At 38.8% G+C, this 144,179-nt stretch overlaps 2 protein-coding genes across 5 annotated transcripts; both read right to left on the bottom strand.

The window, feature by feature from the left end:
• Positions 1-5,317: 5,317 nt before the first annotated feature.
• Positions 5,318-51,800, bottom strand: ncmap.L (non-compact myelin associated protein L homeolog). 3 transcript variants are annotated; one of them, XM_041582178.1, is made up of 4 exons: positions 51,645-51,800; positions 8,951-9,040; positions 8,389-8,473; positions 5,318-6,067 (listed from the first exon to the last, which is right to left on the bottom strand). In XM_041582178.1, the coding sequence occupies exons 2-4, from the start codon at positions 9,033-9,035 to the stop codon at positions 5,923-5,925; spliced, it is 315 nt and encodes a 104-aa protein (XP_041438112.1). In that variant the 5' UTR covers positions 9,036-9,040; positions 51,645-51,800; the 3' UTR covers positions 5,318-5,922. The 3 variants fall into 3 exon arrangements, with proteins under 3 accessions (XP_041438112.1, XP_018102271.1, XP_041438111.1); XM_018246782.2 differs by lacking the exon at positions 51,645-51,800 and adding an exon at positions 46,044-46,372; XM_041582177.1 differs by lacking the exon at positions 51,645-51,800 and adding an exon at positions 45,872-46,007.
• An 18,550-nt stretch (positions 51,801-70,350) lies between these two features.
• clic4.L (chloride intracellular channel 4 L homeolog) lies at positions 70,351-119,277 on the bottom strand. Of its 2 annotated transcripts, XM_041581087.1 has the most exons (7): positions 118,889-119,277; positions 112,108-112,204; positions 90,369-90,478; positions 84,056-84,181; positions 83,558-83,664; positions 72,986-73,167; positions 70,351-71,948 (listed from the first exon to the last, which is right to left on the bottom strand). In XM_041581087.1, the coding sequence occupies exons 2-7, from the start codon at positions 112,135-112,137 to the stop codon at positions 71,784-71,786; spliced, it is 720 nt and encodes a 239-aa protein (XP_041437021.1). In that variant the 5' UTR covers positions 112,138-112,204; positions 118,889-119,277; the 3' UTR covers positions 70,351-71,783.
• Positions 119,278-144,179: the final 24,902 nt, after the last annotated feature.

Here is a 144,179-nt window from a genome sequence, read left to right as displayed (position 1 = left end):
ATGTTTCGGGGGCGGGGTTGTGACGTTTCGGGATGGAGTCACGAAGTTTCAGTGCCAGTTTGGCCAGGAAGGGACTGCAGCGACTGGATTAAGTGAGTAGGGGAGCTGAGAGGGGCGGATCTGAGGCAGACCAGGGGCAGATCTGAGGCGGGTCAGGGGCGGAACAATAGGGATTGCACATTTACCAGCTAATACATTGATGGTAAAATTGTAATACTGACCCCGGCCTTGGCTGGTATTTTACCAGCTAGCCGGGTAATATACCGGCCAGGTGGCAACCCTAATAACAATAGGCAATAATTGAAATTTGTCACTTGAATTTTGAAACTTTAATAACTCTTTTTAGATCTGATACCAAGCCTAACTGAAGTGGCCTTTATCTGTGAAATGATTGATCAGAGATGTATTACAGTTCAGTGCTGCCCTAGGCACCCTGCCTCCATCTGTCACAATGTTCACTGACTGGTGCCTGCACAGTTCAGTTTGCCTATGTGCATGTCTTCCTCTTGTCCATTCCCTTATCTTAAATCTTTTTTATATAAATTACTTGTTAATGTAATTAAAAAAAATCCCAATAGGTAGTTTTTTGGGAGCGTCTATATCCAAGTGCAGAATGTGTATTATTATTATTATTATTAACATTTATTTATTTATAAAGCACCAGCATATTTCGCAGCGCTGTTAAGTAAATGTGTTCATACAAATAAATCACATGAATTATATACATAGATCATATGGAGTTACATACATCACAACCAATACCAATACAAAAGGTGAGGAAGGCCCTGTGTGTATATGTTTGCCCACATTATTAAGTGCAAGGGGCAGTTCATTTCCCTTGAACAACAGAAAAATGAATATATCAAATAGTAAATCAGCCCTTTGGAGCATGACAAGACAGTCTGCATTCCATAAATGATCGCAATATGATCTCTTTCTCAGCTTTTGTAATGATCTACTTTATTTCATATAGTGCTTATGTGTTGTGCAGTGCTGGGACAAGAGGCAACCTCCCTACCAGCAGCAGCAACCTTCTGACCAGATACTGAGACCCCCCCAGCAAACACCCCCCTCCCTCCAGTCATGGACCACTCCTCCTCACCCTTTCCAGAACTTAGAGCAACCAAGGGTGGGAATGAAATGACTATATAGTAATTTTTTTTCTTTAATTGTGCCCAATTCAACTGGCTCTTCTGCTTATCCCTAGTTCTGAAATGCACCAAATCCTTCTTTACCAAAAACAAACCAAATACAGCTACATATATCACTATCACAGATATACTGATATCTACAGCTAGTATAGATATTGGTGTATATATGTATTATATATATGCGTGTGTATATATGTGCAGCGGGGTTCATTTGGTTTATCAGTGGCAATGACGTTGCTAGTGAGGCAGGATTTGCAGGATTTTGCCAAATCCCAGCATTTTTTGCAGGATTTGGAGACATTAAGGCCTAGATTTGGTCTGTTTGAAACCCTTAAAATCCCAGGTAAACCTCTGTACAACTAACACTACACTTATTTGTTTGCAGGTGATGTAATGTTATCATTTCTCAAATTTGAATAAACAAATTAGGGCTCCGATTTGCAGCCAGACTCAACGAAGTGAGAAAAAGGTTTATTATGTGACGAGATTAAATTTGAAATGCAATTCAACTCAGAAAAACGTATCTCATGGTTTATCACGTTAAAACTCTATTGTAGTCTATGGGGAAAACTGGAACTGAATTAGGAGAAAAGTTATTTTCTCCTTGAATTGAATTTCACGCGATAAACCAGGAGATAATTTTTCTCACTGAATTGAATCTGGCCCTTGGTTTGGTATTCTGCCAAATCTTTTGGAATGTAGCCTGAATCCAAAATTTGGTTCATCCCTTGATGTTGCTGTAAAAATTGTATGAAATGTTATGCTATATTTTTAGGGGCATCTAGAATAGCAGTACATGCCCCCATGTCTCAGCAAACAACACAGCTTGATAAATGGCCCTGCTAAGAGATTAGTAGATACTGCCGTTCTAGAAAGGAGGCATGACACACAATAAAACTGGTTCCATGGAGAGGTTTATGCAGAAACTGGCAGAAGAAAACACAGGTTTATAAAGAATGAACAATGCTTGGTAGAATACTGAATGACTTTCCATCCCGTGATGAAGTGCATTGCATACACGCTATTAGTGCCATCTTGTTGCAGGGCCTCCTGTTCTGCATAACTTACATCAATGATATTGTTACTGGACTCTATCGTTATCACCAGGTAATGGGAAATGTTTGGATTTGGTGTTTGGCTGAATCCAAAAATGTTGGATTTGGGACACTCTTTATTTAACAAATGTTCACTAATGCAAGAACAAGTGACAAGACGATTTAGTGAGTCATCACTATTTCTGCTAACACGACTAAGGTCATATACAAGGAGTGCAGAACGTTTATCTTATTTATAACTTATGAAGAGTGAAATTAAATTATACAATTTAGCTCAATAAACGTTACCATTAATGGGTTATGGACTTTCTCCTAAATATTCATTGTTATTATGATAACTACAGAGTTTCGGAGGGTTCCGGCTTTCTAAAGGTGCCTATGTATACATTCTATGTTAAGAGAATACGACCCATTTTATTCGGAAAACATGAAAAAGGCAATTGTCATTTGTAATGGAAAGTATTTAATCAACTTAAAATAAAACAAACAAAAAAAGGAAATGAAAGCAGCATTATTGTCTTATAACTTAACAGTTGAGAATCAATATCCAAGTGTTTTGGACTTTACAAAAAGTTCCTGAGATGAATATGCTTGGGAACCAACAGGCCTTCGATGCATTAACCCCCATGGGTTGATTGTCCATCCAGTTTTATAGAACATCACCAATCTTCATAAAAGCATACAACAAGTTTCTAAGGCACTAAATTAATATTTTTTCCCAAATTCATAATGCAAGTTATATATATATATTAATATAGCCTAATGAGAAAAAAATGCATATTATTGTTTTTTTTCAATGATTCTGCATCATATTGCAATCATGGGTAACGTGACATATGCAGAATTTCTGTGATACTGATTAAGGCCATTGTGGTATCACTGTGCATTTTGTTAAGGTTGTTTTTAAGGGCCTGGCTTTTACTTCTCTGGACATATTATGAAGAACATGAAATAGATGTACCTTAAAGCCCAGCTTGAAGGTCAGTTAGGGGGAGATTTGGGTAGAATGTGTATTTGCTGTTCTAGATATTTTAACTATGATTGAATAACTGATACACCAATGTTTCCCTATATGAATGTACTATAAATGTACTTATTTCATGAATTTAGGGAGGCTCTGACCAAAGGCTGAACCTATAATGGGTAAACTATAACAAACAAGGAAAAGTTATGCTCACAATTAATTTTTAAACCATTAAGCTGGGGGTGCAATGAGACTGTGACCACAAAATTAATGTAGGACTGCCCATACCAGGGATAACTTTGACGTTGCAATATATAGACCAACAATCCTTGTTTTATTTTAAGGGGAGGGCATTTTTGGTAGTTCAAGGCACACAACGTCTTAATGTTCTAAATACATTAATAATGACTTCTTGTATTGATCTATATGTATTTTGTGGTCACAGATTTATTGCACCCCGCTTAATGGTTTAAAAATTAGTGGTGAGCACAACTTCCCCTTGTTTGTTATAGTTATACAGGAGCAGTGACCAGCACCACGTTGAACCACCCTTTCCAGCTATAGTCAGGCGATCCGACTGGTGGCCAATAAAAACGCAACCATGTTTGAGAGTTTTAACCTTGAAAGCAGCAAGTACGTTTCAGGTAAAACTTAGTCCCTGTATAAAATGTATAATGAAGCAATAGAATTCTAAATGAATCAGATGAAAATTGAGCATAGGACTGACCAGTTATGGGATGACTTTGACGTAGTTGGCCAGCCAGGGGCGGAACTACCGGGGGAGCAGGGGGTGCGAGCGGGCCAGGGCCCGCACCCCCTCAGGGCCCCCCGGCAGTCCGCGCGCCGCTTTGCGGTGCATATTCCCGGCCAGTTCCGGGTGTACGGAGGGGGGCGGGGGGTCCGGCTGCGCGTCCTGCGCCAGGGCCCGCCCCCCTCTAGTGCCGTGTTTTTGGCCAGCTTAAATATATTGCAATATATGGACAAACAATCCCTGTTTTGTTTAAAGGGTAAGGCATTTTTTTGTAGCTTAAAGGACAAGGAATGGCAAAAAAATAAAGTCCCATTTTTACTTTCTTTAATGAAAAAGAAACCTATCTCCAATATACTTTAATTAAAAAATGTGTACCGTTTTTTATAATAAACCTGACTGTATGCAGTGAAATTCTCCCTTCATTTACTGCTGTGGATAGGAATTGTCAGATGGTCCCTAACTGCTGAGCAGGGAAACAATCATACTTATGAACAGCAGGGGGAGCCCCCACCTTACTTACCAGCCATGCAGAACTCAAGCAGCTTTGTTTGTGACAATCCCTAAGCAGCCCAGACCACACTGAGCATGTGCAGGGTCAGGGTCAGGCAAAGATGTTTAACAAAGTTACAAGATGACAGCCCCCTGTGGCCAACTTTGAAAGCATAAATCATTTGTTTGATTAGGCTTTGTGGTGCAGTAAGTTCATACTTATGTTTAGTATACAAAATACAGCATTTCTAGCCTTATTCTATTTTAGACTTTCCTTGTCCCTTAAGGCACTAAAGGGGGAATATAATAAAAGTCGCAAAAAGCAAAACAATTCGTACCAATAATAATAAAAATCTCGCAATGTAATATTGTTCCTTTCACTGTTATTACATTGAAGAGGTGCTTAAGAAGTGCTTGAAGGTGTGAAATTCCGCAGCTCTCAATTCATTTCTATGGGATTTTGAAAGGCTTATTTATCAATGGGTGAAAGTGAAAGTTCACCCTTTGATAAATACGCCTATAAAAATCCCATAGAAATGAATGGAGAGTGGCGGAATTCACTCTTTGATAAATATACCCCAATGTCTTTTTCAGTAAGTAGTTTTATTACATTTACTGCGCATTGGCGCAAACTAAGTGGTCACTAAACTGTTCACAAAAGTTATATTAAATTCACGCAAAGCAAAATTTGTTCACGCAAAGCCATAACTTTTCACATTGCGAATAGTTTTCCCGTTACCGACTTTTATTACATTTCCCCGAGAATGCTTAAATGTCTTTATTATATTGACAATGGATTGAGTGCAGGTGACCTCTTGTATTTGTCTATATGAACCTTTAAGGGGGTCCTTAAACAAAGGCTGGATCTTCAGACTGGATTTCAACTAAATGGCACAGGAAGCATGCATGTGAAAACATCTTTATAGACAGATGCAGGTACGGTTATCAAACTTAAATTTCTTGAACAATATAAATGTACAGCTTGAAACCAATGATATGAAGGTACAGTGAAATAACTATTGCAATCAAGCAATGCTAAAAGTCTTGGCTATATGACTCTTGGTATAATGGGCAGACTGTGTATGAAATCATCAGCTCGCTTACAGATTTGTCAGCTGTATATAATATCCTCATTTCTAACATAATCATGATGTTTATCTGTTTCCAAACTGGAATAAGAAGCCAATCCATGTAGAGACCGGAGCTTTATTTCTGTGCAATGAGAATTTCTCCAGGAAAAATGTGCAAGTTGTGCTGGGCAGTGAATTTCAGATATTGCTGGATTCCAACACCAAGGCTGCTTCCTCATCAACATAAAATGGCACACAGGTATCTGCCGAATACCTCGGACACAATTTTGAATGAATGATTGTACAGTCATTAAGTAATTGAAACGGACATTTTCTCACATCGTGAGCTTTAAACCGCTGGTATTCACAAGTCAGAGTCCTGAACTAACTTCAGTTGTGAACCATAAAACCATTTTGATTGATGGTGAAAACACATCTATTGTCACCGATTCTCCAACTGTATGTCAGTTGGAATTGATATCAATGATGTGGGCTGACTTGTGATGCTGTTGCTATGTCGTGTGCTTTGATTGGTTGTTGCAGTTTTGGTGCTTTTCACCTTGAGCTCCCTGTCTGTCCTTGTGCGTCTGTTATGGTGGACAAGAAACACAAAACTTAGGTTAGAAAGCCAAACAAAAGTCATTGTAGCAATATAAACTGGTACTGCTGCAATTATATGAATTCAAATTAGTTTATTAGGTTCAACAATGCACCTGTAAGTGTTGGAAGATGATACTGCTGGGTTTCCAATTCAATAGGGGGATCTCAGAACTTCTTCCATATTTGCCACATTTATTCTAAATTCTGCTAAAGGGGCTAAATTCACTTTTGAGTATGAGAATGACATTCTGACACAATTTGCAATAGTTTTAATTTTTTGTTTGTGGTTTCTGAGTTATTTAGCTTTTTATTCAGAAACTCTCCAGTGTGCAATTTCTGCAATGTGTTTGTTAGGGTCCATGTTACCCTTGTGACCATGCATTGATTTGAATAAGAGACTGGAATGTGAATAGGAGAAGGACTGAATAGAAGGATGAGTAATAAAAAGCAATAACAATAACAATGAATGTATAGCCTTACAGAGCATATGTTTTTTTAGATGGGTCAATGACCCCCATTTGAAGGATATTGTAAATTTGATTAGAATAAGCCATCCTATAACACTGAAAAGCTAACTTACAGGTGAACCACCCCTTTAATGGTCTGTCAAGTCATAAAAAAATTTGTGCAAAGCAAACCTTAGTTAAATCAAAAATCACTGGGGGTTATTAAAGTTAGAAAAGGTAAAGAGGCTGATCTCAACACGATCGCATACTGGAAGAATAGTTGATGTATTCAATACAAGTATGTACAGACAAGTAGCAGTTTTAAAAGAACAGTTCAGTGCGAAAATAAAAACTGGGTAAATAGATAGTCTGTGCAAAATAAAAAATGTTTCTAATATAGTTAGTTAGCCAAAAATGTAATGTATAAAGGCTAGAGTGACTGGATGTCTAACATAACATAACAGAACACTACTTCCTGCTTTTCAGCTCTCTTGGTTTCCACTGATTGGTTACCAGGCAGTAACCAATCAGTGACTTGAGGGGGGGGGGCACATAGGCCATAACTGTTGCTTTTGAATCTGAGCTGAATGTTGGGGATCAATTGCAAAGTCACTGAACAGTTAAACAGGAACAGGAAGTTGTGTTCTGTTCTATTAGACATCCAGTCACTCCAGCCTTTATACATTCAATTTTTGGCTAACTAAATATATTACACTGAACTGTTCTTTCATGGGTGGGTAAATGGCACTGGATGAGGAATATGATGCCACCGGTATTGCTGAAACACAGTTACATGTATGAGAAGTAAATATTGAAGGCTATACCATAGTTGGAACAAGATAAATTGAAAAGAAGGAGAGATGAATGTTAATCATTATTTCAAATCCAGTACAGTATAAAGGGAGAAGTGTGAACTAGTGATAAGATCACTTGTAGAATTTTCACCGACTTTATAGGGGTCATCCACCCAAAACCATTATTTGGGTGTTGAAAGAAAAGCAATTAAAGGAGAACTAACCCAACATTTTTTACATTTTAATAATATTTATAAAACTGCTAATAATGATGCAGATATTAGTTACAATGTATTGTATGTACTAAACTATGCAACTTTGGTTAAAAAGTAGTTCAAATAGACTGTTCTCCTTTTGGACATGGTAGTTATTAACCTGTTGCTTTGTTTGCCCTGTCCTACTTTGAAAAGAAAGGCTGCTCTATGTGTGACTAATTATCTGTTTCTGTTTAGATTTCTTATTTATTGGTACTATGGATCACCGAGGGCAACCTTTTTTGGCAGCTGCAGCAACCGGGTTTATATGACTGTACCAGCCCTGGTAGTTTTCCTTCAGCATTCTATTAAAGGTATGGGATCTGTTATCCAGAATCCGATTATTCATTTCCCAATTATGGAAAGGGCATCTCCCATAGACTCCATTTTATCCAAATTTCTAATAATGATTTCCTTTTCCTCTGTAATAATAAAACAATACCTAGTACTTGATCCCAACTAAGATATAATTCATCCTTATTGGAGGCAGCCTATTGGGTTTATGTAATGTTTACATGATTTTCTAGTAGACTTAAGATATGAAAATCAAAATTATGGAAAGATCCGTTAACCAGATAATCCCCATACCTCTACTATAATCTGGATATGACTTGGGCAAAATATCGAATTTGCTGGATGGGTTTCTTGTTTCAATCTCAATTCATTGTGGATAGATACAAAAATATTTTAAATAAAAAATTGCCTTATTCTAAAAATGATCTACTGTGAAAGCTTTTAAATGCCAGCCCATGTGGTACATTACGCTAAAAAAGAAATTATATTTCACCTCTTCCATTCTAGTGCATTAACTTACCTGTTATACATCTTTAGGGTAACCAGAACCAGTGAGAAGATAATAATTACACCAACAACAATGGCAGCAACTATTGCACCAGCACCTGTAAAAGAATTAAGGTAAGCTAGCTATTTGGCTCAAATTCATCATAGTTTCTTGTTGTTCGGCTTTTAAGGTAAAACATTTGTAGAAAGGTACATTGACTGTGATACTGTGAATTTTATAGTGACGCTGCCCTGGCCCCTACCCACAGGCCCATTAATTCTAAGACTCGCCAACAGATTGCCATTACCTCTGTTAGGCTAAAAGGCTCACACACAGGGAGAAACCAATCACAACAAGACACATGCATTCAGTAGGACTGACCCATTTATTGTATATGTGCCACCCATGTTTATGATTAAACTGCAGGAATGCCCTACTGGCTCATGGGTAAATTTATTAGATATTTTAAAGAGTGGCCTGTGTGTGTCCAGGATTTGTCTGTCCCTTTCCCCATGAATCTCAGTACTCACTATCAGTTAATTCTAGGACTGAATGATATCATGCCACTGAAATATGCTCTGAGCTCTCCACTTACTCTGATAAAGAATTTGTTCTTGTGACTTTGCCGTTGTATTTGTTGGAGATACGGTTGTGTTCATTAACTGAGGAGTCGTTGCCATGACAACTGCAACAACAAAAAAATATAAAGATAGCATTAATTTCCCAGATTCTTGTGTTTATTTATACACACAGGCACGCAGCTATCAATCCTATAATATGAGAGCAGTTTATTGAACCTGCAATTTGTGTGTTAAAACCTCTGTGTTTAATGCTGGTTATTCATTTAAATATCAGTTTCTTTTACCAGGTTGCCACACAAAATGATCTATGTAACCCATCAGGGGACTCAAGTCTAAGCTGTTCAGCATTTAGGCCATTATTTAGATCATGCAGAGACCCTGTGCAGAAATCGACTTTAACATACTGCATACATGGCCCAATGAAATCTTTAGAATTTTTTTTTTTTTTTTTTGTAATCTCTTTTATTTGTCAAAAATAGATACATTGACAGAGAATAACGTAAATATCTTTTCCAGTACAGAACATTGTAATTAGTTCACAACAGTACAACTCCAAGTAGTGTAACATACATTAATCTTTAGAATTTTTTATATCTCATATCTGTTTTGGTTTCAATCTGGTCTAAAGATGCAAAACTATGTCTTAAGTCCATAGTTCCATTAGTTGTATTGGCAATAACTGTCCATTTAAAGGGAAAGGTTTGAACACACAATGTAAGAAGATGATAACACTACAACACTTTAAAAGTAATACGGCAACGGCAACATATATGGATCACTTTTTGAATCCTAGTAGTTGCTATTATCATATATGTTAAATCCTGGTGCCGCACCACATACTTAACTGTGTCACAAATCATGTTTCCAAAACATAAATATTAAGGGATGCACACAAAGATATAATCAGACTCCTTTAGAGCATTTTGTTAAAGTGAGCCTACATAATTCTTATTAACTGATGGGAAGGTTTATCACTTTAAAGGGGTGGTTCACCTTAAAGTTAAGTATAGTATATTATAAAATGGCTAATTTTAAGCAACTTTTCAATCAGTCTTCGTTATTTTTTTTTTACATAGTTTTTGAATTATTTGCCTTCTTCTGATGACTCTTTCCAGCTTTCAAATGGGGGTCACTGACCCCATCAAAAAAAACAAGTGCTCTGTAAGGCTACAAATGTATTGTTTTGGCTACTTTTTATTACTCATCTTTCTATTCAGCCCCTCTCCTATTCATATTCCAGTCCCTTATTCAGATCAATGCATGGTTGTTAGGGTAATTGGGACCCTATCCACCAAATTGTGAAAATTGCAAACTGGAGAGTTGCTGAATAAAAAGCTAAATAACCACAAATAATAAAAAATAAAAACCTATTGCAAATTGCCTCTCATCACCATCTACATCATAGTAAAAGTATATTTAAAGGTGAACAACCCTTTAATGACTCACCTTTAGAAGGGCACATACAGAAAGAAGTCAACTAAGTCCTACATTGGCTGTAACAAATATTAAAAACCGGAGCCATGCCTTATTCAATGTTATCATCTAATGGCAAAGGCAAACCAAGCTAAGGACATAGCAGCGATTCTAGAAGTTCTTTCATAGCTTTGCTGGCAGGTGTCAAAACTCCCATAACCACTATTCCTATTTCTATTTATTGTGTGGGCATCACTAGAAAAATTATTGGTCAATAAGTGAAGCGATCCTGGACATTTTGTTGCCCAACAGCAGTGTCTTAACCAGATATTATTGGGCCCAACAGCAAATTATTTTTCAGGCCCCCCAAATGTCTAGAGCTTGACCTGTTTTACCAATATGCATTGAAATTGTATATAAATTAGGGCCTCATGGGACCCCTATACTTCCTGTGCCCCCCTGCAGCCGCAGGGTCTGCTTCCTCTGTAGTTACGCCTCTGCTCAACAGTTAAATTACTAAATGCTCAGGTGACAAAATGTCTAGAATTGCTGTGTGTGCGCCATTGATCAAATTTTTTTTGGATCTCTACATCTTGTTGTGCTAGATCAGAATACTAAATACAAAGTTAATCCTGTTCATGCACAAAATAACTATTATGCACACCTGGATTATAGCCAAAATCCCCAGAGAGGGTAATACATACTCAGCACCAGAGGTATAACCAACCACAGCCCACAGGGCACAACTATTTCTGAGCAGTGGACACAATGTATGCTCACACTACTGCAAGTAATGCAATATAAATAAATATATATGATCTGGCCCTTTATATATGTGTAAAGCTTTAAGGGAGCAGCGCTATGGGGTTAATAAAAACACATTGCCGAAGGCTTAGAGGGGTGTAAAGCAAAGAGAGAAGCAGAAGGAATGAAATGAGAAGTCTTGGTAGGAAATGAGAGCCATTACAAACAACAGCATGGTATAAGCCTTAGATTGTGAGGAACAGTATGTGGTGCATAGAAGGCGATGAATGGGAAGGTTTATGGACTGTGAGGAACTGAAGTGATAATATTGAAGGTCAGCAGGACTAGACGAGTATAAACAGGAAATGGGCACCGACCAACTTCTGGAAGGAGAGGGAGAGAGACATTTGGCTACGGAATATGGAATGACAACAGAGATTTTATTCACAGGTGCAATAATGTAGCATAATATTCTCACCACCCCCTTTGGTCAACAAATATATCACTTACTCCAAAAGTAGATATTTTTAATCATTAATATTGATAATCAAAATAATATTTAAAATATGACACTGCACATTGTTTCAGGTACAAATACCAATGTCATTTTTTTTACGATAGTGTCCCTTTAAATATGCTGCTGTTAGAGACACAGTTGAAGTACAGAAAGTCTGCCAAATTAGCAACTACTAAATAATAACTGATGTTAGGTTCAAGATTGTAAGCTCTATTAGGCAGGGCCCTCTTTACCTCTTTGTATTGGTTATTGGTTGTTTGGTATGTTTAATGTATAAAACCATTTATTGTACCACACTGCATAATATGTTGGTATTTTATAAATACATGTTAAAGTGGAACTATCGCGAAAAAGAAAATTTAATATAAGCTTCATCATACTGAAATAAGAAACTTTCTAAATACAATCAATTAAAAATGATTTACCTTTTCTGAAATAATCGCGGTAGTTCCCCTTTAACAATAATAATAAAAAAATAAATAGTGATTGCATATGACATCTTACAGTAGCCCTTCTGGCATGTGCCAACATTGACATATTACCATTGAGGTCTTTCAGCTACTATGTTACTATCTTATATACCTCAGTACAAACATACCTGTATATATCACTGTGTATAGTGGCCATAAAACGCTTACACAGGGCCACCCCTGGGACACTACTACTCTTCTACTAAGGTAAGAACCCATCAAGCAGGTAGGTTCCCATCTCTGTTTACTGTGTAGGAGGCACAGGGGACATTCACTTTGTAGTGATATCATTTTACCCCATTCCTATATAAATAATTAAGTCTGAAATGCTGATATCCAGTACAATTGTTTATATCTTTTCTATACCAGTCACGTGTACAACTGCTCTTCCATGGAGATTAACTGATAAAATAGGATGTAATTACATACTCTATGCTAGAGATTTTCTTACTATACTTAGAGAAATGAAATGGTAAGTTAAATAAACCCATCTATAAAATCTCATAATTTATTTTACAAAATGCCTGTTTCTGTGCTAAGTAGATGTTAATATACATACTGTAAAATGTACATGGTTCTGATAGATGTCTCAATATCTTTCTCCTATGCTTAAGGTGGCCATAGACAAAACAATTACGATCTTTCTTGGAAAAGATCTTTCCAAGAAAGATTGTTCGTTTTAATACACACAATATGTTGGCGCTATATAAATACATGTTAATAATAATAATAATAATAATAATAATACACACGTGTAGAGCTGAATCGGCAGATATACAGGGAGAAACAATAGCCGATGTTTGGGTGCCTTCAAAGGCACCCGATCAAAATTTCCCGTCCAGCCCGATTGGCAAGCCGACCAATATCCAAGTTGTTATGTTTTGGGTAGCCGAGGATGAGTAGTGTATAACAGTGCTTTATTAGCAGAGTCATGCAGGTATTACTCAACAGTAAGCTTTCACTTTCACTTTTAAGATGTATGAAGTATGCACAGTATAATTCTGGGCACAGTGACATCTACAGGCCATTTGTATAAACACCACACAAGTCTTCTGCCGATATCGGTCCGCTCTTTTCCCACCATACACGCACCGAATATTGTACGAAAATTTGTTTCATATGATATTATCTGTGCTACTATGGCCAGCTTTACACTTAAATGCATGACATCCGACATATACGTTAAAGGAACAGTTCAGTGTGAAAATAAAAATTGTGTAAATGGATAGCCTGTGCAAAATAAAAAAATTTCTAATATAGTTAGTTCGCCAAAAATGTAATGTATAAAGGCTGGAGTGACTGGATGTCTAATATAATAGCCAGAACACTACTTCCCGCTTTTCAGCTCTATAACTCTGAGTTAGTCAGCGACTTGAAGGGGGGCCACATGGTACATTTCTGTTCAGTGAGTTTGTAATTGACCCTCAGCATTCAGATCAGATTCAAAAGCAACAGATATGACCCATGTGCCCTCCCCTCAAGTCTCTCATTGGTTACTGCCTGGTAACCAGGGTAACCAGTCAGTGTAAACCAAGAGAGCTGAAAAGCAGGAAGTAGTGTTCTGGCTATTATGTTACGTATTCAGTCACTACAGCCTTTATACATTACATTTTTGATAACTATACTAACTAACTATATTAGAAAGATGTTTTATTTTGCACAGTCTATCTATTTACCTTTTTAGTTTTATACTGAACAATTCCTTTAAGCGGCCTTACAGGGGAAGGCAACCAAAAATATATTTTTTTACCTAATAAAATAAACTATAATTCTAAGCAACTTTGCAATATACATTAATTATAATTTTTCTATGTTTTTTTTTTTAAAGTTATTTGTATATGTATTTCTATTGAAAGCAGCGTTTGTCCCCTTCTATTCTCTCCCCTGATGACTCAGACTGTTGTACAATATAAGACAAGGCAGCTGATTAACTGACCTGACTATCTTTGGGGAACCAAGACTTGTGCAACATTGTTTAAAAAGTAACGACCAGGATTTAAGCAAATGCTGCTTTCAATAGCAATTGTTTTTACAAATAACTTTAAAAGCACTGAAAATGTTTAATTAATATATATTGGAAAGTTGCTTTGAATTAGTTTTGCTTTCATTAGGCAAATTTTTAATGTGGGGTTGACATGACCTTTAAACCCTCCATAACACTGTCCCGCTGCACCCTCTGTTTTCATGAAAGATAACCGTACTGTAGCTGCTTACCAGCACCATTATAAAGAAACAAAGGTGTGTGCAAGCATACAGCTCCCATAGCAGGAATCCTATGGCAATATAAATATTAATTAAAATGTAGAGATGCTTTAAAAATTAGGGGTGAGCACAACTTTCCCTTGTTTGTTAAAATGTAGAGACACATAAGTTCAATACTGTGATTGAACCCCCAACTTAGAAAGAAGCTATATATATGTTATATGCTGACCCTTAATAAAGCATGTATTAATCACATTATAACAAATTCCTTGCAGAATAACAGACGTGCTTTTGATTGTAAGGTGCCAATACAAAAACACCGTTCTTTTGTTTTTAAAAAAAATCTATTTAAACCTCAAAGTTGTACTTTCTAATACCAAACAAGCTTGGTTTTACTTTGTGAAAAAAGCCTCTTAGATTCTGGCTGTTCATCAGTATAAATATTTATATCCCTTAACCCGATGAAGAGAGCCATTGTGTGTATCCTGTTCACTGCCTACTGACAGTAACGCTATGTTAAGGAGTCAGTGTTTTTGCCCCAGTGGATACATAATCTTTCATCCACAAAGCAATAGATTCTAGATAACATGTAAAACTGCTGGATTCGCAGCAGAGCAGAGAACTTGGAAGTGGCAGACAGGTGGCTACTATATATTCACTAACATGTACGTACCAACACTTTATTTGCACCACTAGGAGTAATGTTAAAATCCTGTTTAAAAGTAATTAATCACATGGATTTTATTTCTTAGAATGATTTACTGACTCATTGCAACAGGAAAACCAAATAGAAAGAGAAGAACCAGATGAACAAGAGAAGTCAAGAATCGGTGAATTGTAAATACATTAATAATTAATCATTTATTCAGCACAGAATTTATATATATAACTGTTTACTTGTACCAAGGATGGACCTTACAAGGGGCTACAGGGATTAAATATACTTTGAAAGGGCACAGGGAGAGTTTTTGCATTCTGAGCCAATAATTATGCATACACATGTCTATGGGCCAATTCAATGGCAATCCATTACAAGTAGAGGGAATTTTGACCAAAGCCACTCCTCCCCCGTGCCACTGCCTTTAAATAGTTCTTTGCAATAAGAGTGCCATAAACCCTCTCATTTCTTTCCCTTCTCATCCCTTACTAATTTATCATCATCTCTCTACTCAACTCTTTTTATTTCTCTCCTTTCATCCCCTCACACTGGTTGTAGCCATTTAATTTCCTTCCCATCCAAATTCTCTTCTTACCTTTCTTCCTTCATCATATTCCCTTCTATTCGCTGCCTTTTTCAGTTCATGGGACATATTTTGAAGGGTGACAACTAGGGTTGAACCATATATGTGTTTATGGATCAAAATTCTCAAAGCAGGTGCTCAGGGCCGGATTTCAATTGTATGCACCCCTAGGCTGCCTGTGGTCCCATTCCAACAACCCTCCTCTGAGCATAAATGTGCAAGTGTGCGAGAACTGCTAGGGAATCGTGCTCACTCCCTTCTCCCCTCAACCCCCACATTGCTCTATAGTAGAAACAGGAGGAGAATACCAGGGACAGGAGGTTTGAAAGCAGGCTTAGTAGCTGGTAGAGCACCCTATCAATGCAGCAAGTAAGGGGGCCGCTCCTAAAATTTTGCCTTTGTGGCCTTCCCACAAATCCAGACCTGCAGGTGCTTAATTCCAGGCTTGGAGGCAAGTTTTGGTTGTATAAAAACATTTGTACTACCAAACAGAGTCTCCTATAGGCTGCCTGTCCACATAGGGGCTAGCAAATAGCCAATCACAACACTTATTTGGCCTCGCCATGGACTTTTTTCAAGCTCATGTTGCTCCCTCATCTCTTCTTACATTTGAATGTGGCTCATGGGTACAAAAGGTTGGGGACCCCTGTTCTAGGGTATGGCAAGAACACAATTCTGGCAATGCAGCAGTTATAGTGAGACTAAAGACACAATATATATGATTTTCCCTCCTGTGAATTACATCAAAGGGTTTTGCCTATAATACTATAGGGGTAGATTTATTAAGGGTCGAATTGAAAATTCGAATTCTCTAATTTTTTTTATGGTCAATACTGTCAAATTCGACTAGGGAATATCAAAGCTCGCCACCTAAAACCTGCCAAATTCCTGTATAAGTCAATGGGAGAGGTCCAGTGACCAGTTTGTAGCTGTCCTGACATTCAAGTTTTTTGGAGAAAAAACTCAAATCGAGTTAAGTTGAATTTGATCCGAATTTGAAAATTCGTCCAAGTTTTACATATTCAATTTTTTAGTAACTAATCAAATAATCAAATTTTGAGTAAAATCGAATTCATGTAAGTTAAAAACAACTCACATGAATTTAGAAATTCGACCCTTTATTAATGTGCCTCCCAATGTATAAATGTGATCCAAGGGAAAAACGGTTTGCTGTAAAAACAGCACATTGTTTTGTAAGTTAAAGATTTATTACCTATGTACACATACCTGGATGCTTGACTGCTGTATCATAACTAAGGCTGGAACAAATGCTGACATTTCATCAGACATTCTCTTTGAACTTTTTAAAGTAGATGGCTTTGTCTGGATTGATTTTTTTCTTGAGATTGTTCTATGTACATCTGTACACAAGCGGTTTACTTATTCCATTCTTATGAAGTATTACTAATTTAGAAATTCATGCAAAAAAAAAAAAACCTTGAATTTACATAAATTGTTAAAATATTCTAAATACACCATTTTTATTAAATATGCACCTTATAGTAAATTAGCCTCTAAACATTAAAGGGAGATGGAAGCGTGTGGAAATGTAAGCAGAATGATAGGTAGATTTGGGCAAGTACTGTATATATAAGTGATGTCTACTACCTGCCTCTGTTTAGGGAAACAAACAAACTGTCATCCTCCCTTTTCACTGGCTTTCAGGCTCCCCTACACTGCTCTGGACAACCTCATGGAGCTAATCAATCCAGTTTAGGTTCATTATTCAATAGAAGGCACTAAATTTGCCCAGGAGCAGTAACCCATAGCAACCAATCAGCAGGTAGCATTTACCTGTCATTTGTTTAAAAGCAAACATCTTATTGGTTACTGCTCCTGGGCAAACTTACTGCCTTTTATTACATATGGGGGTTAGAGTTTTGTTTTTTACATTTTTGGAATTTAGGACCAACACTTGTTGGGTATCCCCTTAGCAAATCAAAAGATGTTAAAAAAAAAGTGTCTCGTGTCTCAGTGATGACTCCCCATATATTCCATTAGTCCAGATTTTACAAGATCTTCTAATGAAGTTCTGCAATCACTGATTACCACACAAATAGCAAAAGTACCTGTAGAAATTGACGGGGAAATTTAGAGGAAACTATTTTAACCTTCAGTAGTAGGAGGGGGCGACTGATTAACATCCCTTTATGACACATGCTTTTCAAATTAATATAATAGTTGAGGAACAATTACGGACTTGGCAGGTTGCACTGCCAGGTACAGGTGAGAAGTACTGCTGTCTGTTCACATTTAGTAAATGGGAATTCTCTGACATTCTATTATTATCTGTCACTTAATTTATCCTCTTCTTTTCCTAAAGGGAGTAATTAAAGGCCAACCTAAAAAAATGCCAAACTGTAATTTAACTTGTGTATATACACATATTGCATTCATTGATATGGAGAATGAAAGTCTATTCCTGCACGAATAGCTGAGTCACTGACTTGACGGAATACGATTTAGGACAATCTTCCCAAAATGCTCTTTTAAAATGTAGTATCTGCTCAGACCTGGCAGAATTCTATCCCATTTATTTCAATTCACTGTCCTAAAGGAGTTAATCAGAGTTCTTTGTCACAATATTTTTGAAACATTGACATGCAGCTCTCAATTCTGGAATTTCCCCTGCCATCTGGTTGCTAGGGTCCCTTTCAACCAGTTAGCTTTTTGGTAGTCAGAATGGAAAGTAAATACGAGAGTTAAAATGCATTTTCTTAATTCTCTTGCTTCACCTGTGACTACTGTATCTCCTTATTTCATTTACAATATATTGCTTTAAACAGCAGTTGCCGGACCCCAGAATCCGAATCAAATCTCCCTTTGTCTGTGCCGGTCCCCATTTTCTAGTTTCCTCATCTCCTTTTACTGATCTCTTATGCTTCACTGTTTCCTATGTACTTTCTTAAATACTCTGTTCTGTATCATGTGTTGTATGGCATTCCCTGATGCTGTACATGCCACGTGTGTTGTCTGTATTTTTTATGTTTTTTTTTTGTATGAGGCCATTATTTCCATGAGGCTAAAGAAAGTTTTACATATATTTATAAATATATATATATTTAAATGTCACAATTTTATATTGTTTGTTTTACATGACCCTGTAACACTTATAGCTAGTCCAAAGAGGTGAGAAACCACCATGCATCAATAGAATGTGTTTAGTTATATAGTATTTATATATATATAGTTAGGCATAGTTATGCAAATTTGTTCTTTTTCTGACATGGTAAGTGACTGTGAATTTACAAAAGTCTGACTGAACATCCGGCTTTACGTTTGGCATTTCACGCTCACTGATTTCACCTGCATTTGGACACAATAGTGAAGTCACTATTAGCTCATTAGAACCAGCATTAGAACTATGGGAACAGATTCAGATGTTGCAGAACACGGAAAAAACAGCAATTATATTTTGAAACTACAACCTTTGGATGAATGTCTCAACCCCATAGCACTTCTTTACAGATTTCTCATAGTTGGGCTTTTAATATGTCCTGTAAGTGCAACAAAATAAAAGAATCCTACCAAGCTGGAAATGGTAAACTAGATATTCTGGAACATGCTACCTCTAAAATACAGCAATCTTTGGGTCAAGTTTTTTTTATATTACATGGGAAGAAATGTAAAAGTTATAGGAGGATCACGAGAAAGTGGCAACCCTGGATGCAATTATGGACAGTAGCTTGACAATGACAATACTAGTAGAAGCCAGACATAGTAACATAGTAAGTTAGGTTGAACCAAACACACATCCATTAAGTTCCATCTTTTAAGTCTATATATATAACCAGTCCAGAGGAAGGCGAAAACCCCCATTTGAAGCATCTATGGTACTAGTCTGTGATCCTGCTGGTCTGCTCAATCTGTGTTATACCCTCAAATAAAGATTACTTTTTTTTAATTTAGTGAAGTGCAATGAAGAACTTCTAAAAACCTGTCAGCAGCCAACCGAGAGTTTAGTCACTCAGGAAGCTTGTAGTCAATGACATTACTTCATCATGATGCAATTAAGTCATTAGTAGGGCATGGGTCCTTTTATCAACATTGTGTAATGACAATATTTGCTCTGCATTTTTCTGGCCCCACCCCCTCCAAGAATTGTCTTATGAAAGGCACATATACAGAAGGTTGGCTTCCTAAAGTTACAAGTGGGTTGTCACAGCAAAGATAATAATGTTGGACTATAAACTTCAACAGGACAAACTCTCAGGATACTCCTAAGGGAAAGTAGACCAAAGCTAATGTGAAGGGCAAGGATATTGGCCACCATGTACCTTCATTAACTTGTTAGCTTATATTTACTAGTACAGGAAGTTCACTATCATTTTTCACACACTCTCCTCTAAAATCTGTCAACAGGATTTACAAGAACATTCCTTAGAATTGGGGCGGTACTGACTGGAATTGTGTGATGCTTTGGTGAACTTTGTTATCCAATCCTCAATTTAGAAGTAAGCGAATCAGCTGACAAAAAATACTAACTGCTTTAAATAACAAAACTAGTAGAAACTTTTAAGTTCTATACAGTATGGGGCCCATTCACTAAGTTCGAGTGAAGGAATAGAATAAAAAATACTTTGAATTTCGAAGTATTTTTTTGGCTACTTCGACCATCGAATTGGCTACTTCGACTACGACTTCGACTTCGAATCGAACGATTCGAACTAAAAATCGTTCGCCTATTCAACCATTCGATAGTCGAAGTACTGTCTCTTTAAGAAAAAACTTCGACCCCCTAGTTCGCCACCTAAAAGCTACCGAAGTCAATGATAGCCTATGTGGAAGGTCCCCATAGGCTTTCCAAGTTTTTTCTGATCGTTTGATTCGAAGGATTTAATCGTTCGATCGTACGATTATTCCTATGATCGTTCGATCCAACGAATTGTGCAAAATCCTTCGACTTCGATATTCGAAGTCAAAGGATTTTAATTCACAAGTCGAATATCGAGGGTTAATTAACCCTCGGTATTCGACCCTTAATACATTTGCCCCTATGTGTATACTTTCAGGGATGTTCTTGAAAAAACTCTGAGCTTAATTTGACAATATATAATAACATATAGGGGGTTATTTATCAAAGGTCGAGCTTGTGAGGCTTTATATGCTTCAAATAAACTCGCAATGTTTTCTAATTTATGAAAAAACTCAAATGTAAAAAACTCAAATACTCAAATTAATCAAGTTTTCATTGAAATAAAAATTGAATCACTCTAAATGATTGTTTTCAAGAGAAAATCACCAAAACCCCTGAACATCATGAAGGCTACAAACACCTTCAAATGGTTCTAGGGACCTCTGCCATTGACTTCTACGTAACATAAACATGTTTTAACTAGAGTATTTTCCATTTCTAGCTATTTCCAGCTTTGGGCCATAATACATCTGGAAAAATGTGCGTTTTCTTTCAAAAAATTTAAGTTTTTTTTTACCCAAAAAATTCAAGTTTTTACTGAAAACTACCCTAGAAAAAATACTTATACTTATATAACCTTATAAGTAATAAATAACCCCCATAGTGTAGAAAGCAACAATCAAACACTGTGACAAACAACTTAAAGTGCCATATTCCTAGAGACCTATACAAGATATAATGTATTCTCAAAAGTAAATCCTCTACTTAAAATGATCAGCATATCTCTAAGAAATTCCTTTCTCATATACAGACATAAAGTGACAGACTGAGAACTACAGTTTATGGACACCCATAAAGGTTGCATAACAAAGCACACAAGCCAAACATTTATATATCTTTTGTGCAAAACCACAAATACACACACAGCAATATTTATCAAAGTTTGATTTTGACAAGATGGTCTTTGAAAGTACATCAAGGTTTGTTATTTAAAAGCAAAACATTAATTTCTTTAAAAACATGATTTTATTTATAGATTTTGGCATGATGCAGCGTTTGCCTTCTGCATAGTGGCTGTGGTCTGTTTGCTGTGATTGTTGATTCAAAAAGGAGAAAGAAAACAATATTTAAATATTCTGTATACTGTAAGTAAGGATTATTTTGCCTGACAAGCACAATAAAATATTGTTTTGAAATTTTTCGTAATAGGTTCCCTTTAACAGTTTCCATTATAAAGCTGGCCATACATATGTATGTTGCCAAAAAAAGCAAGCCTCTCCCCGATATACCCACCTTCAGCTGGGCATTATCAGGCTGATCCAATTGTGGGCCCTAGGGGACCTCATCAACGAACCAATGTGGTCGTTGATCCAAGGGGATTTTAAGTCCAGCCAATTGACAACTGGCTGACTTTCAGCCAGATATCAATCAGGGAAGCCCGTCGGAGGAACAATATACTGGGCCATAAGCTGTCAACTTAATCTGTTGACAGTTTATATCTGCCCATATATGGGGGCTTTCGAGCTGGTAAGGCCACTGTATAGAATTTAGGGGTTCACCTAATGTCAGGCACTGGGTCATTAAAGTAGGCTTAACAAGCAATATGATGGTTTCTCCTACCTAAGAAAGATGATTGCTTAAATGTCTATGTCTTTAAACAAACCTAAGATCTCATAGCAGCCCCTTCATTGTTTATGTCATCATTAATGAACAAATGGCTCACATTCGGGTGGATCAGTGCCTGTACTGGCCAACTTGGCTAAAAGTGTGTATAGTCATAATGTTCAATGATCTGTTGCTTTCGGTGTTTGAGTAGAAAGGGCTATGTGAAGGAAACCTTTGCCTGCAGAAATTGCAGAATACCACCTCTAGGCGCCCGGTCTACTAAATAGAATATACAGATTGTCAAAACATTTCAAATCTAGACAATGGTTACAGAACATAACTGTGTAATGGAATGTACCTTGCTGCTCCTGGGTTATCAGTGAACTTTTGTTACTAGTCTATGCATGATAACATGGCAGTTAGGGAAGTCTTTATATAACAGGAATTACTCTCCTCACCTAGGAGACTTCTTTATTAATGGCTGGTGAAAGTCTGAAGCTTGGCACAGAGTTCAAAGAAGTGATATGCTTAGTTTTTATCTGCACATACAGTAAAATCTTATTTAATGGGTAAGTTTCTCAAGAAAGTATGTCTAATGAGCGAAAACACAAAGTTCAATGGCTTTCAGCAGTTTAGGTAGCAGTTTTTGTCCAATGACAATTAATCTCATATAAATACATTAACTCCAGCTATCATATTAATAAATGGGTAGCTGGCACATTTGCTTTGTAGAAACATAAGGGTCATGTTGCTAACCTGAACTGTCAGCACCACAAGATGTCAATCAGAACATTTTACAGCCTTGTGAACTCATGAACACAAACAAACTATGTGAACTCATGAACACAACCTTTGTAATCAAGCTTCAATAAAATACTTTGGAAGTCATTTTGCCTGGTTCTAGTCATCAGTGTAATCTTTGTAAAAGGACAAGAAGGATCTACAAAGATGGCCGAGCAGAAAGGCCCTTTGGAAACAAATAGAATTGGATTACTTTCTATACCTATCTGTTTCTCTTGTGCCACATGCTTGTAGGAATCATGACACTTTTGTGTGCTACCTCACCTTCCAGTACATTTGCACATTCACATAGGGTTGCCAACTGGCCAGTATTTCAGCGGCCTAAGCGACAAAATACCAGCCAAGGCTAGGGTTGGTATTACAAATTTCCCATAAATGTATTTGCTGGTAAATTTGTAATTACCGGATGTTTCACTGCCTGCCCTGCCCACAATCGTTGTTTTCAGAGAAGCCCCATTGTAAAACTGGAAAGAGTCAGAATAAGGAGGCAATTAATTAAAAAACTATAAAAAAAGAAATAATGAAGACCAAAAATACAGCTCTGAGAATGAAACCACACACTCTATTTCCACAACCTCATCACTGTCATTGGTTTAAATTCCATGTCTGCAGGTGTCCCTATCTTTGGCAGTGTCACATCCAGTGTCACAGCTCCCTCTCTGTGGTAAAGGCCAAGGAGACTGATACCAGATGTCACACTAAAAATATAGTGGCCACCAACCCAGCTGTGCAGCTTATGGTCAATCTCTTTTGCATGGCTGCAAACATGTCTGTTATATTCTGAAAGCTTAGTTGTGCATTTTGTACACAGTGTATAACATATTCCCCAGCGTCAATGCACCCCTAACCTTGTATTAGAAAACTACAAAGTGCATGAAATATAATCCTTCACATAACAGGCAGTATTTTATCTGCTGCACACGCTATCAAATGATAAGGTGACTCAACCTTTGAAACCTGCACATCCCACTGGGATCCTTAGAGGTATACTGTCATGGGAAACATTTTTTTTTCAAAACGCATCAGTTATTAGTGCTGCTCCAACAGACTGAAATCTGTTTTTTAAAAGAGCAAACTGATTTTTTTTATATTTAATTTTGAAATCTGACATGGGGCTAGACATATTGTCAGTTTTCCAGCTGCCCCCAGTCATGTGACTTGTGCTCTGATAAACTTCAGTTACTCTTTGCTGCTGTACTGCAAATTGGAGTGATATCAACCCCCCTCTCCCCCCCCCAGCAGCCTAACAACAGAACAATGGGAAGGTAACCAGATAACAACTGCCTGGAAGATCTAAGAACAGCATTTAAAAGTAAAATCCAGGACCCACTACAACACAGTGTAATTTAGAAATAACAACTACATCATAAAAATTACGACAGAATCCCTTTAACTGTAAAATTGATATGCAATCAGGCATGGTTTGTAACTCCAGCTGTAGGGCAGTCCCAAAAGCTATATAGAATGTTCAAAAAATGGGATCAACAATACATAGCTTCCTACCAGGCGATAAAAAAATTAATAACCTATCCAGAATCACTACTGTTAATTTCATACTTATAAACATATATATTGTTTCCTTAAACCACTTTACTATCCCAGGTAAATATCAGATTTATAATCCCATAATATAAATATGTTATAGAAAAACACAATAATATTGTGATATAGCTTGAAAGATAGCACATTGTTAATTTGTGAAACAAATCTATCCTTACTCCAAAACACAATGTACTTGACATACAATCATGTGAGCTGTTAATATATACTCACCCTGACTCAGATTCAGTCCATTTTTCAAAGGCAGCATGTCTGTCTGCTGATGAAATACAGGTTGTATTTATACTTTTGATGCTGCAGAAGGCGCTTCCAGTTGGTTTTTACAGTCCTCTGCTGCTTGGTGGAACTCTCAGCTTAATGTGTTTTGCCTTGCAGAGCATAAGTTCTATCAAATAATAAGGTGATTCTCTCCAGGTCAGAGGGAGGAATGACAACCTTTAAAATATGCAAATCCTACTAGGGATGTGAAAGACACTGAATCTGTCCTTAACTGTAAATAAATATGCAACCCTTCCTACTGATAAGTCAGTGCAGGTTGGAATATTAGTTACTTTGGAATCATCTGTAAACTGTAACCACTGCCAGGTCTAGATTATGACCCTGGCATACCCTGTATGTGCTTGTGCCAGCCACATGAAAGAGCTTCTATTTATCCCAACTGATGCTGACCCTTCTGTGTCTTCTGTGTCCGAGGATATTCATTTCCATTTGATAAAGACACACTGAAACCAACCTGTTAAATCTCCCCATGGTGTTATTTTATGTTGGCTGCTCTTCAGGATTGCTGCACTGAGCAGTGACCTGTATAATGGCCAAGCAATAAATGTGCCTGACTCCTTGATGCAACAGACAGCTCATTTATTCTGAAAATCTCTGTTCCCTCAAGCAAAACTCTAGCCTTCCACTCTGAAATGTACACTTTTCTTCTCTCCACATCTACCTGAACCATAGAAATGTTTGCGACACTGAATAACAGTTACAAATTTGCAACTGTTTGTTGAAAATACCTCTAAAACGGTCGATGTTTGGGTGCTTTCAAAGGCGCCTGATCAAAATTTTCTGGCCAGCCCGATTGAAGAGCCGACCGATATCCCAGTCTTCTGCTGTACGATATTATCAGTGTGTCTATGGCCACCTTTACCCTAATTGGCATTGGAAAATTAAGGTTCAGATTCATCTTGGGATTTGGCTGAATCCGTCATGAAAGATTTCGGGATTCACCAAATGCAAAATTAGGAGATGCAGTGCATCCCTAATGTACTATAGGTACAGTTACATCGTTCCCATGATTCTTTCTACAGTTTGGGCCCCCAAACTTCTAAAAAAAACTCTGCCCTACAATATAATTTGAGGAAAGACATTCTCCTTTAAAAATGCCATATTTTTGTTGCATTTCAATTGTAAACTGTTGATATTTTGAAAAAATTAATGAGATATATTGAGAAATGAAGTCTAAAAAGTGGCCTTTTGTCCGTGAAATCTCTCTCCTGATATCCCAGCTAAGGAAGACCAGTATGCTTTGTTAATATGCATTTAAAGGGGAAACACTTGGTTCTGATCAGGTACACCCACAAAGAACTAGAAACACATGATACTGTATCTGGAAACCATGAGAAGTTTAGGGCTACCTGCCATGTATAGTTTGATGGAATGCAGATAGAGTAAAAGGGATTTGCCTCTGACGTCTTTCTGTTGCATTCTTCCTCCTTTGTCAGCAAACAGCTCAGCTTTAGAACAAAGAAGTACTGGGCTGACAGATGAAGACACAAACTCTCTCTTTCTCTATGAGAGGCACGATTGCACACCTGCCAAAAACCTCAGTACCTATGACCAAGAGGCAAAGGCAGGCATGGGATTCCTAAACTAACCTTTTTTTAATTTAGACTAGAAGATATCAACAGTCATCAGCTAATACTATCTCAAAGTAGTTATAGGCAATGCCAAGTTACAGACAAATGAGGCCAGACAAGGGATAGAACGCACAGGTCCAATGTAACCCCATTGGGCGCAGTTCCTAGAAACAGTGATTTAAGTTAAAGTTTAAGTTAAAGTATTTTACCTAGTGAATTGGGTGTGCCAATGTTTAGTTTTGTACCTATTATTTACATACTGTAGATTGCCTTTCCCTTTGCCAAGCCTAAAATACTGAAAAAAAAGTTCTTTTTTTAAATCATGAACAAATACCACCTGCTTGCTTCACATGAAAAAAATGTGTCTTTAAATACAATATGTCGTGAAAAAAATGGAGAAAAGGGTTTTGATGATGGCACCAGAATGTCTAATATTCATTGTGATTTAAAGGGTGTACTATATTATTATATTGGAAAATTGTAGTGTGTAAGTGTCATTTTATAAATTTATAAGTTTTGGTTGACAATAAAGCAATGCCATGCTGTTGATAAATACAAATTTCTCCCTTTTTTTCCTCCTTTTACTTTGGATGACCTCAAAAAAAACAAAGCGTCCCACCAGCAAAGCAACTAATGTCAATGGGTACCATCACTCTTGCCCTTGATAGAATATCTGGGTGAGATATGTAACCATTTACAACCCTCAGCCAATTCTTCTTTGTATTATAATCACCTTTTTATTTGCTATGCCTGAAACCACTGGATGGACATGGATAGAAAAAGGGGAAGCTTCATTGCACCTTGGTGAGAACATAGATTTTCTGGTGTCCTGCTAGCCCATTCCCTGCCCACTTGTACCAGCAACCCCCAACCCCTCTCACTTGCTTACTTATTTCTACACCTTTTGGATGTTCTGATGATCAGAAAGGTGATTGTTCTGAAGTATACAGTGGCAGGGAGTCTGTGTAAAATGAAACGCTTTGTGTGCCTGATTAATTACAATTAGATGATTCAATTACCCATTAAAAAAACAGGTATAATATATGACCTAATCTTTTTATCCTTTGTTCATCTTCCAAATTAACTCAACAGTTTGGTTAAAGCAACACACAAATTAGTAGCATTGTTAGGGAAGGAAATTACTGCTGTAAACCCTTTATGTCCCTTAGAAAAGCCCTGAACATTAGTGATGTACGTTGCCTAAGCACTTATTTGCAAGCAGCTATTATGCTTGACAGGAGACTATAGCAATTTGGTTGGGCTACAGGATGATTAAAGGTTTTACTGCAAGAGGGGCTATTAAAGACTTACACAAACTATATAATTAATTCCAGATCTTGCTACTGATTCCTGCACATCACAAAACCACAAGCACCCAGACATTCATCAAAAAATGGGTTTCAAGCTTCACTTTCTTCTTAAAGGATATGTTTATGAGATCCATCTAACTGCAGGCAAATCAATAAAAGCCTGAAGATCCAGAAGAATGTGGTTACAACAAATAATGAGAATCCTGCCTGCTCCTCCTGCTGCAAAGTGTCAAGCAGTATTTTTTCAGATCTTAACAAATAGATCTTATCTATCCATCAATCTATGTATAGGTTCTTGCCATATATTAACTTCAAGATACATAATCCGAACTCAATCGGAATTTCATTCATGCATATGCTCCGGTTAGATAGAGAATAATATACCCCCTATGGGAAAATATAAGGCTATGAGAAGTCAATGAAAAGTTTCATTGATTGTATAAAGGCACCAGCCTTACAGACAGAGTATTCTTATACAGGTGGACTGTAATATCCTTAGATTTTGAACAGAACAAGTCATGTGACATAGCACTGATTATAGCTGATGACATCACTGAGTACCATTTGTACATAAATTTAAAAAAAAAAAAAATATATATATATATATATATAGACAGATCCAAAAGGGTGCACTCCGTAGACAAGGGTAATACCTGGGTGCTCGTCTGAATGAAGTAATCATAGAAGCAAAGAATAGCGACACTCACAGGTTTTTCTTCATGGTGCAAAATAGATTTATTGTGCTCAATAAATCTATTTTGCACCATGAAGAAAAACCTGTGAGTGTCGCTATTCTTTGCTTCTATATATATATATATATATATATATATATTGCATAGAAAATCTATATGTGATTTAAAATTTATATGTGATTTAAAATTTGGATTATTTAGATAATAATCTAATTCAGAGATTTCTGGATAATGGGTTTCTGGATAACGGGTCCCATACCTGTGCATGTGTATATACTGTATATATTTATATATATATATATATATATATATATATATATATACGCATATATTATAAGTAATTAATTGCTATTAGGTATTATAATCCATGGGATGTGGGATTATGCATTCAATTTATGTAGAGATGCACCGAATCCACTATTTTGGATTTGGTCGAACCTCCGAATCCTTTGCGAAAGATTTAGGCCGAATACCGAACGGGGTGGGAAGGGGAAAACATTTTATTTACTTCCTTGTTTTGTGACAAAAAGTCAAGTGATTTTCCTCCCTGCCGGGCAGAAGGATTCGGCCGAATCCTGTTGAAAAAGGACAAATCCCAAACCGAATCCTGGTTTTTGGTGCATCCCTAAATTTTTGTAATCAAAAATCACAAAAAAAGTCAGTGGTCATATAAAGCGAGAAGACCTTATGTAGGTCAAATTACATGAATGGAGCAACTTATATAATGAAACCTTAAGCTGCTCCATATCTATGCAGTTTACAACATTCTGACAGCATACAACAGTGGAGTAAGGTGTTGCTAGAAGTATTAGCTAGAAATAACAAGATGGGTAAACTACAGTAACAGAGGTAGTATATTTCATCCTTTTTGGTCTGGTTGGCTGCACTTTATGTTGCTAATATCACTATGTATCAAATGGATCAAATCTAGAAATGCAGAATTTACGACACTGACACTATGGACCTTCTATATAAGGGCCAAAGATTCTAAGATCTGTGGCTCTAAATCAGTTATGTCACTTTAATAACAGCAAGAAAGTGAGATAAGAGCAATGTTTTTTTCTATAGCTTAAGTCAGGCTTTGCAATGTTTAAATAAGAGATGTACAAAATCGTTAAATTCTTCCAAATAAACAATCATTTTTTAGCAAACTTGACAGACAGAATATCTAAATTTGTTTGTACTGTAACAGCTGTACGTTATAGTTGTTGTAAGCAAAAACAAATCTCTTGTCTTCAGGTATGCAGCACAGTGAGACAAAAATAAGTATTTGCATTGGCTGATACTGAATCTTACAAAAGATCCAGGGATTCGGTCAATCCTGCATATACAGAATTCTGAGCAGGACATATGTTATTATCTGGTGACAAAACCCATTGGGCAGCAACCTACATACCACAATATGTATTCTCATTATTATAAATGCAATTAATCCTGCTAACGATCACATTTTAAAGTGACATACACACTTTCTAAATTACCCATCAGTTCTCACACTAGGGGGCAGATTTATAATGGGTTGAAAAGTAAATTCGAATTTTCACATTGTTTTTGGTCAAAACTCTCAAATTCGAATTGGGAATAATCCAAACTCGATTTGAATTCGAAAATCGAGATTTATCAAACCTTGGAACAATTTGAATTCGACTATTCGCCACCCAAAACCTGCCGAGTTCATGTAGAGATCAATGGGAAAGGTTCGGTGACCCATTTGAAGATGTTAAATGCCTTCCTGACATTCAAGTTTAGTCGAATTATATTCAAGTTTTCGAGTTGGTAATATTCGTTCAAGTTTTAGATGTTCAAATTTTTTCTTAAATAACCTCCCAATTGAATTTTTAATATAATCGAATTTATTAGAATTAAATAAAATTCACATGAATTCGAAATTCAACCTTTAATAAATGTGCCTCTAGGAGTGGAGGAAATCACACAGTTTCCAGAATTATTGTCAGGTGGGTCATGCATTTTGCCATGACCCCCTTAAAGGAGAATTCAACCCAAAAGTTAAAAAACCCTACCCTACATAGACCCCCCCTCCTCCCCCCCAGCCTAGCTGCTACCTCGGGCAAATGACCCTCAGTCTTTACTTACGCCTCCGTGCAGATTCCGTCCAGTGGAGTTCACGGGCGCCATCTTCAGCCACTTTGGTAATCTTCTGAATGAGACCGGCATGGCGGCAAGTGCGCAGTTGGAGCAATTTTCCGTTTTATGACAACTGCGCATGCACCAAAACTCACGAATATTGCCGAAGTGCCGGTCCCATTCTGAAGATTACCGAAGCGGCTGAAAATGTCTGCAGTGAACTTTTGAGTTTAATTCTTCTTTTAATAACTCTGAATAAATTAAATGCCACCCAATACAGTTATGGGACCTGTTATCAAGAATGCTCGGGGCCTGGGGTTTTCTGGAAAACAGATCTTTCTGTAATTTGGATCTTCATAACTTGAGACTACTAGGAAAATCATGTAAACATTAAATAAACCCAACAGGCTGGATTTGCTTCCAATAAGGTTTAATTATATTTTAGTTTTACCCAAGTACAAGCTACTGTTTTATTATTACAGAGAAAAAGGAAATCATTTTCAAAAAGCTGAATGATCTGGATAAAATGTAGTTTATGGGAGATGTCTTTCTGGATAAAGGGTTTCTGGATAACAGATCCCATACCTGTACTGTGAGATGGAGGGCTATCTTCTTCCCAGGGCCAGTGCATCTCTTTAAAAAACAATCAAGGGGTACTTTTCTTCCAATTTCATATCTTAGTTTGGATCAAGTACAAGGAAAACATTTTTAGAAATTTTGATTATTTGGATACAATGGAGTGTATAGGAGTCGGCCTTTTTGTAATTCAGAGCTTTCTGGATAACAGGTTTCCGGATAACAGGTTCCATACCAGATGACTTTACCCGCAGGACACCAGTTACAGTATACCCACTTTATGGAGTAGCCAATAAATAGGTAGAATTTAGAACATACACATCTGCTGCCTCATTTTTTACAAATCCCCTTTGTTAACCTGTAAGAGGAGTTCTGTAATTAATTAGGGACACAGTAGGGGATCACTAGCAAGAGACACTATTTGAACTATTAGACCAATTTGGTTATTTTCCAAGTTACAGTTATTTTCCTTGCAACATCATAAAGGGGCCGATATTTAGTCATCCTCAGAGTAGAGAAAATGTATGTGAATATGGTACTCTTGATTCAAGTAAAATTTAAATGTACTTTGTGGTAAGAGGCATTTCCTTCCAGACTTTAGATCTTTCATTCCTTCTTCATTTCAGATTTTGGTTGTTCTATTTCTGGCCCTTTCTATATACTTATGCATACACATATTCATGCAGCACTGTTCTTAGTGTAAAACAAGTGAAATAGGTGTGCAGACCCCAATATAAGTCATGATGATAACTGGTCTCTGTCACTGTGAACACTGTAAATGAAGAAATGTGCTTCTAAAATATATAATCGTTTTTAAAATGTGTTGCAAAAGTCACTTTTAATGGTATGTCGTCTCATCCAAACCTTGTTATAAAGAAAACCTATGCTGGTCTCATTGTACAAGCTGTTAGAAAACATTCTCACCTTCTTCACTAGTTACCTGAAAAGGTATTATAACACAATAGAAGGGCAATGGGAGGATATAAGCAACGTCAACAATGAAACAATGGTAGTTTAAGTTAAGACTTAAAATAAACAGGAAAGAGAAGACAGAGAAAAAAGCAAGATGTAAACAATAATGCACCTATTTGGCAAATGCAAAGGGTAATATTGAATAATAAAGGTTGTCCTTTGAATCCTACAGTTTCAAAATTGCACTGGTGCAATATCTAACAGCAATTTCCTTTGATAACGCTGCTGCATGTCATGAATAAAAGCAAAATCTGATTGGTTACTGCAGAGGAGCAATTTAGCACCTATGTTTGTAAATGAGAACTGGCATTTTAAAATGGCCCAAAATGATATATAAAAAATGTTCTTGCACAGTTATTATGTGTGGGACCTTTTGTACCTCACATAAAAAACAGTATCCAGGGTTGAATGTGTGTCACCTGAGATAATAGCGATTTACATAAGTTTCTGACTATGTAAATCTCAGGAGCTGGAATGAACAGTCATATCTTGCAACCCATAATTAAAGCCCCATACGTTTTGCCTAATGCACCACTTTATTTGTTATTGGCACTATTGTTTATTGCCCGGTAAGCTGTTAAAATACATTTATTGCACTACTCATATTTCTCATATTCTCTCGCTTTATACATTTCCTGAAAACTGTAACATTATGCAGTCTAGCCCTTGGGCACACCAGTCATTTTCACTTGCTTCAGCTTTATTGCTTCTGAATTGCGAAAAATAATCAAATATAAATAGTGACCATTAATTTAAATTGGTTTGCGTGCTACGGGAATGCCAGTCACAAAACAATGAGTACTGTTCTTCTTTTTGTCATGTAAAAAGGCCTCAGTAGTAAGTGGTTTTTGTGCAGAATGTATTTTTCATCAAGAATTGGGAGTTTTTGTTGTAATTGGTAGGGGAATATTTATCAAATTATCTTTTTTGGCCGAATAGGTCCGTTTCCGATCGACTAGGTCCGTAATTGGCTGAATTCAAATCATATGAATTGAATTAATTGCGCATTCCATCGAATTTGATTAGAAGTTTTCCCCCCCATAAAACTTTGATTTTTCAGAGTCCACCAATTGACTCCAAATGGGTTCTAGGAGGTCCCCCTTATGGCTAAAACAGCAATTCGGCAGGTTTTAATTGGAGAATGGTTGAAGTCGAGACAGTAGATTATAAATTTTGATATTCAATTTTTTTTTCAAATTCAAATCGGAATATTGGAATATTCCCTAGTCGAGGTACACAAAAATAGCTCGAAATTCACATTTTTTTTATTTGAAAATTCACCTCAACCTTTGATAAATCTGCCCCTTAGAGTACATCCCTGAAGCCACAGTTTGCTACAGTGAAATACCACTACTCTCCATTTATTTCTATGGTATTTTGAAAGGTGTATTTATCAAAGGGTGAATTTTGACTTTCATGGAATGGAGAGTGGCAGTATTTCACCCTAGGGGACTGTGGTGATATCAGACTTCACTCTTTGATAAATATACCCCTAGGAATGAAAATAGTTAAATGTAAAGGTCTTTTCAAAATTACTGTAACTTATAGACTGTCTCCAGCAAAGTAAAACCAGGAAATGGTAATTGAAAACATAAACACTAACTTTACAAGGGGACGCTACTGTGCTGGCAGCATGTGTTTCATGTTTTCTGCTGAATTATGCCTATGTTTGGCAATAGCACTAACCTGGCAATGTCAGCAACATATATTAAAGAATATTATATATCCTATCTATTGAGTTTCATTAATACATGTTCTATCTATCTGTCTGTCTGACTATCTGTGTGGAAGGAAGGGGAAGGTCAGAAGAAAAATGTAATTTTTTTCTATTTTGTCTCAAAACTTCTCTGATATAAAAGAAATAACAGTTTAAGAATGCAGTCAGTTCGTTGAAGAGTTAAGCCATTTAGAAGATCCGAAGCCAATAATTTCACGAAAGCTCTCAGTCTATAAAGAATTCAACCGACAATGCATCACTTTGCAATCAAGACCAAGGCTGGATTGCATGCACAATACGCATTCCTCAGATTTGGTGCATGCACAGATTATATGGCTCGTGAGCATGCTTTTTTTCTATGCGAACCATCTCTGCGTCTTGCATATTTGCGCATGTGCAGATCATCACAAAAGACACAAATGGTTACCTAAGTGGTTTAAAGATGGTGGATGCAATATGCTTTAGAAGGGGGAAACTACACAACGATTTTATTCCTTTTAAAAACTGTATTTTAAAATGTAATGATTTGGGAGAGAAAGAGGCAGCTGGTTTAATGAAGAATTAAGGGGGAAAAAAGGCTTTCCTTGTGCTTTAACTTTATTATAGACTAGTGACCCATTAGGGGTCATTTACAATAATGAATGCAGTGTGCAAAGTGCAATAATAAAAGCCACATCATTGCCCTGTTGTGCCTACTAATGCTGCTATCTGCACAGAGAGACAGATTTTTGATCTAAAACACAGACAGAAGTAATCTTTAGGGATTGGTAGGTGAGCACTATGGTGTACGCTCTTGCACCCCGTAGCATTCTACCACTTGTCCTCGGGGAATGAGAAATAACCCCTGCAATTTTCTGTATAATGGCAATTAATGTAGGTAAGTAGTGTTTTAAACTAAAGCAATTGAAGTGTATCATGTATCAATTTTGCAGATCAACGGGGCAGTAAATAAAAGACAGCATATCAACTTGGCACTTCACTACAGACCAAAGGACAAACTGTGTGGGCCACGTCATTCTTCTCTGCCTTCAAATTCAATATTTCTGTGTAATTTAACGAGCGCCTTAATATTTTTTAAAAAACTAAAATGAGTTTGAATTTCTTAATGGTATGTGAGAGCGCAGGATGTGAGAGACTTGTGCTTTGCTCCAGAAGCTGTGAGTTTGTGAGCAGGGCAGGAAAACATTTTTGTATTATGTTTGTATCGAATTTCTTGGACTTTTTTTTACAAGCGGGCAGTGAAAGACACTCTGCAATTGAATGCAGCTGCTGAGCTGGGCTCTACATAATGAATACGGGCTCTGATTTACAGGCTAATCCCCTCCCTGTGATGTTTGCAGAGAAAATACAGGCCCCTCTTTAGAAATACACTCAGATCAGCTTTAATTTTCAGTCCCTTCGGTAATCATATTGGAAATTATTTGTAGTCTCTCTCTTTATCTGGCAATGTGCCCCCTGCAGTATGACAAGCTTATATGAAGAAACATATGCTGAGACATTAATATGGACTCATATTGAATACAAGTTTCTTTTTGCAACAGAATATATATATATATATATATATATATATATATATATATATATATATATAAGCTGTGTATTAACTGTTGTTGATCATGTAGATCAATCAAATCCAGTTTATAAAGCAGCATTCACATGTAAATGCTATAATTAATTGCCTTTACTTTCTTCTGTCTTAATAAAGAACACTGTGTTATAACCCAGATTAGTGAGCTACATATGTTGATATAACAAATGTTACTTTAGTTCCTAATTCAGAACATGCCTGACAAGAGGATCTAAATGGCTAATTCAGATCAATCAATAAAGGTATTTGCTTGATGGTTATTTCCTGTCCCTGTTTTATTGTTTCCTGCCTAAACACAGCACGCCATCTGAACAAATGATCAAATAAACAGGACTGTAGGATATTTCAGCGGCAGCTAATTACGCTGATTGCATTATGTTTAAGGTCTTTAGATCTATAAGAGGATTGCTGTAACAACTAATGGAGCTCAATTCACAGTTAAAGTACTTTCTTGTTTATTGTATATCTAAGTACAGGGCTTGTGCTATGAAAGTGATGGATCTGTCAGGGGGGAATAGGGAACTACTTACAAAAGATGAGGATATGCTGTGACTTGATAAAATGTCACATGCAGTGATGGGTTCTCATTTTGTTCTTTCAAGTTTTCTCTGGGGAATAAGAACGTGTCAAAATGCTAGTTCCTGTCACATACTGTGTTTTTAACTGGCAATCTTGCAGACAAGCCATACTTACCATGATTACTATAACTTGAAACTATCTGCTCCAGTCTGATGCACTGTGTTAAAATCACAGCAACAAAACAAGAAGTGGTTCTAATAGGTACAATCTTCCCACCTGACTGGCCAGTTGTATTTAAAGGAGAAGGAAAGGTTAAAACTAAGTAAGCTATCAGAAAGGTCTTTATGAATACAATAGTTAACCCTCAAAGTAATGCTGCTCTGAGTCCTCTGTCAAAAGAAACATTTCTTTCCTTCTATTGTGTACACATGGGCTTCTTTATCAGACTTTTTTCTTTTAGCTTAAACCTCCAGGGCACGGGCTTGAGCATGCTCAGTTTGCTCCTCTCTCCCTTCCTCCTCACCTCACTGCTGTAATCTGAGCTCAGCTATGAGCGAACAGGAGAGACTAAGACAGGAAGTGATATCACACAGCGAGCTAATATGAAAGCTGCTATCCTAAACAAACAGAGACAGTTTCTAGAGCTCATTGCTCAGGTATGGAAAAACATTCTAAAGAATAAAAATGGCGTTCTAGCTTGCACTGTTGTGACTAATCTATTGGCAATAAACTGCCCTGGTAGCTTTCTTTCTCCTTTAAAGGACAAGAAGAAAATGGGAATACAGATATGGGACCTGTTATCCAGAATGCTTGGGACCTGGGGTTTTTCTGATAATGGATCTTTTCGTAGTTTGATCTTCACACCTTAAGTCTACTAGAAAATCATGTAAACAGTAAATAAACCCAATAGGCTGGTTTTGCCTCCAATAAGGATTAATTATATCTTAGTTAGGATCAAATACAAGGTACTGTTTTATTATTACAGAGAAAAGGGAAATAATTTTCAAAAAGCTGAATGATCTGGATAAAATGTAGTTTATGGGAGATTGTCTTTCTGGATAAGGGGTTTCTGGATAACAGATCCCATACCTGTACTGTGAGATGGAAGGCTATCTTTTTCCCAGGGCCTGTGCATCTCTGTAAAAAACAATCAAGGGGTACTTTTCTTCCAATTTCAACATTTTTACCCCACTTCTGGGTATCCCTTACACCGCCATAAATGGGTACATTCGTACTACAGAACTTTCTCTGGAGCTTACGTAAAGGGGAATTATTACAAAAATGAAAATTTAATATTTAATATTAGCCTCAGCATACTGAAAGAAACTTTCCAAATATAATCAATTAAAAATTCTGTACCGTTTCTGAAATAATCAAGTTCATCTTCACTATTCCTCTCTCAGCATCTGTTTCTCTTTATTCTCTCTTCATGCAGGAGTTGGGTGTCAGATATTCATTGACAGTTAGATCCAATATATCTTATAGGGGGGCTCCTTTTGCCTAGAAGATGTTTTAGAGCTCACTCTATTAAAATCACCAAACATCATGTCTCTCTACATGCTGAATTTGTGCAAAAGGCAGTTATTTTTTATTGATTTTGTTTGTACTGGAATCAGTTATTTGAGTGGGCTGTAATACATCTGCTAGGAAAGGAAGCCCCCCCTATAAGACATAATGGATCATTCTTCTGACACCCATCTGCTGTATGAAGGAGACAGAATGAAGAGAAACAGATCCTGAGAAATGAATAGTGAATATAAACTTGATTATTTCAGAAACAATGCAGATTTTTTCTTACTTTGCTATGATGAAGCTTATATTAAATTTTCATTTTCGCTTAGTTCCCTTAATAAGCCAGAGATTGTTGTTTGTAACCAGAATTCCTTTCAACAACGAAGAGGAGCTGCACTGGCAGATGAACTTTACAAATCTGCCCAATTTCTGAACTAAGTGATATTCATAGTACATGGATCAGCAGGACTCCATAAATGTATAAATAATCACACAATATTATTAGGAAACATCTATTCAGAGAGACCTTTATCTCTATTTAGCATTTGCAGATCCACCATCTACCTACGTACCTACCAACCCGTTGATCATATCAACTCAGTTTGTGCTTCACCCTCTTCTGGACAGGGAATTCAGCATCCTCTTGAACTTTTGGGAGAGCTATCTAAGAAACCCTATCTCATTGTATGTGCCCTTATGCCCCAGATCAGGGCTGTTCAACTGGAAGCCCATGGGCCAGATGTGGTCCTCTAAAGGATTGTTTAGGTCCCCAGTCTACTTAAGAGGCTTCATAGACTTCACTATATCACATCATCATTTTAACTGATTCCTACCCTCGAACATTCTATGTGTGAATTAATTGTTCCACTATATGTATTAAATTGGACTGCACTGCCCTAGATTATTGTAACAAGAAGCGCCTTCTAAATTCTTTTCTTGGTTTGTTTCGGATTGTTGATTTGTTTGTATTTGCCCCAATATATTGCAATGTGATGTGGTTTTGAGAAACAAGATTGATTTAAGTATAATGAACTATATAAACAAACAAGTAGTGATCTGCACTATATAAACTTATATTACTAATAGTCTTTTTTCTGCTTGTCTGTTTGGACTCTGAGCAATATCCACACATATCAAGAAGGTTAATGATTCATGGCAATGCTTTTATTACTGACAACATGCAATGATAACAACCCATCCCAAAAGGTATACCACAATATTATCACTATTCCGCATAGCTTCAAAACCAGGGTTGCAAAAGTATACACCAGCAAAGAAAGGAGACAATTGTGTAAGAGTAGCACTGCATTGCTCACAAAGGTGTGACCATTACGCTGTACAGATTTTCTTAGTGACACAGGCTTGTATGTATCTCCTCACCTAGGGCTTCTCATAGGGCTGAGAACTAACAAAGCTGGCATGTTAGTAGCATAGATGTTACTGAGACTTATAGCAAAATCATTTAAGGCCCACTAAAATTGTAGGAATAGGAAATCTCTTGGAATCAAATGTTGAAATATAATTTAGGGCACCACAGAGTTCCCAGCAATTGCAAAGTCTGCTTTTCGTTATTTACCACCCTGTAGGTAGAATTTGTAAGTGAGGGTAAAGCTTACTAGTGACGCCAAGATGATAATGTAAATACCAGACAATAATTTGAGTGTTTACTAGATTATACTTTATCCACCAATTTAGCTATTTTCTTTTAACACTAGAAAATTCATGGACTTGTGCAAACCGGATGGTTTACAAGGAACACAAAGCCTGCTGTAATTGTAATGTGTAAAGAAACAGTTTAAATATCATATTTCAACTGATCAGTAATTTAAGGGCTTGTATGTTACCAACACAGAGAATGGCATGTAATATCTATGAAAAATTATAGCTGCAAATGCCATCACTCAAGGATTTCCAGTTAGGCAAGCTGATCTAGAGCATATCATAATTCACATTAAAGGACAAGTCGACCCCAAAATAAAATTTTCCCTAATAAAATAAAACATAATACTACGCATCTTTCCAATATACATTTATAAAAAATGTTTAGTGCTTTTAAAGTTATTTGTAAAAATTGCTATTGAAAGCAGCATTTGCTTAACTCCTGGTTGTTACTTTTTAAATACTTTTGCGAAAGTTCCCCAGCAAAGTCAGGTCTGTTAATCAGCTGCCTTGTCTTACATTGTTTCAACAGTCTGAGCCATCAGGACAGAGAACAGAAGGGACATATATAATTTGTATTGAATGTATATTGCAAAATTTTCTTTTATTAGGCAAAAATATATTTTTTGGGTTGACATGACAAAATGTAATACCTCAGACTTGTGTTTACAACAGCACACATGCAAAGAGGAACTATGATTATTTTGGCAATGTGACTGAATCACAGGGCTTTTTACTAAACTGTAAATTCTAAAGTCAGAAAAATGCATGCAGGACCTTGGTAGTCGGGAGAAATAAGATTAAATGGGAACCTCGGGACAAGAAGAGCATACATATGAAGAATTAAGGGGATCTAAACTGAACAAAAAATAAACTGATGTAAGCTTACTGAGAGCACTTTCTGAGTACTTTTGCAATTTACGTTCATTGTCTATTTTTAAAGTTTTCTGAGATATTAGCAGTTTTAGACAGTTTTATACTGCTAGGCGGGCTTCAGCTCTACAACTCACTTTAAAGACCAAGAGTGACAACAACCCTAACTGTCTATGTATTTTCTATTCAATGAAAAGATTCACTTAATCCTAGTGTTGCTGATTGTCACCAAAAGTCTGGTATTAGCAGTCTGAAACTGCTAAAAGTAGAAAATGAATGTGCAGTAAATTGCAAAAGAGCTCAGAGCAATTTGCTTTTCGGGATTAGATCCCATTAATATTTAACAAATGTAAAAATATTGAATATATTTGAATAAATGCTAGCTGGAGATGATGATTTACACAAAAACGAATGCTGCTATTTCTAGCATTACCAGAATATATTCACATTAGCACATTTGCTCTTGGGTAGTCATTTGTGGCAACCAAGAAGATGACGGATCTTCTTATTTTAACTACACAAGAACAATAAGACATGAGTGCTGATGGGTTGCAGAGGGTTAGTGGGAGAGAGCAAGCAGTGATCCATGTTACTTAATAAGCCAATTGTTGGACACCATACCATTTGCCAATGGCAGTAGTGATTGCATATTACTAATACCATATGGATTTGTGAGTTGCTTGAGAAAGCAGTATATTATTGAGGAAAACATCTTGTATCTCACTTTTGTTTACCAAACAGGCAGAACTGCCCTTTGAAAATGACAGAACAAGGAAATCTGTAGCCAATTTGGCAACACAACTCTGTACACAACCAGTAGCCATGAACCACCCATATTTAAGCATCCAATCAAAGGCCTGCAAGTCTTCCTTCCCTTGGGGTTGGACAGTTTTATATATTAGAAATACAACTTTACTAGTCACTTTTGTTCCTACAGGAAGACAGAGAAATAAATAGACTGATTGATAGAGTGTCAATCATTGTTATAATAGGCAGATCATCCTCCTTTTTTTTTGAAGTGATCAAAACAGAAACTGAAAGGATTCAGCCCAGCACAATAACCGGACAAACATTGAAGAACCCTCTGTTTTAAAGCGTAAGAAATCAGTAGTGAGTCTGTGGAAGCATCAGTTACTCCTAGTTAATGACTCCCTGACTGATCCTTCTATGTGCAATTAAAAGACAGTCTCAATTCACTTAACAAGAGGGCATGGATTTCCATTTCTCTCTTAGAACTTTAATTGCTCATTGCCTGTACTAAATATTTACACACTGGGGCTCCTCTGTTTATTAGAACACAAGAAACATTAATAACGGGTCAAAAACATTCATGTTTTAAGGTGGGCTTTAACTTCTATTTCCTCTTCTAGAAGGTCTCGTGTTAACCTGGCAATTCCAGAACTGTTGTTATGCTACTGAGCAAGTTGATTGTACAATGGCTTAGTATTGGCTTCCTTTTGGAAAAGATATTGATCTGTACCCTTAAAAAAGGTTATCCCCCAAAATAGTGAAAGGAATCATATCATTTTAACATGTTTTTTTTTCTGAGCCCCCAAAGAATTAAATTACCAATCAAGTCAAATGTATGGGAGCATCATAGCTTAGAGAATAACATAAAAAGTAGATCCCCTTAAATATACATATGTATGTTGTTCTTTCCTGAGATTCCACTTGAACAAGGCAGAACTCTGACCACCAAGGTCCTGCATTAATTTTTCTGACTTTAGAATTTTAAGGACAAGGCTGCTTTTCATTTCCAGAGGATCCTTCTGAGATGAAGGTGCAAATGACCGAGGCTTTTTGTTCAGGTTTCAGGAAAATACTTTACCCCAAGCAATACCCAATGGTAGAAAATGATTATAAAAATGTGAGACTTCGGTGAGACAATAGACATGGCACCAACCTGCCTTGCTCCAGTTAAGGGGAAGACATATACAAATGAACATAATGAACATCTGTGTATGATACAGATTGTCACCAATGTCAGTGTGCAGTTGGGCTTTTGTAGCTTTTTTCATTATTTGCAACCAAATCCATTTTTTTTATCCATTTTACCTGTCAGCCTTTCTAGCACCTGCCTGGTGGTTTGCTCTCTTGTGAAAAGATGATGGCATAGCAAAGCCTAAAAAAGATGGCTAACCATTTTGTATTTTATATAAGTAAAGGGCCATTATATCCATTTGTACAACATGGTTTCCTTTAATAAGGGTTGTTCTGATCATACATTTTACCTATTGCTTAAATCATGAAAATTCTTTTTTTTTATTTTATTTCTTCAGCTAAACAGGGTAAACTGGGAATCGGAAGCTACTGTATGGTTGGTTGTTGAGATGTAGATACAGTAGAACCCCCATTTTATGTTTTTCAGGGGACCAGAAAAAAATGGTGTAAAATCCAGGAAAATGTAAAATCAGGGAAATGTATTATGCATAATATATAGGTGGGACCACAAAACAACAATGTAAAATGAGGGAAAACTTAAAATCAGGGGATGTAAAAGGAGGTTTCTACTGTAATTAGACCTCCCTTCAGCCCATTGTTATGACTGTTTTAGCTTACAGATACATTATGCAGAGCAATTATCTGTGCAATGGTAATCTAATTATCTGCACAAAAACGAATAGCTGGCTCGAATCTCTAAATGGACCAACTAATTAATGGCCTATAAGCTTGCTTTTAAATTGTTGGATATTTAAACACTTCAAATAAAACGGGCATGAAGCTCATGAACACAAAACCACCAACAAAAAAGCAGGCAACCACTAGGTAATTCTCACCGAGTGAAACGGGATGGCCTGGGTGTCCAAACCCCAGGCCCTTCACTTGAAGAGGAACAATTCTATTTCAAATATGGTAGAAATTCAGCAATGCTTGTCACTCACCAAGTTTGTCAAATGGCCCGGGTGCCGTGCCCCGAACCCGTAGCTTTAGGTTTACAATTGAGGTAAAAGTAGTAGCTTTATTCCATCATGTTAAAAGTAGCGTCCTAACGCGTTTCGTATCAAAAGATACGTAATCATAGGCACTTGTTTGCATGCAGCCGTTACAGGTATTTAAACAGTTTAAATACCTGTAACGGCTGCATGCAAACAAGTGCCTATGATTACGTATCTTTTGATACGAAACGCGTTAGAACGCTACTTTTAACATGATGGAATAAAGCTACTACTTTTACCTCAATTGTCACGGCTGCAGTAGTGCATGTATATTTATTAATCTAATTATCTACCTCGCAAGAACCAAACATGGCGTAGCTTCCGTTTCCCTGTTTGCTCAAGAAATAACAGAAAGCCATAGATCTTCTGTTATTTAAACAACAAAGGGAGGATATGCCTTTAATTTATGTTATCGAATGGCTAAGTCTAAGCAACTTTTCAATTGGCCTTCATTTTTTATAGTTTTTTAGTTATTTGCATTCTTCTTCGGACTGTTTCCAGCATTCAAATGGATGACCCCCAATCTAAATACAAATGCTCTGTAAGGTTACAAATGTATAGCTATTGCTACTTTTTATTGCTCATCTTTCTATTTAGGCCCTCTAGTATTCATATTCAATTCTCTTATTCCTAGCAATGCATGGTTGCTAGGGTAATTTGGACCCTAGGAACCAAATTACAAACTGGAGAGCTGCTATAAAAAGCTAAATAACTCAAAAACCACTCTATCATATGCCATCTCTCATATGCCAACAACACTGCACGTGCTCAGTGTGCTTTTTGCTGCTGAGAAATGAAGCTTATGGGTTGTTGAATATTATAAAATAGCAGAACTCTAGGTAAAATCTGCTATATATATAGTTGATGTTACAGGGCTGATTATATATTTTATCCTGATGCAGTAGGCATCAGTACTATGCTGTCAGATAATATAAATGAGAATGATTTATTAATTGGGCTTATATTGTGTTCATTGAATATAGACAGTATATTATGAGTCAGCTCCTAAGCTCAAGTAACTAACAGGAGACCACAGCATATGCTGTGACTCAGCAGAAAAAAGATGAGACGTTATTGGGGGCATATTTGGAGGCAACGATCTTCACTTCCAAAGGGCTGTGGTGGCCTTGGGCTGGCACAGAAACACATGTCAAGATTAACTCTTTATTTAATTATCCTTTATTTTCAAAATTAGAGAACTGCAGCAAATATGAAATTACTCAAACACACAAACATAGAATCGTTAAAATATTTAATTATTTTCTTAGAATACAACTGTCTACATCAGTGTTAACTGTGGTCTTAAAAGACCCATATTAAGTCAGGGAGTCAACATTGTGAACCCAAAAAAATACAACTCTTGTTTTAATTCATATAGTCAGGGGAATGTTTCTGCTTTAAGGCACATTGTAGTGATGCAGGGTAGGAATTCCTGGTCTACATCTGCTTATGCCTGCCAGCTAAATGTGACCATCCAAAAGGATTTTTATGCCCACTTAGTGTGCACCACAGACCTCCATGCGTGACACATTTTAATATAATCCAGGCTACTAACTTGAGGTATATCATATAGCCTAATCACAACATGGAAACAGCTTGACAGCACTGCTTTACATCATACTTAAACTTAATTTCAAGTTAAAATTGCCTATAAACTGATCACAAATATAGGTATGGGACCGGTTATAGAAAATGCTTGGGATCTGGGGTTTTCCCGATAAGGAGTCTTTCCATAACATGGATCTCCACATTTTAAGTCATTTAAATCATTTAAACATTAAATAAACCCAATAGGATTGTTTTGCCTCCAAAAAGGATAAATTAAATCTTAGTTGGGATCAAGTACACGTTAGTGATCTATTATTACAGAGTAAACATTGAATTGTTTGTTTAAAATGGAGTCTGTGGAAGATGGCTTTTCTGTTAACAGGTTTCTGGATAAGGAATCTTATAAAGGTATTTATGCATATATATTTAGAAGTTTTGCACAACACAGCAAGCAGATTTATTTTAATACGTTTCTTTAAGCGCCCCTCGAGGACCCAAATATTGCTCCTTTAATACCCATACTATAATATTTCTTTTAATTAAGTTCTGTGTTGTGCAAAACTTTGTTTTCTACTTGTGTTTTTTGAGCACCATTGCAATCACTTATTAACTTTGGACTATACAACAATATCTTTCTATTCACAAAAAAAAAAAAAAAAGATTTGTTTTGTGTATGGACAGCAGTGCTGATTTCAGAAATGAAATTTAATTTACTATTTCATGCAATACAATACAATATCCTTTCCAGAATTTATCACTGACTGTTGGAAGTGAGAAAACTATAAACCTGGTGGAATAACAGTGCCCTAAAGCATATTTCCCAGATACAGTTATTAGCAGTAGCAATAAATGAATGTCAGTAAACAGTGAAGTACACTGGATAAACTCTAATAAACCAGAGCTGTGTAACAAAAAGGATCACACAGTTTACGCTGCTAAATCCCACATATGCCCGCAAGTGCCACAGACATGAACATGAACGATCAAGGCTTCCCACTGTGTATAGAGTATATTCCCCAGCCAAGTTAGCAGACTGAGTATCACACAAGTTTGTCTGGATATAGCTATACCATCTGCAATGGGACAAGTAAATACCAATGATGATTGAACTGACACAATATGAATGCATCCGCCAATGTGCCAATCTGACCATAACCCTACAGAACAGCTGTGTAATACAGGAAATTGCATTAAAGCAACTATGTATCATTGTTGCCTACTTCATATCCTTCACTATTTAAAAATAAACTGATAAATATATGTCATCTTGGTATTCTGCCACTATCTGGGTATTACTGTACATAAAGCACAGCTGCAACAATAATACATGGAGTATAAAGCCAAAAATGCCATTATTAATCAGCAGGTATTCATTTATTCAAGTGCAAAACATGTTTCTGTACCATAAATACCCAATTTATCAACCCATTGAGTTTTAACAGTCCAACGGGAGCTGCCATAAAGTTTCGGCTGATATAAACATAACAGTCCCTTCTGCCGCTGTGCCCAACATTATCATCGGTTTTAACATTCTTAACTTGTGTACATCCTCATTCGACATTACGGCATAACTATTACTTCCTAAAAAGAGACGGTTAAGCTTCTCCTTAGAATGGAGATGATGTATAACAAAAATGGGGGATGAGAATATCAAATGTTAGGTTTCTTTTCAAAGTGAAACTTAACCTACAGATAACCATGAGAGACCCTCAGACATGGATGCCAGGTGGTTTCTTTCTTCAGAGCATTGCTTGTGGTCTGACAGGAATAGATGACCTGGTTGACAGTTATAAATGACAGATACCTCCCCCCCCAACTCAGAATGATGAAGTCCAGACTACACAAGGCAAGTTACAACTTACCTCCTCACACAGAGCAGACGTGCGGAGTCTCACACCTCTCAACACTCAGGGAGACACTTTCCTTCCACTCAGGGACAGGTCTTCCCTTCTCACCATGGTGCTTTCTTAAATGCCAAGTCCCAGGGAGCAGTCTCTCAGTGACAGCAGCAAATTATGTCCCTTTTTCCTGTACAGACGATCAGATCGCCATGTTGAAACTGCTTAATGGGATCTTGTTTTTCAGGCTCCACCACTCCTCGTTCAGGTGTTCTTTGACTTTTCTTTCTTGTATTAATCACACACTTTTCTATCTCCCTCCGCCTCTTTCCCTCCCGCCTCTTGTGTATTCTGTAAATCAGTAGCTGCACACAGAAGGCTGATTCTACTCCCACCTCCATCTGGATGGCAGCCACCAACCACAGACCCTGCCCTCAGCTCTCACTGAGTCGCTGTACAACTGCAGCAGCAGCAACGAGTGCATTTGTCTCAGTCTGTGGGAAGTGGGCATGTTTAGGTTGCAAACATGTTAAACGGCAATAAACACACTTCATAGCCTTCTTCCTGGGTGATATTTCGTTTTTATACCATTTAGACAAGGAAATGCCAAGACTGTGGTGTGGACCCAAGTACCTGAGCTTTTGAGGAGCAGCAGCTGGAAGAAAGTACTACTGTGCAAACTGTAGGGGTGGATAAACATACAGATTGGAATAATTAGATGTTTAGTGGTTTTATAATGATGGATTTAATACGAATTGAGAAGACTCAAGAAGACATAAAACATGTGTATCTGTATCTAGTGCCAATATCACTTCATCAAAGTGAAATTGTACTACACCTCCCCCCCCGCAACTGAGCCCAAGGCACCTGCCTCCCCCTATTTCTGGCCCTGGCTTGAAAAGGAATGGCCCATATGACTCTCATTCCAGACATGTTTTTAGTTTTGTTGGATTTGCCCTTTTACATTACTGTTAACCCACTTGCTGTTTGTCATGGGAAAGGTGAAAATGTTCAGGTGTATGGCACACATTGGAATTTTTGCCTGCAATCAGATGCACCCTCAGACATTTGACATGGTGTGTGTGTGAGAGTGTCTGAATCAGTTACCTTGTACAAATATGGTTCCCCTTTTTGTGAATACCACCTCCATTCAGTCAAGTACTGAATGTTTCTCTCAGCCATAATACGATCCACAGACTCTCAAACAACTTCCCGTACAGCTGGGCAAAACGACAGATCACCTATCTAGGAATAACTATTACTAAGAATTACAAAGAATGGATCGACACCAATTGTAAAATACTATCTGCGAATATTAATAGAGATCTTCGGAATTGGACGAAGCAACCTCTGTCCTGGATAGGAAGAGTCAATGTGGTCAAGATGAACATAATGCCACGACTACTTTATCTATTTCAGTGTGTTCCTCTACTATACCCGACCACATGGCTAAAATCTTTTCAAGTTGGAATTACCAAATTTATCTGGCAGGACCACCTGCCTAGACTCAAAGCCGCCACTCTGCACAAGAGAAAGTCAGAAGGAGGTCTTGATCTCCCATATTGTACCAGGTACCTGAAGGCAGCTACACTTGCCCGCATAATTGATTGGTCGCATCACCTAGATAGCAAGGATTGGGTGGAGATTGAGCAACAATCTACAGCCACACACCTGATCCATCTACCATGGATTGACAAGATCCACCAAAGGATATTACACAACTCCCACCCCTTATTAAAAAGCATGCTAACTACCTGGGACCTGGTTCATGGCAAAGCCCAAATGTCTACATTCTCATCCCCGCTCACACCGATAACGAATAATCCAGCATTCCCTGCTGCGCTCAAATCCAACTTCTTCCGGGAATGGATGGTAGATGGACATTTGCAGATGGTCCACATAATGAAGCAGGGACAATTGGCAAATCTACATCTCCTCAGACGGGCCAGGCCTGCGGCAAACCTACAAGAATACCAATACTGCCAGCTTAGGCATTTTTTGGGGTATCTAGGAGGCGCTAGCAAATTGGGATGACCCCTTACGCCCTTTGATAATCTGTGCTCTAGTGAGAACCCGAAGAAAATTAGTCCAGCACCCACTGTTTCATGAATAAAACGGCCTTTATTGGACCAAGGGCATTACAGCAACGTTTCAGACCAACTGGTCTTTTATCAAGCTTGATAAAAGACCAGTTGGTCTGAAACGTTGCTGTAATGCCCTTGGTCCAATAAAGGCCGTTTTATTCATGAAACAGTGGGTGCTGGACTAATTTTCTTCGCTATTATTGCCAGTGGAAGGTGGCCACTGGAGGACGTGCACCCAGCCAAAGAAGTGAGTTGCAGTTGTGCTGACTACTAATCTGCTACTCTAGTGAGAACCCTCCCAAGCATATCATCTCCTCGATATATAATATGCTATCTAATGCTAGTGTGAGAGAAAACAGTTGCCTTTTGTTAGGGCTTGGGAGCAGGATCTAGGACTATATGTAGCAGAAGATCTTCTCCAGAAATGGATCCCCTGTTTAATGTACAGTAGATGCTGCAAGATCCAAGAGTTAAACTATAAAATCTTAAGCAGATGGTATTACACTCAATATAAGCTACATAAGATTTATCCAACTACAAGTGATATCTGCTGGAGGTGTAAAACCGATGTAGGTACATTACTTCATATAAATTGGAACTGCCCTGCTCTAAAACACTATTGGCGGTAGTCCTGAAGGCCTGTTCCCAGGTACTGGGAAGAGATCTTCCGAAATCCCCAGCCCGTTTTCTTCTATTTGGGATACGGAAACCATAGAGGGGGTCCCTGACTCTATCCTGGAGTGTCACCTCCTTAATGCAGCTAAAATCAGTAGGGTCTCATGGGGAGTCCTCTTGTTACTATACTGCCTTTGTATAACGTTGTACATGAGAATGATGTTGGTAATGAACCTTTAAAAAAAAAAAAGAAAAAAAGAGAGACAACATTTGTTTGGGTTCTGTGTATGGCCTATGCAAGTTTCTAGAGGATGTCATATCCATTAGGGACTCTCTGAGGACCACGCTTCTTCTTGGTTAGCCCTACATAGAACCATTGTGATTGGCCAATTTTAGCCTAAATAGAATCATTGTGATTGGCCAATTTTCTCTTAAAAAGTGTGTGTTATGGACTGCCTCATTAGGCCATAATTAAGTGGCCAGGAGTGGCATGGAACACATTAGGCTTCTTATAACACAAGTAAGATGTTATGTAATTTTGTTAATAAACTAAGTTTTCAAGCAACATCTTCTCGACTGAGGTCCGGTTTGTGCCAGCCTTTGTTCTACATGGTTATGTGACTTCTCCCTTTAGCTGAAGGTCTGGGGCATGTGCAATGTTTCCTGTGGTGAGTGTACTTTTGTAATCAGGGTTTATTTGTTCTTCATGTCTGCAGTGTCTCCAGACTGTCCCATTGCCAGTGACTGCACTAGGGAACATACCATAGGGAGAAGTCACTAAAGCAGAGTTCATGTGACCACCCTCAAGTGTTTCGCTCAAATCCAAGATTTAATTCAGATGAACATTATAACAGGGAAGTCTTCTTCGTATCATATATTTAAAAAAAAGCCAGTATCCTGCTTATATGCGGAACCTGATTTTAAGGGCTCTGATTGAGTTCACCCAAACTCTCAGGATTTGGCTGAATCCTACAAAAAAAATCTTGGATTCATCTGAACCCCAAACTGACTTCTGGATTCAGCACATCCATTACAGAATAAAAGCTGAATGGGATATACCTTTATAATTAAATTATAGTGTTTCATTATTGTCTCTTAAACAGGGAGTGGAGGCAGGGCATTGTATTTGTGCACAGAGCATTCCTTCTTTACAGTTATGCATGTCAGTAAAAGGGGGTGTCTATCATTTGTCCCCCTGTTATATCTATATGTGGGGTTTATAAATATTCACTTGCCTTAACTGAGGCATTCTAGGCTGATTTAGTAATTATGGAAGAAACATATAGCACACTACAATCATAGTTTATTTTGCCATACAGATATTTATTTATGGAACTGGGGGAATTCCTTCTCTGCTAATTCAGATAAATAGGTTGTCTAGGGGTCTAGGTGTAAAGTATATTTAAAGAGTCCACAGCACTGTACAATAGAAATGTGTAAACCTCAAACATGCAAATAGAGGTATGGGACCTGTTATCCGGAATGCTTGGGACCTGGGTTTATTTCCATATAACGGGTCTTTCTTTAATTTGGATTTACATACCTTAGGTCTACTAGAAAATCATATAGACATTAAATAAACCCAATAGGCTGGTTTTGCTTCCAATAAAGAATAATTATATCTTAGTTTGGATCAAGTACAAGGTACTGTTTTATTATTAAAGAGAAAAAGGAAATTATTTTAAAAAATTTGGATTATTTGGATCAAATGGAGTCTATGGGAGATAGATAATTTGGAGCTTTCTGGATAACAGGTTTCCGGATAATGGATCCCATATCTGTACTGATCAATACAACAGGTACAGAGGGTTCTGCTCATAAGAGCTTTCAATCTAAAATATTAATTGGTGCCATAATCAAGCTTTATTGATGATTTATACAGAGGCAGATTTATGCTGCCACCTCTTTAAACAGTACAATTTTCCTACATATTAACCCTTGCATTGCAGGCACTGCGTCTCCTAGTTGTACTGTAATCTGCAACCAAGTTTGTAATGCATTTCAAAAATATTTTACTTAGCCTAATATTATGTATGCAAAATTTTCATTAGGCCAATTGCAGGGTTGAAAGTAGGGTTAAACAGAATAGTTAGAGGGGGTGCTAGGGCCAAAGTTTGGGCCCCAGTGAGGGGGGGGGTGATGTCCAGCTGAGTTCCTAGAGCACCAGGCCAGCTTGGCTCAGCACAAGCGAACTGTTACTACTGCTTAGGTGAAAACTGTATTTTCTATATGGGCAATGGCACACAGGCCACTTTTTGTCCCCTCCCATGGGTGACAAAGCTTCAGAAAATACCTTCCTCTACTGATCCATTGAAATTGTTCCATGAAAATCAATTTACATACTTTAGATAGCCTGAAAATACCTTGTCATTTACATTAACTGTACTTTACATTCTTTGAACCAGTGTAATCCCACGGAAATGACTGCATTTTGCACAAGTACCTGCCATCAACAAATGTTTGAATCACCTCATGTTCTCATATCAGCAGATGGCAAGATACTCTCAGGTGCTTTATCACAGCAGGAGAAGTGATTTTCCGATGGAAAACAAAGCTCTACCATACAATTGAATTATGAATTGTATATTTTTTATTTTTAAGATTCCATGTACAACCTACAGCTCTGGCTCTACTAAAACTTGAAATAGACCTAAAAACCTTTACAGGAGTATTGTACTGGCCATGGATTTTTGTACCAAGTGTTGCCAACTTTGCTGTACAATACCATAATCTTACAAACCAGCTGGAAGAGATGAATACATACCTTACATATCTACAAACATGTAATCACAATACATAATATATTTAAAACTGCAATAAGGTAGCATGCTCTGGAAAAAGGAAACAAGACAAAACAAATATGATATCATATTATACAAATGTAATAAAAAGACTCACAAAATACAGATGTGCAAAGCAAGCTTACCTAAAGTATGGTGTTCTTCTTTAACACAGTGATATGTGTTTGCTAAAATATCCAGAACTTCTATGGAACAACTGCAGTACTGGACTCATAATAGTGCCTCTGCTTTTCCTTTTGTCCAGACGGCTGATAATTGGGCACACTAGCTTACTGTCTGGATCTTTGTGAATCCTTCTACCACTCCCTAATAATCATACACCACCCTTAGCCCTTCCCCATGGAAACACAATAAAATATTAACTTTTCTGTTCCTGGAGAGATACGGAGTGCATTGAAAAGAATTACATTGGAAACTTTGTTCGAGAAGGGATTATATCATTTATAACATCATCATTACCCCCAAATTACCTACTTTTAATGCCAGAAAGTTGCTGAGGTAGATTTTGAAAAGTAACCTAAGCTAGGGTGGTCTGTCAACCTCCATCCTGGCGCCTGGGTAGAGTGGAAGAAGGTCCCTCCTTCCCATGTGTTAGTTGGGTGCTGTAGTAGGGAGCTGGCAATCACAAATGAAATCAGGCTTGTACTTTCCTATGGCCTATACCCACATTTCAGTTTCCTCCATATCCAATGTAGCAGAGCAGTTGTGGCTCTGGAATAGAATATTAGCAGATGCTGTAAGCTTTGAAGGCATGGTTCAACACTGTTATAGGGCTGCTGAATCTCTGGCCATATTTTTAGACTTTAGGGCCTCTAGTTCAGTCTCCCATCATCTCCATCATTTTGCCAGTTCACTGTGGCATGGCAGGAGAAAATAGTAGGACCTGTTACCAGAATGCTCCGGAACTGGGGTTTTCTGGATCTTTCCATAATTTGGATATTCATACCTTAAGTCTTCTAGTACAAGGTACTGTTTTATTATGAAGGAGATATGGGAGACCGCCTGTCTATAATTCAGTGCTTTCCTGGATAATGGGTTTCCAAATAATGGATCCCATACCTGCACTACTAAATTCTATCTTTAGTAAGAAATGGATGTTTCCCCACAATGAGAGCAAAATCTGCACAATTTTGTAGAGGGGCTTTGAATTATTTTTCACAGTGGGGACCAGTATCCCAAAGTTACGCCCGGCTCTACTTAAAGTGATACTGATACTAAAAACCTACTTTTTAAAATATAAATGAACATTAAAAGTTACCTATAGGTCATGTCTGGGCCCCCTCCCATTCCCCTGGACCTACAAAAAAAAAAAAACAATTTGCGGGCCCTGCAGCTTCCTTTGTGCATGTGCGCGGCTCCTTTTGCACATGCACGGCGTCGCAGTAGGGGGTCAGGAGGGGGCCCTGGAAAGCTGCCCTGGACAGGAGTCCTGGTGGGCCCCGGGCCCCTCAGTCCGACCCTGAAGGATAGTAATGCTGACCAGACATGGGGCAATATAAGTTGTCAACTGTGCCTCTCCACATCCAGTTGGCAGTTTATTGGTCAATGTATGGGGAAGGAATCATGCAGTGGTCAAGTGGTCCTGCTAGGCAAGAATTGCTTTGGCCCATTGACATGTCTGCATCTCCCTTGAAATATCTGCATGTTATGTGCCTCATAATTGTCAGTTATAAATGATTTACTATTATATGTTTTCATAAGATGTTACAAGCATTCAGGATTGATACTGGTGTAATTAAAAAATAGATTATAAGGACAAACTTTATTGCAGGTAGTATCAGTCTAATAGGGAATAGAAAGGAAAAATCTGTACCTGTAGCAGGTGACTGTTTTATTGTACGGTCTGACGTTTAAATGTCAAAATTGCTTTATCACTGTAAAGAAAACGTCGGATTTCATTTATTGTTCTTTTACTTGTTATCATTTGAACAATCAGATCGGAGACTCAGCATGCAATATAATCTCACTTCCTTTTCTTTCCTCCATGAGAACCCATAAAACACCTCTATTCTCACAGTCGGGCCATTGTAATCTAAACTTCATCGTTATTCACCGGTGCTAATTTTCAGTGAAGCTCTGAGATCAAAATGTACCATTTCAGTGTTTATTATGGGACTGTTCCACAAAGAGAAAATTGATGGCACACAAAGATCTCTTTTGCTGTAGTTCCTTAGTTATCATAATCCTTAGAAACTGCCTGAATCTGACTAATCTCAGCCAGGGTTTATCAACAACTGCAATTGAGTCCAATGCGTCACACGAATGCAGTTAAGGGTATGCTCTGGATGCAAATACAGTTGCGTCCAGAGTTTGCCAGAGTGGGAACTGAATTTCTAGCACAAAGTTTTAATATGATGATTGTACATTATTCACTGCCTGCAGAAGAAACTATAATATTACTGCAAGCTTAAAGGCATAGCTCCAAACTGTCCGTTTTCTGCGGGACAGCCACGATTTTGCAGCCCTGTTACTTTTTACCTGTTCTTACTGAAATGCCCTAACTTTCTCTTTGATCTCCAGTAATGACTCGAGAAAAAGCTACAACGTTTCTGAAACTTAATTAAAACAAGAGGCTTTTTGGCAGAGAGCCCAGAACAGCCAGCAGTTGCACTTGGATACTTTTAGCAAAGAAATAATTGACTATGAAGATTTTCATTCATCCAGGTCATGGTATACAGTATCTAATATAAGTAATCTAAAACAACTGGACTACTAATCATCCGAGAAGTTTCTTCAATTCAGATGGCTGGTGTGGCAAATCCTTTTAAAATTTAAAATCCACTAATCCAATCACAATGGTACATTGTAACTCTTTAGAGGTGACTGAAACTCACAGAGGTGTGATTGTATGTAGTTACTGTGATAGGATTACCAATGTGTCATGCAACTCCTAGATGCAGGTGTTACGTGTGAAAGTTGCATGAATGGATGTGTGAAGTGTTCTGAAACTGCTGGGGTACAGATGTTAGAACAGCATTGTATGTAGCAGACAGGTGATGTTGAAGGACCCCGCCTATGTTCAGGGACGGTTTCTCCACCTTGACATGAATCGCCTCTTTCACGCCTCGTTCAAACCAACGGTCTTCTTTATCCAAGATTTGGACCTTGCTATCATTAAAGGAATGTCCCTTGTCTTGTAGGTGTAGAAAGACAGCTGAGTCTTGCCCTGTAGAGTTCGCCCTTCTATGCTGAGCCATTCACTTGGAGAGCAGTTGTTTTGTTTCCCCAATGTATAGATCTGTGCACTCCTCGCTACACTGGACTGTGTATACCACATTGTAACTATTTAAGAAAATCAGGTCTCTTGGAAGAACTGAGACTTGCATTTTAAAGGGCAATTCACTTTCATTTGCAAAACTGTAATAACACATAAAACATTGCACTAAAACTCCCAGAAATGTGTTCAAACTTTCATAACCTGACAAATTTTGCTAATTGGACATGGTAATTAGAGGGTGTAGACATAAAATGGGCATGGCCAAAAAATAAGACATAATGTTTTGTTCAATAAATTTAAAGAACAATATGCCATACTTATTTATATCATACCCAAGATTTTATGCAGCAGAACATCATAAATTAATCTACCCATTGCTCCTATTAATGCTAATGAAGAATACTAGTGTGCCCTTTAATTCAAACCTTCCATGGATGAGGTGGTCAGGGCTTCCTTTGACGATTTTTTATTACACAAGTGAAAGAATGCAGAGCTGAGGGACATGTAAGTTCATGCCTGTGACCAGGATCATTTCATGCTCTTCTGCCACCCGAGGCAGCAGAAGTAGATGCTGCTGAAATCCAGAACCAAAGATTCTGCTGCCATAAAGTCGAGAATAGGGAGGGCAAAAAGTCAGGCCACAATGGTAAAGTAGAAACACGTATGCTGAAGATTAATCCAGGCCAGGGAACTAAATCAACCCAATTGTCTTGGTTCTGAGAAATGAAGGAAATTTGATCCAAAAGCTCTCAGTAGGCAAAAGGAAAACTTCATTAGCATGCTAAAGAAGTTTTTAACATAATGGTTATTAGCAGAAATTTCATGTTTAGGTGCAGAAAAAGGATACATTTGTTCTGCCTTGGAGAATTTATTGAAAACCACAAGAGTGGTTGTTAGGGCACTGGATTCAGGCGATAAATAACAAATTAAAATGGTATGGGACCTGCTATCCAGAAGACTCGTGGCCTGGAGCTTTCTGGATAATGGATCTTTTCATAATTAGCTTAAGTCTACTAGAAAATCATGTAAACATTAAATAAACCCAACAGGCTGGATTTGCTTCCAATAAGGTTTATTTATATTTTAGTTTTACCCAAGTACAAGCTACTGTTTTATTATTACAGAGAAAAGGGAAATATTTTTTTTTACAAATTTGGATTATTTGGATAAAATGGAGTCTATGGGAGATGGACTTTCTGTATGTTGGAGCTTTCTGGATAACAACTTTCCGGATAACGGATCCCATATGTATACTAATGTCAGTCAAAGGATAATCAGGAACAAACTTTTCTATAATTGTCAGTACATGTATGATGTTCCACCGATCCTGAACAATATCTATATTCTGGACAATTTTTAGCAATATTAGATGGCTAAAAAAGGCCATAACTTCCCAATAAATGAAAGCCAAGAGGAATCCACTTTGAGAAGTATGTTGTCCCAGATACTATTGTAAACTGCTGTTTTGGAGATTGCAAACAATCAAATCTCTGCTTTGATTCCACAGTAGGCATGAGGGGATCTGTAGATGACATAAAGTTACTCCAAGTCTGAATCTGTGCATCTGTCAGAACTAGGGATGCACTGAATTTGGTTCAGGATTCGGCCTTATTCAGCAGGATTCGGATTCGGCTGAATCCTTCTGCCTGGCCCGAACCAAATCCTAATTTGCATATGCAAATTAGTGGTGGGAGGAAAATAGCGTGACTTTCTGTCAGAAAACAAGGAATTAAAAAATGTTTTCCCTTCCTGGATTCGGTTCGGTAAAATGTGGATTTGGTGCATCCCTAGTCAGAACTCTAGTTGGCCCCAATCAATAATTAAAAATAATGCCAACATTGTAATAATAATAATGCTATAATTGATAGCACCACTCCTCTATTTATGTTTTTATTTATTTACCGGCTCTGCTTTTACAAACAATTACCCATAACACAAAACTGTGTGACATATATTAACAACATTGTGCAGATTATATTCATCCATCAAGAATTAACTATAATCTACATTGTCTGTTCAGTATTTGTTTAGTTCCTAATTTATGACAGATCATCAACTGTAAGTCTGTTCAAATAATTGTGTGGTTCTCTTATGCAATTCCCTGTCTCCATGTTGCATAACTGTATGTAGAAAAGTCATAGGCTACTATAGTATGTCTCATTCAATAGATCATGCACCATTTAAGTAGTCCATGCTTGATTAGACTGCTAAACTCAATAATCTAAATTGGGTCTGATTTACTAACAAGGCCACTTGGTGTTGGTGCTTTAGAGTGAAACCACTAAATAAATGCACATTTATAACAATACTCACTGTATAATTACTACATGTCTTTGGCTGTGGGCTATCATTTTAAATAGCTTTGTGCAGACTTGGCATGGTATAATCAGTTCTTGGAAGAGGACTGAAACACAAAATAACCAATCAATTTTTTGAGAGGAATTAATACACCATTAAAGGAGAAGGAAAGGCTAAAACTAAGTAAGCTTTATCAGAAAGGTCTATATAAATACATCAGTAACCCCTCAAAGTAATGCTGCTCTGAGTCCTCTGTCAAAAGAAACAACAGGGGGGTAGTGGGAGCACTCCAGGCTAAAAAATATGTTTAAATACAATGGAAGTGCAACTGACATTAATCAATGCACATTCCCTGGTCCCCTGTCTCACAAGTAATTCAGTATATATGCAAGTGCATGTGCATTGATTAATGTCAGTTGCACTTCCATTGTATTTAAACATATTTTTTAGCCTGGAGTGCTCCCCACTACCTTGTATTTTTTGTTTTGTAGCCAGGAGCAGGCGCTGCTTCCAAGTGGCTTGTAGCACCCCCTACCGGCCCCTTGAACTAAAGTGGTCCCATGCCTTTAAAAATGGGCGTTGGTTTGGGCAATCTCTCCCTTAAAAGCCGCATTAGTCAGCGGCAGGGGAGGATCTAGCCCTTTGATTAAAACCAAAGCCAAGGTCAGGAGACACTGTTCCCAAGGATTACTACTTTTACACTATGACCAGAGGTAACCAGTTAGGGACCACCGTATGGGGTTCACCTTGAAGTGGTATGGTGGCTTACCAATTTTATGATCATAACTTTGCAATTAAAAACCCTTGTTTTCATTCACACATGCAGTTGCATATCTACTGAATTACTTGTGAGACAGGGGAACAGGGAATGTGCATTGATTCATGTCAGTTGCACTTCCATTGTATTTAAATGTGTTTTTTAGCCTGGAGTGCTCCCACTACCCCCCCCTTGTATTTTCTATTTAAATGGTATCAGTGATTACTGGTAGACTGTGGACTTTGGATTGGAAATGAAATCTTCAAAACCTAAGGGCATAATGAGAAAAAAATACTGACTGGCAACTTCGATCCCTTAGTACAGTAAATAAACAATTTTGAGCCTCCCATTCATACAGCAAACCATGGAGATCTCTTTTGCTATCATATGTGAGTGGTCATGAATGAACAGTGCCTAGGCCTAACCCATCTAGCTGGACTAGGTATCCCCATTATTTTTTATCTGTGAGCCACAGTCAAAGGTAAAAGTTGGAGAGCAACACAAGCATGCAAAAGTTCCTGGGGCTGCCAATTATCAGCTGTGATTGACTATTGGCAGCCCCAACCAATGTCAACTTGCAGCCTACAGGAGACTCTGATAGGCAGTACATATGTTTATTATGCAACCAAAACTTGCCCTCAAGCCTGGAGTTCAAAAATAAGCACCTGCTTTGAGGACACTGGGAGCTACATTCAAGGGGTTGGTGAGCAACATGTTGCTCAGGAGCCCCTGGTTGAGGACTACCGGGCTAGACTATGCCACATACAAGCATCTACTCTGTGTGCACTGCTCTGAACAAACTATTGGAAGGCATTCTGATTTTATAGATAAAATAGATATTTATAAAGTACATCCTAATAAAGATTAGAATTAACTATGTTCCATTTCATTTGGCCTTGTGAACCTCAGGATGGCACAATTATTGACCATGGTCTTCTACTGGGGCAGTCTCAGGTTTTGTCCTGCCACTGCTGCTGCTTTCTGGCTTCTTGCTCTAGCTCAGGGGTGCCCAACTTTTTTTCACACATAAGTCACATACAAATGTAAAAAGATTTGGGGGGCAACACAAGAATGAAAAAAGTTCCTGAGGGTGCCATATAAGGGTTGTGATTAGCTATTGGGTAGCCTTTATGTTGACTGGTAACATGTAGGAGGCTCTATTGGGCAGTAGACCTAGTTTATATGCAACCAAAACTTGCCTTTAAGCCTGGAATTCAAAAAGAAGCACCTGCTTTGAGGATACTGAGAGCAACATCCAAGGCATTGGTGAGCAACATGTTGCTTATGAGCCACTGGTTGGGGGTTTACTGCTCTATATTTTCCTTGATCCTCATATAACACACATCGTCCTGCTCTCATGTTACAGCAAACTGGCTGTGTACAAATATACTATTTCCATGTTTGCCCTGCCACCAAATGAGACTAAACGGATCAATAATTGGCATTTAGTTGGTGGCAAGTATGTCTAGAGATTTTTAGTTGCACACAAAGAGATTTTTATAACAAGGCTGATTTTTGTACAAGGCTGATGCAAACCAAATTACAGAATAATTTCTGGAGAAGATTGTAATTCAGGTTGTGCAACTGGAGGGCCACATCTTGAGGCAAGATGTGGCCCTCCAAGAGGTCTACATAGACCTTTGTATGCCTTACTATTTATACCCCAAACCTGCTAAATGGGATAACTGATCCATGACATGGATAATATTCATCGGAACTGATGATATCAACAATAAATTTATCAAGTCAACTAGTTCTATAGCACACTATGTATCAATTTACAATAAAATACAATATCATACAAAGCGACAGGTTTAGGACATCTCTGCTGCTTGATATGAAACAGGAAGAAATATTGCTTACTGCAAAATAATTAACCACGTGACTTGAGGATAACAATTTAACAGATTTATAGTTTATACTTATTCTTTATGCTTTTGGCCTATCAAGCTCAGTTTGTTTATTAATTGGTACAAGCGACTGCAGCACATAAAAGGAGGACTGTACCAATTGCCTACTAGGGGCCAGCCTCTAGTTACAAGTGTACATAACCTGTGTGCATAAAATGAATGAAATGTGAAACATTAAAGGAATTATGTCATCATTTTTATTGTCTAATTTTTATTCTAAATTACACTGTTTACACTGCAAATCATTCACTCTACCGTGTAAAATTTTTATTCCTGAACAAAAAAAGTTTATATTTTTTTAGTTGTATTATTGGTGTGTAGGCAGCCATCTCAGGTCATTTTGCCTGGGCATGTGCTTTCAGAAAGAGCCAGTGCTGCACTATGGAACTGCTTTCTGACAGGCTATTGTTGCAGTGGGACCTGGATTTTCTACTATTGAGTGCTGTTCTTATATCTACCAGGGTGCTGTTATCTAGTTACCTTCCCATTGTTCTATTGATGGCTGCTGGGTGGGAAGAGAGGGCGGTATTATCACCAGGGTCATACTGGGGGGTTCAGGGCCCATTGCCCCCCCCCCGCTGCCCCAGTCGCCGTGCTCCCTCTGTCTTTCTCCCCCCCCGCCGCATACTAGCTTTGCGTATCGCTCCTTCCTTACACGATTGGGTGGGGAAGTCAGGAGCACCTGCTATGTCTGGCAGGTCTGGGCCGGCAGGGCCCAACAGAACTGGGGCCCACAGGGTCCCCCCGGCCCAGTCTGATGATGATTATCACAAGCAGTGCAGCAGTAAAGACTAGAGTGACTAAAGTTTTTCAAGCAGAAGTCACATGACTGGGGGCACCTTGGAAACTGACAATATGTCTAGCCCAGGGCCACTCCGGCCATGAGGCAAGGTGAGAATCTTGCCTCAGGTGGCACGGAGCGGCCAGTTACCAGGGGCGGCAAAAAGCCGCCTCTGGTAACTTTAAGAGCCGAATTTCCGTTTTTTAAAACGGAAATTCGGCTCTTCTAGCACAGCGAGCGCAATAGCGCTCACTGCACTAGCGATGCGGCCCCTCCTCCACCCGCTCCGACGCTGGTAGTTAGAAGAGCGGAGCAGGAGGAGGGGCGGCATTGGGGCTGCTGCCTCAGGCGGCAGCGGCCCCTGAAACGTGCCTGGTCTAGCCCCATGTCCGATTTCAAAGTTATATATAAAAAAGTGCAGAAGTTTACTGGAGCAGCAGTTTTAGCTAATGCATTTTGAAAAAAAATTTTTTCCAATGACAGTATCCCTTAAAGCAAATGTGTAACTTATTAAAGGGCAAATGAAACCCAACATTTTTAAATTAGATAGCCTTTTAAATGATTATATGCTGCAACCACATAACAAAAGTTAACCTAATATAAAAGAAATCATGGTGGAAAATGAGAGGGCTGGGGCCTTAAGTGTTTAACTTTTTGCAGACTGTAAAGCGACAGGAAAATTAATTGTAGGCTTCCTTGCTGGCTCAGTCCCTATCGCAAATATAAAAGTCTGCTAGTTTGAGGTTTACTCTTAATAATAGAGGATTATAAGTAATCAGATACTAACTGCAGCAACAGTACTGTCAAGAAAGTTGGAAATCATGCTATACTAGGTCTAGTAATCTCTAAAATTCAAGAACCTATAGTAAATATGTAAGTAGTAGAATATGGGTATTGGTGGCCGAATTATAATTTAATTTAATGTGTGTTTCAAAAAGCTAAAATGCAAAGGAAAGTTTTAGCACCTTGAGATTAATACTTTCAGCTATAAAACAGAACAGAACTGGTTGTCCTGTAAAATGAGTCATTACTGTGTTTATTATAAAAGGAAATGTAAAAATGTTAAAGACCACCCTATAAGGCTTAACTCAGAAGTAAGATAGTTGATGGGAATGAAGATGAGAGTATTTAAAAACAAGTCAGAGTATATAGAAGCTTCTTAGTAACAGCACAATAAGGGCCTATTTTCATGCTGTGTAAAACATTGGAAACAAACATCACTGGTGATGTTACCCATAGCAACTGTGATGTTTTTTTCCAGTGTTTTACACAACATGTTAAATAAGCCCCTGAGTGTTGCAGAGCAGAAATCAAAAAGGGTCAATTCTATCATTCCTGGGCTGATGGAATTCACTCACAAGTACTAAGAGAGCTTAGTCCAGTTTTGGGCACGCCACTTTTTCTAATTTTTTCAGCCTCTTATCTGGACTGATGTAATTCCAGTTTTAAAAAAGGATTATGATGTTAGTCTGGCAATTATAGGCCTGTAAGTTTGACATCTGAGATGGGCAAGGATCACATTCAAGATTATGTTCTGCAGTTGATGCGATCTACTTGGATTTGTTCAAAGCTTTTTTTTTTTTGAATTTATGCTTAAAACAAATGAAAGTAACTGTTATCTTTAAAGCAAATGGGTTGGTTACAAAGTGATGGATAGCTATTACAAATTTTAAGCAGCCATGTTTTCATAAAATACGGTTAGGAAGGGTAGATACAGTTCTATAAGTGACCTAGAATTGACATCCTATGGCAATACTATAGAGTTGTTTCAAAATATGTAGCATTTTGGAAACACAGTAAAATTGATTGTCGTCTTTTTGTATCATTAAAACTCTCCCATACTCTCCACAACATTTTTTTTATGCTTTTAAAGCTTTTAATACAGTGCCACCAATTCCTTTAATCCTTGCAGAGCAAAACTAGCAATATTGGCAGCTAAGTAACTGATGAGAGTCAGTTCTGAGACTAAATCAGGCCAAATTCTTTATCAAAAAAGAGTGGCTAAACTGGTTAAGGATTTGGAAGGTCTACATAATAAACGACTGGCTGAGTTGGGTTTGTTTAAGCTGGAGAAGAGGTGCTTAAGGCAAGACATGATAACTATGTATAAATATACAAGAGGAGCATAGATTAACCTCTTTGCTTTATTCACCAGCAGATCCTTCCAGCAGACACAAGGGTATCTACTGAGATCAGAAGCAAGGAATATGCGACACAGGTGCTTTTACAGTGAGAGTTGTAATGTTGTGAAGTTGTGGAATTCTCTTTTGTTGTTCCTTTAAACAGGGAGATTCAGGCTACTGGTGATAATTACATTACCTGCGCTCAGACAATGCCCCTCTATAATCCATTTCTGTTTATTTGTGCAATGGTAATCTAATTATTGACCTTGCAAGGACCAAACATGGAGGAGCTTCAATTTCCCTGTTTGTCCCGTTTAGCTCAACAAATATCAAAATGCATATATTATTTGTAATTATAATAATAGGCAAAAAGTATGTTCATCACAAGCCCTATTTATTGGACCCATGTTTGAAAGGGAATATACTGTCCATTTAAGGCACATAGGTGTATAGGTATGGGATCCATTATCCAGAAAGCTCCTAACTATGGAATGGCCATCTCCCATAAATTCTATTTTTCAAAATGATTTCCTTTTTCTCTGTAATAATAAAACAGTAGCTTGTACTTGATCCAAGCTAAGATATAATTAATCCTTATCGGAAGCAAAACCAGCCTATTGGGTTTATTTAATGTTTCCATGATAGTTAGTAGACTTAAGGTACGAAGATCCAAATTACAGAAAGATCTGTTATACGGAAAACCCCAGGTCCCGAGCATTCTGGATTACAAGTCCCATGCCTGTACTGTGTTTACAGCGAATGAGCCAATGTGCCCTTTAGTGACAACAGAAACCAATAGAATGCCAGGACCTCTCCTTGCTCTAAATGAAGTACCCAAAATGATTACACAAGCTGTACTATATTGCACAAATACATCTTCAAAAGCTCAAGGTGCATTCATTATAAAAACCTAATAAATCAACATTACTGGACTGATACAATGTTTTAAGAAAGGATAAGTAAAATATAAGAAATGTAAATATCCTACAACAACAACAAGATGCATGGGTCATACACTGTATGCCTGAAAGGGGTTCTAGAATTCAAATGTTTAGATCAGATTCACAAATTTTTAAGAAAGGATATTTTCTCTCTGCCAGTCCTGTAGTACAGATCATTCTTGCAGAAGTGTTTTAGTCATGCAGACATAGCTCCATCTAGTGTTAGAATACAAAATAATTTAAGAATTTTAAAATGACCCATTTTTGAAGTAAGGTTTTCCATTGTTTGTTTAGTACCAGTATAATATAATTTTTTATACTTGCTGTTGTCGAACTACTTAATAACATTGTATTTTTTAAGACCAGACCATTTATTTTAATACCAGGGCTAAAAGTGAAATTCCGGTGCATTACTGTATAGTACATGGGTGCCAAATAGCGGCGCTGACCTCCCTAGGGGGGCCCAAAGCAGTGGCTGAAAAAGAGTCCAGGCTGAAGGTTGGCAGCTAAGACCAAATTCGGGGAGAATTGCAATCTTGCAAACCCAGTTGGAAAGCCAAATACTATGGCCATGGAAGTTTTGTACGATACAAAGTTTGTTACGATATGCGGTGCATGTATGGCGAGAGACACACAATATCGGCAAAAGACTTGGCTATTGGTTGGCTCGTCGATCGGCCAAGTCGGAAACTTCTTCTGCAACCAATTGCAGGAAAGATCATAATTGTTACGTGTACGGCCACCTACTCATAGCTACGACTAAAAACTAATTGAAATATTAAATAAACTCAATAGGATTGTTTTGCCTTCAAAAAGGATTAAGTAGGATTAAGTACAACATACAGTTTTATTACAGAGAAGAAGGAAATCATTTTTAAATAATTTAATTATTTGATTAAAATTTAGTCTATGGCAGATGGCCTTGCCATAATTTGGAACTTTCTGGATAACAGGTTTCTGGCTAAGGGATTCCATATCTGTATTTATGTGTGTGTGTGTATATAGAGAGAGAGAGAGAGAGAGAGAGAGAGAGAGAAAACAAAGCTTGGCAGAATATAGCAAGAACATTTATTATATTAAATTCCTTTAAGTGGTCAACATTTCAGCCCTTGAGAACTCTAAGGGCAAAAACATTGGTGCCTTTAATGCCCTACTATGATATATTTTTTTTCCAAGTCCTGCATTGTACCAAACTTTGCTTTCTACATATCCCTTACTTATGTAAATGTATGAAGTAATGTAGCAAATTGTTACAGTTCAGAGGCTGCATCTGAATTACTGAGCTACCAGAGACCAGAGTGAGCATTAAAGTGTAAACTTTTTGTAAGATCTCAGTTCATTCTGGTGAGACCATGCTGAGCCTATCCACGACCCAAGGCCAATGCTCACAAACAGGATAAGCAGGTTCAATAAATATTTGCTACAGAGAACTCAGGATGACAAAATACTCTTTATTCATATAAAGCGCTGCTTTTACACATTTTTCAAAATAAGCTCCTTTCATCTGATCATGTAAGTTTTTGATAACATATAGGGACAGGAATTGATACAAAGCATTAAGGCTATGGCACACGCAGTGTTTGGATAAATGCTACTACCTGCTGCAGTGCTTTCAATTCAATGAATGTTTTGGCCCAGTGCTTGCAGTTATTACACAAAATTGCTATATTTGTAAGTTATAATTATAAGTAACTGCAGCCAAAAGATGGCAGAGCCTGACACGTGCCTGCAATATGATGAAACAGTTTACAAATAAAAAAAAACAGCATATTCATAATCTTATTGCATATCAGACCTCCAATTGCAGCTTTGCAAAACAAAATATTTAATTTCTCCCTATGTGATTAAGGCAGGCATACAGTCATATAAAAAAGCTTGGGAACCCCTCTGAATTCTTTGGAGTTTTGTTTATCATTGAGCTTTCAAAGCAGCAACTTCCTTTTAATATATAACATGCCTTATGGAAACAGTAGTATTTCAGCAGTGACAAAGTTTATTGGATTAACAGAAAATATGCATCATAACAAAATTAGACAGATGCATAAATTTGGGCACCCAAAAGAGATATTACATCAATACTTAGTTGAGCCTCCTTTTGCAAATGTAACAGCCTCTAGACATCTATACTTGAAAACGTTTGAGGAATTGCTCAGTGGAAACAGTTGTATCAGCTGTCGCCACCCTGCAGTCCTCCAGTTAACCAGTTCAGGTGCTTACAAAAATGTGTTCAATTTAAAATTCAACTTTTATTTCTCTCATTTAAAAAAACAGACCACGCTGCCAAATACACACAACACAACGCTGAAAATCCATTTCAGAGAAGCTGGACCATGTCCATAAAAAACATACACTTTAAAAACATAGGATGAACGAATGGGGATATTACACAATGGTAATTCACCAGCCACACACCATAATGGTATTACAGAAGTAGATTCAATTAACTACAAGCCCAGTTGCTTAAATATTCAAACCAATCTATTCTCAGCCATTCTTGTGGCAAAGTATAAACTAGATCGCCCACACCTCCCTTCCGTTCTTTTCCCAGAAATAACTACCTGGCTACGTTGGGAGCGTGTAGGGCTGGTCCCCTACCATCCACCTATGCCTCCCGACGCGTTTCACTGGTTACCCGGCTTCTTCAGGGGCATAAGTCTAGACATCTCCTATAGCTTTTGATGAGTCTCTGGATTCTGGATGGCGGTATTTTTGACAATTTGTTCTTACAAAATCTCTCCAGTTAAATGTGATGGCTGCAGAGCATGGACAGCCTGCTTAACATCATCCCATAGATTTTCCATGATATTCAAGTTGGGGGACTGTGACGGCCATTCCAGATTATTGTACTTCTCCCTCTGCATAAATGCCTTTGTAGATTTCAAAGTGTGTTTAGGGTCATTGTCTTGTTGGAATATATAACCCCTGTGTAACTTCAACTTTGTGACTGATGCTTGAACATTATAATGAAGAATTTGTTGATATTGGGTTGAATTCATCCGACCTTCAACTTTAACAAGGGCCCCAGTCCCTGAACTAGCCACACAGTCCCACAGCATGATGGAACCTCCGCCAAATTTGACAGTAGGTAGCAGGTGTTTTTCTTGGAATGCAGTGTTCTTCTTTCCACATGAAAAGTGATAATTGTTATGACCAAATAACTAAATTTTTGTCTCATCAGTCCAAAGCACTTTGTTCCAAAATGACTGTGGTTTGTCTAAATGAGCTTTTACATACAACAAGCGACTCTGTTTGTGATGCGAGTGCAGAAAGGGCTTCTTTCTTATCACCCTGCCATACAGATGTTCTTTGTGCAAATTGCGCTGAATTGTAGAATGATGTACAGATACACCATCTGCAGCAAGATGTTCTTGCAGGTCTTTGGAGGTGATTTTCGGGTTGTCTGTAACCATTCTCACAATCCTCCACATATGCGGCTCCTGTATTTTTCTAGGCCTGCCAGACCTGGGTTTTACAGCAACTGTGCCTGTGGCCTTCTATTTCCTGATTACATTTCTTACAGTTGAAACTGACAGTTTAAACCTCTGAGTTAGCTTTTTGTAGCCTTCCCCTAAACCATGATACTGAACAATCTTTGTTTTCAGATCTTTTGAGAGTTGCTTTGAGGATCCCATGCTGTCACTCTTCAGAGGAGAGTCAACAGAAGCACAACTTGCAATTGCCCACCTTAAATACTGTTTCTCATGATTGGACACATCTGCCTATAAAGTTCAAGGCTTAATGAGCTAATCCAACCAATTTGGTGTTGCCAGTAATCAGTATTGGGCAGTTACACGCATTCAAAAGAGCAAAATTACAAGGGTACCCACATTTTTGCACAGACAGTTTTTCACATTTGTTTTCATTTCATACAACTGAATACCGCTTCACTAAAAATATTTGTTCAGAAAACACCCCAGTACTCAGATGTTCCTGGGAAATGAAAGACATACCACTGTTATCTTTTTTGTTGAAAGTGGAGTAAATTATTATGCAGGCTGAGAGGGGTTCCCAAACTTTTTCATATGACTGTATTGATAAAGGGTCACTTCTTGGGCAAGGTCTTATGTAAAAAGTTACAATCAAGTCATAGAAATTTCTGATACAAGTGATGACACATGAATAAAGTACATGGTGACTGACACAGGAAGGACATTTTAGTCTGAATACAGTAATGTGCATGAAAAAAATCATTATCGTATGGAGACCAATAACAGTGAAAACAGTAGCAAAAGTATTTATAAAAATGAGTAGTTATTTTATTAGTAATTTATTAGGACATGTTAAGCCTAACGAGCTTTGTTCAAATGAGCACTTACTCATAGTTGGCAGGAAACATGTTACCTTAACATGTCCTAATTAACAATTTTTGTAAATACTTTTGCTACTATATTCACGGTTATTGGTCTCCATACCATAATGGTTTTTCTAACTTTGACAACCCGTAGACTGGAGTTCATGTAGTAAGACCATATGCTTACGTCAATAAATATTATACTTTTAATAGTGTGGAATAATGATGTGCGTGCCAACCCGATACCAGTGGGTTGGGGCTGACCTCGCATGCTCTTTTCTGGGACACGGGCAGGTCGAGCTCTTCCTACTGCTCCCACCGCCCGCGACCTTCCAAATGCCGGCTTCCAACTTCCGGGTTGAGTTTTTATGGACGCGCGCCTCTCGTCCTGCCCCTTTTGTGACATCATCGACGGGGCGGGTCTATAAATGAGAACTGGAAGTCAGGCTCAGGCGGGCGTGGGTGGTAGGAGGGCAGATGGTGGGCCGGCAAAAGCCCGACCCGCACATCACTATTGGGCACTATTGGATCACTTTTTGTATGCTTCTTAATAAAGTCTGCCCATACATGCATTGCTTGATAAAACTATAAAGTAAACAAGAAATACTTAAACAATTTCTTAACCACAAGAATATTTTATATTTGATTAAATATGCCTGAAGCTGTGACATCATGGTAAGTACAGTATAGCAGAACAGTCACAAAAAGTAATTGTGAGTACCTGACAGTTTCAGGAAACTGCTCCTGGAGAACTTTGTGCATCTCGGCCATTATTATATAACAGATTTTGTGTTGCATAATAAAGAGGAATATACCGGTACTGTATATATTTTTAAGGTGTCAACCATCACAATAACCACATGGGTGAGCAAAAAATATAGTTTTGCTGCAAAACATGGTTTCAAAGCTTCCAAAATATCAACTATTTTGAAAATGTTGTACCAAGAAATATTTGACTTAAAGGGATACTGTCATGGGAAAAAATGTTTTTTTCAAAACGCATCAGTTAATAGTGCTACTCTAGCAGACTTCTGCACTGAAATCCATTTCTCAAATGAGCAAACGTATATTTTTATATTCAATTTTGAAATCCGACATGGGGCTAGACATTTTGTCAATTTCCCAGCTGCCCCAGGTCATGTGACTTGTGCCTGCACTTTAGGAGAGAAATGCTTTCCAGCAGGCTGTTGTTTTTCCTTTTCAATGTAACTGAATGTGTCTCAGTGAGACATGGGTTTTTACTATTGAGTGTTGTTCTTAGATCTACCAGGCAGCTGTTATCTTGTGTTAGGGAGCTGCTATCTGTTTACCTTCCCATTGTTCTTTTGTTTGGCTGCTGGGGGGGGGGAAGGGAGGGGGGTGATATCACTCCAACTTGCAGTACAGCAGTAAAGAGTGATTGAAGTTTATGAGAGCACTAGTCACATGACTTGGGGCAGCTGGGAAATTGACAATATGTCTAGCCCCATGTCAGATTTAAAAATTGAATATAAAAAAATCTGTTTGCTCTTTTCAGAAATGGATTTCAGTGCAGAATTCTGCTGGAGCAGCATTATTAACGGATTCATTTTGAAAATTTTTTTTTCCCATGACAGTATCCCTTTAAAGTGATTTTTAAGTGTTAAATGAAAAAGCTGTAGTGGATCTCATGATATTGGGCGGGCTGTTAGGGTGACTGATTCATACTAAAGCTACCTTATTATACAAGGTCTGTAACTCATAACATGAGTGAGTCGTTTGCACCAGGAGAAAACTGGATTAATGAACTTTATTTTCTATGCAAGGTAAGAACTGTATGGTCAAGCCCAGATCTGAGGGCAGGCCGCAAAGGACAGGGCATAGGATGGCAAAAACCTGGGGGCAGTATGCAGCCCACTAGCCGCACGTTAACTGGGGACTGGGCTATAGAATTTGAATTCCCCTCCCGCCCAGCAGCAGGGAACAGGTGAGGCAGTAGGGGTGCAAATGGAGGTTAGGGTGGTAGTGTGTGAGCGTTGGGGTGCTGAGGGTTGCAAGTGGCCCTGTCTATGGTGGTTATAAGTATTGCCATGGAAAATGTAACTTTATTGCTTACACTAAAAGCAAACAAATACTGATGCAGTTAATTGGGAAACACCAAATTTCTCAGTTAGTTAAACCCATGTGCAATAACAGGGACACATAAAAGTTATAAAACTGGAGCAGTTTTATAACTTTAGTCTACCCCCTTTAGGTCCCCTGGTTTTATAATAAAAACAAACCAAGCCAGTGGAGTATTGGAGTATTCGTAGAAAGATTCTCTTATGTGTCTGTACATTTGCTTGAGTTGCATAGGAGTGAAATGATGGCTGGATCACTCCATTACTCACTATGATAGCCCAGAATGATGTAAAACCAATACTCACAATAAAACAGAAGCCACACGGTACATTTTAGATCTGCCTTTAGTTGCCATATCATGAGGCTTTTACTACTCAGCCTTCACTTGGATACTAAATAATAAAAGAAGAATGTTTATTTATTTCACACACAACTCTGAAATAAATCTTCTTTAATTAATATACAGTACATAAAAGGAGGAAAATAATGATAAAAAAGCGGTTTGTTAAACCAAGATTATTGCCTCCGTCTTACAGCAATAAGGAAAAAGTTTTTCAAGAATTAGCAAAAATAATAGCATACTGTATATAGTACATGCTGTATAGATATAATTCAGTAAGATTTATATCTTATACTATTTAACAGGGATGCTAAATGGCAAGAAATGTGTGTATTATTAATAAATGAGGAGGAAGTAATGCTGGTTCTGCCACTGCCAGTAATACAACCTAACAGGCTGATCTAGAGAGTCATTTCTGCAGCATGACTGTATATTTCAGCAATGATCTGCTTGCCTGGATTGCTAAGTGGGGATTTTATTTTCTTCTACATGGGAAGGCCTGATTGTTGTTTAATTAACCAAAACATGTTAGCTTCACTAATTTATTGAACTTTATTTATTTGGGGTTCAATACTAGCAAAAAAAATGTTACTTGGGACTTGGAAATGACTCAGTGGAGGCCATTATACAATGATCCTTGAGCTGTTACTGAAGCTCCTGAGAGCTGGTAGGTATAATTTGGCAATGGATTCTAGCTGCAGAATCATACATTAGATTTATAGGCAGGGTAAATGAAATGCCCTCCTATCAAATATAAAAAAATAGATATTTCCCACCCCCAAACAAAATGAGTATATGAATACATATTCACCCCCAAATCTCACCATAACTGTCTTTTGGATACCTCACTTGCTGCCAGGGACCGGTGGGCCAACCCAAACCCAATCTACAGAATCTGTATTATGCCAGAGGGGCTGCTGTAAATTGGCATAGACAGTAACAATTAATTAGGTCTGAGGGGGGCTGTTTGGGCCTCTGTGTACTTGAAATGCCAGGGTCAATGTTGGACCTAACAGTGGCCATGGACAAGGTAAATTTCAGCACCAATCCAAACCATATACAAACAGTATTAACCCTTCATTCACCAATGAAAAGGTCTTCAGACTTATTGAGCAGGCTAATGTTGGTTGGACTCATTTTTGTTCTTTTACTTTACAGGTTTGCGTGGCATTTTACTGGTAGCGCTTCAGAGGTGGTGTTCCATAATTTTAAAGGTAAATTTGAAATAACGAAACTGAATTATAAGGGTAAGAGCTGTTTAACATTACCCCAAACAGAAAGGGGTTGTACACTTTACACTGATAACTATTTCAATTCAATAAATATTTTGTCAGGCCAAATTTTTTTACCAAAGAAATTCCTTTAACAGTGATTGTTTTTGGAACGGGATGAAGTTATTTTTTATAATACATAATAAACATTTTAAAAAAAGGTTATTTTTCTCCAAGTGTCTTCAGAAAAGAACAATGTTCGTGAAAAAAAACATTTAAAAAAAATTAAGGCCTCAATGTGGACTTCATATACAGTTCACTTGGCAAGCCTCTTGGCTACATCGGCGTAAGCCATTTCAATCTCCCGGTCTCCTGGGCACGTGTTGGTGAACTCATCCTTGCTGTATGCATTGCTCAGGTATCGCCAGATCCCAGTCATAGATTTGGGGATTTCAAATCCCCGGTATTTTTTGGTCACCACCTGGCAAAATACAAAGATTTGGTTATGGAGGATAAATGAAACTCTACTAATGAAGCATATATTATGGACTGTCATGCAAGTGACTAACCAGTGATGTAGCCAGGTTAGAAAAGTTACATACACTTATAAGAGCAAACATGTCAGTCAGTTTGATAATAATTATACTGATAAATAAATTAGTCACCATGTTTTCAACCACGTAAAATATATGTATATTATTCACACACACTTATAAAGCTCCAATGTATTTTGCAGCAGTAATGTAGGTGTATATATCAAACATACTGATTACATATACATATTAATTGATACAGGAGGTAAAGAGGACCCTGTTAACTAAACCGTAGAATCTAAAGGAAATAAAAACACCCTTGTCCCTTAGTTGGTCAGTGTCCCTTTTGTCCCATCAAGGTTCCAGCACCACGTGGGCGAACCAGTTCCGTTGGCCCCAGAGGCCCTCCAGTACGGTCTGGTAATTACATATGTTCAGTGGCTCATAATAGTACTAAATCTCGAGAGGCTGAACCAACGGCTCTGATAAGCGAGTACCTTTTAATTGCGAGGGGATTTTAAACTTTACTCATTAAATGACTAATAAACTTCATCGTAATGGTACATCACCATTTAATACACCCTTACAACTGGGAGTGGGTCTTTCCACAGATCTCCTCGCAATTCCAGTAAATCTCTTAGACCTATTGAAAGCTGTACGGCTGAACTCTATATATGATAGTAGTGTGAAGTATCTATTTAAAATGTCGACTGCACCCAGGCACGAGTAATTGGATTTATCGAGAGTGCTGGTTCTCCTTCCACTATTTTTTTTTTCTACCCAGACAATCATAGTCAACAGATTTCACTAATGGAATAGAAAATCCATGTAGAAGGAAAAAACGTGTCTGGAAGTTCATATACTGCTCATTCACCTTTATTACATCAACCCAAATGAACAAACTAATGCCAAAAAGTGGGGGTATACTTTTCCATTCACTGATACAAAGTGCTTAGTCATGTTTAAATTGCTGAGCTTAGTTTACCTTGATGATATGAAGTTTAGGCAGTAAGTTGCAGTCAGCTAAAGTCATCTCCTCCCCATCCAAGAACTTGCGGTTAGATTGTGTGATATCATCCAAGCTGTTCTCATCAATCTCATCAGGCAGAGGGGAATTCAGGTAGTCATCAAGCTTCTGCAGGGTTTTCAGAAGGCCTCTCTCAAGTGCTGCCAGATAAGAGGACACATAAACCCATGTTTCACTCATGTATGAGTTACACATAATAAAAGTACAGGACACAAGAGGTCACTCAACAACTTCTGGCTGGGCAAACAAGAGGTGGAGATGACACACACAGGTATAATAATAGAGACATGCACATTGTATGTGGCCATCGACTGAAATTAACTTCAAACAGAGGTATTTTTTGTAAATGTGAGAAATTGTAATTCTTTTCATTTAAAAATGTTTATTGCATGTTTGTTGAGGAAAAACGTAATAACTGCATAAGAAACACACAGAAGGCAGTTGTATGCAGATCATATAAATACAATCTCTACTCAACCCAATATGCAGAGAACAGCTGGCAATACACTGAATGGTCACCTTGTTTCACCTAGTAAACAAATATATGATTTTGTTTCCCAAAATACCAGCCATAGACATCCCCATGACAACACAATAATTACAAAGATTAATACTAAAATAAGCTTAACACCCCTAGATTCCTAAAACTAACTGTAAGCAGTTTCAGCATTAAACAATACCAATTCAATAATAATTAAGTAAATTGGTGAAAGAATTAAAGAAAAAATAGGATAAAATAAAGTTATCCAGACAAACAAATATTGAGATTGGGGTTATTATGTATATTAAATTGAATATGTATGCTGGTTACCAGCAGGAAATGTACAGTTTACTCTTAGAAGGGATTGGGAGGGATTGCCATGAACATACCTCCCAACTGTCCCTTTTTCGGAGGGACAGTCCCTCTTTTGACAGCTCAACCCGCAGTCCCTCATTTGTACTGGAAAGTCCCTCTTTTCTCTGCACTGAACAGCCAGAAAAAGAAACAAAGTTTCTCAATTGGCTTTTAGCAGAGAGCCCAGAATAGCTAACAGGTGCAAATAAGATACTTTGTAACAATTTTGAGACACAAAAACACAGTTTAGATAAGGAGAAATATTTTCAAACTTTTTTTTTTTAACATCATAACCTTTATTGTAAAGATAAAACATGACATACAGTTGAACATACCCGCATTGTATTCATGGTATTAAACATTATGCAAGGTACATTCAGTTTGCGAAACCAAATTAGCCTGGTATCCGTCGCATGTCATATTCACATCATCATACATACAGCTTGTGAAACAGATACAACAAAATAGGCCATCATCAATCATCTAGAATGGGAGTCTGTGATACATAACCTCTTATAGGGGGGGCTTTAAAGGGTAAAGAGCCATTATATGTCTACAAAACTACTAGGAAGAGGGCCAGTTTCCCCATATTAAGTCAAATTTTCCAGAGGAGGCTCTTTTAGTGAACAAATATTGCATCCTATCAATGTAGAGCTTCATTTGTTCCAACCAACTTTTGTGAGTCGGGGCCTCTGGACTTTTCCATCTCATCGTTATATGTCTACGGGCCTGGAAAAGACTTTGCCTGATCGTAGTCAATTGATACCTGTTAAATTGGAAGCCTTCGCCTATGTTAAGTGTAGCCAGTTCTGGGGTGGGTCGTATTTCCACCGAAACTGCATTTGAAATAGTACGGAACACTTCACGCCAATAAAGATTCAGGTTGGGGCATTCCCACAGCATGTGTATAAAAGTGCCGGTATTCACCTTGCAGCGGGTGCAAGTTGGGGAAAGTTGTGGATTTATTCTGTTCAGCCGCACCGGTGTGAAGTATGCTCTATGAATTATGTATCTCTGAATCATTTTATGATCAGCATTTGGCGAGACAAATCTAGGGGCTTCTAGAGCATCCTGCCATTCCTCGGCTGTCAACGTGGGAATATCTTCCTGCCAGATTGCAAGTAGATTGGGACTAAGTCTATCATGTTTACAAAATCTCAGCACATCATATAAGTTGGAAATTAAGTGTTGGTTATCTTGCAGCTCTAATATTCTACAAAAGGGGGGTTTACCCAACTTAAAGGGGTCAGCAAGGAATGCATGTTTGACCTGCTCATACAGTAACCAGGAAGATTCTGAAATTCCGAACTCCTGTTGAAGTACCACAAACGGCTTGAGTGATTTATCAGAGATAATGTGATTAATGGTTGTTATTCCTTTGCTAGACCATGGCCCTGCGGATTCTATGTTTTGGAACTCTTTGAGTAGATGGTTGTTCCATATAGGGGTGTCAGGGTGCTTCGTTTGGGTAAGGCACAAAGATAGGGCGCGTATCCACATTTTCTGACCTAGTTGAATGAAGGGGTGTTCTTCGCAGGCAGCACTGCCTGTGTGGTACCTAGCATAGTAGGTATCCTTGGTTTCCTGGTCAACTCCAAAAGAGTTACAGATAGGCAGCGTGGGTCCGCAGTGACCCAAGGTTTGATGTGAGCAAGTTGGGTAGCTAAAAAGTAAAGCTCAAAGTCCGGTAAAGCCGCACCCCCATGCAAAGCTGATCTCTTTAGGATTCCAAGTCTTAATCGGGGTCGTCCTGCTCCCCATATGAAGGGTCCCGTTAGCTTATCCAAAGCACGAAAATAACTTGAAGGGATGGCTATAGGAGAGTGTGATAATACATATAGGATCTTAGGGAGAATGGTAATTTTTATCAAACTTATTCTGCCTTGCGGAGTAAGTGGAAGTGAGGCCCATTGCTTAAATTTGGACTCCACCTGGCCCAGTAATGGGAACACGTTCAGGTCCCAATATGAAGACGTTGGTAGTGAAACTTCTATCCCCAGGTATTTAAACTTTGAGACCACAGTCAAAGCAGGGGTAAGAGGAGCATTTGCTTCAGGTCCGGAATCCACTGGAAGCACACTAGATTTGGATAGATTGACCTTTAGGCCCGAAAAATTACCGAAAGTGGTAAGAACCTCCGTCAGTCGTTCCAATGATTTGCCGCTATCCGCCAGGTAGACAAGGGAGTCATCCGCGTACATTTGAATTTTCTCCTGGATAGGCCCAAGTTTCCAACCAACTATTTCTGGATCACGCCTTATAACGGCCGCCAGAGGTTCGATTGCTATAGCAAATAAGAGTGGGGATAGGGGGCAGCCTTGTCGTGTTCCCCGCGTGAGAGCAAAGTGAGGGCAGGATATACCGTTGACAGTTACCAGCGCGGAAGGCTTCGCATATAGCAGCCGGGTAAAAGCTAGGAATTTCGGACCAATCCCCATTCTGCCCATCACCTGCCACAGGTATGCCCATTCGACTGTGTCGAAGGCTTTAGCAATGTCCAGTGCCACTAATAGTCTATGTCCTTTGTTGTCATGATTCGTGGACAAGTTCGTGTACAGCCTTATTAGATTCACAGCTGTGCTTTTGCCAGGAAATATTTTCAAACTTTCATAACCTGCCAAATTTTGTAAAACAAACATGGTAATTAGGAGGTGTGGCCACAGAAATGGGTGTGGTCAAAAAAATTGCTGCGCTACGTGCGGAAAAATTTTTTTTGTCCCTCTTTTTACTTCCAAAATGTTGGGAGGTATGCATGAATAATCACTGTAAAGAAGGAGAAATAATTCCTGCAAACATTAGAGGGCAGTGCTGTACAAAAGATGCACAACACAATTCCATCAAGGACTACCACAAATAAAAGTTCTAGATAAAGTCACCTGCAATCTTAATCTTTTTGATTTAGAAAGATTTATTGGCATCTTGGTTGGGACACACTTATTAGGGCAGGGGCACACGGACTGCCTTCCCCCTGCTAAAATGAAAAATTGCCTGCAGCATTGCTCTCGCGGTGCTTCGATTTCTGAAGTCGTCCGAAGTTTTCTCGTGAGGCAACTTCTGGCGACTTCGGAAATCGAAACGCCGCAAGTGCCATTGCGCTGGCATTTTCTCATTATAGCAGGCGGAAGGCAGTTTGGGGAGATTGTCGCACCAAGAAGAGGCGATTAAATCTCTGACACTAGATTGATAAGAACATTCTAGCTCAGGGATCCCCAACCTTTTGAACCTGTGAGCAACATTCAGAATTAAAAGGAGTTGGGGAGCAACACTAGCATGAAAAATGTTCTTGGGGTGCCAAGTAAGTGCTGTGATAGGCCATTTGGTAGCCCCATGTGTATTGTCAACCTATATTGAGGCTTGGTTTGGCAGTACAGCTGGTTTTATGCAACCAAAACTTGCCTCCAAGCCTGGAATTCAAAAATAAGCCCCTGCTTTGAGGTTACTGGGAGCAACATCCAAGGGGTTGGAGAGCAACATGTTGCTCACGAGCTACTGGTTGGGGATCACTGTTCTAGCTCATTGTGGAACAGACAATAAAAATGCCAGATACTAACAGAAATGATTTGGTACTAGTATAAAGAAGCTGAGCTGAGATAGGACAGGCATGCCTAAACTGTATCGCATGTTATGTCATAATTGCTTAAATGTCATTGTGTTTTGCATGAAGTTTTTCTTTCTGCATCTTACTTTGAAAAGTGTTGTGATAAACACAGAACACCAATATGGAGATTTGTATGTCCTTCCTTTTGAGTGAGCAGGTATGGTATGCAGATATATATATATATATATATATATATATATATATATATATATATATATATATATATATATATATATATATATATATATATATATATATATATATATATATATATATATATATATATATATATATATATATAAATAATTTTTTTAGTATGCATACAGCACCACATACCTGCTATAAAAAGAATAGTCACAAAGTTACCTATGCCTGTGCTAGATAAAGAGAGATCAATTAAATAAACAACTGGCATAGCCACATGCATTGGTAATGGAAATGTCATACTAGAAATGTTACAATCAGTAAGGGGATGTAAAAGGAAAAAAGTCATACCCTTGCCTCCTGGTAAATTCCAATGCTTATATCTGCTGTACATAACTAACGTACACAGAGTAAAAATGGACAGACCTCGATTTGTGGAAAGGTTACCAAGGCCCGGGCCTAGGGCGGCAGGATTTTAGGGGGCGATAAGATGCCCAACCACGCCCACAATTCAAAACTGGGGATGCGCAGGAGAAAAAATAGTTTTTTAAATTTTCTGTGTGCCAATCCCCATTGCTCCGGTCCCGTTGATGAAAATGTACACGAATAAAGGGGAGAGGACGGGGCAACGAATGGCAGTGGGCCTAGGGGCGCCCACTATGTAAATCCAGCCCTGAAAATGAAGCTTGTACTGTTTGGCAAACTATATCATGTCAACAGGACAGAACAGGACACAAATAGGACAAAATAGACAGAGGTATGGTAGGACAAATCAGAAATAGCCACTTAGGTAAAAACAATGACATCCGATATTCACACCCTTTTTTCTATACCACTTCATTTATTGCTCTTTGTATTTGTACCAATTCATTTAACACAGGTGGACTTTTCTGGAGTGCTTAGTAGTTACAGATGCAATGTGACAGCACTGACTGTGAATCCCAGAAGCAGAACATACAGTACTTTACCACCATAGGAACAACTCACTTACATTGCCGTTGTCTGTTGTGTCTGGTATGTGTAAAGGTGGCCATACACGAGCCGATAAAAGCTGCCGACAGACCGTGTCAGCAGCTTATTGGCCCGTGTATGGGGCCCCCCGACGGGCTTCACCGATCGAGATCTGGCCGAAAGTCGGCCAGATCTCGATCGGATGGGACAGAAAATCCCGTCGGATCGTGGCCGCATCGATTCGTTGATGCGGTCCCGCGATCCGACCGCCCGTTTGGGCATCGTTAGGATCCGATCGTTGGGCCCTAGGGCCCACGATCGGATCAGCCCGATATTGCCCACCTCAAGCTGGGCATATCGGAGGGAGATCCGCTTGTTTGGCGATGGCGACATCGCCAAACGAGCGGATCTCTCCATGTATGGCCACTTTAAGATTTAAAAGGTATCAGTACTGAAATGAACTGTCCCCTGCATTGTTTCATATTCAGACTGTAATCCCCTGTATTGTTCACACGTATTGTTCAGATGTTTACACCTCAAATGAAGGGGCACCAGCATTGTGTCACTGCATGTAGTACATCTTAGAGTGGTCCCGATAAGTTTCCATGTATCCTGCTCTGTTCTGCCTTCTCTGTGCGGGTCATATTCAGCCTTCCCTATGCTCCCTGTAGGTGCAATGTGTGCCCTGCTCTGCTTGTGAAACATAAGCCTGGTAGGGGTTTGTTCTGGGGGGTTATTAGCATTAAAAAAATTTTGTTAGTGGACTCTAAGGCGTTTTCATCATGTGCTGGGGGGGGCGAAGGAGGCATATGGATTTAAGCATATGTCTTAATATTACTTGTTTCACATATGAGTAAAAAGTGATATCCCTGCAGTAAGCACCAACCATTTGTTTTTTTGGTATGCTACCACCATTAATGTGGACATGGTCCTGTGGTAATAAAGGTGTGGTTTAAAGTGGGTGTGGTTTAAAAACAGGGAGTGGTTAACACTGGCTTCCATTAGCAGCCCTCCACCATGTAGGCCAGAGAGGCCTATGCACACCCTAGGGAGAGGACAGTATTAAAATAATGATGCAGTCCTTGCCCAATGGGATTTTCAAGCCAGTGACCACTTTTTGGCCAGATAGCCATCATAGAGGCCATCAATAAGGGAGTATACAAGGGCAGAGAAGCTGTAGACTAAATATGAAGGGCCTGAATTGGCAGTTTAAACCTGTCCGTGTATGGTCAGATTTGCATGGCAGAATCCATGCTGTGTCTTGCGAAGGCTCTGCTGAAACGCTAGATAGTTAATTGTTGAACACAGCTATGCATTCCATCCATTACAAGAGACTAGTGCCTCAGAGTGCTTTACTCCTCCATGCTATTTATTACACCAGGCATGCCGCTGGCTGGTATCATGTTTACATAGTTCTGAATCGCCTGTTTCTTATCAGTTCACTCCAAGCAACCTTCTAATATACATTTATTAAAACTTTAAGTGCTTTTAAAGTTATTTGTAAAAACAATTGCTATTGAAAGCAGCATTTGCTTAACTCCTGGTTGTTACATTTTAAACAATGTTGCAAAAGTCTTGGTTCCCCAGCAAAGTCAGATCTGTTAATCAGCTGCCTTGTCTTACATTGTATCAACAGTCTGAGCCATCAGGGCAGAGACTAGAAAGGAACAGACAACACTGCTTTCAATAGCAATACATATACAAATAACTTAAAACCATAGAAAATGTAAATGTGCCCACTCCGACTGTCTCTTACTTTTTATTACATTTTCAAATAGAAAACATACAAGTTTTGGTTTCCTGTCTAAAAAACCTTTGTCAAGATGCTTAACCAAATCAGTATCAATAAAGTTACAAAATTCAAAACATACGCTCCACAGTTTACCGATCACATGACTTGGTGTCATGACATCTCCCCTGGGTCCCAAGCAGCCACTGTTGTCAAGGCAACCAGGGCGAGAAAATACATTGTATTTTGACATTAGTACAACATTATTATGCACAAACAAGTCCACCCCTAAGGACTTCTATAAATATATCTGAATCCCACAAAAAGTGTTGAGATTTGTTAGAATCCTGAATGGATTTCTGGATTAGGTCCCAACTCTAATATCTCTCTCAGCATTTAGTTTTTTTTAAGAAAAGGCAAATTTACACTCCTTGCTTTTCAGAGAATGAAGGAGCCTCTGCCCAACTTCAAGTATTTGGTAGACTAAGGGCACGTATTGCCATTATATTAAGTTCTGCAAAGGCATGAATAGTTGAAATCACTATTTGCCAAGGTTGCAAAATAGCTCTCCACGCAGGAATAAGAAGTACTTTATGCAGTTTGACGCTGCTCATTTATGTACCATGATGCTCATTCCAAACCGCTATGTGGACTGGTGTTAGTTAAGTAACACCATAATACCAATGACCAAGAAAGTTTTAGTCCAAAAAGGGTAGGCTGCAATGCTCTGTGATAAGTTCAGGATATAAACAGTAGTAGGAAGCTATTTTCCCTGTAAGGTGTTCGCTTGTGCATGTGCACACACATTTTGAGGCCAGCGCACAAACATTTTGAGGACAGCACACACACATTTTGAGGACAGCACACACAACAAATTGTGGTGCGCACAAAAATTTTGTGTGAAAATATAAAATTTTGTATTAATTCTGACCTGAGCACACAGTTTTTAAAAACTGTGCACATAGCTGAGAAGGAATTAGAGGGAACATTGGAAGGACACACACACAGAGATGATTTTTGGACTTTGTATTATGTGTTCAATGTGCCTAACATTTCTTGCAAAGTACAAATGCACTACTCGCACATGCAAGAGTGTACGCAATGCCAGATCTCCTCTCCCCATACTGAATATAAGCCTGCACTGGGTGCATGTTCAACATATGCAGCACCCCTTGAACGCAAATTACAAGTGCTAATAAGCACCTATGACAATAAAACTCGACATAAGCACCTATATGCATGTAGCCTAAAAAAGATTTTTTCTAATTATTTTTTTTACAGCTTTCAAAATAACTCCTGGAAAAGTTACAGTTTTAATCTATAGTCCAACTGTAGCTGTACTACATACTAATGGCATCAAATGGCTGAGTGGGTAATGACTCAATGAGGGTTGGTTTACATTTCTTATGGAAGGGAAAGCCAGATAACTTCCGTGTCTAAAAGTGGCCATAGACGTAGAGATCCGCTAGTTTGGCAATGTCAAGTTAACGCACAGATGCGGCCGCCATCCAACGGGATTTTTTAACCTGACACTTTCGGCCAGATATCGATTGGGGAAGCCCGTTGGATGGCCCACACACACGGGCCAATAAGCTGCCGACTCAGTCTGTCGGCAGCTTTTATCGGCCCGTGTATAGGTAAAGGCACACAGTGAATGTTTATTTATTGAACTTCATGATGAACAAGTAGCTTGAATCCCTGTGAAGATAAATAAGCACATGAAAAGCTGGTGGGTTTGTTTTTGTCCTCTGGATTCGTTTGCATAGTAAAGACTAACTTTTTTAAAACCTACTTTGATATGGGCCTTTTTATAAAGTTTTGTTTTTAAATTTCTTCCACTTTGCTTCTTGATGACTTAACACGACCTATGAAAGTGCTTCTTCATAAGATTATCTATATGACAAACAATTTATGAAGGTTTTCTCACATCAACTTTGACCAACATGTAAATTTGGTGACATGATGAAATTCCAATACATCCTATGTGTCATGATACAGGCCTGTAAAAGTTAACAAAACAGACCAAGGAATTATGAAAAAAAACTTCTTCACCAAACTCAGATAAGCAACAGGCCTCTCTTCACTAAAGCTGGCCATAGACGAGCAGAATATCAGACGAACGATCGGTCGGTGCCCTTTCCCGACCTGCCACTAACCATTCAGATACATTAAAGCAGCAAAGAGAACAAACTAGCCGATGTCCTGCCCGTCACAGCAATCGTGCAAAAGTATGCCAGACAAATTCTATTGGGAAGCTCACAGCGATATTGTCAGATCGGCAATACATGCAGAGATATTATCGTCAGCCGGCAGAAATCTTTAACCTGCCCGATCGTCCAAACGACCGATCTCCATGGGACGGAAAATGTTGGGACTCTCCACACGCGGCCCTAAAATCGTAAGAATCCTCGATCGGATCTTTGCGTCTATGGCCAGCTTAAGTTCTGGAATCAGCCATGTGGAAAGGGGTCCCAGCCTGTGATGCCCTTCTCCAAGCCCTGGCTGATAACAGTCATTCCATGTGGAGGGGTGAAAGCTCAAGGCGGAGAGACTTACACATTAAGGCTGAAGGATGTGGAGGTTGCACTATAACATATACGCAAGCATATTTATCAGCCCAGAATCCATACCTGTTGTACCAACACTATAAGAAAGTGGTTATGGATTAAATGCCACATTACCATTCAAAAGAGTACAAACATGATTAGGTTTGGCCCTGGGTTTATCAGATGGGAATGTCTGGGGCAGGTCACACAGTATTGATATTTGGAATCTATGGACCCAGTAGGAAGAAATGTGACCACTACAAATGATATCATTTCTCTACGGTGTTCCTGTAAGGAGTTATGGTTATTATATTCTTGGTCCAGTTCCTACGGACCAGACATCATAAAAAACTCAATCTTTGTCCTGCTAGGCCGCACCCCCTTGCATTCCTGAGGGAGGGGGGGATTGTCCACTTACCAGTTGCCCCTAAAATCACTGATAAATAGTCAGCACTTCGGACTTAGAATGGGATTTACTTTCCCTGGGGGTTTATCCCATTTGTTTCTTCTTGCCTCCAGGACCAGGAAATTCTATATTTGAAGCAATGTATTGGTTTTCCACGTTTTCCCCCGTTTTTTGTAAACTGTTCGTATATTTGAATGTATGTCTTTTTGTAACCAGTAAAATCATGTGCAGCCAGAAGCACCATAATCGTGACACTATGGGAGGACAAGAATTGATTTTGGGGAAAACCAACAATACCTTCTATTGCCACTATAAACATACCTTCATTGTTTTCTGGTCGAGAATTCTTAATGTATGCTGAAAATTTGGCAAATATGTCCATGCCGGCAGTGTTGGACTCTGGATGCTTTGCTGCTAACTTGCGATATCTGTATGAAGCATTAAATGTGATATTTGTATTAGTACCTTCTCAGAATGTAAAGTATACATGGCACATTGTACACTTGTCTGAGCTTAGAGCATTTTTTAAATTTGATTTATGTCTACACTTTAGTAGCCTCTTGACTGTATGTATAATATTTAACCAAAAGCACAAAAGGTTTTTCCCCTTTAATGAAATGTACTGCAGTTTGTACAATTGCTGTAGCACAGCTAAGAGATATATATTAAGCAAAAGCCACAGTAAGCTGCATCCGAATTACATTAGAGGGCCAAATGATGAATGTGTGGAATAAATTGCCAAAATGTGGGAAGGTCACTTAAATACAACCACTTGCAAGACAACTTGATCCTGTGAGTGAATAAAACAAAACAACTTACTTTGGAGGGCAAAGCACTTCTTCCAGGAACTCTTCAATCTTATTCACATCGGTTTTCACTTCATGATTGTAGGTTATAAATGGAGGGTGTGTTCCCGGTGCAAGATTTTGCAAATCAGCTGGTTTTCTGTAATTAAAAAAGGAACATACTCATAATGAAACTGTCTGAATATCATCATAGTTCAATGAACTTACATCATTGAACTAAAAAACTGCCACTAGGGGGATCAATTCCACAGAGTTACTACCAGTTTACTGTAGTAATAGGCTACTACTACTTACTCATAGGCTATTACAGTGATCTCCAACCAGTAGCTTATGAGCAACATGTTACTCTCCAACCCATTTGATGTTGCTCTCAGTGTGCTCAAAGCAGGTGCTTATTTTTGAATTCCTGGCTTAGAGGCAAGTTTTAATTGCATAACAACAAGTATAGTGCAAAGTAGAGCCCCCTTTAAGCTGCCAGTGCGCATAGGTGCTACCAAATAGCCAATCACAGCCCTTTTTTGGCATCTCCAAGGACTTTTTCATGCTTGTGTTGCTCCCCAAATCTTTTTACATTTGAATGTGGCTCATGGGTAAAAAAGGTTGGGCACCCCTGGGCTATTACCTCAAAATGTGCCATACTACAGTAGCATCAGTTTTATAAATAACACATCATGTATTTAGAAGTGCCTCCTTCTCTACATTTATCTGGTGCTCTCACTCTTTGCTCAAGTTGCACGAGCTGCTAAGGTGAGTTCCACCTGTTTTTGCCAATGGACATTTTTAATAGGTATTATCAAAGATAGATAATGTTCCTACTACAGCCTATAACCAATCTGCTGTTCATCTTCAGCCTTGCCTTGCTTAATGCATACATTTCCAATGCCATCTTCTTGTCTGTGTTCATGCATCCCTCAGGATTTCCCTTAAGTAGGTGTAGTTAGTTACAATGGCATACTCTGCTGCTCCATCTTGGACTCCCAAGCTTCCCAAGGTTTAATGCTACTCAAAAGTCCTCTTTGGTTACTTCTATTCAGTAAATAGCCAGTTCTTTTTCATTATTGGCTCAGCTATTCCACAATCTCATACATTTCAAATAATACCAAAAAATAGGTCCAAAATCCTTTCGTATCCATCCTACAACTCATCTGCAAAGGGCTTTCATTTTGAGACACGAGATTTATAAATCAAATCACTTCAGTCCACCGCTATAACTGAGTTTACAATCTAAGTTATATTTACAGACACCCACACAGTGACACACAAAAACAGGCAAGATACTAATCAGCAGGCAAGATACTAAAAGGTTAATTATAAGGTGGTATTCAGACAAGCTAAGTGTCCACAGACTCTGTTCCAGGACATTTCCATTTTAGAATAATCCAGCCAGCTCCAAAAGGTTAGCACTGATAATCAACCTGCTGCATGGAAAATGTTGTGCAGCGCTGTCTAGGGATCCAGGATTCTGTCGGGATTCAGCCTTTTTCACCAGGATTCGGGATTAATCCAAGTGCCTGGCTGAACTAAATTCGTAACCTTAAAATAATGTGACCTTTTGTCACACAAAGAAGTAAATGGTGATTTTTCTTACCCTAATTTGCATATGCAAATAATGGATTTGGTGCATCTCTAATCCTGTAATGAACATGTAAAAATAATAAATTTCATTTTTAATGCTGTCATATATTACCATATTCATAGGCATTTGATGCCAGATTTTGTTCCATAAAAACACCAAAGCAGGTTACATACATTACAAAAAACAGAAAATATTTTACGGATACGATGCATTTACTGGCTGCAGTGAACAATACACTGTGCTTTTGCATATGGTAGAAAAGAGGCAATTAGTATGGTAGGGACCACATTGCAATGTTTTGCCTTAGTAAAATATTATATTTAGTAAATACCAAAAATAAAATACGAGTAGCTTTTTAAATACAGACAGTGATAGCTTCCATGCAAGCTCACCTTACAATGGCCTTAGTTAAAGGACAAGGGAACAGATAAGGATTTGCCTATACAAACTTGTACACACTGCCTCTGTGCAAATGATGACGAATGGGAACTCAGGTTTTAAATTATTTTTTTTTATTTATTATTGTAAATGAACAAAGGTTTAAATTTCTGGGTAATTTTACTCTCGGACTTTACGCAAATTAGTATTTCCGAGAGTGCTTACATGGAAAATTATCTGACTCCATGCACCTGTACCAAGAAATCCCATCACCTGACTTCTATTCAAATGGGAGGCAATTTCAGTGCGTGCCACTACATGTATTCTTGTGTGGATACTCTGGGGACACAGGAATATTCTCATAACAGTCACTATGCCAATGTTTAAGGCTAAGGGCACAATGGGTGGTTTCTCAGCCTGCTTATAAATGCAGGCTGAGAAATATCTTTGTACACACTAAAATATGTTGAGTGCACCTCAAGATTTGCATGTGCATGATCAAGCACCCAAGTTAGAGGGAATGCTGGCCTGTGTGTATAAATCATAACCATTTAGAATGTCTGGAGAGAGACTGCATAAATGTTTATGTAAAATGATCTGGATCTATCTTTGTGATAAGGTGTTCTTTGGGTCCACTTCCTTCCCTTCCACAATGCACTGCACCTTTGGCTACAAACTGGAAGACTGCTTTAACTGTGCATACACCAATACAGCGCTCCGTTACAGATGATGACCGAAGAAAGATAAGATGGCACCCATGGATGCTGTGTAGAGTGCAGTTGGTTAATTCTGTAGGTGATGCCAGAAGTAGTAAGGTATTTTCTGCAATTTAAATGCACGTCTTTACTCAGTGAACAACTGCAGGAAATCACTGATGCCAAATCCTGTTTTTTTTGCAGCCCTTAACACACTCATAACCCAAATTCCTTTCCTCTGAACAGTCAAACGCAGACAGCAAAAAATCTCTAGTCTGAACAACCAACAATTATTATGCATTTTTTTGTCAATAAGTAATAATGTTCCTGTAAATATCAGAACAGCCCAGACATTTTTTAAACATGTAGTTTTTACACCAAGCTGCTTGTTGTTTGCTTCAGATCTGTTTTATAAACTATATATATATATATATATATATATATATATATATATATATATATATATATATATATATATATATATATATATATATATATATATATTCATGTTTTCTGTGGAGTGATGAAACATATCTGGGACGTACTCCAGTAACCAGACTCCCCCAAGTATAGGTCTCTGGCCCACTGAACTAGACTTGCTGGGATCATCCTAATGCAATTTTCAGAATTGGTTTCCCTTAAGTCTTTTCCAAAACGAAGGGAGAAAATTTAATGTGCGACAATAACTTTAGAGAAAACACTTCTTTTGTTTGGTTTAGTAGGCCCTGGGCACCAGGCCTTTACCCCCATGGCAGAGATGGACAAGACACCATAAATAATACAATAAGCACACCTCCAAACAGACTTTCCTTCCATCTTTTTTCACTGGCGCTCCCAGTCCCAACGGTGTCACTATAGAAGTATTTCACCAAACAAAGGATTTAGGAACTTGGGACAACACAAGTTATTAAGGTGCAAGGCTTTAAGCCACACTTATTGCAGAAAAAAGTACAGTGCACAACATTTCAGGATTATAACTCTTTCTCAGGTGAAACAAAGGCATATTAATCTCTGTATCATGCTTATTCCACTTCCATGTTTATATACGTGGTAAATTGTATGCAAAAGTCTGACAACCTCCCCTAAGACATCACAATAAAACAATGATAAACACGCAGGACAGTTGATGAGAGTGAATGAAGGAATGGGATTCCATGCAAAGGTCAGACTATAAATAAGACCAATTATCTCGTTTTGTAAAGGATTTATGAGTAAGTGGGTATTTTATAAGCCTTCCAATAACAATATCAATTCTCCCTTGGGTGGGGCAGATGTTCGTAGACAGAACTATTTCAGAGAACCTATTTCCATTAATTATATGCAAGGAGACACATCTGGATTGGCAAACCATACTGATACACCATAAAATGTGATACACCTACACTTTGGTATATTTTTAAATAGAAACTACTTCTGTGTCTATGTCAAATTGCAGGATCTATCTGGGAGTCCTATAACTTTGGCAGGGAACTGGTTATAAATATACACACAGACTATTTATACAAGATAATTTTCATATTTGCAAATAAACCTGCAAAACAACTGCCATAAAATACAAACACAGACTACCACAAAGCAGGGAATAGACAAAGAGTGCTTTACCATGCAACAGTTATTCTAAAGGTGACGATACATATTATTATAAGGAAATGTATGACAGCTTTTGGCCTGGGACACCATTGTTGGCTTTAAGATTATCTTCAAACCATGTTAACAAAATAGTATTTTTCCCAGATTTATACCCTGGCCTTGGGTGGAGAATGTGTATAGTCTGGGTGTAAAAGGACATGCCAAAAATCACCCCAAGGTTGCCATCGCTACAGCACACACGCAATGTGACCAAAGATACTATATAAAACCGACTATTTCATATCTCAGCATGATTTTGTGTTCTGAAGGGGCCAACCTTTAGGCTAGGGCCACGCCATATGGAATTTGGCCTATGGAGAAGCGCGGGATCAGAATCCGCTCCCCCGCTGCTCCTCTTCTGCACCCAGAACCATGAACTCCACTTGGGAGCAGACAGATGTGGTGGATTTCGTCTGCGTGTCTCCCTGTGCCCAAGCGGAAGTAATGTTTCTGGGTGCAGACAGCGCAGCAGAAGAGGAGCAGTGGGGGCAGATTCTTGTCCTGCGTTTCTCTGCAGGCCGAGATCCAAACTGTAATAATAAACACTAAGGGGCAGATTTACCAAGGGTCGAATTTTGGAGTGTCCAAATTCACACATTCAAGATTTTAAAAACTCAATTAGTATGAATCGAATGCGAATCAAATTTTCGTGTCGGAAACATTTGATCGAATATTAGACTTTCAATTTTTTTCTTAAATAACCTCCCAGTTGAATTGTGAGTATATTCAAATTTCAAAAATTCACAAATTCGAAATTCGACCTTTGAATGGGCCTCAAAATGGTAAGCTCTTGTAAGCAAGGCCTTTCATCCTTAAATTATTGCAAGGGTCCCGTTTAATATAAATTAGAAACGCAGTGTAAATAAATAAATGACGATGATGATGAAAGCACTAGCCATGCAAGATTAATTAGTAATAAAGATGTTATAAAAACATGTCATTTTTTGAAAACTGAAAATAAGGTGTTAACAATATTATAACTGTTGCCTGCAAGACCCTTCTAAAGAAATGGGTTGTGCATCACACCCTAATGCAAAAAAAGAAGAACCCACAAGCATTCATTATTTCTTCTCGTTAGTATGTTCCTCCCAGAAACCCTTGCAGGACAAACCAATGAGAAGACGTTTCTGTGTTTGGGCTGAATGGTGCTATAGATGAAATCCATGCAGAGTAGTGTTAATTGTATTCATACATTCTCCCTTGAGATCTCAGTTATTTGGCAAAACATTCAGGCAAGCTTTAATGCATTTGTACTGCTTTAACCCTTAATTTGCTGCACCCTTAAGATTAATAATAATTAAGAAAAAACTAAACACGATCTCCATCACTTAACTTTAACTAATAACCCACATTCCGTGTTGGGGCAAACAACATGCAACATATTGCAACATCATTAATAACAAATATGTTAATAACAGTACAAAAAAACAGTTCAAGATTTCTGGTGTGTAATTTCTTAATTCCTTTTCTGCATACTCCTTGGGAAAGTGACACAGTGAAAGAGATTGTATGTTTTTTCATCCAAACTATCCAGGTAACTACATCCTATGCTGGAATGGCTCTGCCCAAAGTATTTTCCTCCAAGCAAGATCATGATCAGATGCTATACCCAATAAGGAAAAACCTCCATACAATGTCTACCAGAAACCTTTAGTAGACATGGGCAACAAGCATACTAAGTACATCTTTTTTCTTAAAAATATATATAAAAAAAATAAATGCAAATGGTGGGTGTGTTAAATGAGGATTTGCGTAAAGTCTATAAAGCTGGGAAAAAGAACAAAAATCCTGTTCAAACTGCATCTCCATTAAATATAAAAACATTAATGTTATAATGTTTTTATAAGTACATTCACTTACATAACTTTTTTAGTAACTGCTGTTCTAAATCTAAACCGTGTCATATCTTTATGCCTTTAATGTCATGCTGTATAGAAATTTAGTACCAAAAGTATATAACAGACAAGAAACAAACCAATTAAATGAGTTGATCTATTGGTTCCAAAAATTTCATGTAAATTTTAGATATAATTCAGATTAAAGCTTACCTTTTCAAGTCAACAGTTGTCACATTGAATACAACACCTTTTAGCCACAATATCATGAACAGTCTTTGTGAGAAAGGACAATTGCCAATGCTCTCACCATCACTCCCAGCCTGAAATTTAGAAATATTAAATAAGATTAAATAAAAAGATTAAATAATCAAGAAAAAATGTTAAATGCTTGCTTGGGTGTTAAAGGAAAACTACCCCCAAAATGAATACTAAAGCAACAGATAGTTTATATCATATTAAGTGGCATATTAAAGAATCTTACCAAACTGGTATATATACTTGAGTAAATATTGTCCTTTTTTATATCTCTTGCCTTGAACCACCATTTTGTGATGGTCTGTGTGCTGCCTCAGAGATCACCTGACCAGAAATACTACAACTCTAACTGTAACAGGAAGAAGTGTTGAAGCAAAACACAGAACTCTGTCTATTAATTGGCTCATGTGACCTAACAAGTATAGTTTGTTTGGTATGTTTGTGTGCACAGTGAATCGTATGATCCCACAGGCGGCCCTTATTTTTTAAAATGGCAGTTTTCTATTTATGATTACCCAATGGCACATACTACTAGAAAAGTATATTATTATGAAAATGGTTTATTTACATATGAGCGGTTTTATGAGCTGTTTTTATAGAGACCTACATTGTTTGGGGGGTAGTTTCCCTTTCAACAATTACTTTCAGACTAAAATGTATAATGCAGCATATACAATATCGCTATATAAATAAAAGATGTTGATACATGAATCATGGAAGTAATTGTGTTTTGCACTGCAACAAAATCCCTTGATTGATTGTTTTCAAAATGTATAAGCAGTTGGCATAATGTCCATTTAATTTAGTTTTATTATTTAGAACATACTAGGCAGTGCTTAGAGTGTCCATTCATTCTCTTTAGCTTTGCCAAAAGGAGAATATAATGTCTCCACCATAGGTGTGTGAACAGACACAAACACTCATGCTAGAAAGCATGTTCTCTTATTATTACCCTTTATTTATATAACATACATATATTCCACAGTCCTTACCACTAAATAATTTCCGTTACATGCATTCAAAGTTGAAAAAGGAGAAAAGGCAGAGGTTACACAATAGAGCTCATCTATTATCTACTATGTATACTATGCTTGAATGGTTGCCCCGTGGCTACACAACAGTTTGTTTATATAAACTATAGTAGTGCTTCTGAAGCCAGTACATTATATTTTCATGACTTTAAACCACTTAAAGTTTATTTTGTGATGATACTGTTCCTTTAAGGTCACAACAGCCATGGATATTATACTTGTTCAAAAAATCATCCAAGCCACTCTTTAAGGCATTAATAGAATCTGCCATCACAACATCATCCAGAAGGGCATTTCACATCCTCATTGCCCTCACTGTGAAGAAACACCCACACTGCTTCAAGTGAAAGTTCAGTTCTTCTAGTCTAAGGGCAAGGGCACACAGTGCATTGTACACAGGAGGAGGAAAGCAGATCTGTGCTCAGTCCTGTAGCTCCATTGACGGCCCTGCTTCAGCCTGTGTGGAGCTACACAGAGTGGATATCTATGTGAAAATGCATAGATTTGCAATTCCATGCCAATATCCATTCCATGTAGCTCCACACAGGCTGACGCTAGACCTTGACAGAGTAACCTCATAGTTTAGTTCTTCCATTCCTTTTACCAGTTTAGTTGCACCTCTATGCACCCTCTCCAGCTCATGAATGTTTTTCTTAAAGGGATTCTTTCGTGATATTTATGATGTCGTTTTTCTTTGTAATTTACACTTCAAATAATTCACTCTACAATATAAAATTTAATTCCTGAACCAGCAAGTGTATTTTTATGAAGTTGTAATATTGGTGTGTAGGCAGCCATCTCAGATAATTTTGCCTGGTCATGTGCTTTCAGAAAGAGCCAGCACTTTAGGATGGAACTGCATTTGGCCAGGCTGTTGTTTCTCCTACTCAATGTAACTAAATGTGTTGCAGTGCTCTTCTTATATCTACCAGAGAGCTGTTACCTTGGGAGCTGCTATCTGGTTACCTTCCCATTGTTCTTTTGTTTGGCTGCTGGGGGAAAAAGGAAGGGAGTGATAGCACTACAACTTGCAGTACAGCAGTAAGAATGACTGAAGTTCATCAGAGCATGACTGGGGGAAACTGACAATATGTCTAGTCCCATGTCAGATTTCAAAATTAAATAATAAAAAATCTGTTTGCTCTTTTGAGAAACGGATATCAGTGCAGAAGTCTGCTGGAGCAGTACGATTAACTGATGCGTTACAAAATTTCCCTTTAAGGACTGGAGCCCAGAATAACTCAAGGTGAAGCCTTACGGAGACCTATAAAGAGGCAAAATGATGCTTTCATCACTCAATTTAATGCCCTTTTTATGCAAGACAGCACTTTGAAATATTCAGAAAGGTTCCTTAGAATACCATTTTCTTTTTTCGTTTTGGTTGATTATGCATGATGGTAAAAGTCTTTCCTTTCCTTTTCTCCATATGACTGACTATTTTAACCCATAGGCTAACATTGGGTTCGGTAGCTTTTAGGTGGCGAAATAGGGGGTTGAAGTTTTTTCTTAAAGAGACAGTACTTCGACTATCGAATGGTCGAATAGTCGAACGATTTTTAGTTCGAATCATTCGATTCAAAGTCATAGTCGAAGGTTGAAGTAGCACATTCGATGGTCGAAGTAGCCAAAAAAACAAAAAAAATTTTTTTTTACTTCGAATCCTTCACTCGAAGTTAATGAATTGGCCCCCAACATTCAAGATATTTACAAGCATTCCTGCCAGTGAAATCCCATCAGGCTTTGTCCATGCACCCTTCCAAAAATGTCCTCAGCTATAAAAGGGCACTACATGCAGACCAGTAACACCAAAAAAAAAAAAAAAAATCGTTTATACACCACAAAAAAAAAACACCAAAAAAAAAAACAAATGAATCTTTAAAATCACACAGCCTTTATTAAAGGAAAACTATACCCCCAAAATGAATACTTAAGCAACAGATAGTTTATATCAAATTGAATGACATATTAAAGAATCTTACCAAACTGGAATATACATTTACATAAATATTGCCCTTTTACATCTCTTGCCTTGAACCACCATTTCGTGACTCTATCTGTGCTGCCTCAGAGATCACCTGACCAGAAATACTACAACACTAACTGTAACAGGAAGAAGTGAGGAAGCAAAAGGCACAACTCTGTCTGTTAATTGGCTCATGTGACCTTACATGTGGTTTGTATGTGTGCACAGTGAATCTTACGATCTCAGGAGGCGGCCCTTATTTTTTAAAATGGCAATTTTCTATTTATGATTACCCAATGGCACATACTACTAAAAAAGTATGTTATTATGATAATGGTTCATTTACATGAAGCAGGGTTTTACACATGAGCTGTTTTACTCAGTATCTTTTAATAGAGACCTACATTGTTTGGGGGGGTATAGTTTTCCTTTAAGAAATAACTTAGCGAAACTCCGCTTGCACTCTTCCTCAGAAAAGGCGACACAGTGACGATCCATCGTGCGGCTCCTATAAGGAAGGCAGGGAGGAGAAATCGAGCACCGCGCGATGGATCGCCTTTTCTGAAGAGGAGCGCAAGCAGAGTTTCGGTAAGTTATTTCTTAATAAAGGCTCTGCTATTTTAAAGTTTTATTTGTCTTGGTGTTTTTTTTATTGGTATACTAACACATTTAAAAAAACCTTGTTACTGGACCTTTAACAGTCTAAGTATAGAACACAATGACCTATTCCTTGTTCAAGTAAAATAGCTGCATCTTCTTATCTGAACGGCTGAGGTATAAGATCTGGAAGGTCGAAAAACCCTATATGGACCTAATCAATAACTTATGGCTTTTTATGGACAACTATTTTTCTCCATTTGAAAAGATACATGTACGAAAAGGGTGATATATGTAGGGACCTGAAAATGGTATATATACTATTTTTGTGGTCTGATCTTTACATAGTAATTTTTTAATTTTATTGTAAGACACAAACCTTGTTCAGGTCCAGTAAGACAAAGCACACAAATCAGAAGATGGAATTTGAAGCAAACTTGTGGCTGGCTTGAAAAAAGCCCGAATCTGCCTGTGCTACCAGTCTTTGGATGTGGTGACAGGCGATCTTCAATTGAAGACAAACATAAGGAATTTTTGTTTAAATAGGACACCATGGGAAATGATATAATATAAACTATCATATCATAGAATATATACAAGTATGTAATAAAAGATTAAAATCATGTATGGGTGAAGGAATGTGTTTCATGTTCTTGGCTTGGTCAAGTGGAAACAAAATGCAGTAGAGAGAGTAAAAAGCATGCAAGTGGTATGCAATGCATGTGTCCTAGTGCTGCTGCTATGTACGGCATTTTCAAAATGTGTGCCTGACAGGTCATCAGGTCAATTATTTTTTCCCCATGATTCTTGCTGTCTCCATAGAGAGATGTGCCTGAAGACACAGCCAATGCATTAAAACTGATGCAGTTACGTTGGCACTTCGTTTGCGAACCGAACGCAGTAATGCTAAGAATTCAAAAGTCCTGTTAGTATAATTTCTGGCTCTTCACCTCCTGTCTGGCTCAGAGGTGGTGGTGACTCTAGAGTTCCCACAGTGGCATGTGTCAACAAGCTTAAAAGTCAAGTCAACTCCAAAATAAATATATTTTTTTTTTGATTGACATTCCCTTTAACAGCGAAGCAGCAAGCAGTGCAAGGAGCAAATGTTGACGGATGTACCTTTAATGAATGTCATTTTGTGCAACTGTGTGTCGGGAAGTTACATTGTTCAATTGGGTTGAAAAAAAGACCAAAGTCCATCAAGTTCAACCCCTCCAAATGAAACCCAGCATCCATACATACACACACACACGGACCCTTCCATACTCTCACATGAATTATATTGACCCATATCTACAGTATACTAACTATATATTTTAGTATCATAATAGCCTTGGAAATTATGCTTACCAAGAATTCATCTAAGCCACTCTTAAAAGCAATAATCAGTCATCACAACATCCCCCGGCAGTGCATTCAACAACCTCACTGTCCTCACTGTGAAGAACCTCCTCATTTGCTAGTCTGAAGGGATGACCTCTGGTGCAGCAATCCTCTTTATGGGTGAACAGTATTGCAACTGTGGTGCAAATATGTAGATGACCCTTATAGTCTTTGCACAATATGGCCCACACACACACTTGCCAGATCATATTAGAATGGGTACAGGCGAGCTAATAAAATGTTAATAATAATGTTTTTGGGATGCTTTATTTAGAAGTAACACTCATATAAAAACCAATTTGTAACTTTTAGAAGCAAATAAGAAAGGCAGGATGAAGTCTGCAAGTTGTTTTGGGAAGGACCTTGGCCTTGCATGAATTATCTCTTGCTCTTTTTTGTGTAATCTGCATGTTTATTGTAAACACCCATATATTCATATTATTGTTGTTAATAATTATAGCAATAATAAAAAAATAAAAATGTCATACACTTCGTTGCCGTTTCATAGGCGGCCTCCCCTCCCCTTCAAAAACTAAATAAGATATCCTGGTAATTAGCAATATATAACACTAATCCCAAGTACCAGATGCAACACCAGCACTTCCATTGTTTTTGGAACTATAAGATTTGCTAGTGAGGTAATTTTCAGAATTGTAGTTCTCAACCTCCTCCATTACATTATTCAAGAGATCTAGTCTTGCTTAAATATTATTCAACTGATTAAAGCACTCTATAGCTGTCTAAAAGTTTTATTTACATTAGTAATTGTTAGTACAACCTCCTTTTAGGAGGGAATGTCCCACTGCTCACACAAAGAGTTGCATTCTGCAGAAGGGCAGTGTATTTTTAAGTGCCAAAATTAAACAGAAACCTGATGTGTCTGCCACAAGCTGTTCTGGGTAGTTCTGTTTGTGAGGCGTTCCAGATGTGGTATAGAACTGTAGTTTTATTGTGTGACTGCACAGAGCCATTTGGAAAGTAAGGAAAGTAAGGACACAGGATATTACTAGAGCCCAACAAGGCACATCCCTACTTGGGTAAAGTGAGCTTTTTGGGAAAAAAAAACAACAAATAGAAACATTGATATAAGACAATGAAACTTCGCTTCGTCCAACAACAAATTACAGTTGCCAGAATCGCAGGCCAACCAGTCTTATATCCATAGTTTATAAGAAGATGTCAAAATTGAATGAGGACAGCATAACAGAAACTGAGTGGGACGAAAGTAAAATTACCCTCAGTGTCGGACTGGGGCACCTGGGGCCCACCAGAGAACCTGATCTGAAGGGCCCCCCAATATACTCACGAAAGCCGACTAGGGAAAATGAAGGAAATGCATACCAAAGTGTAATTAAGTATTTTCAGCTTAGAGAACACTTTTTCACAGGACTTAGATTGTAAGCTCACTGGGCAAGGACTGATGGAAATGCGATTGCGACCTTAGATTGTAAAATGACTAGGGCAGGAACCAATGGGAATGTTATAGGGACCTTAAATTGTAAACTCACTGGGCAGAGATTGATGGAAATGTGATAGGGACCTTACATTGTAATATCACTGAGGAATTGAAGTGAATATGATAGAGATCTTGGATTGTGAGCTTGAAAGGCAGTCTACAGTACCAAGGAGGTAAACAATATTATAACTATTTATATATATATATATATATATAGATAGATAGATAGATAGATAGATAGATAGATAGATAGATAGATAGATAGATAGATAGAGAGAGAGAGAGAGAGAGAGAGAGAGAGAGAGAGAGAGAGAGAAATGAGAGAGAGAGAGAGAGAATGAGAGAGAGAGAGATACACAGTTTATTCACATCAGTACTCCATCTGCTTTATGAATTTCATTCCATTTAATAAACTTGTAATTCATTAACTAAAAATTCATGTTACACTTAATTAATCAATAAAAAAAGTTAAAATTCAGTGGCATTTCATTTTTGAAATAAATTTTTATTTAATTGCAAGCACTTGATCAATCCCAGCAAAAGCATTTATATCTGAACCAGGGATGGAGAGATACAGAAACTGTAAAGGAGCATGGAAAGGAATAATAACATAAAAAAGTGGGGCAGCAAAGTTAAAGGGGAAAACAATGGGTTAAATGTAAAATGAAGTTAAAGAAGTTGGTGTTGGCCACTCAGAGTCTGTGTGGATTATAGGGGTAATTAAGCCCCACATTCACTGGCAGCCTGCTTCCCCCTCCATATCTCAGACAGGCAAATTCCATCACTGACTGTCTGACTCTGCTACAACAGCACCCCCCCCCCCCTCCAGATCGTTTGCCCACCAGCAAAGTATGTATCCACTAGAGGAAAATCCAAGCATGTAGCAATAGGCTGCAGGCCTGCAGAGGGAACAGGCAGCGGATCGATCAGCACCCAGGAACCACACCAGCAGTACTCCTTGCCTGAGCTCTTTTTCGCTGACTCTCCCACAATGCGATGGCGCAAGTGAGTGACATCATCAGGGGGCGCACAGTGTACCGAACTGAAGAGCAGCCAGCAGGGACAGCACAGACGCATTTTTAAACAGTTACCAGGTGGAGACAGTAGAGGCAGTGGGGCCCACTAGGTTCAGGAGGCGGCCAATCGCTGTGGGATACAAGTGCTCAATCCGAGCACCGGCAATATAGAAGTAGAAGTAGTGAGCGGTTTAGTGTCCGCAGGGGCCCACAAGGACTGGGGCCCACCGGGATTTTTCCCGGTGTCCCGGTGGGCCAGTCCGACCCTGACTACCCTCCATATCTAAAGACTCTGTAATAGGGTAACTGCAACTAAAAAGCACTGTCTGCAGACCTACAATTATTAAAAAGCCAGATGGCAATGCAAAGCAACAATGAAAGGCAAATGTTGGGTTTTAACTGAAGATTACAGTCTTGATCACAGGCTAGCATTGCACCCAATACCTAATAAAGTTTTATTTACCATAATCCCAGTGGCACATACTAATGACTATGGCACACTGGTGAGATTATCATATGAAAATGCTCCTGTCCATGTTTTTGTAGTTCAGAATACACCCTATAGAGCAGGGTCCCCAACCTTTTTCACCCGTGAGCAACATTCAGATGTAAAAAGAGTTGGGGAGCAACACAAACATGAAAAATGTTCCTGGGTGGTGCCAAATAAGGGATGTGATTGGCTATTGGTAGCGCCTATATGCACTGGCAGCCTACAAGAGGCTCTGGTTGGCAGTACATCTGGTTTTTATGCAACCAAATCTTGCTACCAAGATAGGAATTGAAAAATAAGCACCTGCTTTGAGGCCACTGAGAGCAACATCCAAAGTGTTGGGGAATAACATGTTGCTCACAAGATACTGGTTGGGGATCACTGCTAAAGAGATTACTTGAAGGGCCTAGCTTGAAGGCTAATCATTTAAACATAAAGGGGTGAATGCTTGATGACAAGTTAATTTGTGCTTTTAGAGAGCATGGTAGAATGTTTGACAAAAAGGATGAAACTAATCCACGATTTAGTTCGGGATTTGGACAGGATTCGGCCTTTTTCAGCAGGATTCGGCCAAATCCTTCTGCCCGGCCGAACTGAATCTGAATCCTAATTTGCATATGAAAATTAGGGGCAGGGAGGGAAATCGTGTGACTTTTTGTCACAAAACAAGGAAGTAAAAAATGTTTTCCCCTTCCCACCCCTAATTTGCATATGCAAATTAGGATTTGTTTCGGTATTCGGCTGAATCTTTCGCGAAGGATTCGGGGGTTTGGCCAAATCCAAAATAGGGGATTCGGTGCATCCATAGATGAAACCCAAAACATCTAAAAAATATCAATAGAATACTAGTAACAGTTTTTTTAAGAAAAAAAGAGCTCTGTGCTATTGCCTGCAAATGACAATGCTATAATTAGCTTATCTTGCTTAGAGCACCATATTCAGTCAACATAATGGAGGGCACCCGGGTTAACAGATCAATCACCCTTACCAAGACAGTGTGACAGGTGAAATGATGCAGGATACTTTTTGAAAATGGAATTGACACTATTTTTAGGGTTAGATTTCCAGCAGCCAATCGTAACAAAGCTAAAGGACAAACCACCCTGATGTGTTGTAATGGCTATAAATGAGACTTCCTTAGCACTGCGTCATTTCTCACACAGCTAAAATAAGGTTCTTTGCAACAGCACCTGTCACTGGATGAATTTTGCAAAGCTACAGATATGTCAGCTGATGTATGGCATAGGTTCTTGAATTATTCAGTTGAACAGTACGTCCATGCTAAAGGGGGGTAAACATCAAAAAGCTATGGGACATGTATCATACATTCCCAGTGTTCTTTTACTTTTTGCTACACTGAAAACCACTGGGTATGATGTCTTTGTAGGATCATGCAAAGGGCTTTGATTCCAAACAACAGAGGGGCTTTTTTGTAGTTATCTAAGCACATTGCTGGACTGAAAGAAGTTGCTGCATCTTTTCTGAGCCTGGCACAGTACAAATACTAGGACAGGGGTGACCAAAATTTAGATCGGAATCTACCAGTAGACCTTTATTTGGGGCATCAATAGATCTCAAGACACTGTCAACAAACAGCTTGTCCAAATCAGCCTTCTATTTTATTATTTTCATTCAGATATTTATGTTAAGGTTACATGAGAAATAGTTGTTAAATGTAACAATATACATTTTCTCATCAATCAATATTAAAGTAATATTTCCCATGGAACAAAATCCTAACAATGCTTTTTTTGAATGTAGATCATAATGGGACATTAACATTAAGAATAGACCTCGCATTAGTAAAGTGTGGGCACTCCTGTTCTAGGACTATGAGTATATGCTCTGCAGACAGCTTTCTGGTCAGAGACGCCTACTGTATAGGCAATATACCCAACCCATCACCACTGTGGTGATTATTAGTTATTGCAGTGCCTAAAAGCAAGAAGATCTATACAAAATGTCCTTTCTGGCCATAGGTAGACTGATTAAGAAATTCCAAGGGTTTCTGCTAAAGCGTTAACATTAAAACATAAGATATAGTTTTCTAGGATTTCCGAAGGAAACAGGAAAACAGCTCCTGTGCGGGCAGCCAGTCCTGTTCATTCATACTTTAAGCTTTGACAAATCCTTTTTCTTTGTACTGTGCCCCACTGTCTCCTGCAACATGCATATGCATTGTTATGGGCCTGAGATAGTATCGTTAACATCTGTGGCAGAAAATAAGAGACTGTAAAACCCCCACTAACAGCCCAGACCACAAAATAAAGGGTTTACGGCACTAAAATGTTTAAGTGTGTTTTGTAGAGGTAGCCATATCACAACACAGACAGAATTAGTAGCTGAGATACATAGAAAAAAAAAAAAAAGAATACAAAGTGGGAACTGAAAATAACTAACATTTCCTGGGAAAAAATCACATAAGCATCATCATTCTACTATTGTACTTTATTACCTTTATCCTGTGCCATGCCTTTAGTATGAATAGAGAATAAATAACCACATGGTCACTTTTCATGGCTTTTACAAAGGGTACTTCTAACAGGAAGACCCAATCTTACACCTGACTCTCTCTGCATCATTAGAAAGAGCTAAGATCAAATGAGAAGCTGTATCATTGATTCCTCTGCTGGGAATTTGACTTCCTATGTATTTACATTTGCAAAGTTCCATAATGATGTGGCTTTTCTTCGGCTTATGGCACTGTTGCTACTATGTATATTCATTTTACATTTTATGAATTATTGCATTTTAAAAAGCTGCACAAACGACATTTTTTCTCCATCGACAGATGAATGATATAACACCTCACCTTTCTCTTTAATGCATGCAAATATCCCAGCAGGACACAAAGCTCCCACAGGTGGATGGTGTTTCTCTTGCTGACTGACAAGATGGAAAGCTGCCCAATCAGCACTCGTGAGAGTTGAAACCCTAGCATGAACCAAACAGGGCTGTTTCATTGTGTCAGACACAAGTGAACACTATCTCTTTCTCCCATAGTCTAAATGGATATAAAGTAATCTGACGCTGTTGGTATGCTGTTTGTACCTGCCAAAATCCTTTGATGTAAATCATTTGTATCATTTTGCCAATTCCCTTCAGGACAGTGGCTGACGGGGATGATTTGTTGCCCGTGATTATTTATGCGCAACTGAGGGAGACAAATTTCCTGAAAATGCATTTCCATTGGAAATATTTCCTCTTGAGGCAACTTCAAGCTATTTTGGGAGACTAAAGCGACCTCAAGTGACAAATCTTTCAAAAATACTCTCCCACCAGCAATGAAGTAAATCAGAGGTGGGTAACTGCTTTCTGAAGTCACCTGAAATTGCCTCGCGAGGGCAACAAATCTCCCCATGTGCCATTGCCCTTAGGTGGGATGGAGAGAGCAGTTAAAAATTGGTGGCAATTTGCTCTGTGTGTGCAATAAATGGCTTGAATACAATCTACCTGTAACCAAGTACATGGGGGTGGATTTCACCTTGAAATTCATTTTCAAATCTGTCCCATATGTGCAGTGACCAGTGGATCAGTTAGTTATATATCACTGCACAAACATGGCAGAAAAATACTGTCTTCTGGCAGGCTTTTTATCTATAATACCCTTCCTCTTGCATGAGGCATTAATTACATTGTATCATTTGACTGTCAGAGTTGTACTATTGGGTTAAACCACATATTGCAGTTGGTGGAAAAACAACCAAAATTATGCTGGTCCTGGCAGCTTCAAAATACTGAAGCTTTGACAAAAAAATATGTGGGGACATGACAGACTGGGCAACAGAGAATAACACCAATAGCACATGTGACATTTCCTTCAAAAAATGCCAAATTGAACTGATCTGAAACAAGGTATTGAGCACGGATAGGAAATTAGTTTTCTTAACTGTTCATTTTTGGCCCAAAATTCACCACATGCATGATATTTCAATACCATTCCAATCAGTCTTCACTACCACTGGTCTGTTTGGAGGCGTGTTTTTAGCCTAAGCCTAAATATTAGTTTAGAGGTTGTGGCAGAACATCTTTAATGACAGCAGCGAAAAACTTTTTGAGTCACAGGTACCTTTCCATGTAATAGGCAAAATAATGTTTAAATGTCCTTGAATATGGAAAAAATATTTTGGAAACTGCATTGTAACCGTTATGATAATACATTGTTGGGTTGGTTACTGGGAGGAATGAAGTGTATGTTAAGCTAAGTGTGAAATCCATGAGTGAGGATAATAAAGTGTCGATGTAGCCAAATGCCTAGACCTGTCATACATGTGTTAAGAAAAGGCACACTGGCACACAAGATGTGAATGCAGGTGAAAACCTTGCAAAATTTTATTACCGGAAGTGCAACGTTTCGGGGCAAGCCCCTTTGTCAATCCGGGGCTTGCCCCGAAACGTTGCACTTCCGGTAATAAAATTTTGCAAGGTTTTCACCTGCATTCACATCTTGTGTGCCAGTGTGCCTTTTCTTAGTATCTGATTTGAGGTTGCCGGTTACCTCTATCACTGAGCACCAAGTGAATTTGGATTTATCTGCACAGACAGGTGTGCGTGAGCAATCACCAATTTATACATGTGTTAAGACCAACAATAGGCCTGTGGGCCAGATGTAGACCTCCAAGAAATGTTATGATTCCCACACTGTGTTCAAATGGCTTTTTTCATGAGACAATCATTGTATAAAATCTGGCCCCAAAACATGTAGCATAGTGGATAATTGGCCTACTATACAGAAATAGCTGGACAGTACTGACCTAGTACTGCATTGGTCATCTAGATCCGATGTACATTGGGGAGTAAGCAGAAAGAAGGCTAAAGTGTCTACACAAGCATAGTGTCTGCGGGAAAATAAATATACCAAGGACTGAGTAAGTTGGCAATCCTTATCAAGCTCAACTTGTATTCCTTCATGTCTGATTCACAGCACTTGCAATAGGAGCCAGCGCCAAAGGAAACAATAAATAATGTGTGATATTGTTTTGTATACAACACCTCTTTTTGTGCTCGGTGGGAATTATTAAATGCACCACGTGTGTAGACCCATCCACCTACAACGCCACCGTAGGAAATAAAGATTTAACTTACCTTATATAAACTTTTTAGGTGGGTACTCACAAACGTTATCTTTCACACATAGGAATTTTCTCCTTCTGTTGTAGGCTGCAGAGTAACATACAGCAGCAATAGTGTAAAATACCTTTTATTATTTAAAATACACTCACATAGCGTTTATGTTTAAAACCATATCTATGCCAAGTCCCATTGGAGCTGCCCTTTAGTGTATCACCACAGAGTCTTGGGGTGTGGAGCACTTGTTTGATTCAATGCAGATCCACTGGCCTTACCCTTTTCGTCTGCGCTTCAAGGTCTCGGAGGAAGTCGCAGACGAAACGTGTAAGGCCAGTGATGTCATCAGGGAGCGCCCCACAGACAAGCACAAGGAAGGAGACACAGGAGGTGGATCTGCATTGAATCAAACAACATGCTCCACACCCAAAGACTCTGTGGTGATACACTAAAGGGCAGCTCTAATGGGACGTGGCATAGATATGCTTTTAACCATGAACGCTATGCAAATGTATTATGAGAATGGTTACAGACAACCCAAAGATCACCTCCAAAGACCTGCAAGAACATCTTGATGCAGATGGTGCATCTGTACATCGTTCTACAATTCAGGGCAAAGAACATCTGTATGGCAGAGTGTGATAGGAAAGAAGCCCTTTCTGCACTCACGCCACAAACAGAGTCGATTGTTGTATGTAAAAGCTCATTTAGACAAGCCACAGTCATTATGGAACAAAGTGCTTTGGACTGATGAGACAAGAATTTAGTTATTTGGTTATAACAAATATCGCTTTGCATGGCGGAAGAAGAACACTGCATTCCAAGAAAAACACCTGCTACCTACTGTCAAATTTGGTGGAAGTTCCATCATGCTGTGGGACTGTGTGGCTAGTTCAGGGACTGGGGCCCTTGTTAAAGTCAAGGGTCGGGTGAATTCAATCCAATATCAACAAATTCTTCAGTATAATGTTCAAGCATCAGTCACAAAGTTGAGGTTACGCAGGGGTTGGATATTCCAACAAGACAATGACCCTAAACACACTTAGAAATCTACAAAGGCATTTATGCAGAGGGAGAAGTACAATATTCTGGAATGGCAGTCACAGTCTCCCGAATATCATCGAAAATCTATGGGATGATTTAAAGCAGCCTGTCCATGCTTGACAGCCATCAAATTTAACTAAACTGGAGAGATTTTGTATGGATGAATGGTCAGAAATACCACAATCCAGACACTCATTAAAGGCTATATGAGGTGTCTAGAGGCTGTTACATTTGCAGAAGGAGGCTCAACTAAGTATTGATAGAATATCTCTGTTGGGGTGCCAACATTTATGCACCTGTTTGATATGATGCATATTGCATATTTTCTGTTAATCCAATAAACTTTGTCACTGCTGAAACACTACTGTTTCCATAAGTCATGTTGTATATTAAAAGGAAGTTGCTACTTTGAAAGCTCAGCCAATGATAAACAAAACTCCACTGTCCTTCTGCAGGACAGATAAAGCAGTACTAAAATGACCAGCAGCTCTGAGAAATTAAAGTGCACACTTAATTACAATATTCACTTAGTTTGCACATTTGCTATAAATATATTCAAGGCTTCTGCTTTTAGTGAAAACACCTTACATGTAAAGGACAGAAACATGAAGTATGTAAGCTTGAATCATTACTGGTCCTTTAACCCCTTCTGTGCTGCTGATCATTTGTACAAGCAGGATAGCTTCCAGCACTTAACAAAACTTGGAAATGAAGAATCCATATCAGCACTAGATTCTAGATCTACATAACAAAAGGTTTGGGAATGCATAGGCAGCTTGTTATTTCAATAATTTTTTACTTCATCAATGTTTATATATCTAAATAAGACCTCTTGCATACTTGTGTTTTATATGAGACAGCTGTTGTTCCAGTTGGTCATTGCAACTTTGGTTAAAGTTTGCTCCTCTAACCAGAGCAGTGTGCAATTTGTATCTTGAGCCTTTAAAGGAACAGTAATACCAATTTCCCCCAAAACTGCTATAATAATAGGTAAGACTTAATTCCCCTTAGAATTTTTTCAAATCTTCAGTTTGAATTGGACTTTCAAAGTGCCCCATAGCAGAAAAAAGAAGGTGACAGCAGGGCCCGGATTTAAGGACAGCTTGTTGCCCAGCCTTAACCTAAGGAACACTGGGGAAGCAAACTCCTGTATGTATAATCCCGAGGGCTCCATTGCAGGTGCGGGCTCACGCATGTGGGGTGTGTGCTCACGAGGGCACTGGGCACTAAGACCATAATAACATAAAGCACCTAAGCTTTTTTTTCAGCATCTGCAGCTAAAATATATGCTCACATCATTACCCCCAAAGTTTGTAGCTTTAGCTTTTAGTTTTAGTCATAGGTATGGGACCAGTTATCCAGAATGTTCGGGACCTGGAGCTTTCCGGATAACAGATCTTTCTGTAATTTGGATCTTCATACCATAAGTCTACTAGAAAATCATGTAAACATTAAATAAACCCAATAGGCTGGTTCTGCTTCCAACAAGGATTAATTATATCTTAGTTTGTATCAAATACAATGGACTGTTTTATTATTACAGAGAAAAAGGAAATAATTTTTAAAATAGAGGAAAGGAGAAAAGGTGAAGTTCCGCACACCGGACTGTTTGTTAAAAGCCGAAATCTTTATTAGTCCATATTAAAAACACGCTGCATGGTTAGCTTGACGCGTTTCGGGCACAGCTGCCCTTAATCATAATCATTTTTAAAAATTTGGATTATTTGGATAAAATGGAGTCTATGGGAGATCGTCTTTTGGAGCATTCTGGATAACGGGTTCCCGGATAACGGATCCCATACCTGTATTAGCAGACATTCAAATCTGCAGAAAACACCTCTTGAGCGAGCTAATGAATAGGTCTGTATTATTTAAATATATGCTCACATCATTATCCCCAAAGCTGTCCGAAGGAATAGAAACATAAATTGATGCTGCAGACACTAAACAATGTTTAGGTGCTTTAAGTTATTTATGTGAAGTTCACTTCCGGTTCAGGTCTCAGAAGAATTCAAGTTTCCTGTCGCCTTTTCACCTTTCTCCTACGGGGCACTTTGTATGTCAAATTCAAGCTGAAGATTTGGAAAAAGTCAAAAGGAAATAAGCCTTACCTATTATATTTTTGGGGGGGGGAAAGGAGTATTAAAATAATTTCCTCCAAATTAATTGGGACAAGTCCATAATTTTTCCCCTTGACGGACAACTCCCGACAGAGATGGACTCGGACTGTAGTCTTAAAGTGACAGATAATTTTAAGTACCTGGGGATAATGATACACAAAGACCCGACACTATTTTTACAGCATAATTTATACACCTTACATCGCAAATTTAAGGATACACTTGCACACTGGACTAAGCTTCCTCTCACGCTCATAGGCAGAATAAACATATGTAAAATGATTTATCTTCCTAAATTTCTGTATATACTAAGTAATACCCCCTGCCACATACCTAAGAAAGTCCTACATGATATAGACCGCACGCAATCTGAATTCATTTGGGGAAATAAAACACCCACTTTGTCCAGAGTCACTCTCAATGCCCCGCAAGACCAGCTGGGATTGACCTCTCCCAATTATGAGCTTTACTACCTTGCCTCCCAGGCTTCCCATGCAGCCAGTTGGAAAGTGTTTGACGCAGACAACCCAGCATCCATAATAGAGGCACTATTTCTCACTTCTGTGGAAAGCCTGCATAATGCTTTATATAGGACTCAAAAAGATATTGGCCCGTTACTACCTGTTATGGATGCCACTAAGAGAGCCTGGGACGCAATGGTGCAGCTCACTAAGGCTAACACCACACTATCTCCAGACGCACCTTTATGGGGTAACAGTAATTACTCACACTTAGCTGCATTCTTGGAAGTGGGAACTTGGACTAAGTTAGGGCTAAAGAGGTTGTCCCAAGTATACACTGATGGGTGTCTTCACACACTGGCTACGTTTCGTCAGACCCTCTCTCTGCCTGATTTATCCGAATTCAGATACAACCAAATCAGCCATCTTTGCTCAACACAATTTCCAACTCCTCCTCTGCAACTACTGTACACGGGGTTAGAAGAATTAGTATCTCAGCCCACTAAGACGAAACTCCTCTCCAATACCTACAAACACTTAATCTCCAATAGATACGATCCCCGACCCAGAGTGAAATATAAGTGGGAGAACAGCGGGGTTATTGTGGACCCAGATGATTGGGAAGAAATCATAGACAATCTTTATATTCCTTTGGTGAGTGTTAGAGACAAACTTATACAATTCCGGATCATACACCAAACATACCTCACTCCACAGAAACTGTATAATATGGGGAGGGTGGCTTCACCCAGCTGTCCAAGATGTGGTGCTTCTGTTGCCAATTTTATGCATTTAATGTGGGATTGTCCAGTGATACTCAGATATTGGAGGGCAATTGTGAGCTTTATGGCTACTGAACTGGAACTTCCTCAAATACTTAGCCCTGCTACCTGTCTCCTGGGTCTCCTGGACTCCGTGATACCCAGAGTAAATACTAGATGTCTGATGAGGCTGCTCCTCTTCTACGCAAAAAAAGTGGTTGCCCTGCACTGGGTGGGCCCAATGCCACCGACATTGAGCATATGGATTGGACTGATCAATTCGCAATTGGAACTGTACAAACTCACGTATTTAGCCCGAGGATGCCCAAAGAAATTTGAAAGTATATGGAAACCTTGGCTCGAGTCGCCTGCCACATCAACTAACCAGTGAACATCAATTTACAGCCATACTTCCCCTCCTTCCCCCTTCTTTTCCTTTTCTATCTAGCTTCTCTTCCCTCTATCTTCTTTAAGTTGTAAAATTCAATAAAAATTAATCTTTAAAAAAAAAAAAATTATAATTTGGTGTTACTGGTCCCCAACAAGCAATGCTAGTGTAAAGTTTAAAATGTTAGTGCGTTGTGCCCTAGAGTACTTAATATTCCACTAAATCAATAGCGACTGTAGAAGTGCCAACATCCAATGTAGGGAGAGGTAGAAAGAAAGCAGTATTAGCTTGTAGTAGTTGATGTAGTTTGACATGGAAGGAATGCAATGAAAATAGATTCTCAGTTCAAACATCTGTACTAGTGATGTGCAGGTCAGGAAAACGTCAACCTGACCTGATGGTAAATGTGCCTAGAGGTACCTCAAACGTTCAGTAGACAAAAGGAAGGTTGTATGGGTCTGCTCAGATTCAGTGACAGCTTGTCTTCAGCAGAAAAACTGTAAGGTAGACTGATTTCTGCCTGGACATAGCACTTAGGTAAGTTGCCGTGCAGCAAGGGTTAGCCCATTTTAACCATTTGATGAGTTTTGGGCCTCAATGTGCATAATATGGGCCCTGCCTCAGCAGTGTACTTTCCTGGCTAGAACTGCTCTGGTACCAACACTTATAGATTCTCTCCCACTCCCTGTAGAATTCCATTTCCAGTCCTTTCTGGAAGAATCAAGGTAATCGAAACATCAGATGTGCAGGTCCCAAAATCTGTGACCAACATCTATGCACTTAGGATGCCCACACCTACCTGAGGGGGTTATAGCCAAAACCGGTTTTATAGCCCACCACAACAATGACAAAATTACCCACTAAGATGTCACATGTGCCCACTGGCAATGATAAGACGAAAAACTTGAAAAACACGGCCATTAACTCTGAATTCTAGAAGAACATATAGGAATGGCATCCATCTGGAAGTGCTCACAGGGGGACTATTTCAGGCCTAAAACATGCAACTGTGTAATTTCAGGGCGAAATCTGGCATTGTGAGAACGGACAGGCCAATGCTGTTCCTGTCAATGCTGCTGGAACATTGGACAGATGGAAGCGCACTGGTGTTTTCTCCACCAGTATAAATATGCAAAGTATGACATTAACCTTATTAGAGGCTCAGTTGCTTTCTCATTAAAAGGGGATTTATCGTGTTAACTCAATTTGTTAATTCTTCCATTTTAAACCATTTTTAATGTTATTGTTTAACTGATATTTACGGTCATAATGAACTCATCTGCCTTGCCTATTAGGGCTATTCCACACGGGGAGATAGCGACGCGTTTGCGGTCGCGGCGACAAAGCGCCGCGACAGTCGCCGCGACCGGCGCAGGCGACAGTTTTGTATGGGCGCCTATGTAAAAACGCCTGTGCTAACCACACGAGGCGATGCGCTTTTCAACAGTCGCCTGAAAATGCCTCGCCAGGCTTTTTCAGGCGACTGTTGAAAAGCGCATCGCCTCGTGTGGTTAGCACAGGCGTTTTTACATAGGCGCCCATACAAAACTGTCGCCTGCGCCGGTCGCGGCGACTGTCGCGGCGCTTTGTCGCCGCGACCGCAAACGCGTCGCTATCTCCCCGTGTGGACTAGCCCTTATATGACATGCAATCAATGTGCACAGACCTACTTGTTGCATTTTTCATGTCCCAGATTTTTCAGAGCGCCTGATTTTCTTTAAAATAGTCTACAGCTCTATTATTGAACCAATTAGGGAACTGTTATTTTACATATTCCTGCAGGCTTAAAGCTAAATATCAGTGCAACTATCTCTCTTGTACCCAGTATTCTGGCTCATGCCTGCATGAGGAATACCACATAGATCAATATTAGGCTATGGAAAGGTTGTTAGAGGATATGTGTAAGAAACAGTACTTTGGGCACAGTTAGGCTGGTTCTGACAACTTTTCACTGAACAACAGAGGGACTGTTATAATACTCATGACAGTTCAACAGCAATACACACCACCAGATTTCCTCTGCTCCCACCAAGCAGATCTGGCCATGAGAAGCCCATCCAAGAAGGCTGATGCAATCTCGCAGCAGGATGACAGTCTGCGGCAACTACTGAAACAACACCTGTTCCCAGCAGAACAATTACAGACTGACAGTTACAATAAATGATTGTGTAATGAGGGGAAAAAACAGATGGAATTCATCTTCTTAAACGGCAAGACCAACCATACAGTTTCCGTTACATTCTAACGGCACAGAAATGCTGAAGTGTTCATTCCTGCCACTATTAACTACACATGAGAAGTATCACAGATAAGCAGTCTGATAAAAGAACACAGGCAGGTAAGGGTTTTAAAAATCCTACACCAAAAGTACAATCCCACCCTGGATCTGCAAGCACCCCACCCCATTCTAAATTTTAGTATATTATAGGATGCCTAATTTTAAGCAACATTTCATTTGGTTTTCATTATTTATTTTGCAGTTTTTTTTAATTATTTAGACTTTTTCTTCTGACTCTTTCCTGCTCTCAAATGGGAGTCACTTACCCCATCTAAAAGGCAAATGCTCTGTAAGGCTATGTATTGTATTGTATGGCTATGTATTGCTATGTAATGTATTGTTATTGCTACTTTCTATTACTCATATTTCTATTCAGGCCTCTATTAATCATACTCCTGTCTCTTATTCAAATCAATGCATGGTTGATAGGGTAATTTGGACCAGATTGTTGATATTGTAAACTGGAAAGCTGCTAAATAAAACTCAAAAACACAAATAATAAAAAAATGAAAACCAATTGCAAATTGTCTCAAAATATCACTCCCTACATCATACTAAAATTAGGCAAACAACCCCTTTAAAGATCTAATTTAAGGATTCACCTGTTTAATTCAAGTGGGACAGTCTCAGCTTCATACTGTATTATGTTTACTCTGGAAACTTTTTGTTTTATCAAGGCCTCTAGCACACAGTTGGACATATAGTTAAACATTTCCTAAGCATATTGTTGTCCGGTTTAGCTAACCATAGACAGGGCCAAACAAAGCAGATCTGAATGTTGACCAGGGGATCAATGATCATTCTGAGGGCCCAACAGATATCTTGCTGATTTTTGGGCAGATGTGGGTCAGGCAGGCAGGCAGTATCAGTTGTCAACTCTAAGGGCTCTTACACACGTGTGGTTTTACCTGTGCTCCCCTGCGCTTTCTTCCATTCAGCCACAAGAGTAGACGCAGTCAATTATTTTTAAGGGGTCTGTACACAAACGCATGTAAGCTGCAAACGCAGGTGGACACAGCATATTGCATTTCACCTCCGTTCGGCGCATACATGCGTCTGTGTGAGTACAGCAGAGTACAGTTCAAAATAATTGACTGTGTCTACTCCTGTGCTCCCCTGCGAACGAACGGAAGAAAGCTCAACGCAGGGGAGCGCAGGTAAAACTGCCTGTGTGTAAGGGCCCTTACGGGGCCAAGTCAACAGCAGCTTTTTTATACTGTGTATGGCCAACTTGATTTTTGCCGTTAGATAAATGTGAGACAGTCAGCCAAAAGCTTCAAGTTTAGTCTACGGGCCACAACCTGATGTTAAGAATTCAACCTCCAGTTTGGGATTACGAAACACTGCACTCCTGACTTTGTATAAATGCCTGTGAGTATACAAAGAATCATATGCTGCCCATCTTTTCCCATGTATATATTTTTATTTATACAGAACCGATATATCCAATATCTTACAATCTGAGGGCCCTATCCCTCACACACAAACAGTCAATTGCATAAGGTATGTTAGAGGAAATCAAAGTACACACATTTACAGGGAAACCTCTTGCAGTCCCCTGCCAGAATCAAAACATAGATCCCCTACAGTAAAAGGCAGCAATGTTCACCAGTGTACAACCACGTTGGTAACTACTCACCACATAAACAGCAAAGTGCAAGGGTTTCATTTTTTATTCAGGTCTTAGCAGATGTTTCAGGGCTTCAAGTGATCAAAGTTGTCACATCTGATGAAGGCTGAAAAAAGCATCAAAATCACTGCATGTTGCAATTTATGTGAGTGCCATTTGGATTATTGGAGTTATACATTTCTTCTATGAGCAGCAGGATCATCATATAAAGTTATATGGCTACATGCATGGACTAGGGTGAACAATTCACCATAAAACACTTGGAAATTGGATTCTGATAAAAATAGATCACCCGAAAGATCAATAAAGCCTTTGTGCATGCAGCCTGAGGGTAATAAAAATCGTCCATCCACAACTGGTCTTCAGGCCTTCAGATGCAGTGCTGTGCAAGTGGTTTTGCTGATGGAGTAGTGCTCATTTTGTTTTTTACACTTGGAAAAGCTAAACCAGGAATGTGAGGCTTGGCAGATTTAAAGCACGATGAAGAAGACCCGTAGTACCAACACCCCCACAAGCATCTGGGAATTGACCCTTAAAACCCATGACAGGCTGAAAATGTAAAACTACTACTACAAAAAAAAAACATATAAACTACACAGTACACAGGTGTTTCTCAGAAATGCAGATTTTTAAAAACACATTGTTTCAGTGCAAGGGTTCCCTTGGACAATACTGATTAGCTTTTCTTTGCCCAAATCTTATTACATTTGCCTAGTTTTTTCTATATACAAACTTAAAGGGGAACTCCAAAAAAATAAGCTTTTTGAAAAGTAAACACAATTTCAAGCAATATACGTCAATTATAAAAATATCCAGACTTTTCATGATTTTTAATGGTTTGGAACAGCTCCCTAAGCATAGCCCCCTGCTCTCCTTCTGATCTCTCTGACTACTTTGCTGAGCTGACTGACTACTGTTACTTAGTATCAACTGCCAGCTGTCCTTAGCCTGTTTCCTTCAAACCCCACAATTCCCTGCACACGTGATTTCTAAAAGGAATGGGTGCAATGCATTGTGGGTTATGTAGTTCCTGCATGCTGTCTGTAAGCTGTGGAAAGGTTGTTACAATTTGTAACATCAGTATTTTAGTGCCTCCTTCCCTGCCAGAATTTCAAATGATGCAGAAAGAGAAGAAGTTTTAAACAGCTGGATTTCAGCACAGAAATGGCATTTATTCATATTTTTTGAAGAAACCGATAACGGTGATGGGTATATTAGGGGTTTCTATGTTATGTGGGCCTCTTTATCAAATTTTGGTTTTATGTTCCCCTTTAAAAAATATCTAAGAAGATCACACATGCCTACAATTGGGAGAATGACCCAAAAATGCTGCAAATAATCTACTCTGGTAACTATTTGCTTCCTAAGTATGTCTGCATTTCTACTGCCAGCCAACTCCACTCAAATTACTTAACTTTGCACATGTTAACACTCTGGATAAAGAGGATTTAATGGCTGAAATATTGCCACAGCAATTAAATGTACCATAAATAGAGTAAAGAACTGGGTGCTGGGAAGGGAAGAAGGAAAAGGAATGAGAACAGAATTCAAGAGAGCGTGAGAGAGGAGGGGGAAGAGAGGAGGAAAATGGGATGGTGGGAGAGAATAAAAAGGACATTGTGGGGGGAGGGGTAAAAAAGAGAGAGCATAATGTCTATTAAAATTAACTGCACAGGCCCAGGTCTGACATAAATAAAAACATACATGAGTCAAATAGTCGATCAGCACACCCCATGCAAAGTGTATGCTAAGTAGGAATGGTGAGCTTCCCCAGTGAGCACCACGCATACAGGAATGAAGGTAATAAAACAGCTATAGCACAGGTAAAATTGATTATGGCTGGGGTTAATGCTGAATTTCCTGTAACTTTAATTAGTAGAAGCACAAACCAAAGCTTTTTCTTTTTTGCTGTGGTTGCTGCCTGTTTCAGGCAATTACACTTCAACGGCACTACTTGTAGTAAGTGGTCCTGTTCAACCCTGAAAAGTTGTCAGTTTCTTTAATCCTGTGTTTAAAGTGCAATGCGGATAAATGGGAGCGGTGGATCACCCTGGCATGTAACACAAGGCAACAACAACACAAAACAATAGTGGGTACAAGCCCAAATGCATAAATCTGCACTAGGCGATTTAATAGCAACAAAGGCCAGAGGCATGTACTAACTGAATGTGACTAAACATCAGAAGTTTGTGTGTATACAGCTGGGAAATGGCTTGGGGTAGATCAGTAGAATGTTTCTGTTCCACAATAGATTTACAGTTAAAACAGAAATAGGATTATGACGACACAACCCCACTAATATAAAATTCCTGATACATTTTGCTACAGGAATTTTTTCATATTAACCTTTACCGGAAGGTATAATACGACAGCTTAATGATGATGCAACTGTAAGGCATTTCTAGAGTGCTTGCCTAGCAACCAATCCCTGGAGCAGTGAGGAGAAGTAATGACATCACTGCTTATTGAGCTCCAGCACTGCACATTAGGTCACTGCAGCAGAGAACCTACATTACTCTGTCTGTAATGTAACAATATAGATAGCTTAATAGTATAGATAGCTTATAATAAAGTCTGTACTATATATTTAAATTTAATTCATGTGACTATATCTATTTTCTATCTAAAGGTAGCAATTTCAACCATAGGGTCCAAGAGCTTGTAAATGTATGGCACATTGGGAGGACAGCCTCCTGGACCACCTTCCGAATCAGATCAGTCAGTCTGTCCAAACTGAAAACTTCATAACCTAATATCACTTTTACACTGCATGGGCGGGGCACAGGGTGCAGTTAGAGCAGTCTCATTTCAACTTGTCTGGGTGATCTCTGAGGATGACCGAATTGCACAATATACAGCTCAGTTAAAGGAGAACTAAACCCTAAAAATATGTTATATACTGAACTTATTGCACCAGCCTAAATGTTCAGCTTCTCAATAGCAATGATCCAGGACTAAAAATTTCACTGACTTATCTGTAATATTCAATGTTTGGCAAAGGCAGGGTATATTCAGACCCTTTATAAATTCTGCCATTCTGCCAACACTAAAATTTTGTTTCCTGTCATATATTTTTTTTTCAAATCATTAAATCTATTTTTGTCGGGGTGCTCAGTCTCTGCAAAAGAAAAATGCCCCCACACCACACCCACAATCTTGGTAACTAACTCAGGGCTTGAACTGAAAGCATATGGCCACCCTATATTTGGTGACCAATATCCAAGTTAGAGCGGACACACTTTATAGTAATTTAAGTCAAATCCACGTCATAGATAAATACCTACACCTAATTCACCAACTGGAAACACAGATCAGTTGCATATTGAAATTTAAAATGTTATAAAGTACAAGTGAAAAAAAAATTCTGGAGGAATTACCCTCTTCCGGGACAAAGCAGCTTTCTTGTGGTTGTAGCTGCTGGGCATCAATGTAGAACAGAGTTCCTTAAAGGGGAAGGAAACCTAGTTGGCGCAAAAACCCTCCCCCCTCCCGTGTGTTTCCCACCCTCCCTCCTCCCCCCTGGCCTAACCGTCCCGCTAGGCAAATGCCCCTAACTTGTTACTTACCCTTCTGCGCAGGTCCAGTCCAGGGAGTTCACAGACGACATCTTCTTCCACGCGATCTTCTTCCTGCTTTGACCGGCGCATGCGCAGTAGGAGCATTTCGCCAGTACGATCTACTGTGCATGCGCCACAAGTACATAGTGACTTTTGGTGCATGCGCAGTAGATCCGTACAGGCGAAATGCTCCTACTGCCCATGCGCCAAAACGCTGTTCAAAGCAGGAAGAAGATCGCGTGGAAGAAGATGTCGTCTATGAACTCCCTGGACTGGACCTGCGCAGAAGGGTAACTAACAAGTTAGGGGCATTTGCCCAGCGGGACGGGTAGGCCAGGGGGGAGGAGGGAGGGTGGGCAACACACGGGAGGGGGGGGAGGGTTTTGCGCCAACTAGGTTTCCTTCCCCTTTAACTGGTTTTGGATGTGATCCAATCAATTCTAGGATTCATAAGACTTCTATATAGAATTAAAGGACAAGGAATGGCAAAAAAATAAAGTCCCATTTTTACTTTCTTTAATGAAAAAGAAACCTATCTCCAATATACTTTAATTAAAAAATGTGTACCGTTTTTTATAATAAACCTGACTGTATGCAGTGAAATTCTCCCTTCATTTACTGCTGTGGATAGGAATTGTCAGACGGTCCCTAACTGTTGAGCAGGGAAACAATCATACTTATGAACAGCAGGGGGAGCCCCCGCCTTACTTCCCAGCCATGCAGAACTCAAGCAGCTTTGTTTATGACGATCCCTAAGCAGCCCAGACCACACTGAGCATGTGCAGGGTCAGGGTCAGGGTCAGGCAAAGATGTTAAACAAAGTTACAAGATGACAGCCCCCTGTGGCCAACTTTGAAAGCATAAATCATTTGTTTGATTAGGCTTTGTGGTGCAGTAAGTTCATACTTATGTTTAGTATACAAAATACAGCATTTCTAGCCTTATTCTATTTTAGACTTTCCTTGTCCTTTAATTGCCTACCTTCCTGTATCTACCAATATCTATTGCTAAAGGAAATTTTTGTACAAAAGATGATCATTGAAACTCAGTGGAAACAGTGTTGGGTCTGACCCACATGTTAAAGGGGAGGTTTTGGAAGAGTCTGTTCTATGCATTTCTGAACTACAGAAGAAACCAAGAGCCTTTGCTAATATCCCCCAACTCCATGAAATGCAAGAGCTGTAAATGCCAAATAACCACCTTGAAAACACACTAGCAGTACTGATATTGCATTTGCTAACTCCCCCAGCATACAACGCCAGAAATACGTATATGTGCAGTCCATCATGTGAGAGTTTGCCTGCCATATTGAAAATATGCTGTGTATTTCAACAAAATATTTCCAAACTTGTGGATACCATAGAGTTCTATATGGCGTTTCCTTGGGATATTAGCGTTTCTGCTGAATAACGCAAATACTGGCATCACGTGGCGGATGCTGGCTCGCAAGCATGGGAATTGCTTTAGTGTGTATTCAATTATTTTCAGTAGGGCTACATTTTGTGCGTATTTATGCTCAAATATGTGGTTTAAAAAACACAACATAAAAATGTAACCTCGCCCTAAAATCTTACTGGGTTGCACAACATGGAAACTTTTATCATCCTGGGTGGTCACATTTTCTTTTTTAACTTTTTAAAATATATCAGACACCAGTCTAAATACAGAAAGGTCTATAAAATGTAAATAAGTGAGGATAACATCACACATAGGGTTCCACTGCTAACGTATTTCATCCTGTAGAGAGACAGTCAATACTCGTCTGTGCTGCCTGTCACACAAATTAAAACTGCCCCGCACAACCCGATAGGCAGATTTCAGGCCGAATCATGAATTGTGTGAATGATAGGCGGCACAGAGAGGTATCAAGTTTTTCTCCAACGGCTGAATGTTATGCATATCGTGGGTGTAACACTTGCTACTGTAAAAAGCCCCATAGGCGTTCAGTGCAGTGTGTCTGACATGCTCCATTAGATCTTTTATATCTGTTCATCTCTGGCAAACAGAAGGTATGGTATCAAAAACTTTAATATATACGCTACATAGTGCTCTCCTTTATCAATTTATGGCAATACAGTGTAAGCACAAGTATATAGAGGACATAAGCACCACTGAGGTTAAATATGACCTACGATGGTTTGCAGATGCACTTGCTTTTCCCAATAGAAAGAAAAATAGGAAACAGATTCCCTCCAGCACAAACTCCAAGTGTGTGGCCTGCATGAATAACAGCAGGACAAATAGCAATTAAATACCAGGAAAAAAATATGCATTTATTTGCTCTATACAACCTGCCTACAAGCTTTCTGGAGTAAAAAGAAATAGGCCAGGTCAGGAGGACATATATTTACAGGCAGCATTGTACTCCCAAAGGAAAACACTGTATACAGTACCCTTTTATGGAGAGCCAGGACATGAGATTTATACAATTCCTGACTTGCCAAGACACTAGGGTGTAAAGGAAGTTCTGTGTGATACACTGGGAATCCCCTCTGTTCTCTACGAGTGGCTAGACTTCCAGTAGATCACATGCTGCCAGAGTCAATGTACCACCACTTCCCTGTTCCCTCCATACAGCCCACTAACAGTAGCGCAATTAAACCAGACGCCACTTCTAGGAATTCCCATGATACAACTGTGTGTGCCTAAAGGAGCAGAGCCCATGCCATTTAAGGTGTCTGATAAACTGATCCCTGCAGCCTGTGTCTTACTAACCTCATATTTAACTGAGCACATCCACTAATATACACCCATATAAAGGCACTGCCATGTCTGACGCTTGTCCAGAAAACAGTTTGCTAAAGCCAAGCAAATGACACCCATCAATACACTGTGTCCACTGGGTGGAAGGTGATTTTGGATAGTATTTTAGTGTACTTTAGCAGTATGGCAGCTCCTGTGTATTTTTAAATGGGCTTTAATAGGCTTCTTCTTCAGAATAAGATCAGATAATAGACTGTAGAACTGGCATAGGAATATGAACTACACTTCAATAGAAGGCGCTCTCTTAAAACGCCAATACTGGCAATGAAATGCCTCAGCGTCTAACAGTCCCATGCTGTGTATACAGTTCGGTTACATAGTAATGCTGTGGATTTAGAACTAAACACAAATTACTTTATAACAAACAGCCACGGTATTCCCTGAAGCACAAGCAATGCCAGGCCCCCACTGGCTGCCACATGGCGAGAGCTAGAGGGAACCCCAGGTGTGGGCAGAGACCCATCACTTACCTTGACAAAGAGCTCGATGAGGTTGTCTTTGTCCTCCTGCACTCCGTTCTGAGGCACCGATACAGACATGCTGCTCCCTCGCACAGACACACACAGATCCAACTTGTCCCTGGCTAATGCTTCCCTCCTCGCTGATTGGCCTTCCTCTCCTTGTTCGGCTCTCCTCCTTTCCCTTCGCCCTTTATGCTTCTACTTCACTACTACTCTTTTTTCACACCTACTCCACTTTCTTGCTTCTCCTCTAACTTTTATTCCCTCTGTGTTTCACTTTCCACTTTGCGCCCTCCTCCACCTCCTTTGTAGCTCGGCAGCACCTCTCGCGCCCTGGCCGGGGAATGGGACTTTGTGTATAACGGGACTTCTCAGGCTGCAGCTCAAAAGGAGGAGAGGGAGGAGGCACAGGGAGGGGTGAGGCGAGAGGAGCAAGTGGAACCGTTAACCACTTCAGACCCGCCTTTAGCCTCACAGCTTTCTATTCCTCATCTTTTGTAAATCGTATGGAACGTGTTGTAAACACCTCACATAATACTGATAGCAAGAGAGAGAGCAGTAACAACAGACTCTGCAGCTGCAGGGGGGCCCAGGAGGTATAGGGGCCACATGAGACCATAATTCATACACAATTTTAATAGATATTGGCAAAACTGGTCAACCTGGGGGCCTGGAAAATAATCTGCTGTGGGGCCAGTAATATCTAGTTATACTAGCCCAACTTGAAAAGCAATCTGGGTACAATAGTCAAGTTATCCACCACATACTGGAAAGCTAGCGGGCTACAATAGCTTAGCTTCTGAGGCCACGGCCTGGAGGTTGATATTAAAAAAAAAGTATTTATATAATGAAATATGTATGCATATATTTAAAATGACATATTTTACTGTATTTTCCCAGAGTATCAGATGTGTATTTAGTTTAGGCTGACCCCATTATCTTCACTCCGCTCTGTTTAATTTGCCAAAGTGGGACTGTGCCTCCTAGGGCCCACCACAGAACTTGCCACTGGGAGATTACTCTCACAACCAGGGCTGTGGAGTCGGTACATTAATACTTCCACCCCGACTCCTCCGTTTTAAAAGGAGCAGTAACACCAAAAACTGAAATTGTATCAAAGTAATTAAAATATACTGTAATGTCGCTCTGCTCTGGTAAAGCTGCCCCATGTCTACACAGCAGCTTATTAATATCAACTCAGAGCTGTCAACTCACCTTATTTTATCTCGAGTTACAAGATTTAGATTGTAAGCTCTTTAGGGTAGGGCCATCTTTACCTTTTGTATCAGTTGGATGTTTTTGTATGTAAATATGGAAGGTAACTGACTGCACGCTGACCATTTCCATCACCACACCATTGAAGCAATTCAAACAAACATTCACACAGCAAAAGAACAGGCAGTGGGAACACTGCTGCCTACCTACCCCCAGCATAATGCCCCCTGCCAGCCCCCCCTCCTGTCATACTTGTGCCCTTTGCGCTGCGCATAGGGCTGCCACCTGGCCGGTATTTTACCGGCCTGGCCAGTAAAAATGATGGTTGATCCCAATGTTATGTCTCCGGTGGGCCCCAAGGGAGTGCGGGCCCAGGGGGACCACTAAGTACAAAAGATGTACTGAAAACAGAGAGGAAGTTGTCAATGACCCAATTCCCTATTTATGCAGGATCATCAACTGACCCCGAATTTTATGGTTCTGCACTATGACATAGGACGGACTGAAAACACAGAGTTTAGACCATCCACATTAATGGATAAAATATATATTACATATGGTAGGCCTATAGACAAAGAAAATCACACCATTTAGACAGTTTACTTTACATTCACCAAAACTCTTCTGCCAAATTTATACCACACAGAGGTGTAAACAACGTTGCAACACTCCGGACTTAAAGATACTTCCCTAAGAAGTACTGCACTAAAAAAACAACTTTTCAAAATAATAATATACATTAAAGGGGTTGTTCAATTTCTGAGACAATTTGCAATTGTTTTTAATTTTTATATTATTTGTTGTTTTTGAGTTATATTTCAGCAGCTCTTCAGCTTGCAATTTCAGATAGCTGAAAAAGTATAAAAATAAATGGGTAGCCCCACAGAGCATTTGTTTTAAAGTGGGGTCAGTGACCCACATTTGAAAGCTTAAAGTCAGAAGAGGACTAACTGAAAAGTTGCTTACAATTCACCATTCTATAACTTTCTAAAAGTTAACGTAAAGGGATACTGTCATTTTTCAAAATGAATCAGTTAATAGCGCTGCTCCAGCAGAATTCTGCACTGAAATCCATTTCTCAAAAGAGCAAACAGATTTTTTTATATTCAATTTTGAAAACTGACATGGGGCTAGACATTTTGTCAATTTCCCAGCTGCACCTGGTCATGTGACTTGTGCCTGCACTTTAGGAGAGAAATACTTTTTGGCAGGCTGCTGTTTTTCCTTCTCAATGTAACTGAATGTGCCTCAGTGGGACATGGGTTTTTACTATTGAGTGTTGTTCTTAGATCTACCAGGCAGCTGTTATCTTGTGTTAGGGAGCTGCTATCTGGTTACCTTCCCATTGTTCTTTTGTTTGGCTGCTGGGGTAAAAAGGGAGGGGGGTGATATCACTCCAACTTGCAGTACAGCAGTAAAGAGTGATTGAAGTTTATCAGAGCACAAGTCACATGACTTGGGGCAGCTGGGAAATTGACAATATGTCTAGCCCCATGTCAGATTTCAAAATTGAATATAAAAAAATCTGTTTGCTCTTTTGAGAAATGGATTTCAGTGCAGAATTCTGCTGGAGCAGCACTATTAACTGATTCATTTTGAAAAAATTTTTTTTTCCCATGACAGTATCCCTTTAAAGGGGAAATCCGGCTTCCAAACCAAAATTTGATATACATATCACAGTTACCTGTTTCTTCAAAAAGTATGAACAAATGCCATTTTCTATGCTGAAATCCAGCTGGTTACCAGTTCTTTTCTTTCTGCATCATTTGAAATACTGGAAGGGAAGGAGGGACTAAAACACTGATGTTACAAATTGTAACAACTACTCCTATTGTAACAACTACTACTATGATGTTTCTTTCCTTATTGAAATCACGTGTGCAGGGAATTGTGGGGTTTGGAGGATGCAGTCTAAGGACAGCTAAGTAACAGTAGTCAACCAGCTCAGCAAAGTAGTCAGAAAGAGCAGAAGAGCAGGGGGCTCTTCAAAAAGCTTAAGTTATGTTTTTGTGGCGTTCCCCTTTAAAGATGAACCACGCCTTTAAAAGCTTACTATGTAATGTTGATTTTTTTTTTTGGTAATAGGTCTGCTTTTGTAGACTGTTCTGCCAACCTCACTGTTCCTTTTCAACCAGTGAGTTAGAGTTTTTAATACTAACAGGCTACTGTGCTCGAATACAGCAGCCCTCTCATAGAGGAACAGAGAGGTAAAGTAAAAGCACACAGGCAGGATAAATGCAGTGTAAACTTCAAATACCTTCAACCTGTTTCTTGTAGGTAAATGCATTGATGTTGGTTTGGAGAGGCTTGGCCTTCTGAAGCATTTATTAAATTCTGCCCATGGATGCGACTACTTGTGGCCCCTGGTATCAGCCTACAATCCCCAACCACCAACTCTAGGGCTGAGCCACACCACAAAGCTCACAGAAATGGAACTGAAACCACACAATTGTATGCTCACTGTAATTAAAGATATATGCTTTTTAAAAGAGAATTAAATCATTAATCAACAGTCCAAAAGTTAATCTCCTTAACAGCAGTTTCTACGTTTTATTCTGTCGATTAGACTCTTTTACTGAGTGTAAGGCCATACTTGGCATCCAAGGCATTCCTGCATTTTTTTTGTCAGTACATTTCAATAGAGTCTAAATTAGGACTTTGGCTTTGCCAGCACAAATCTCCTTTGCTTCAGTAGTTCTGTAATAGATGTTCTTGCATGTTTAGGGCCATTGTTTTGTTGTATGAAGTTAAGTATTTGTGACTCGGCTTTAGAACAAAGATGGATGGACTGACATTCTCTAAAAGAATTTTATGTCATAAATCTGAATTCACATAGCTGCCAACTGTGGAAATAATTTCCATGGACACTTGGGTGATGAGATACTGTGTTATACGACTCTTGCTCTTAAAGGAAACACATTTATATAAGTGATCTTTTCAGATAACAATGGTTTATTCATGTTAATCTTATCAAATAATTTGCAAATTGTCCCCATAGTTAAAAGACATGTAAACCACACTGTCAGCGAACAGCCTTTTTGAACTTTTTAAATACCCTCTACTCTGGTTGTTCAATGGTTAATAATAAGACAGTAGCATCCACTTAATCACTTAGGATTCCTTTTCCGCCTCTAACCCACTTGTCCTCCTCCCTCAGGCATTTGCTTTGGCTGTTGGCTACTGAGCATGCTCAGTTCTTCTCAATTCAGATTACTAAACACGCCCTTATGTCTAGCAGCCAATGAAGAGATGGCATTGCCAGTTTCCATAGAATCTCTGCTCTAGCTGTTTGCTCCTATTTTTTCACGTCTGCTAATCTTAGAAGTAAATGTCACCAAGAAGTGTCAGAGGATAAATGGCCACCAGTTGAAAGCTGCTTTTTGTTTTAGGAAAATGTGATTTGGGTTTGGGAGATGTGCCCAACTTATATACATGGAAAAGCAGAAAGTCGGATTTACCTGTCCTTTGAGTTAAGGTAGTTTTTATTGAATATACAAGATGCATTATAGTAAAATTACATTATCAGTGCTTATACAGGTCATTGGTACTGGATTACAGACCAGAAAGCTGGGTTACATTGGTTAGAGGTGCAACATAGAGAACTATACATCAAAAATCATACTGGGAGAAGCAATGATAAATACTGTAGTTTATATAACATTCCAACCTAAAACTATTACACAGCAGTATTCCGTGCCTGGTTTTCAGGAAATATATCTATCCCTGGGTGCCAGATTGTATGGAATTTATCAGGAACACCTCTCTTAGTATATACAGTACCAATTGCTCAACCCTGCAAATGTCGAGCATGGTCTGTTGCCAAGTGGGAATAGGCGGAGGTAATAAATTCCTCCAGTTTTGTGTAATTAACCTTTTGGCCAAAAGAAGAAACTGTGGAAAAATTTATATGAATCATGAGTATCAATGTCAACATTGCACTGTTTTTTATTTTATACATTTTTGATGCTTTTCCTTGGTGCTCTGCTGATATTTATATGGATTCAGACGTCTTGTGCACATTTGGTGTAAGTGCAGCAGAATGTGAAGCCTCAGCTGGTAAGTTACTCCCAAGTTTTTGATGCTTTTTTGGTTTTGAATCATATAATTTGGAGATACCAGTTGTGCAGCTCCTGCCTCTTCATCTAGTATGGTTCCTACATTCAATTTGAAGCGGAGCTCCTCCAGGGAGTCCTCATGAACATTCTGGTGTAGTCTAGCATTCTAGAATTCTATTACTCTTGCCAAGCATTCTGGTGCTTATAGGTGTTGCTAAGGGCTTGTTTGACATAGTTTAGCCATTAGCTCTGTGAAATGTGAAATTGGTCTTTCAATTGTGCAAAAGTATTGGGTTTATCAATTGCCATACACCCCCCCCAAGGTGCTGATACTTTATTTCACCCAAGTACATATGTTCCCCAGATGAGCTATGTGAGGGAAGGCAGAGTTATCCCTCAGTGGGGTGTCAATATTCATGTTCGTCTCCAAATTAGCACAAAAGATTATTTCAAAATCTCTTGAGAAAAGGGCCAAATATATGGCATTATGTCACCTGTCTACTGGGCTCCTATATATATACACAAACTTCTACTACTGTACCATCCTTGACAGATTAGTGCTGTACCAAAGACACAACCAAGACAGGGCAGGATAAGAACCCACCACTGGTCACCACATTGCACTTGTCACCCCTCAAGCAGAAGAGGTGTGTTATACCCCATGCTCATGCCTCTTCTGCCTACCCCTAGCTCTGGCCCTGTCAGGCAGACATTGTTTTAAAGTTTGCATCTGACTCTATGGCTCAAATAACCGGAGCAAACTTCATGCACATTTGAAGCAGGTTCAGATATTGGGATGGACAGAAAAGGGACGTGCCTAGAGAACAGCATTGTAGGGGAGCAAGACATGTCCCTGTCCCCAAAGCAGCACACCATTTCCCAAGGAGACTGGCTGGATTGCCTAGGGTGCCTGGCTCGCTTGGTTCACCATTGATTTGCAGTAAGACTGGTGTTCAACAACTTTTCCACCTCTCTGTTATTTACTAGTAATGAAGATTCTGGGACCCCTGCACAATGTTTGCAGCTGCTGATGCTACTTTAAGCCTCTTTTAACTGACCTGTGGCAGCATGCAAAAAACAGGTACAAGATCTGTTTGAATTGAGCCCAAAGAGATGTGCTTTGCTTTAAAAACAACACTATCTGCTTTCAGCAACATTACACTCAGAAGGGGTTGGTGGGTGGCACGTGATCAGGGCTATTTTAGGACCTTTGTAGGCCGTGGGCAAAGATCCGGTTGGTGAACCCCTCAACCAACATATACAACTCATAGCTCACACAACATGGCACATACAATTGCAATTAGATACACATACAAACAAAGTATCAGAAAAGGGATGCATTTTGTACTTTTACTGATTAAATATTCAGTTATAAACACCACCTCATCCAAGACAGCAGTTTTATGAAGTATAATGCAACAAAAACACTGTGACTTAAAGGGGTTGTTCACCTTCAATGTACAAATCTTATGAAACCACTAACAATGCTCTCAATGTGTTAGAAAAACCATTTTCCATAACAAAAAGTAAAAATGCCATTGTAAAAGCTAATTTTTATACCTATTAACTCAGCCCTTCTCCTGTCTCTCTGACCAGTTTTCTGAAGTGATGGGAGTGGCCTATTTTGAACCTGACACACCAAGAACTTCCTATATGATGACATCATCATGCCCAGGCTTTGCCCTTACTTGTTTCCTATTGGATGTTGATACTGCCCTCCTCCTAGTAATTTATTGGGTGCTTGTGAACTGTAACCGGTCACATAATTTGAATGGTCATTGGTTGATTACTCAATTGTAATGGCAGAGGTTAACAGACGCGGCATATAAACAAACCTGCCTTGTAACAAACAATCACACAGCCATGCAGACAAATACTGCAGAAAAGGAAGGAGCAACATTGTTCTCCCAATTCTGGCACTCTCCTTCTACCTAGACTGAAACTGAATGGAGTGCCAAAGGGGTCCAACCTTTTCTGGGAATAAATACTGGCTTTTCTATATTTTTATCTTTTAATACCTTTGGCATTAAGCATAATGTCAGTTATTTAGAAAATTGCAACAAAAAACAGCACTGACTTGCTTAGAAACGTATGTAACTTACACATCTAGCAGGGACAGTAGGGCTGCCGCCTCACCCTTTTAAAACCAAACACATATGAAATCCACAGCCTGCATGGCTAATTATCAACTCATTTAGATGCTGCGGACTGAACTGATTTCTGTGCAGCCATGTATCATGCATCTAAATTAATTGCTAATTAGCCATGCAGGCTGTGGATTTCATATGTGTTTGGTTTTAAAAGGGTGAGGTGGAAACCCTAAGTGATTTTGTGCGCTCTCCCGGGGGGGGGGGCTGTAATTTACCTAGGAAAACGATACCTTTTTTAAGTGTTTAAGTGTTCCACTTCTGGAACAAGATTTAGAGCTCTAAATACCAAAAAATTAAAAAGTTATATTTTTCATGATATAAGGATCTATACCAGAAAAATATTTTACTTTATGCACAAAAATTCAACTCATTTGGAAAGCCTCAAGCTCATACAAATAGTCAGCTGCTGAATAATGATTTTTTATGAGGTAAATCCACAAAATAATACATGCCCCCCCCCCCCAAATAATATATTTCTGGAAAGTAAAAGTGTCATCTCCCATAGTATCCAATTTAAAAATGATTTCTTTTTTCTCTGTAATAATAAAATAGTCGCTTGTACTTGAGCCCAACTAAGATATAATTAATCCTTATTGGAAGCAAAACCAGCCTATTGGGTTTATTTAATGTTTACATGATTTTCTAGTAGACTTAAGGTATGAAGATCCAAATTATGGAAAGATCCATTATCCGTAAAACTCCAGGTCCCGAGCACCTTGATCCCCCCATCTGCACAGTTGAAGTCTCTGCAGCACACAGCCCACACTCCCCCTCCCTCTCACAAACTTGTAACAGTTTCTCTTCAGTACCTGAATGCTGCTCAAATTCCCCAGCACAGGAAGCAGTGGCAGATTGACAGCAGACATAGCCAATAGGAGTTACGTGAGCTGCCAGTACAATGTGTGATGTCATATAAGGAAGAGGAAGTGAACACTGTAGTGTTTTTGGGGGTCAGTGACCCCCTTCCAGCACAGGGTCTGTGTGGAACTGAAGGATTAGTACAGGGACACTTCTGAGGTGAATATCTCTTGAACTGTATTTTTTCTGTTAACTATTTCTATGGAAAAGTTTGTTCTATTCACGTGAACTGTTAGATTTGTCATTTTGTTACAAAGGTGAACAACCCCTTTAAGGCAGATAACAGGTAGAGTGTGGAATTGACTCTGTGCAAAACTCATGCAAAGTAACCGTTTGCCTTAAGGCTGAAGAAGCTTCTTTGGGCACGACTGTGCTGTGGCAGGCTGGCAATAAGAAAGAGCCGACTGACAGGGCTACTGCTGAGCTGTCTGCTTCCTATTGTTTAGAATGAGTGGAGTATGCATAGACAGGACTTGGGAGACACTCAGGAGACACCATTGGCTGGAAGTCAGCTATGGTCTGGTGAGGCAACTCAGAAAGGAAATATATTTGGGTGAAAGTGGGAAAGTAAAAAAAAAAATACACAGTGGGCCCTTTGAATCATTTTGCCCTGGGAAGATGCTGTTTTGCCCAGGTCTGGACTGAGAATTAAAATAGGCCCTGGCATTTCAGGTACACAGAGGCCCAAACAGCCCACATAGAGGCCCAAACAGCCCCCACCAGCCCACTAAATACTGACTTTCTATGGCACCTTATAGCAGCCCCTCTGGCATTTGCCAGAACCCACAGATTGCCAGTCTGGCCCTGCTTTTGCCAATAAGTGACCCTGTAAATAATCATCCCCTGGAAACCCCGCTTCATGTAGGAGTGCACTGTACTTCCAGTCTGCATTTTGCCATATTAAGGAAGATCCTTTTTCTACATTTTAATTGCTCCAAAAAACCTGTTTTTTTTTGGACATTTAGCATTTAAATTTGTCAGCATTGTCAAGTCAAGTCTGCTTGTTACATATCACATTGAGTTATGCAATTTTCTACTTCTCTCTGCCTGCTAAAATAAAGATTTCTATCAAACCTAGAGGTTAAATATTACAAATTATTAACCCAGTTTGGATGGGGCACTAGATGTCACAGGAAGACTAGTCAACCCTTCAAAACCACCAACAGCATACAGTATATCAACAACAGTGATATCATTTCACAATTAGTCACAAATAATATTAATTGTTGTTTATATAGTTAAATATTTATTTGTGCCTTACTCAACCTAATGTTTTATTCAAGCTGTAAACCACCCATTCATGCTGCAAGTCGCTGACAAAGTAGAACTCCTTTAACTGGCTGAATCCAGCACAACTCAGGTTCTCAATTGCTAAATGCTAAATTTCAAGAGAAAAAAATGACAGCAAGTCCAGTTAATTTGATATATTACTATAGATATAAGACCTATATATGAAAAATAATTATTACCTTTTCTACTACCGTTTGGATGCATGTTAATGATATCCTCTTAATTATATCAAACCAAATATCACACTGTTTACAACACTTCCCTTTTTATGATACTAGTTATGGCCTATATTTTAAGAAGACAGTAAAATAGGGGGGCAGATTACAACAAAGTATCTCCTTCCAATTGTACTACTGCACAGGTGTCCAGCAGGTATCAGTAGATCTGGTAGCCCTATTCCCAAGCCTGGCATATATACTGCCGATCAGTGCATGTGCAATACTATACTAAAGCTTCTGCCCTAGGAACAGGCCCTTGTGTGTCTATATACGGCCCTGACTAAAGGGTTCTTTGTTAAAATTGTATTCAGCTGTATGTAAAGCTGAAATAAAGTGGTTGGCAGTGATGATTCTGCTACCCATACTACCCTGAGGTATTTTTCCCAATGCCATTCTCCTCCGCATGTTTGCCTTTTCATTTTTGGAGCCGGTCAAGGATAGAAAGTACTCATTACCTTGTCTCATTACAGAAGTGCTCCTAGTGGTTGGGCAATTAGCTAACAAAAAACTTGGCTATATATAAAGGTATGTGTGTCAGATGATCATTTGGGTATATATATGCAAAAATTTACATTTATGGAAATAAACGTTATCAGCGTATAAGACATGCCATTACTCTGAGTAGAGCAGCTTAAAGATAATTTTTGATTGGTTAGTGTAGGTTGCCGTACTGGGGCAAACTGAGTTGCACTTTTTCCATAGAGTATATACAGTACATCTAAAAGAGGTAATATATACACCTATGCATCACTATTAATTAACCTGTCATTTCTAAAACTTCCTGATTCCAGTTTTTAATTCACGATGCCAGAACCAAATACTGTACAAACAGTTATCTAAAAAAAAATATGTAGGGGCTCATTTATCATGGGACTGGATGCCTTTTAATGCCTCTAAAATCTTGAAATATTTATATTCACCAAGGCTACTAAGGTGCCTCTTTGACTGTAACCTGGACATGTGTTTTGTAAACAAGGAACCAACTGCTTGATACAGCTGGATATCTAAGGCAGTAATATGCAGTGGGATTAATATCATCCTCCTAGCCCACATTTGAATATATGTATCTATTATGGTTTTCATTATGGGAGCCTGTTTTCTTTTTTTTTTTTAAAAAAAAATGTTTTTTTGCAGTCATTGTGATTAAAAACACAGCCATGTTCCTGCAGCCTGCATGTAATTAATTATGTACAGGGCACAGATACTGGGTTATCTGCCTGAGCAGTCATTTTGTGTGGCTTCTGTTCAAAGCTCTAACCACATGGATATCATAAACAACATACAGAACACTCTAGTACTCTAGTATACACACACTGCACTGCATTCAAAATTTCTGTAATTAGGCTAGGCACTTAATTTGTCAAAGTCTAGGAGCGGTGCATTGCAAGAAAATATGTGGGGGAATTGAAAATTCCAGTTGCATTCAGCATTTGACCACTGTAATTCCTTATTAGTCGATTAGGAGGAATGGCCAAAATCAATAACATATTGTTGGGCAACATTGTTCTGGGGCCAAGAATATACATATTTCCAGTATGAACAGTATGAAGAAGATTTAACAAGTTAACCAATTAAAATTTCAAGTCTGGTTTTAGAAAAGTAAAGAATCCATAGGGCAGACATTTTTTATATATATATTTCTATTTGTCCTTGCTACCTGCTTATTTCACAGCTAACCAGCTAAGATAAGACAGAGAGTACATATATACTGTAACTTGATACATGCCTGTCATTAGCAATAGATAGACTTAATAGATAGACTTAATGGGCCATACACAGCCCAACCTCTCGAATGATTGCCAAAAAAAGCTTTTTGGCCCATCAGTTATCGGCTGTTTCTACAGCTTCAATGAACTGAAGTCTGAAATGATGTCTAAGGGTACGGCCACACGAGGAGATTTGGGGAGATTTTGTCGCCTGGCGACTAATCGCCTCGTCTTTTGAGCGACTATCTCCCTGAACTGCCTCAGCGTTTTTCCCTATAGGCTACAATGAAAAGTTGCGGCGATGCGTTTTGTATAGTCGCCCAAAGTTGCCTCAGTGAGGCATTGCCGCGTGTACATTAGCGCAGGCGACTTTTCATTGTAGCCTATGGGGAAAAACGCTGAGGCAGTTTGGGGAGATAGTCGCTCAAAAGACGAGGCGATTAGTCGCCAGACGACAAAATCTCCCCGAATCTCCTCGTATGGACTAGCCCTAAAATAAAGAAGTTAAGATGCACATAACTCACAAAGCAATAAAGTTAAGGTTTATGCTTACTATTGAATGTGTTTGAAACAATGAAGAGAGATAAAATATGTTATTTCATTTTAATAGCTTTCAATTTTTTTGGGGTTACCTGTGCATTAATTATAGTAATATCCTAATACAGGTATGGGATCTGTTAACCAGAAACAAGGTCGGACTGGAGCCTTGGGGCCCTTCTAGCAGTTCCCAGGGGCCCCCTCCCAACCTCCAAATTCTTAACCCGACGCGCAGCATGCATGCGTGAACACCGCCTCGGCGCATATGTGCGAATGCTGCAGTGGCATTCTGGGGGCAGCTGGGGGAGCAGGTCTGGGCCAGTCCTGTCCGGAAAGCAATTATCCAGAAAGCTCTGAATTACAGGATGGCTGTTTCCCATAGACTCCGTTTTATCCAACTAATTCAAATTTTAAAAAATGATTTCCTTTTTCTCTGTAATATTAAAACAGTATCTTGATCCAATCTAAGATATAATTAATCTTCATTGGAAGCAAAACCAGCCTATTTGGGTTTATTTAATGTATGAAGATCCAAATTATGGAAAGATCTGATCTGTACACTACAGGATGTATTTTACTTGTAGTAAGATTCTTTGATAGTATAAATCCTATTTCCCATCTCCCTCTTCACAAATTGCCTTCTTTTATCCACAGGATGTCTACTCATCCCACTCCTTTTAATCCTAGGATACCTTTCTATTTTTCCTTGATTACTTTCTTTATTTCATTTCAACTTCCTCTTTTAGGTACCTTTTCTTTCTCTCCTTGTTACCTTCTAAATCTCCTTCCTTCCCTGGGGGCACATTTCTCCCCCTTTTCCTCCACAGCAGTGCACACATACACTCCCTTTATAAAATGAGCAGTTTGACATTGGCTCAATTACATCTAAAAATTCTGCTCCATCTGTAAATAACATCAAACAAACACTATGGTTCCCTGCAATGCAACAGCAATCAACCAGTATGTTGTGTGTCAGTTTGTTAGCCCAAAAGAGTTTCTTACTACTGGAAACGTTTGAGAACTGATGTAATAATGGATGACCTAATGTCTCTTTGGAAGGGCTGGGTCATTCTAGTGGGTATAGGCTAAAAATAAAACAGAACATGGTGCAGTAGTAAATGAAGCTGATTCATAGGACTGTTAACATAACTTTGCCCATGATGCTTTGAAATGCTGTTCTGCCTGCCCGCTGGATTTTCTTTTTTGTATGCAGTGAGAAACCTTTTACCATATTTGGTCCGGACACTGCTGCTATAAGTATTACAAGTCTATTGCTATCACGTTGTGATTTTTTTCTCAGTTCCTATGCAGTTACAGCCTGTAGTCCTTCCTCTTTTAAAGTTTTATAAATAAATAAAAAATAATAAGTATTTCCTTTGAGACACCTTTGAGTCCACTTTGAAATGAACTTTTAGTGTGATAGAGACAGTGCTATTCTGTGCTGGTTGAATTCTCCAGCTTAAAATGTACCATTTTACATGGTTGCTACCTTCAGCAATATCATGCAACCAGAAAGCAGATTAATCTTGGAATTATATTTTTAGTTATTATTTCTTTAGTACGTCTTTCAGTTCAGACCTGCTCCTGTTCTTGATCCAGAAACCAATTAACTCAAACGAACAAAAAAAAACAAATATCGACTAATCAGAAATTGACATAGACTTCCACTGTCTACAATTTCAAGCTAAACTGGGTAATTCATCTAAATGGAAAAAATTATGGTTTAAGAATGTTCATAAACGAGGCCCATGCATGAGGCTGTAAAAGATCAGCTGACTTGGAGCTTCACTCACTACTAGGCTGGATGGAAAAAACTACAGTATGCTTGCCATGTTTTATCCAACAGAATAGGCAAAACAATTAGGGTGATATTGATATTAAGTAGGGTGGCTCCAGTAATTACATTGGTTGCATAGATGCATAATTGATAATTAAACTCTAATGCTATGGTATGACTAACCAGTCAATAAGACTGCTCTTCTATCATTTTGGTTCTATTTTTCTTGCCAAAGGTAGAGGCATCCGTACAATGTAAATTAGGAACTATGGGAAGTGACAGTTTTACACATCACATTGCTGCTGCTTTTACAAAGTAAAAAGTTACAGCTATAAAATTCAGACAAATCTTGCAGGTTGGGTAAATATTAAGAAATGTCTTTTTTTTGTGGTATTTTGGGTGTGACCAGATTCCCTTCCTTATCACTCATGAATGTGTGGTGTGAACTTCCTGATGTTTGGAACTCTTGTTTCTTGAAAGGAGGAAGTCGTAGCCCACTGTGCCAAAGGGGAAGCAAAATGTTAGAGTAGAGCTAAATGCAGAACTATCATCGCGTTTATCGATACAGAAAGTTATAAGTAATTCTGTGATTCCTGTCTACATACATCTGTACATAATTCTTCGATTTTTGGTGGATTTGATTTTTGGGCTCACTCTTAGGAAGTGAGGTTGCTGCACCAACTTTTTATGGTTTACATTTATATACAGTATGTATAGAATATCAGCTACCCCAATTTTTCCAGGTGAACAGAAAATAAAAAATATATCAGGGTTTTGTTAAAATGGTATAAACTACAAAAAAAAAAAAAACAAATCACATTTTCAGGGGAAAATTGGGGTTTTGAATTAAAATGGGGCCACCCCCCCAAATAAAAAAAAAAAAACATTGGCAGGGTCCCCATTAAAGTACAAGTGGTCAGGGCTATAAAAAAAACGCCTTTAATATTGGGCAGGTAGTCTTCTTCCTTCTAGGCGACAGCAGCTTCTTCGGCTCCTCTTCAGCTTTGGCTCCCCTTTGGATTTTCGTTTTTTTTGCTTCGGCTCCCATTTGGCTTTTCAGCGTCCGTTTGACTTTTTGGCTACAGCTACCACTCGGCTTTTCGGCTCCCATTTGGCAACTCCACTTGCCCCTAAATTGACCATCCCACCAGGCATTTGTCCGAACGGCCAGATGGCCAGTCTGAGTCTGGCTATGATGTAACCAGGGATCGGGTGAAGATTGGACAGGGTGAAGCAGTGCAACAAGACACTAGCATGTTAATATTTTCTAGAGCCACCTATTGCAGCAATAAGAGTAATACTTTCTCTGCCATGTGATTGCACTTTCCCTATTAACTTTTATATGATACAGACACAGATTCTACGTTGCTGCCAGAAAGTCACAAGTCCTCCTCTTCACCGTGGTGCTGCAACATCACCTCAGTGCACTGCTTAAAGTCATCACAGAATTTCAAAATTAAAAAGACACCAAAGATCCAAGTTCAATGCCCAAGTACAGATCTTACTTACTAAGTTCCTGGGAGCATTTAAATTGTTATTTTGACTTGATCTACTGGTTTCTGATCCTTAGGGCTCTTACACACGGGCGGTTTTACACGCACTCCCCTATGTTGCACTTTCTTCCGTTCAGCCGCAGGGAAGTGCAGGAGTAGACGCACTCAATTATTGTCAAGGGGGGCTGTACTCACACAGACGCATGTGAACGCCAAATGCAGGTGGGACGTACCCCCAATGAGAGCATGTCCCAGTTGTATGTGGGCTTTTCTCCAGGCTGGCTATCTCTGAGAGGATTATAATTTTTTTTAAAAGGGAGATGAGGAGTATTATGACAATCTTTCTCTAGAACAGTATATTAAGAGGTTTAAATTTCTTTCTTAAAGCTGACGAGGAATGCTTTTGCAACAGGATAATCATTGCACATTAATTTTTTTTTTAAATCTTAAAGAAGTCCTGTAGTTTATAAACCCTGTTACAAAATATTAACATAGACTTGGCTTGAAATCATTGGTCTTTGGCCAGTGTCTGGGTTCTCAAAAGCATAGCTGCAGCAGGAACATCCTCCTAGTTACTTACAGTATAGACTGCAAGGAGACACCATAAAACGTTACCAACATATTCCTGTTAAACCTGAGTCACAGTTTGGACATCTGATATTTCTTAGCAATGAACAGAGAGCATCTGAATCATGGACATACTACTCAGTTTTTACAAGAACATATTACCTCATATGTGATTAAGAAAAACAATGGGGCAGATTTACTAAAGGGCGAAGTGACTAATGCTGGCGACGATTCACCAGCATTACCACTTTCCGGCACTTTGCAGATTTACTAATGGTCGTAGGCAAAACTTCGCTAGTGAATGAGACAGACGCTAGTGGTCATTCGCACTCTGGCACCAGGTGAATTTTTGCTCGAATGGACGTAGCTCTGCAAATTCACTAAGATGCAGATTTTACTGAACATTACCTTTTTGCCAGACTTGCCTTCACTAGCTCAGACCAGGTGAGGTGCATTGTAGTGCATAGATCTTCCTCAATCTTCTTCTGTTACTTACATCATATTAAGTGAAAATTTTAACCAGGTAATACAAGTGCCTTCGTTTCGTAGGCATTTGTTTTACATGTCTCATAAAACAAACCAGGCGAATGGACGGCACTTCTGGACAAGGCTTTATTAGCAGGTAGCTGTGGATTGCCTAACGCGTTTCAGGAGTGTATCCCTTAATCATAGGCTTTGCTTTACATGTCTCACACACAAAATTGTATCACAAAAGCAGGGTCATCAGGGTCTTTGATGTTGTGTAAATAATTCTAAGCCCAAATCTTCTTATGGTAAGGGCACATGCTGCTATTTTGGGAGATTAGTCGCACGGCAACAAATTTCTTCTTCTTCGGGCGACTAATCTCCCTGAACTGCCTTCCTGCGGCTAGAATGTAAATCACCGGTGGGATGGCACTCAAACTCTTCGTTTTTGAAGTCGCCTCATGAGAAAACTTCGGGGCAACTTTGAAAAGACAAAGCGATCTGAGTGCCATCCCGCCGCTGATTTACATTCTAGCCGGTTGGAAGACAGTTCGGGGAGATTAGTCGCCCGAAGAAGAAGTGATTTATTCATGGGCGACTAATCTCCCAAAATAGCAGCGTGTGTCTCTGCCCTTAAGCCATGCCTACATACCACTAACTCTCAAAACATTGTCAAATAGTTTTCTTAGTTTTATGTTCTGAACGCATGAGGGTTCACTGGTCAAGGCATCTCAGATTCCACTTTACTGCAATATGTGCCATTGTTTGTAGTATGTTAAAGGGATACTGTCATGGGAAAAAAATTTCCACAATGAATCAGTTAATGGTGCTGCTCCAGCAGAATTCTGCACTGAAATCCATTTCTCAAAAGAGCAAACAGATTTTTTTATATTCAATTTTGAAATCTGACATGGGGCTAGACATTTTGTCAATTTCCCAGCTGCCCCAAGTCATGTGACTTGTGCTCTGATAAACTTCAATTACTCTTTACTGCTGTACTGCAAGTTGGAGTGATATCACCCCCCTCCCTTTTCCCCCCAGCAGCCAAACAAAAGAACAATGGCAAATAACCAGATAGCAGCTCCCTAACACAAGATAACAGCTGCCTGGTAGATCTAAGAACAACACTTAATAGTAAAAACCCATGTCTCACTGAGACACATTCAATTACATTGAGAATGAAAAACAGCAGCCTGCCAGAAAGCATTTCTCTCCTAAAGTGCAGTCACATGTCACATGAATGGGGGCAGCTGGGAAATTGACAAAATGTCTAGCCCCATGTCAGATTTTAAAATTGAATATAAAGAATAAAAATCTATTTGCTCTTTTGAGAAATGGATTTCAGTGCAGAATTCTGCTGGAGCAGCACTATTAACTGATTCATTTTGAAAAAAATGTTTTTTCCCATGACAGGATCCCTTTAACATACTACAAACAATGGCACATATTGCAGTAAAGTGGAATCTGAGATGCCTTGACCAGTGAACCCTCATGCGTTCAGAACATAAAACTAAGAAAACTATTTGACAATGTTTTGAGAGTTAGTGGTATGTAGGCATGGCTTAAGGGCAGAGACACACGCTGCTATTTTGGGAGATTAGTCGCCCATGGATAAATCACTTCTTCTTCGGGCGACTAATCTCCCCGAACTGAGCAGATATCAGCAGCACACCGTGGATATGAACAAACGTGTAGTTTATTGCATCAAATCATTTTTTTTTTTAAAGGTTCATTTTTAATGAATTTTAACAACAGAAAATTAGAAGGAAGAAAAGCAAGTTAGAAAGGAAAGAAAAGAAGGGGAAAGTGGGGAGAAGGGGATACGGCTGAAAAAGTATCTATCAATAGTTGTTCGAGGTGGCTGGCGACTCGAGCCAAGGGTTCCAAATATTCTCAAACTTCTTTGGGCATCCACGTGCTAAGTACGTGAGCTTGTACAGTTCCAGTTGCGAATTAACCAGTCCAATCCATCTACTCAGAGATGGTGGCGATGGGCCCATCCAGTGCAGGGCAACGACCTTCTTTGCGTAAAAGAGGAGCAACCTCATCAGGCATCTAGTGTTTACTCTAGGTATCACTGAGTCAAGGAGACCCAGAAGACAAGTAGCCATGAAGTTCAAAATTGCATTCCAAAATCTGAATATCACTGGGCAATCCCACATTAAATGTATGAAAGTAGCTACAGGAGCACCACATCGCAGACAGCTGGGTGAGGCTGCTTTTCCCATAGTAAATAGTTTCTGAGGGGTTAGGTACGTTTGATGTACTATCTTAAACTGTATGAGCTTGTCTCTTACACTTACTAATGGGATATATAGGTTATCTATAATTTCTTCCCAATCATCTGGGTCGACATGAACCCCACTACTCTCCCACTTATACTTCACCCTGGGTCGAGGATCATATCTATTGGAAATGAAGTGCCTATATGTATTGGATAGGAGCTTGATCTTGGCGGGTTGAGAAATCAAAGTTTCCATCCCTGTGTATTGCAGGTGCTGAGGAGGGGTTGGGAATTGCGCGGAGCAGAGGTGGCTAATCTGGTTATAACGGAATTCAGATAGATCAGGCAGAGAGAGGATCTGGCGAAAGTCAGGCAGCGTGCGAAGAGTTCCATCAGCGTAAACTTGTGACAGCCGCTTTAGACCAAATTTAGTCCATGTTCCCACCTCTGAGAATGTGGCTAAGTGTGGATAATTACTATTACCCCATAAAGGTGAATCTGGAGAAAGACTGGTATCTGCTTTAGTGATTTGCACAATTGCATCCCAGGCTCTCTTAGTGGCATCCATTACATGTAACAAAGGGCCAAGATCCCTTCGAGTTCTATACAAAGCATTGTGTAGGCTTTCCACAGAAGTAAGATAAAGTGCCTCTATTATGGATGCCGGGTTGTCAGCGTCAAACACTTTCCAACCGGCCGCATGTGAGGCCTGGGAGGCAAGATAATAGAGCTCATAATTGGGAGAGGTCAGTCCCAGCTGACCGTGAGGAGCATTGAGAGTGGCTCTGGACAGAGTGGGTGTTTTGATCCCCCAAATAAATTCAGATTGTGTTCGGTCTAAATCATGCAAGGCTTTCTTGGGTATGTGGCAGGGGGTATTACTCAGTACATAAAGAAATTTAGGAAGAAAAATCATTTTGCATATATTTATTCTGCCTATTAGCGTGAGAGGGAGTTTGGTCCAGTGTGCAAGTGTGTCTTTAAATTTACGGAGTAAGGAGTGTAAATTATGCTGCAAAAATAATGTCGGATCTTTATCATCAAATCATTTTAAACAGGGCAACGTTTTGGGCCGCCCGGGCCCTTTATCAAGGCTTGATAAAGGGCCCGGGCGGCCCGAAACGTTGCCCTGTTTAAAATGATTTGATGCAATAAACTACACGTTTGTTCATATCCACGGTGTGCTGCTGATATCTGCTCTGATTGGATAATTTGGCCCTGTAACAGGCGTGGGTCCTTCAGTACAGCACCTGGTACCGCAAAGGTATGTGTTCAAGGTCTTAAACTCTCTATCTCAGTTTCTGCATATAATCTCCCCGAACTGTCTTCCAACCGGCTAGAATGTAAATCAGCGGCGGGATGGCACTCAGATCGCTTCGGCTTTTCAAAGTCGCCTGAAGTTTCCTCATGAGGCGACTTCAAAAACTAAGAATTTGAGTGCCATCCCACCGGCGATTTACATTCTAGCCACAGGAATAATTTTCCCATGACAGTATCCCTTTAAGTTGTTCCTTCCAACCTGCACCATAAATCACAAGATGCTACAAGTTAGTGTCTGGTAACTGCATTCAATACATACAACACAATGGAGCCTATTTATCATCCTGTGTAAAACAGTAAGACCAAAAAATTCAAGTGTTTTAAAGGAATGACAATACCACCCTGGTAAAACTGTGTGTTTGCTTCAGTAAGACTACTATAGTTTATATAAACAAGCTGCTGTGTAGCCATGGGGGCAGCCATTCAAGCACAGGGTACACAGTAGATAGCAGATATATTCTGAATAGCGATGGGCGAATGTATTCACCAGGCATGGATTCGCAGTAAATTGACGCGCTTCAGCGCCTGCGAATATTTTTACGAAACTATAGCAAAAATTAGCTGTGACAAAAAAAAACCTCATTGCACGTTTTAATTGTCATGCGCATAAAAATTATCGTGCATCAAAATTATTCGGATGCCTATTCACTTGAATGCATTTGCATAAAAATTGGCGCACGTCAAAATAATGCGTTTCACGAAGCAAAACGGGACAGATTTGCTCCTCACTCAAAATCCCATAGTATACAAAAGAGCTTATCTATTATCTGCTGTATATCCTGTGCCTTTTCTCCTTCTCCAGCTTTGAATGGCTGCCCAATGGCTACACAGCAGCTTGTTTATATAAACTATTGTAGAGATTCTGAAGCAAATACACCGATTGGACCAGTGCAGTGCAACAGTACATTATATTCTCATTACTTCTAAACACTTTCAATTTTTGGTATTACTATTCCTTTAAAGATCACCTAGAGCAACCAAACATCTTGCTATGGGTTACTAACCTTTGCAAGTGACTTATTACAAATAGGGATCTAGTCTATCTGCTGGCCTACTCTGGCTCTTGGTGCAGACACTCTTGGCCCTTGATGCAGACACATGGAGCAGATTTCGGCACAGGAACGGGTGAATATGCAGTGCAGGCCACCAGGTTGGCTGATTCTTGGCCTGCATTTATCCTAAGCCCTATCTGACATCAGCATTATGCTATCTTATGTATCACTACTGTATATACAACATTCTCAGCTGAATGAATTAGTACAGTAAATCATCATCATCATTTATTTATATAGCTCTGTCAAATAATGACTTGTTACCACTTGTTTTCAGTTGTCCCACTCCTGGCATCAGTTACTACACCACAGGTGCCTTTATGACACTACACAGTAGCTAAATGTTGATAAAGAAACAATTATCTATTTATGTAGATCACACGGGACTTCTCCACCAACCTAATTTTGCTGCTTCTCTCAGGAAAGCTGAGCATTTGGATCATTTGTTAATTGGATGAAATGGATAATCCAATTTTTGGCACTGTAGCACTTTATACATTTTCTAAGTAATTACTCTCTCTATTTTTAAACTTCATCAAGCACCGGTTATGAATTTTCAATGAACTATAAATAATTATAAATCATTTTATAAATTAAGCATCAATCCAGCACTGATTCACTTTAGTCATTTTTGGTACACTTAATGAATTGAAGCCTTAACAGAGGTTAATGATTTAATTGAATTAAATGTATGCACTAGCACTTTATATTTATAGTTAAAAAATTAATTGAAGGGAGTAAGGAACGCTATTGGAGCGAATTGGTTTAAGTGTTTAACACAATACTAATTATCAGTAGGGGATAATTATCCTTTACTCTGAAATAATTCACTCTAATACATATTTGGGGTTAACTTTGTCCTTAGTGTTTAGGTTACCAAGAAGGCACATCTTTCTCTCCTCTCTTTAATTATCTATTTGTTTTTTAACATTTCCATTTGACTGATGCAATGGAGTCATGATAATTGGACAAAGAAAGAAAATATACAATATTCATTCAGTAAAACTTCCGTGGGACAGGTTTCTTCTTCATTCTATCTCATTAAACATGAGACACACGAAGACCTATTTATCAAACTTACAATGTATGTTTAGAGTTTTTCTTTTTAAAACCTTGACTAAACTCACATTTGAACCCCCCCCCCACAAATGTCTACATGTTTATTAAAAGATATAAATCTGAAATCCTTGAAATTTTAATTTTTTGTAAGAATTTTCATCAAAACCTCACTGAAAACATCATAAAAGCTCAAAGCAAATTTTACAACTGGAAAGGGACAGCTCCCATTGACATCTAAATGACCTCACCTTCTTTTAGATGTAGAAATGTTGTATTCGATTTTTTAACATTTTTTTGTGTTTTAGAGAAATTATTCAAATACACAATTTTTAACACTAAAAAGTTCGATTTGGGGAAATGAGAAAAATATGAACGTTAAAAAAAAATTGACCCCTTTATTTTTGTTGATGTACATATTTATTTTACTGTTAAGACTGCCGAATTAATAGTCCAACTTCAGTTTTTGTACAATATATTATTTGAGAATATTTTTTGGGGGTAAACAAACTGAAAAGGAATACCATAAGTATTTTCAAGGTAGGTTGGCTTCTGTCGCCATCTCCTGGAAAATACAGAAAAGTTCTTATCGGAGAAAAACTTTTAGAGGCCTATTTATCCTGCCATGTAAAATTATTTACACTGGAAAAACTATTTAAAATAAATGGTGAATTTATAAACGGTGTATTTTCCTTTATGCTGCCCTATACCTGTATAATAAGTGATTCTATTTATTGTATAACACTTTCAGGTTCAAGAAATTCCTGCAATAAAAAAAAACTGCATTAAAAATGGCAATTGTTACTGGAGGATGTTTTTTATACAGCATTTTAGCATCAGCTTGATGACTATGACTTTTTATATAATGATGTCTGCCAATTAGATGGGGATGTTTTTTAGGTGGTGAATTTGGTTGTATTTCTTTACACATTATGATAAAAAGGCACCCTAGTGTGAATAATTGTTAATTCTTCAGCACTTTTCAGTTGGCTTTCATTGAATGATGACCTCATTCCAGAATTCAGTTTCAAATACTCATTTGCTAGTAGGGATTCATTAAGGCACCACTCACCCTTAAGGGTCAAGATATGAGGTTTTGTCATAGATACAGTAATAGAGGAATGGTCCAACCATGTTTTAGGTTATACAGGGGAGTTTTACAGCTGAGAGAGAAATGAAATCCATTCTCCTGTAGGATTTGAGAATCAGGCAATAAAAGACATCTCTATATTTTGGATTTATATATCTCAGTTAAGTCAATAATCACTTGGGGGAGCCTAACATTTGGCACGCCCAAGTGCTTAACAACTTTCCTTTTCCTTTAAGTTAGAAGCCTACATGCCTACGTGGCCAGTCATGTGGTTCTGCTTGATTCACAAGTGTCTACAAAAGTAATGTAAGTTTTTGCACAAGTTACATATGTTTAGGTTCCCATTGAACTTGCTGTGGGGTCCAACAACTAGTCATTCCACTGCTGAAAAGTTGATGTAGGCAACGCTTATATAATTCAGTAAACCGCTCCCAATGTAAACGGCTGCTGTTACTCTATCATAAGCAAACAGTTTAATGTATGTGCCAATTAGTCTTTCATGCTGTGGCCAGGCCTCCATTTCGACAAAGATTTCACCAGTTCCGGGCCAATAGTTACCGTAGTAGACAATCTTGAATAGTTTCCTCATCGGTGTTGGCAGTGACAGGCTTGGATGGCCAATAGAGTAGTGCATCAGCTTCCCGGCCAGTAGTTATTTGGTTTGTCCCTAAAAGCAGACACCATCTTCATATAGCTTTAAAACTGCTGAGCTTTAGCCGTGATGAAATGCCTTGAATGTTGTGTTCTTTCACATCAACATGGAAGATACATCAGTATATTAAATAGTAGTTGGGAGTCAGAGTGGGATGTAGCATAAACTGAAGGATTTAAGTACAGACTCCACCTCCCTGTTATATACCACTGGCATTGTCAGACAATGCAAAACAACCCCCACACATACAAAAAACAAATCAAGTCTTTTTGTAGAAATTCACCTTTTAATCCACACAGCTTAAGACAACTTTTGTTTAAGCTTTGAAAAAAAAATTAAAACATTACAATATCCAAAACCTGGGTCTTTTCTTAACAAGTTTTATGATTAAGTAAGGAGAAGGGAGACAAATGAGTACCCCAAAAGTGTGTGTCAGGGGGCTGCCTTTAATAAAATAATTAAATTCCTGTGTTCCAAGTTAACTCCTTAAAAGAAATAACTAGCTGTAATACAAAAAACCATAAAGGTGTTTTATTAGAAGATGATCAGAGGCAAGTTTTTTTGTTGACAATATACATCAGTACAGAACACCATGACCTTATTGTAAAAGGCTTTTTAACATTTTAGTTGCAAACCTTCTACAAAACACTGTATATTAAAGAGCCGCCATCATTCAACAAACCAAATATCACACGGCATTTCTTTTATACATTAATATTACGGAGAGAAAGCCTGTACAGTTATTTAACTTGGTATATCCGTGGCATGTTTATTGATGGTGCAGGGAGAAATAAATAACCCTGAAAATGTGGGCACAGGCAGAGTTTCATTTGCCCTTTAAATTATGGCTGCCCCCACTGTCCAGTAAGAAATCTCCCTTGCCACTATTCATGAAACAATTTAATAGTTCTATAGTTTTAGGCTTTAAATGGCAAAATGTCAGCCTAATTAAGTGACATGTATGAAACATAGAAATGCATTAACAGCTGTCTGAAACCGAGTATGAAAGAAAATTTACATTGCAGCAAACTGAAGTGACAACTAGGAATGTGGAGAAACCTGTGCTTTTCTCATCGAACGCAGAGCCTTCTCTCGTAAATGCTTCTCCAAATCGTCTAGACTTCCTTCGCCATCGCTTTCAGTCTCCTGGTGGGGGGGAAATGTACAGGTATTTTGTTTAGGGAGGCACACGCCCGGCATCAGCAGAATTTTTATTATGCTGCAGCAGAAGACAGAAAAGGAGGCAGAACAGGGATTGGTGACCAGTACTAATGGTAAAGGGGCCCTTAACATCCCACCATCTATTACATCATGCAAGGGCAAATAATGTGTTGAGTGCATGAACATGCAATGTAGCATATCGACAAGAGATCAAGAACACTGTTTTATGTGCCAACTTGGTTGGTTAATGGTAGGGGAAGTGTAAACCCTGTGTTATGCGGAGATATGCACTCTTCTCACCTTCTTTGCTTCAGTGTCTTCATCTTTATCTACTGGCTCAGGAGAAGCAGCTGAGGCCTTTTCCTTCTTATGTTTTTTGTGTTTCTTGTGCTTCTTCTCCTTCTTATGCTTCTT

This window comes from Xenopus laevis, chromosome 2L (genome assembly GCF_017654675.1).
Source record: "Xenopus laevis strain J_2021 chromosome 2L, Xenopus_laevis_v10.1, whole genome shotgun sequence".
NCBI classification, from domain to species: Eukaryota; Metazoa; Chordata; class Amphibia; order Anura; family Pipidae; genus Xenopus; species Xenopus laevis.
The sequence above is the reverse complement of the archived record's forward strand: the minus strand, read 5'-3'. Positions and strand labels throughout refer to the sequence as shown.

Bases quoted from the DNA above. Each gene is read 5' to 3' on its own strand.
- clic4.L (XM_041581087.1), bottom strand. From the start codon at position 112,137: ATGAAACCCTTGCACTTTGCTGTTTATGTG. The intron at 83,665-84,055 runs GTAAGTTGTTTT...TGCTTCATACAG, and splicing joins GAAGTGCTTTGCCCTCCAAA to ATATCGCAAGTTAGCAGCAA. The intron at 71,949-72,985 runs GTAAACTAAGCT...GTATTTTGCCAG, and splicing joins CTAAACTTCATATCATCAAG to GTGGTGACCAAAAAATACCG.
- ncmap.L (XM_041582177.1), bottom strand. The intron at 8,474-8,950 runs GTAAGTGGAGAG...ATTCTTTTACAG, and splicing joins AGAACAAATTCTTTATCAGA to GTGCTGGTGCAATAGTTGCT. The intron at 6,068-8,388 runs GTAAGTTAATGC...CCACCATAACAG, and splicing joins ACCCTAAAGATGTATAACAG to ACGCACAAGGACAGACAGGG.